The sequence below is a fragment of the Corylus avellana genome, chromosome 8, assembly GCF_965113065.1.
Source record: "Corylus avellana chromosome 8, dhCorAvel1.hap1.2, whole genome shotgun sequence".
NCBI lineage: Eukaryota > Viridiplantae > Streptophyta > Magnoliopsida > Fagales > Betulaceae > Corylus > Corylus avellana.
The window spans coordinates 19,630,800-19,742,633 of record NC_142497.1 but is presented as its reverse complement, the minus strand read 5'-3'; the positions used below and the strand labels follow the sequence as shown (position 1 = coordinate 19,742,633).

The 111,834-nt window shown below is 34.9% G+C and overlaps 12 protein-coding genes across 14 annotated transcripts; 4 read left to right on the top strand and 8 right to left on the bottom strand.

Moving 5' to 3' along the window:
- Positions 1 to 3,489: 3,489 nt before the first annotated feature.
- On the bottom strand, positions 3,490 to 4,313 carry LOC132163066 (metallothionein-like protein 1B). The gene is made up of 3 exons (XM_059573266.2): positions 4,201 to 4,313; positions 4,010 to 4,090; positions 3,490 to 3,910 (listed from the first exon to the last, which is right to left on the bottom strand). Exons 1-3 carry the CDS (start codon positions 4,248 to 4,250, stop codon positions 3,817 to 3,819), a joined length of 225 nt encoding a protein of 74 aa, XP_059429249.2. The 5' UTR covers positions 4,251 to 4,313; the 3' UTR covers positions 3,490 to 3,816.
- Positions 4,314 to 6,602: 2,289 nt separating this feature from the next.
- Positions 6,603 to 7,265, bottom strand: LOC148584240 (metallothionein-like protein type 2). The gene is made up of 3 exons (XM_088518971.1): positions 7,147 to 7,265; positions 6,944 to 7,024; positions 6,603 to 6,844 (listed from the first exon to the last, which is right to left on the bottom strand). Exons 1-3 carry the CDS (start codon positions 7,200 to 7,202, stop codon positions 6,754 to 6,756), a joined length of 228 nt encoding a protein of 75 aa, XP_088375097.1. The 5' UTR covers positions 7,203 to 7,265; the 3' UTR covers positions 6,603 to 6,753.
- Positions 7,266 to 12,471: 5,206 nt separating this feature from the next.
- Positions 12,472 to 16,631, bottom strand: LOC132163571 (GTP-binding protein Obg/CgtA). 2 transcript variants are annotated; one of them, XM_059573902.2, is made up of 6 exons: positions 16,427 to 16,631; positions 14,797 to 15,033; positions 14,513 to 14,621; positions 14,121 to 14,203; positions 13,966 to 14,028; positions 12,472 to 13,855 (listed from the first exon to the last, which is right to left on the bottom strand). In XM_059573902.2, exons 2-6 carry the CDS (start codon positions 14,926 to 14,928, stop codon positions 12,677 to 12,679), a joined length of 1,566 nt encoding a protein of 521 aa, XP_059429885.1. In that variant the 5' UTR covers positions 14,929 to 15,033; positions 16,427 to 16,631; the 3' UTR covers positions 12,472 to 12,676. The 2 variants fall into 2 exon arrangements, with proteins under 2 accessions (XP_059429885.1, XP_059429886.1); XM_059573903.2 differs by lacking the exons at positions 14,797 to 15,033; positions 16,427 to 16,631 and having other exon boundaries at positions 14,509 to 14,592.
- Positions 16,632 to 17,388: 757 nt separating this feature from the next.
- On the bottom strand, positions 17,389 to 20,621 carry LOC132164391 (protein TRM32). Its single transcript, XM_059574898.2, has 3 exons — positions 20,459 to 20,621; positions 18,873 to 20,360; positions 17,389 to 18,139 (listed from the first exon to the last, which is right to left on the bottom strand). The coding sequence occupies exons 1-3, from the start codon at positions 20,616 to 20,618 to the stop codon at positions 17,502 to 17,504; spliced, it is 2,286 nt and encodes a 761-aa protein (XP_059430881.2). The 5' UTR covers positions 20,619 to 20,621; the 3' UTR covers positions 17,389 to 17,501.
- A 10,026-nt stretch (positions 20,622 to 30,647) lies between these two features.
- SOS5 (Fasciclin-like arabinogalactan family protein) lies at positions 30,648 to 32,215 on the bottom strand. Its single transcript, XM_059574293.2, has one exon. The coding sequence runs from the start codon at positions 32,092 to 32,094 to the stop codon at positions 30,811 to 30,813; it is 1,284 nt and encodes a 427-aa protein (XP_059430276.2). The 5' UTR covers positions 32,095 to 32,215; the 3' UTR covers positions 30,648 to 30,810.
- Positions 32,216 to 44,047: 11,832 nt separating this feature from the next.
- LOC132163856 (putative protein phosphatase 2C 23) lies at positions 44,048 to 47,678 on the top strand. The gene is made up of 4 exons (XM_059574234.2): positions 44,048 to 45,936; positions 46,046 to 46,159; positions 46,929 to 47,193; positions 47,300 to 47,678. The coding sequence occupies exons 1-4, from the start codon at positions 44,242 to 44,244 to the stop codon at positions 47,413 to 47,415; spliced, it is 2,190 nt and encodes a 729-aa protein (XP_059430217.2). The 5' UTR covers positions 44,048 to 44,241; the 3' UTR covers positions 47,416 to 47,678.
- Positions 47,679 to 52,362: 4,684 nt separating this feature from the next.
- LOC132164264 (ENTH/VHS family protein) lies at positions 52,363 to 54,242 on the top strand. The gene is made up of 4 exons (XM_059574740.2): positions 52,363 to 52,774; positions 52,871 to 52,993; positions 53,319 to 53,480; positions 53,556 to 54,242. The coding sequence occupies exons 1-4, from the start codon at positions 52,635 to 52,637 to the stop codon at positions 54,103 to 54,105; spliced, it is 975 nt and encodes a 324-aa protein (XP_059430723.1). The 5' UTR covers positions 52,363 to 52,634; the 3' UTR covers positions 54,106 to 54,242.
- Positions 54,243 to 55,453: 1,211 nt separating this feature from the next.
- Positions 55,454 to 66,760, bottom strand: LOC132163632 (U-box domain-containing protein 33). 2 transcript variants are annotated; one of them, XM_059573997.2, is made up of 7 exons: positions 66,153 to 66,760; positions 65,449 to 65,567; positions 64,512 to 64,621; positions 59,291 to 59,849; positions 58,092 to 58,640; positions 56,443 to 57,165; positions 55,454 to 56,011 (listed from the first exon to the last, which is right to left on the bottom strand). In XM_059573997.2, exons 1-7 carry the CDS (start codon positions 66,424 to 66,426, stop codon positions 55,817 to 55,819), a joined length of 2,529 nt encoding a protein of 842 aa, XP_059429980.2. In that variant the 5' UTR covers positions 66,427 to 66,760; the 3' UTR covers positions 55,454 to 55,816. The 2 variants fall into 2 exon arrangements, with proteins under 2 accessions (XP_059429980.2, XP_059429981.2); XM_059573998.2 differs by lacking the exon at positions 65,449 to 65,567 and having other exon boundaries at positions 66,153 to 66,382.
- Positions 66,761 to 69,780: 3,020 nt separating this feature from the next.
- On the bottom strand, positions 69,781 to 73,378 carry LOC132163366 (actin-1). The gene is made up of 5 exons (XM_059573629.2): positions 73,296 to 73,378; positions 71,719 to 71,791; positions 71,182 to 71,575; positions 70,068 to 70,681; positions 69,781 to 69,949 (listed from the first exon to the last, which is right to left on the bottom strand). Exons 2-5 carry the CDS (start codon positions 71,776 to 71,778, stop codon positions 69,884 to 69,886), a joined length of 1,134 nt encoding a protein of 377 aa, XP_059429612.1. The 5' UTR covers positions 71,779 to 71,791; positions 73,296 to 73,378; the 3' UTR covers positions 69,781 to 69,883.
- A 10,057-nt stretch (positions 73,379 to 83,435) lies between these two features.
- Positions 83,436 to 84,187, top strand: LOC132164504 (uncharacterized). The gene has a single exon (XM_059575026.2). The coding sequence runs from the start codon at positions 83,530 to 83,532 to the stop codon at positions 84,055 to 84,057; it is 528 nt and encodes a 175-aa protein (XP_059431009.2). The 5' UTR covers positions 83,436 to 83,529; the 3' UTR covers positions 84,058 to 84,187.
- Positions 84,188 to 95,156: 10,969 nt separating this feature from the next.
- Positions 95,157 to 97,591, top strand: LOC132164169 (uncharacterized protein At3g17950). The gene is made up of 3 exons (XM_059574607.2): positions 95,157 to 95,401; positions 95,590 to 95,739; positions 96,907 to 97,591. The coding sequence occupies exons 1-3, from the start codon at positions 95,390 to 95,392 to the stop codon at positions 97,363 to 97,365; spliced, it is 621 nt and encodes a 206-aa protein (XP_059430590.1). The 5' UTR covers positions 95,157 to 95,389; the 3' UTR covers positions 97,366 to 97,591.
- A 3,467-nt stretch (positions 97,592 to 101,058) lies between these two features.
- Positions 101,059 to 104,225, bottom strand: LOC132164281 (putative E3 ubiquitin-protein ligase XBAT31). The gene is made up of 8 exons (XM_059574767.2): positions 103,825 to 104,225; positions 103,615 to 103,674; positions 103,451 to 103,522; positions 103,237 to 103,358; positions 103,003 to 103,143; positions 102,814 to 102,921; positions 102,196 to 102,460; positions 101,059 to 101,968 (listed from the first exon to the last, which is right to left on the bottom strand). Exons 1-8 carry the CDS (start codon positions 104,002 to 104,004, stop codon positions 101,567 to 101,569), a joined length of 1,350 nt encoding a protein of 449 aa, XP_059430750.1. The 5' UTR covers positions 104,005 to 104,225; the 3' UTR covers positions 101,059 to 101,566.
- Positions 104,226 to 111,834: the final 7,609 nt, after the last annotated feature.

Sequence of the window (111,834 nt, the reverse complement as noted above, 5' to 3'; positions counted from 1 at the left end):
ACCCAACTCTATATAAATCTTATGAAATTAATATTATAAAAAATCTTTTCAAGGAAACATGTTTCACACGGATTGCAGTGCTTAGGAAACTAGAGTGGAGGATATACCATTTGCAGTCATCGCCACAGCTGCAGTTTGAGCCACAATTACAGGCAGAAGACATTTTCTTCAGAGTATTAATGAAAAGGATTGAAGAAAATATAACGGATCGATGAATTCAGACACTCTAGGACGAGTTTTGAGCTAGAGGCCTCATCTGCTATTTGTAACGTAGGTGAGGGTAGGGAGGGATAGGCATCCACCGTACACGTGGGTGAATCCTATGCCAATTGCGTCTATGATTTTGTCTACGTGATACATCACATTCACTGCGTTATTGGCATGGAGCACCACCAACCAATCATTCAAATTTAGATAATATTAACTCGTTATTTTATGATGTTGTACCTTGAATGTGGGTACGTAAAATAATACCCCAATGACAAATGCTACGTTTTCAGTACTTTTTTTAAGGAATTTAGTTTTAAATTGATTTGTTTTCACATGTGATTTATTATTTTAGTAAATGATTGAAAAAATAAATAAATTAAAAGGAATTGAAGCATTTGGTTAATGCTTTAAAAAGTTTTGACAAAACGAGTGTTTAGAGTTCTTTTGATCCAATTTTACTAAGGGTTGAGTCCTAATTTTGTTTTAAGCATGTTAGAAAAAAGTTGGTTAAGTATAGCAAATTAGTTTAGGCTTAAAATAGGAGTTGAGGGCCTTAGTAGTAAACCTAATTAGTAGCTAGAAGGTCCAAGTGGACTATTATGTCATATTTCCCTTAACAATAATAATGTTACAATTTTCGGATTATTTCTAAAAAAAAAAAAGAAAAAAAAAAGAAAGAGAAATGTGAGAATATTAGAATATAGAGAAGGGGATGAAAGTTTGTAAAAAGAGAAGAAGAAGAGAATACAAGAGATACATCTTTATTCAGTAATTTTCATGGTTACTAAGAGAAGATAATATACAGACTAATGAAGGAAAATACATCCCATAAATCGTAGAGTAAAATTTGGAGCAACTATGAAACATGCACGGAGGAAGAAGTCAAGCTTGGCTATTGTTAGGATCAGGAGTTTTTTGACTTGTTGGGATCTGCTAACTCGTTCAAATTTATCTTTTAACACTCCATCGCAAACTGATGGTAGGAACTTCCTTCAGTTTGATAAACAAAAAGTAATTGGTAGTGAGTCAATTGAATCTCGCCAAAAACCACTGTGGGCGGTTGGATTTTGCAGCAAAAATACCAAGGGACGGTCGGATCTCATCATAACATACCAAGGACTAGTTGAATCTCGCTACAAATTACCAAGGGACGGCCGGATCTCGCCGCAAACACCAATGGGCAGTAGAATCTCGTTGCAAAACCACTAATGAATGGTTAAATTGCACCACAAAATATCAAAAACTAAAAATGGAATTTTTTATTTTTTATTTTTTTGAAAAGGGCTTGGGTCTTCCAGCTGTGCCTCAAGCTTGAAATTAAGCCAACTATGGACCAAGAAGTGAAGACCAACAATGGCTTGAATGAGCATGTGGGATTTGGTTGTTATCACAAGGCTAGAAATTGGGCCAATTATGGGCCTGAAAATGACTTGAGTTTTAAGTATTACTTCAAAGGCCAAAGAAATTGAGCCAACTATGGGCCCTCAACTCCTACTTTAGGCCTAAAATGAGAGTTGAGGGCCTTAAGTAGTAAGCCTAATTAGTAGAAGGTCCAAGTGGACTATTATGTCATATTTCCCTTAACAATAATAACGTTAGAATTTTCGGATTATTTCTTAAAAAAAAAAAAAAATTGTGAGAAAAGGTCAAGTTTTGTCGAAACAGATTTCTAATTAGGGTTTCATGGCTAAGTTTTATTGGTTCATGTGTATAACATTTGCGGTCAACCTATTTAGCACATTCTCAAGTACTTTTCATTTCATTTGCATGCTGAAATATATATAAAATACGAAAGAAAAATAAAAGAGAATGAAAGCGGAGAGATATATATAAGCTACATCTTGCATATTCACTTAAAACAATATTACATGACTCTCGATATATATAGAACGCCAATAAGTCAATGACTATATCTTTGAATCCCAAAAATCGATCTGAGGGATCATAGAAACAATTGAATTAAATTTCTAATTCCGTCCATTAAAACCAATAAACTTTTTGAAAGAAAAGGAAAGTGAGTTGAAATACTTACAAATTGTGATTGACAGAGATTGATGTAATTTTCTTAGCAAATCTCGTGAGGTATTATTTGAAGGAATAGGTAGCCAAATGATTTTCTCTGAGAGAGAGTTGAGAGAGCTTTGAAAGGAAGAAGAAGAGGGCATTAGTTTATGGCGTGTCAATGAGAGAAGGAGAGTGTTAGTGGGTTGACTGCGTAGTTATTTTAGGAAATGGCTTAATGGAAAGGATTTGAGAAGTAATGATATAAAGAGGACTAGGGAGAGTGCTAGAGAGCCCGAGAATTTTTTCAAAAATTCTCTCCGGCCTGACGTGGAAAGCACTTCAAAAGAAAAAAAAAAAAAAAAAATCTCTCTCCATGTCTGCCACCCACATTTTCCATGTCAGGTGGGAGAGAATTTTCAAGAAAATTTACAGGCTCTCTAGTACTTCTTAGTCCCTGAGGATTAGTTCTAGAGTCATTCTAAATGTAACCTATAGCTTTTAAAATTACTATTGAATTTGAATATTGTATGCTTTCAAATCTTATCTACCTTTTTGAAATATTAAGGAAGCAGTTTTTTTAAAAGTGTTTTAAAATTCCAAACATTTCGCATGACCAGTAAACGTCACGTGTGACTTGGGTCGTTATTATTTGAAAAAACAGTTGAATCAATATTGCTTGTCCAAAAGATTTATGAACAGCTTTTTGACGAGAGTTTTTAATATTTTTTTGATTTCATAATACTCTTTGAAATAAACTTGTAAACTAATGGTTTAGTCCCATTAGAATTAGGGTTTCGACTATTGTCTCTCATGAGAATAATAGATTTATTTGGCTTATTAGAAAAATAATGAGACTTGCTCATAAAGTAATTGTCTAATAGAAAAATAAGAGATTTGTTTTTCATTAGAATTATATTTGCTATTTACTTGAGTTTCTATTTATGTTATGCAATGTAGAAGTTTAATATTTAGCTGTTTTGAAAAGTTTAAGATTTCTTTTAACTACCTTAAAATTAGGAGGTCAAGATTCCTCAAATTATCAGTGTCTCAACATTCATATTAAATAGCTCACATAAAAATTTCCAATCTCATGTGAATAGAGAGAACATGAATTAAAGTAGGGTGGACAAGTCGTGCTCACGGGTTGAGTTTGAATTTGAATTGTGTTAAAACATGAATAAAAGATTATGTAGGTCAATAATAGCGACGGGTTAAACTTTTCCATCTTTAATCTACTAATTATGTGTTGAATTTGTATCGAATTCATGGCCGCCCTAATTTGAATAAAAACTTGCTTAGTAAAGAGTCATTACATAGAAATAAACTTTTTTTGAACTTGAAACATATGCATATAACAAAGCTGCAGTGGCACATAAAATTCAAATACACTTGACAACTGACACCAGAGTAGCCACGAAACATTTCCACAATCCAAAGAAAACAAGTACTTCAATTTGCAGAAGCTATGGCTAGCTGTCTTATTTTACGACTACAGGGACGACGTACCCAAACAGACATGGAACCATTTCTCTTCTTCTCTTTTATAGACAAACATCAACGACCACCACTGCTGCTTTATTGGGTCTTCCTTCACCTGTTGGTTCATTTGCCGCAGTTGCATGGGTCGCAGCTGCAGCTTGATCCACACTTGCAGCCGTTCTCTGCTCCAAAGCTCATCTCAGACCCCTCATAATACCTGCAAACAAACACCTTAAATTACTTCTTATTCCTAAAATTTAATCCTCTAAAAAAATTTATTTAATATATATATATATATATATATATATATACGTACATCTTCACTGGTGCAACCCCAGAAATGATGGGCATGGTGCTGGTGTTCTCTGAGAGACCGAGATCTGGGTTCTTCTTGCCGCTGCAAAAACAAGACGGGAAGAAACTTAATTAGCCCAAGAATTTGACAATGAAAATGGATCCAAACAATGAATCTTTTTAAAGGAAACATGTTTCACACGGAAGTTATACCATTTGCAGTCATCACCGCAGCTGCAATTTGAACCACACTTGCAAGACATTTTTCTTCAGAGTTCTTAAGAAACAGAGGATTTGGAAAAATATCTGTGTCTAGGGATGGCTTTTGAGCTGGAGGTCTCTGCTGCTATTAATAGCGTGGAAGAAGGTAGGTTGGTGAAGGTATGGACCGTACACGTGGGTGAATCCTAGGCCCCCCAATTGCGTGTTTGACTTTGTCCACGTGAAACGTCACCGCATTATAGGTGGACCACCACCAATGATTCAAGAATTAGATAAAATTTAAGTAGTTGTTTATGATGTTAATACCTTGAACGGTTATTATTGGTTATTTTAGGTAAAATAATATGCATGCGCTTTGGGCACTTCGGAAAACCCTCAAAGTAAACGACAGGCCGTAAGAGTTAACAAAAAGGCATGAAGAATGCCGCTATTCAGATATGGATGGATTCAGATATTTAATAATTTTGTTATTCGGATGGGTAGCCATTGGAATAATAAATACGAGAAAAATATCTACTTGTTTAAGTAGGTTGGATTAGCTGGAGACCTGTTTTGGACAGATTGATTTTGTCGGAATTTTAGTGAAAAGTTTTCAAAAACCAGAGCTTGTGATCCTCTGTTGGTCTTTGAGCAGCCCAAAAGCCGTGACAACCGCCGATGAGACTGCAATAAAAAATAAAATGGCTTCTTTGAGTTGACCGAGCAAATGACTTTTTAACAAATAATTTAATATACAGAATATTTATCAAAATACTTTATTTTTTTTTTTTTAATAATTCCGCATTTTTTTTTATTTTAGGAAAATTTTGATAAAATAAGTAAATAACTTTTGCAGATGTAATAGCTACCTTATTATTTAAAAATTAATTAAAAAAAAAAAAACATTTAGGGTGGCAGTTGAGCCACTTTTGTGCTAATCAAAGTTACAACGTGGCCACCCTTGTTTTTAGCCAATGGGAACCGTATAGCCACTTTATTTATTTATTTTTTAATTTATTTAAAAGTAAGGCTCTATATTTATTTGGTTCTTTCAATATATATATATATATATATATATATAATATAAATGTGAAATACATATTTTAAAAGTGTATTTGATGTGCTCAAAATATATATATATATTTTAAAATACAAAAATACTCTTTAATTAAAATACAAAAAATCGCTGTCTTAGAAATTTCGTTGGTAAGCTATACGTGCACTCAATGAATCTTGACCTCGCTACCTTTGCACTAGAAGAAATAAATTGAAGAAATTTAAATTTTATTTGCAAGTTTCAATCAATATTGCCTGCAATGCAAAAACAAAGTAAAGAATGTACATATATAATAATAATAATATAAACCATCTATTTGATATATATCTATAGACGTTGTTGTCATACATACACGGCATGACAACAACATTTCGTGAGAGCTTCTCAATTTTGACTTTACAATTTATTTATTTTTTAATTAAAATATTTCATGTGTTAAGGGTAGAGGATGAAGGTTAAAGTTTTAACTATAGAGAAATGGTAGTCTTAAGGGGGTGTAAATGAGCCGAGCTTAAGCGGACTTTCCTAGTTTGGTATTGGCTCGTTTAAATTTTACTCGAGCTTGAGCTTAAGGACGAGCCAAAAAATCGAGACCGAGTTCGAGCTTATAATAAGTCGAGCCGAGCTGCTCATGAGCTGACTCTTATATTTAATTTATTTATTTTATTATAAATTTAAACTTCAAGTACTCTTAAACGATTCAAGAAGCCAGCTTGCATATGAGTATTTGCTTAGCCTTGTTAGCCGATTATGGAGCCTGAGTCAAGACAGCAAGACACTTGCTTTCGAAGAGAGATGATATGCATCATTTTATTATAAAATGATGTTATTAGGAAAAAAAAAAATCATCAATTTTTAATATTAAGATAAGCAACTATGTGAGCAATTACCAATTCGAGCCTTATACGAGCTACTCACGAGCCTAATCGAGTCGAGCCGAGCTTGCTTCGTTTAATATTCGAGCCAGTATTTGTGTTCACAAAACGCCTCATTTAATAATCGAGTCGAGCACGAACCGAGCTTATACGAGTCGATCCCGATCTCGCTCGCGAATAGCTTGCTTGTTTAACACCCCTATTAGATTTGTTTTACCATCTCATGTAATCTATTTGCCTTAATTAATCTTTTCTTATTAGCTTTTGGGATTACATGATATTAGAGGTCTTGTGTTCAAATTTTAACTTCGCAGGTTATCTCAATTTTTAATTAAAAAATATATATTTTACGTGTTGTTTGAAGAGGTTTAAAGTATTAAATTCTCAACAATCATAGAGAATCACATCCAATCATAGAGGTTTAAAGTATTAAATTCTCAACAATCATAGAGAATCACATCCAATCATAGAGGTTTAAAGTATTAAATTCTCAACAAACAAAGCAGCTGTCTTATTCACAATAATATAGATGACATCCGACCGTACATTCCATTTTCATGTTCCCTTTTATTTATATGATAATCCAACAGCCACAAATGCTTTGTTTGAGCCTTAGCTTGTTTCGAATTTTTCTCATTTGCAGGTGCATGGGTCGCAGCTGCAGCTTGATCCACACTTGCACCCGTTCTCTGCTCCAGTGCTCATCTCAGACCCCTCATGGTTACTGCATGCAATCATTAACACATATGTAAAATTGCAACTTAATTATTATTTTCATACAAAATTTTAATTAATTAATACATTTAATAATTAATACACGTACATCTTCACTGGTGCAACCCCAGCAATAGTGGTCTCAGTGGTCACCTTCTCAGAGTAGCTCATGTCAGGGGACTTGCCGCACCTGCAAAAGCATAAGGGAAAATATAAAATTAATTAGCATGTTATAACATATATATATATATATATATTTCATGGAAAACATTTTTCACAAGAATTGAGAAAGTGGAGGAGGAATCAACGCACTTGCAGCCGTCCCCGCACTTGCAGCCAGAGCCACAGTTTCCACCGCAGGAAGACATTTTTCTTGAGAGAAATAAGGACTGGAAAAGGTTTTACTGGGAATTCAAATAACACACAACTCTGGGATGAGTTTCCAAGTGCAGACCTGAGCTGCTATTTATAATGCAGTTCAGGGAAGAAAGAGTATTCGTATCCCACCATACACGTGGCGAATCGTACGTAGGCCTATTGCGTCTGGTTTGCAATTTTTTTTCCCTTTAATGGGAAAAAAAATCAATCCCCAAATACTTATGAAAATAACTCCTAAATTAATTAAAGGTTCGACTGCTTATAATATTGATCTCATTTGTTATAATACCAATTTAAATGATTAAATCAATCATTTTTTTTTTTTTTTTTATCAATTTAAATTTTTTGAATAAATGGTAATTATTTAATCAGAGCTGCAAGATTTATAAGTCCAAACCCTGATTTTGTAGTTTATCTTTATTTTAGTAAAATATTTAACTTGTTGGGTATTACTTGTTGAATTAGAGTTTAAGCGTGCATATGATAAAAAATATTAAAATATTAATTTAAATAATTAAATTTATCATTTTTTTTTAATTAAGGTCCTTTTCACTATGGTGAAGATAAAAGAAGTACACAAGTTTTCTAAATGGTTGGTAGTTTGTTCACCTAATTATGGGATGGAGTATATATATCTTTAACAAATTGCTTGTGAATTGGACTTCAATTCGAGGATTCTTTTTTCACCATTTTGCTGGAAGACAAGAACATCTGGATTCGTTAATTAAGTAAAAAAATCATGAGAACTAGAAATCAAGGAAGTGGACACTGAAAATGTCTTTATCACTCACAATTTTTTGAGGGAAAATAGGTTTTTTTTTTTAAAGAAAAAAGTTACTTTCCATATGCTTTGGCCCTTGGGCATATCAATAAACTTCTTTTTCCACCTTTTGGCAGGTGGACAAGAACATCTGGATTAGTCAACCAGTGCAAGACAAAATTAACATTTAATTATCATCGCAGATCCGCTTCAAATATTTGTAAAAATCAAGAGTAAGAATAAGAAATATATAGATTTATACAAGGTCTTAATCAATCACAATTCTTTTAAAGGAAAGAAAAAAGGTAACTCTCAATGGATCATGCTATATATATGGGTAGTGATATACTGCACGCCCGGCGTGCATCAACAGTACTGATGCACGCCCGGCATAATTTTTTTTTTTTTTAAATAAATAAAATAATAAAATAATTTTTTTTTAAAAAAATTTTATACCTGGCGTGCAGTATAGCACTACCCTATATATATGTATAAAATGTTCACCAAAAATGAATCCTCCTCATTTTAGTTGAAATGGAAATGGGCTATTAGATATGATTTTGGCATATCAAGAAATATAAATCCTTCTCTTGTGTTGTGTCAAAATGATGTTTCGGATTAAAGGATTAATATATAATATATATTAACTCAATATTTCATCAAACCCACAATGGAATTATATCATTTTATATATTCATCACGTTCTTCAAATATAAAGATAATTAAAAATAATATATATATGAGTTTCAAAATTACTGTACTTGTATTTAGACATTGCCCTATAAATAAGGACCTTTGTATTGTAGACAAATCAAGTTAATGAGAACAATGTGATCTTAAGAAGAATTTCGAGTGGTGAATGTAAGTGTCTAACACCGAATCACCCCTAAATTCTTATGTTCCTTTTTTATATTTCTTCTGCTCATATTTCCCATATTCATTATTTCAACAATATATATATATATATATAGGATGTAGTTTTTTTTTTTTCTTCTTCTAATTTATAGGATGTAGTTTGAATTCAACACTATATAATAATATATATCATTTATAAGGATAAATAAATGCGGCACTCGAGAGGCATGAAACATGCTGCTTTGTTGATACAAAAGCATAAGCTTGAACATGGTTATGATGATGATGATGATGTTCTTGCATCCAAAAATAACATATTCTCGTAGACATCCCACGTTTTGTTCTTTATCAATTATCAGAAAAGAACCAAACTTTTGCCATTCTTTTGCTTAGAAAATTAATCAGTGACCCAAAACATAAAATATGTTCTTGTCATGGGTATCGAGCAATTAATAATGTAGGTCAGTAGAAAAACGCTACAAACACTCTCACTTTCACACTCTCAAATTCACACTTCTTGACATGATATGGTGAATTTTACCAACACGTCACACATTTCACGATCAAGTATCGGCTCATCGGGCAAGACCCATCAAATTATGAACTCATTTTATTAGAGAAAAAGTTAATTTAACAAATTTCACATAATCTATTAACTGTATTAATAATAGATAAACACCAGATTTGACCCCGAATAACATGTCTCATTTGTCAAATCATGTGGAGTAGCCAGAGGAGCAATCAAGGCTAGGTGGAATCAGGAGCTTTTTAGCTAGAAGAGATTATTCCAATAAATAAAAATATCCTTGCTGTTCGTCCATTCACAAAAAGAATGGCTCTCCCGCTTTCACGTCTTGTCTTTAAACACCATATATGCGGGAAAACCTCTTTTTGCTTTTTGGATGAACATGCTTTAGATTTTGAGGCTTAAAGCAATTAATTTTACTGATTAATCATAGTTTGGACTTTAATTAAAGTTGATAGACTAACCTTTTATTTCATTAAAAACCTTAAGCAACTATCTTACTCGACTAAACAATACACTGCTCTAAGCATGTAAAATGAGATGCACGATTTTTATTTTTAGGAAAATTTTCATCATATCATTAAAATAAATCAATATAAATCATCTCGATCGTCAATAACAATGTCATGAATAAAAACAAGATAATCTTTTATCCAAACATTCTTTAAAGGCAACTGTCGGCTAAATTGAGATGCAAAATATGCTTAGCTATGGCGTATGGGCCATGAGTGGTGACTTTTGTTGCATATGGTGGGTCTCAAATGGCTTCTAACCCCTCATTGTGGAGTTTGCTTTGGTTGTAACTATTGAATCAATTGTTATCTTTACTTTTTATGGATTTCTTCGTGTGCCTTGTATTTTTTAAAAAAGATTTGGTTTGTAGAATTCTTTACACAACAGCCATTGAAATGATAAATGTAATTAATTAATTAATTAATATATTAAAAATATAAGTAGTAGAGAATACCAATAGTAAGGTAATTCCAAGAACACTTTTGGGCTGAGTTATTCCAGTGCACCTACGGTAATCTTTATGTTTTATATTGGATTTTTCATAATCAACTTTTATTTTATTCTGTGTGATGATGAGGGCCACTATGGAGCAAGAGAAATTTGAGTGCATCAACAGAATAAAATATTTAAATTTGTATTAAACAATGAAGGCAGGGAAATTCGTATGTGTGCATTGAAATGAGGCGAATGTGGTGACGGTTGCCTGAAGAAAACTGAGCCAAAGAGGGACGAAACACTCGATGTTCTTTCACGTTTTCAAAGTTTTGAAACTTGTTGAGATGCAGAGAAACTTTTGTTCTGCAAACGTATGAGAAGAAAAATAGAAACCCTCTTGACATTTTTTATTTCTTTATTTTTTTAATTTATTTATTTTTATGAATAACTTTTATTCAAACAACTAAACACCTTACAAAGAAAAGCTAAAGCTGAAAACACTTAAACAATCAGATAAAATCTCTACAAAATTAAACCAGTATCCCATCTATATCCCAAGCATTACAAAGAATATCATTTCCTCTAGTCTTTTTAAATCTACCTTTTGTAGCATACCGGATCCTCACCTCCCATCTAATACGTTGAATAAGCTTCTCTTTGGTGCACGAATTATTGTCATGTCTCAAAGCATTACGATTCATCCAAATATTATATATTGTAAAAGCAAAAACTAGCCGATATAAATAAGCCTTCATAGTTTTGTCCCTCCACTCCTCCAACCCAAAAGAAACCACATCTTTCCATTGAGTAGGCGGATTAATCACGCCACAAAGACTTTTAACCTGCTGCCAAATTCTTCTACTATAACCACAAGCAAAAAATAAATGGTCTCTATCCTCAATTACATGTCTACAAAAATTGCATTTCACATCCCCTTGAAGCCTGCATATTAGCAACTTCCTCCCAGTGGACAAAGCATCCATCATTGCTAACCAAGTAATGAAAGCTTGTTTAGGAATTGAAAAATGAAACCAAACCAAAGCCCACCAATCCACAACATTTTCCTTAACCCGAATGGAATCCCAAGTTTCTGAGCAAAAGAACTTACTAGTTTTTGAAGCATTCCATTTTGGCTTATCCTCGTCACCAATGGAAACCATATACAACCTACTTTGAATATTAACAAGATGATCCGAATGAGCAGCAGGCTAATATCATTGACCATTATGGATAATTGAGTCTAACCGGGCTTCAAGTTTACTATGAGCATCATAGATGACTCTATGCCCATACTTCTCATCTAGCACCCTATATGAGTGCCAAGCATCAAACTAAAGATAAATATTCTTCCCATTACCAACATTAAAAGAGAGAAAATGTTTTGCTTCATCTCTAAGCTTCAACAATTTTCTCCAACTCCAAGTGCAAATCTGAGGGATAGAAACTTGCCAAAAGCTCTTACCCTTTAGAAGATTTTCCTTTACCCATGCAACCCAAAGGAATCCATGCCAAAAGCTCTTACCCTTTAGAAGATTTTCCTTTACCCATGCAACCCAAAGGAATCCAGCTCTCACAAACAAATTTCAAATGTGCCTCATCATGGCAGCCTGGTTCCATTCCTCAAGCTTTTTAATAATAATGTCAACCCTCTTGACATTGTTATTATTATTATTTTTTAATTTCATTTAAATATTTCACGTAAACATGACTTTGGCCTCCATAGGTAGACTTGTAGGTTCGAATTCGGGACATTTACTTTGACACCGTGTTAAATTAGTATTCATATCAAAAAATTAATCCGATAGAAAATGATAAATTCAATTATTTAATTTATATTATAATACCAACAAATTACATTAATACATTTAGATCATTAATTAGCAACCTCGAAGAAATTATAGAAACAAGAGGCTATCTGTTCCAATAGCAAGTTGGTCGCTTTAGGCCCAGATGCAATGGACTCATTTTGTGAGCCCAGTCTAACCAGCTAAACCCAAATCTATTTAGGGCCTAGAGTTGGTGGATTTTAAGCTGCTTTGGGCGTGGAAGAAGAGGCAAGACCAAGGATTGGTCTTAAATCCAACATAATTTATCAGACTGTGAATTAGCACTGCTGCATTAGGGTTTCCATTTGAACTAGTTATTCAGGCTTAAAATTGACAAAATTAAGGAAATATAAACCTGCTATTCGGGTGTAAATTGATAAAGAAAGCTTCTGATGATTCCATCATTTCCTCAACCGGGAAAACAGCCTGAAGAGTCACAGAGAACTGTAGACCCTGCACCCCAAGCATTAAAAACAACATTGGTTGAGTCTTCTGACACAATTCAAACTGATGCTCAACCCAAGAGAGATTCCCGACATTATTAACCACCTAATCAAGCAATATTCCATCTAAACTGAGTCTGGTGGAAATTTCACCATTCACAAGTCCTTTGAGACCAGTTTTCAACTCTGGTATTCCCTCCTCCAAAACAGCACAGACAGGAAACATAGGAACACCTGGCACCCTTCTTTTTAGTTCTTCATACACTTCTTCAGTCCCATTCTCATCAATTTTATTTGCCACTATTAAGGATGGCCGATCAGATAAACCCTCTTGATGGTACTCAAGCTCCAAAATAAGATCTTTCAGCTGTTCCCATGGTGGAATACCCTTTCTACCATCTAATGCAGCAGCTAGGTCTACCACGTAGGCCAGAACCTTTGTGCGTTCGATGTGGCGCAGGAATGCATGCCCGAGTCCACGATTTTCATGGGCACCCTTTATGAGTCCGGGAACATCAGCCACCGTGATTGATAAGTCATCATAGTTCAGATTCCCTAAATTCGGCCTAAGAGTTGTGAAGGCATAGTGCCCTACAGTGGGCTTCGCCCTTGATATAGCACCCAGTAGTGTACTTTTACCAGCATTAGGCATCCCCACAAGGCTCACATCAGCAATACTCTTGAGTTCCAACATAAGAACAGATTCAGAACCAGGAAAACCCTTACTAAGAGAGGACTGATCACCATCAGACACTTCGACATCAAAGGTATTATCCTTATCGACCCCAGGACTCATAGACTTGGGCTTCTTTGGAAATTTTCCAGCAGAAACATTACCCAAACCGCCCTCCCCTCCTCGAGCAACTATAATTTGTTGACCTTGTTCTGTTAATTCTGCAACATTGTATTTCATTTGTTCTGTTTCCTCTATCTCTTCTTTGTCAGCTGTCTCTTCTTTTGTGCAAATTTTGGATGTATTATATGATAAAGAAAATTGAGAAAGAGCATCAGTTGATGCAACTTGAGTCGTCTGCTTCATGCTTATCGACATCTCCATAGGTCCTTCAGTTTGAGCTAATGAGTAATCAGTTCTTAGAACTGATTCAACTTCAGCTACAACATTTGGGTCATTATAAACAGATCCCTGATTAGATTTAGATATATCATCGACAAGTGTACCAGGAATCTCCCATGGATCCAGATCTGTTGAAGAAAAGTTTTCAATAATGGTAGGGATTTCACCCTCTATAAGATGTAACACAGTGCCAACAGGAACATAGACAACCTAGCAGAGGTAATATTTTGTTAATGAATCACTGAATCCAGTTAGTTAAGCGGTCAATTATGGTCCATATGAACAATTTTGCAGGAATGTAACAGCTTTAGAACAATAACCTTATTTTCGCCTCTGGTTCCTATCATATTCTTTGAGGTTCCTGGTCCCCCCTTGTTTGCAGCCTGCAAGAGACCATAACTTTCACTCAATTTTGTCACTGCTGGTGCATCAAGCTATACTTTGTTTGAAAGATAGAAAAGGGAAAGTTACATACAACATGATGTTGCAAACCGCTGAAGTCCCAAACTGTGGGGGAACATTCCAAAATAACATCACCACCTCTTCCACCATTACCACCTATATCGGTTCCCAAGATAGACAACAAAGTAGCAATATTACAAATTAGCATTTACAAATCCCACTACATTAGAAACTCCTTAATAGTAAAATGATCATATCTATCGAGTCTCAAGGGTTTTTTTTTTTTTTTTTGACAGAAATCAGTATCTAACAGAAAAAGAAAAAGAAAAAGAAAATCTTGTCTATAGATCCAACATATTCCAGTTAAAGGAAAAGATTACAACTCATATAACTTACATTGAAAAGCTGAATATAACATACAATACAATCAAAATAATGGTTCTAGACATTAAACTACTAACCTACCATCGGGTCTGCCACAGCGATCATGCCGACCGCGGCGAAAACTGGAACAACCATTGCCGCCATCACCTCCTTTAGCATATAGCTTAAACCTGTCCATCATTTTCCTCTCCTGCCAAAAAGTCCCAAGACATGATACTTACCTTTCTAAAAAACACACACATAAAAAGATTCAAGAGATTTTTATGCATGCTTTTGTGTGTGTGTGTGTGAGCATGAGAGAGAGAGAGAAAGAAGAGGGGGGTTGGGGTGGGGGAGACTGAGGAGGAGGAGGGGTAACTGGTAACCTGTAAAGGGGCAAGCTTGGATTTCCTGTGAGTACCCGAGTAGAGAGAAACCAATGAAAAGGTCCATGGAGATTTAGAGGATTGTCTCAACGCTTCTAAGTGCCAAAGAGGTTTTCCACAGCGCACCCACATCTGTCTTTCTTTTCTTATCCCTCAAGCTCTCCTTAAGTTCAACATATTCATAATGCCTTGAATTCAGACTAGTTATTCCTTCACTTTCTCTTCATGCTAGATACCCTGCCCATATGATGGTAATGTTGAGAAAAACATATTCATTCTAAGAGCAGTAAGATGATGTAAATGCACTTACAAACAGTTAGGAACAAATAAGCAAGCACATCTACTAAAGGAATTTTATCAAACATTCACCATGTGGTGCTATCCAAACTCTACAATACATAATCTCATTGTTAGTCAATATATGTATATTTTAATTAAACATAATTTTTGGGTTGATTTTTTAAGTTGCTTTATATTAGTATTTTTATGTTGTTACATGTTAATATGGTTGAATGAAAATACAAGAAATATTTGCTGATTTTCCTTACGAGCCTTTCAGGTAAAAATCATTTTCCTGAAAAATGATTTCAATGAAAACATTTTCCTACAAAAAAAATTTACACTGAAACAATCATAAGCCTCAATGAAGAAAAACACTTATTTCAGCACAAGGACCAGTGCCCTGAATATCATTGACTACATTTCTGTGATAATATCCACAGAAAGTCATTTACTGGGCAAATCATCGTTGAGGATGAAGTGCAATGCAATTTCAGGCTAACCTGATATAATTCAACTACAGGAGAGAGCCACCAAAAAGTAAACAACTAGCCTATAAGACAAATTGGTCCAAAGCAAGGTGCAAAAAGAATGCATACAATCCCCCAAGCGCCAGTGTAGGAGTACCTCAAACAACACGCTAAATTTCACGCTAAAATATGGACTCTTCAGGTTCCAAGACTTGCCACCACGATTTACTCCCATCCTTATATATGACAATAAGGATTACACACCAAGCTCATGAAATCCATTTTTTCCATTAATGATCAAGTTCAAATTACAAAAGCACCAATAATGACAACACCAAAGATACTCAACCAACTCCTGCAAGTCATGACAATGTGAGTGAAAATAGAAGGATTCTTTACCTTTTTTTTTTCTTATGAAAACAATTTGAACTCAAGATACGAATGATTCCATCAAACTTCTCTATTTCCTAAACAAAAACTAAAAGCAACACAAAAATTAGTAGTGTAGCCCCATGGTTCCATTAACTGGGTCAATGATTTGATTACCCAAAATCTGAGGTGTTAAGATGAGACAAAAATTAGGTCCATTTTTTACCCAAACATAGCTGACATCCTTAACACTGGCTTCCTCAAACCGTCTTGAATGTTTTCTATTAATGAGCAAGTTCAAAGGATTTAGGAGCACCCAAAGAACAGAAAAACATCATTCATTTTTTAACAATTCGAATGCCAACGCATCCACATTCATAGGAAATTGTCAATCTTCTAATCAATCCAACTAATCTTACTGTCATTACTAATACCTGAGTTTTAATTTCTGATAGAGTTAGCATAAATATAGAGATAAGTACGAGAATGAGCTGCAGGAGAAACGAGAGTACCTGAGATGCGATAACCCAACGGCGACGGCGAAGGGAAAACCAGAAGCCGAATCCGGAGAGAGACGAGAGTACCTGAGAGATAGTGTGTGTGATAATCAGAGAGAGAGAGAAGAGAAGGAGACTCTGGAGTTGAGCGAGAAGAAGAAGAAGGTCGGTTGTGTGGGTTGAGCGTGAAGCCGTGAAGGAGAGAAAGGCGGGTTGAGCGTTACTGTGAGAGGGGAAAATGATTTACGAAAATAATAAAAGGGAAACATTTTTCGCTTATTAAAATATGTTTTCTTTTTGTTTGCAAAAATAATAATAATAATAATGATAATAATAATAATAATAAATCTCTAGGTTAATACGAAACTTGCAATATTATGAGCCCAATAACATTGTTTTTTTGTTTTTTTTTTTGGTTTTTTTTGGGTTAAATTCTTTACAAAAATCTCCATTTTTTTAGGGTTAATACGAAACTAAATGGACTTGTATCACAAATGGCATTTGTGAACATCTGATAAATGCAATTGATCATTTTTCTCATGTCCGTTCAATAATTTAATGGTGTGTCACGGGTCAAATCAATCAGCAACTATCACGTGTTCTATATGTCACTAATTTTCCCTTGTTTCAAATGGTGCTGTGTAATTTTTTATTTATTCCGCCATCACAGAAGCACTAAAGTGTTGTGTCCCTTACATCACATCTATTCGGTGAGATCATCATTAGTTTCAGACCCACTCCGTTTTGGCTAAAAAAAAAAAAAAAAAAACTAAAACAATTGAAGCTTCTTCTTAATCAAATTCGACCATAATAGCTGGAATCTGAAAATTGAATATCTTTCTCATTTTTCCCTATTGCTCCATTTGTAAGAAAATCAAAACTTGGGTAATTCAAAGGGAAAGATCATGTGTCAATCAAAGTTCTACTTTTCCCCATTCCGATATATGGCATTTATTTTTTTTTAGCATGAAGTGGACCGTAACAATTGATACAAGAATTTTCTAAGTATATATATACAATAATATACTGCAAACAAAACTTTTACATACAAGGCTGCATGCAGATGCAGGAGGCTCAACAATCTCAGGATTCAGGAACAAATAAGTTCATCTAAGAGTTGGTCGAATATCAAATCCTCTAGCTCAAGCGCCACACACTCATTATCAAACTGGAGCTTCATCCAACCATCACCCTTTGTCATGTCTCGAGCCACAACGTCATCCAATGACTGGTCCAGCTCTGGCCTCAAGCTCAGGTGCCAGCCAAGTCTTTCCCAGACCTCCTCAAGAAGATGGTGCCCCTTTGGCATTGGACGGATCTGGTGATTGAAGGAGAAGGCCTTTGGGAAGTAGGTGAATGATCTCTCATAAACCTCAAGGAGTGTATCATTGATTAAATCAAACAGAAGCTTGTGATCATCACAACTCCCATCAATTTCCTCTCCATAGTCTTCAAGTTGAGGGTGAAGCAAAGCCTCCAGTTCCTTGAACAATGAAGGAGACAGTGGCTGGTCTAGTGAGTACCATGTTCCAAGGTGGTCGGTTTTGTTGAAGCCTGACAGCTCAAGAACAAGTCTCACATAGTTGAAGTCAGCATCATCCAAATGAAAATGCAGGAAATGATTTTCAACACTCTCAGCTGGTAAAGAGTCTGTGCTGGACTTGGTTTGGTGGTGAGCAGAAGTATCTGGCTCGTCTATTTGAGAGCCCCTAGGATTTAACCCCAGACCTGATACAGTTGAGCCAAAAGATTCAATTGCCAACACTTAACAGGAAAAGTAGTTTGAGCTTCAAGCAAATCATCAAGTTCATCACCAAAGATTAATCATGTTTCAATAAGAAAAGACAACAATTATAACCTGGGTGTTGTGGATTGTTAGAACATTTTACACTATTCTTATTCCCTTCCTTATTTGATATAAGTTTATTTATTTACCACTCCTAGCCTATCTATAAATACGGATCATTATAAGGTAATTTGTTAGTTACCGTATACAACAATGATGAACAATAGAATCAAAAAGAGGGAGTCGAGACACAGATTTAACGTGATTTGACAATGTGCTTACATCCACAGAGGGTGCAGCTGTATTTTGCTATTTATGATTCAAGGTTACATCATAATATATATATATATATATATATATATATATATATATAGGAAAACCCTAAACGCTAATTGTACGGACGTATTTTAGAAATCCCTGACGTTCACTCCACTCCCGTCTCCTTGGCATCCCACTAGTGTTCTAATTTGAGCCACTAATTCTAACATAATTTATTATATATTCTTAGTCAAGATGTAGTCAGTCTTCTCTTTCATATTATTTCCCATCATATATTTCTACAGGGTAATTTAGAGACTGAAAATTTTCATCTGTCTTGTTTCAAATTCCATTATATTAAGTGAGAAATTCTGTTAGCCTCAGATAACTACATAGGTAGGAGGTGTGCACAATTACCTTCATAAATTGGAAGCTCTGCAATGCTGGTTATATCATCTGGAAAGAAAGTTTCAAGATCAGAAACTGGACTTGGTTCTGCCAGCTCTGTACAAGGATCTTCAAGCTCTCTGCTGAGGCTCATTGTCAAACCAATCTTCTGATCTTGGTGAAGAATGCTTTCCCCAGTTGCAGTTCCCTCATAATTTCCACCCGCCATTAGATTTTCTGAAGATTGGATATCTTTCTGAAATTCAGTCTCTAGATCAGCATGTATTGGTTCAATTGCATGCATCTCTGAGCTTAGAGCATCACTAGGCGCCTCATTTAGAAAGGAACACAAAGCATCAAGATCAGGCAGAGAGAGTCTCCTTCTAAAGGGCTTTGGAGCACTCCCACTTGGTGAAATTTTACTTTCGTTTGTCAACTTTAGGCTCTTAGAGTGAAGCCACTTGGTCTCTCCCCCAAAACTGCGCTCAAACAACTCAGTATATCTACCCAGAGACTCGTTAAGAGAGGATGCTCTTTGTATGCAGTCTGGTCTTCCCCTGCTGATATCATAATCAGAAATCTCTGGCCTTTTAGGCATCTCTTTTCCAGAAGGATCTCTTTCAAGAACTGCTTCGGTAGATGTGTGGTTACTTTCTGTCCTGTTCTCCTTGAGCACATGCTTTATTCTCTGCTTGATTTCTTTGAAACGATTAATAACCTGTTGATTCCACCCTTGGTGACTTAATCCCTGGGACGAATCCAAGCTTCCTATACTATTATTGTCGGCCATGAAAGGCATTGACTTCAAATGATATTCCTTCTGAGATTTGGATGCACCAAACTCAGGTGCTTGGGAAGCAGGAACCAATTTTTCACCTTTTGGGAAGGACCAACTTTCATTTTGCTTGTGTTTGACAGTTCTAGGCCTAATATTTTTTGCGGGTTGTGAATTTGGTGCAGGATATGACACAGACTTGGTTAATCTGGCTTTGGGATTGGAATTCTGCAGACTCTGGAAATGCTTGGTCCCAATGTTTGGCTCTTGTAGAATCTTTAGAAAATATTCCTTGTTTACCTTAAATACCTCCAGAGCATCAACACACTCCTTAAACTGGTTGTTAGAAACATCTCCCTTCAGCTGGTCAGTTTCTTCCAATCCTGTGTCACATTTTTCAGGAAAAACTTGCAATCCAGTGGAAGAAGTGTCAGCACTTTTTTGAAGGAGAATGGTTGGATTTTCCCCATCAGTGTGTATTTCACCAAGAGATTTGTCTGAATGCTCTAAATGATGATGGGCTGGAATAATTCTCCTCAACCATATTCTAGCAGCATGGCTTAAATTCCAGTATCTGTGTTTTTCTTCTTTGGTCATCTCTTCGGCAATTGGTTCTTTTATACGAGCTTTTCCTGGTCTTTTTTTGGTGCTTGCAGAATCCGGCAAGGGTTCTGCTGCAGAATCCATAAGTTCTTGCACTTCAATGTCATGCTTTTTCAAATTTGCTTTTTGACTTGCTTTGCCTACAGACAAGGGGAAAAACATGCAAAATGTAAAGCATATAGAAAACAGGAAACCCCAACCGTTATATTATATGATTAAGACTTGAGAGAAAACCCACATCTAACATGTCTTCCTCCACTGTGCTTGTTGTGTGTAAGCATTTTTTTGACATAGTGCCAATGGTGGTAGCCAAGAATATGGAATATGCTCCACGTGCAGCCTGGATGGCTTCCCTCAAATTGAGCGCCAGAGAGTGTGCGCTCCAAGTGCCTTCCCATGTTTGAGACCCCAAAAAAAACAAAAAACAGTTGTCCTCTCAAGTCTGAAACCCACTGGAGAGAGAATTGATTTCAGCCACTAGGGAAACTCTCTTGCAGAAACCTGATATAACATAAAAACGCCATTAAAGACTAGAAAACGATATGACATAAATGTGAAAGTAGTTTTGAGTATTTTGTGAAACGAGCCCTGTTTCCGGGCACATAAGTTATGAAACAAAAACACAGAATACTGATTACCCAAAACCTACACCTCAAACAATCCTCAATCCTTATCCTTCATTAAGATAATAAGATCAAATATCATGAAAAAGAGATTGAAAGCAAGGACTTGGAACAAGATTAATCTGACTGATTCAAACATGAAATTCCTGCTCCTCCTCCCAAAGACCAAAATAGTTATGTCCATAAAGCTTCTAAGTTTTCATTGCTTTCTCTGTTTTGGATTATCTGTTTCTAACCTTCAATAAACACATGCTGATACCTAGAGATAATCGAATTTATAGCTATAAAAAAGATTGACCAAAAGTAACATAATTATGTATATCTGCTAGAAAATAGAAAAGGGTCGAACATAAACTCTTTAAACTTAGAAGATGGCTAAGAAAGAAGCAGACTGAAACATTCATGTTTGTCAATCAAGACAGCAGGCTTGAAGTTTTGTCAAAACCCCATCAAACCCAAACAGCAGTTAAAGAAATTGAGTTTCAAGTTTCAACCTGAAGATATCAGATTAATTAATAAATGTTTGGAAACATGAAATCCATGAAACAACAAAAACAGCTAGCGTTACACAAACTACAACATCATTTATTACGTAAATTCAATGAACAAAAAAGTAACAGAAACAAAATTTGTCACCTTTTTTTTTATGGGAAAAAAGGAAGCTTTGGCGGCTCCTCTTGAGCTATGCTAGAGCTCCAGAACCATGGCGGGCTTTGAAGAAGGAGGAGGAGACGCAAAGAGTAAAAAACACTGTAAATTCTGTGACTAAAGATAGCAATAGACTAAGGAAAACATTAAAGAAGCTGGGTTTATGCAAGTGGGAGATATATTTTTGGCTATGGTTTACCGTACACGAGAAGAACAAGAAGTGGAAGAAGGTCGTTGGTAGTTAGTAAAGAAGACCCGGAAAGGAAATAGACGCCAAAGCCAAAGCCTATTTCGGCGCCCATAAGCGTTAGCAGCCAAGCCTGGTCCACTCTCTCCGCGTCTGACTCAGCCTGGTCTAAGGCTTCGAGCCGATCCGAGTCTATCAATTACCGGGTCTATGAAGCTAAGCGTTACATCTAGATGACCAATATATATATATAGGTCAGACAAAGGCTTAGTTTGGGTTACCAACCATAAAACATAAAAATGGCGAGTAGAGATTAGGCTAATGCTAGTTGGGGTGATGTCATCACTGGTTTGGATTAGGTTTAAGTTGATATGATTGAAAATCGTGGTTAAATCGAAAATATTTTCGATTGGCTAGAAAAATTTTTAATTTCTGTAAAATGGTTTTTATTTTTTAAAACTGCAAACCATTTTTTGAGTTTAAACTTTAATTTCATTCTCGCACACACTCTTTCTTGTAGTTTATTTTCATTGTTGTCGTCGATGATTTTTCGTTATAAACCAAACGCTAAAAAATGTTGCTTGAAAGCATTTGCTAAAAATATTTTTCAATATAAAATATTTTGCGTTGAAACAAATGAAGTATTAGTTCAAGTTGAAATTAGACTCGTGAAAATAGAAGAATACAAAAAATATGTGTCTCAATTCTAATCAATCCAATTCCAATTAGAAATGGACTCAAGTTGAATCCCATAATTATAACATAATGCTTTCCTCTTACTGCTTGTTGTCCATCTACAATTGCGAAAGATGCAAGTAAAAGTTATATGTATTTTATATATATATATATATATATATATATATATATATATATATATTAGTTTAATAAATTGTATTAAAAGTATTCTCCGACTTAGTTTAAAGAAAAAGGTTGTTATACATACACTTGTAAAGTTTGTGTCTCACATTGAGAAAGTAAGAGTGGTTAATATACCTTAGTGGACCCAAGCCCATTAGCTTAGGCTTTTGAGCAATTGGGCTAGAAGTGGTGTTCTAATATGTATATTAACTTACTCTTGTTTGACTCCTCTTGGTGTTTCTCTCCCCAACAATTGGTATCAAAGCTTATGGTTACCTTCCGCTGTTACTGATATGAGTATCTTGGTTTAACGCGTTTAGTTTGACTTCGATAAAAAGAGTGGTTTCTCTTGTAGTACGTGTGACACTCTTGTATGTAGGAAAGTTTAGTCAATGTGGTAGAGACTTACAAATGAGGGGAGATTTGTTGTACATACACTTATGAGGTTTGTGTCCCACATTGAGAGAGTATAAAAAATAAGAGTGGTTAATATACTTAAGTTGATACAAACCCATTAGCTTAGACTTTTGGGCTATAAGTAGTGTTCTAATATATATTAACTTACTCTTGTTTGACTTCCTTGTTGTTTCTCTCCCCAACAAAAGTTATCCCTTGAAAGTGCTACATATATTTTTATCAAATTTTTTCTCACAAATGCATAGAGCATAAGATCATTGAATATTTGAAGTAGAAGATCACTTTAAAGTTAGGTAGCATGTGGTTCCAAACAAAAGTATGTTGAAATGGTTGTGTGAAATTTCCATGGTGTTCTAAAAGTCCTAGCTTGTTAAAGGCCAATTTGCATCATTATTTATATCCAATCCACTTGAGGTTCAAGTATATGCAAAAGTTGACCCGTTTGTCTGAACTTCAATTGAATTCAGCAATGTTGATTTTGACCGTGTGTTGATTTATCAATCCCCGCCTCTTCTAATGGGATTCATTAAATCCCGACCATATAATACTTATCACATTAGTCATTAAATTATCATTTAAATTTGTTTGTTTAATTTTTATTTATTTATGTGGTACCACGTTACACTCATATAGTTGTCATAAGAATTATTAGGTAAGGCTGACAATTTTTTACATGACTTGTTGAAGAATGATTTCATATTGCATGGACAAGATCTTGGACATATTTATAAGGAATGAGCAACCCTCTCTTATTGAACTAGTTTTATGAGATGAGTTAAGTCCACGAATTTTTTCATGGTATCAGAGCCTACCACATGACGAATAGGACCCACATTACTTCCCCCGTAATAAGGACCAAAAAAAACATTGGCCTGCACATGAGAGATGGTGGTTTTATGAGATGAGTTAGGCCTACGAATTTCTTCACTATGTTCCTAACATGAAATTAAAGAGTTAGAGTTAAAGAATCTGACTTGTTTAATTAAATATGTTAGATTATGGATAACTTATCTAGTCTTATATACATGCCTCGATATGATCCAAATCCGACACATGACATAATGATTAGCAATTTTTGACATAACTTACAAATTCGACACGAGATTAATACAAAATTAGAAGGTTAATGTTAAAGGGTTGGATCCGTTTAATTAAATTGCTATGAGTGATAATTGGTGAATTTGTATAAAAATTATAATAAAAGTCGTAATACACCAATTAATCCGGGACCTCAAATTTGACATGATGTGATTAGTCTAAGATTTCAGATATTCCAGTGCATGGACCACGCTCATATTGACCGTGTCAACCATGAGATTGTTTGAAAAGCAGGAATTTTAGTCGTTGTCTTTTACATTTCACCACACAACTTCTTGGAATTGGTACGACGTTTGTGGTTCAACCTCAAAGGCCGAAGCTAGGGATTATGAGGCCTGCAGGCAAGCCCAGGAGTACACTAGGCCCAACCCACAAAGCATCTAATGAAAATACCTATCCCATCTTGGCTCATGTTTCCGGATCCGGATTTTATAGTAATTCTGACAAATTTCAAACAGCCGGATGAAACTTTTCATTTAGGCTTTTATTATGATTCTAAGTGTCGTACATGATTTAAATACAAGTTTAATTATGTGTATAAACCTGATTTGGTATAAGAACCAAAAGCTTATTATACACACATAATTAAAATCGTACTTATATCATGTGTTAGGAGCTTAGCAACCTTAAGCTATCAAACCTCTTAATTAAACGGGTTATGAATACAATTATCACATATATTTTTAATACATGTGATTCTCACGTGCACTATGAATATATATTACTTGAGTAATGTTTTATATCACATTTCATTTTATAATTATCGTGCAATGTTTACATTGTAGTCTTAACTAATCTTTGAATTTTTTTTTTTTTTTTTTTTTTTTGACAATGACTGATCCAACAGTTGATTGTAATTGTTATATCAATATTGTATAATAGTTTTGAAATAAAAATGTAATTTCTAACATTACTCGTATTAATTTAATAAACTGAATTAGTGATTTTGTCGGAAAAACTTTGTTATCCGGTTATGGTTAAAAGTTGTGTGTTTAGAAATGACATTAGCAAGCTGTACAGCCTGTACCCATTAAAAGTTGTTCTTTTGTTGCTCTAAGAATAATATTTTATACAGAAAGCAAAATAATTCACCAGGTAAGCACAGCATCTTCTTCCTTTGTTTTCTTTCTTTATTCAAATTTTCCCAGTCAGCTTCTCTTTTATAAAAAAAAAAGCAAAAAACAAAAACGAAAGATTGGAATATCCAATCCTTTGTCAACATATTCTTGACCTTTTATCCAGAAAAAAGTTCTACCAACAACTCTCTACTTAATCATGTTTGAATATTTTGACAAGGTAATGGCACCGAATTTTTTCCTTCGATAATATTTGGAGAAAATTTATTTACTCTCCTGAAATTTTAGGAGTTTTTCAATTTAAACCCCAAAGTTTAAAAATTGACAATGTATCCCCCTTAATGTTTCAAAAATCTTCAATTTAAACCTTCCGCTACTAATTTCCGTTAAATTAGATGTAAATTTTTTAAAAAAAGTCTGAGGGTAATTACGTAATTTTATAAATTTCCGTCCAATTTGACTAACATTAGTAACAGAAGATTTAAATTGAAAATTTTTAAAACATTAGGGGGTACATTGCCAATTTTTAAACTTTGAAGTTTAAATTGAAAAACTCCTGAAGCTGAAGGAGTAAAGTGAATTTTTCCTATAATATTTCCTACAACTTGCCTTTATTTAGGGTACATTCGGCATTGCAAATTCATAGATAAAAAGTGCAATTAAATTAAATCACAGAAAATGTATCCATTTTCAATTTTTAAATCGTAAGCAAAATGTGCGTTTTTAAAGTAGAAATTACGATTTTAAATGCCATATTGTCATTTTACCAAACAAATTATATTTTTTAAAATCACAAACTCTAACAGATCCAAACTCTTTAATCCACTGACGGGCTGATCCGTTTGGGGCCCATGAATCCCTTTAGCTCGGGTCCAATCATGTAAATGTAGATATATCAAATTAAAAAATAATAATAAAATATCCTAAAACATCTTGAAAGATCATGATCCACACAGTAGTGTACGGTGTACACCAGGGAGTCTGTGGTAAGCGATTGGGAGGCTGGGAGCGCCCGCTTCGCAATGAGCAGCTCCACTCGTGCACGACAAAGACGTTGACAAGTTGTAGCGACAAAAAACCACAGCAATAGGCGTCACGACCAAGCATACACGTGGAAGGCTTGTTCATGTATATGATCATCATCATCATCAGTAAGACTTAACAATCTCCGTACACGTGCAAACTTTCCGTTGCTTTTGTCGTAGAATCCGCCAAGCAAACTACACATGTTCGTACCAAATCAAGGCCCAGAGGTATGTAAGTTTTCACTATAGCTCAGCTCAGAACAGTGACGTCGTACTTTCTCTAGTGGGGATTTTGTAGCATATCTCGTCTTCGTATTGCCCCCCCGCCCCCCCCCCCCCCTTTTTTTTTTTTTTTTTTTTAAAAAAAAAAATATAATCTTATTTGTAATAAATTAATATTTCTCAAAATAATGTTGTTTTGATTTATAAAAAATTAAAACATAAGATTAATAAATATTTGATGTAGTATTCATAATTAGCATTTTAGTTCATATGTTGAATAAGAGTGCTCACATAGTTGATATTGATATATCAATTATCTAGTGGCGGAGCCATGTTAAGCTTTGGGGGTGCCGTGATTGAAAAAAAAAAAAAAAAAATCTTTTTTTTCTACCCAAAGTTCCACATGGCACCCCCAAAAATAATTTTTTTTTTTTAAAAAAAAAACAATTTATTTTCTTGTACTTTAAGCTCAATTCCTAATGTAAGTGGTCTTGTAATTTGGATATTTTGGTTATTAAATGTTGAGAATATTGGTTGTTAGAATTTAAATATTTAATTGGAGAATTTGATACAATTCTAAGCTCAATTCCTTATTGTATTTAAGTACCGGTGATTAGAAAAAGAAGGAAAAAAAATAAAAAAAAGTACTAGTTCATTATACCATGCAAAAATAAAAATAAAAAAACTTAACAAAAAATAAATGTTCAATGACCCTTACAATATGAATTGTCTAGTTCTGCCACTACAATTATCCATTTGATCGGCCCAAGCCAAGAAGGCAAACTTGGGCTTGACAATTAAGCCCAAATCACGAACTACAATGAGCCAAACGAACCAAATAGGAAATACTGGCACAAGAAATAGTTGTTTTGCCCCTTCATCTCAATTGTCCGATTATTCTCTTCACTCGGAACACATATTGTGAATAAATGACACAAATAATATCAAAAAATTCTAGTGGGTCAAACTTCGTGATAAGCATGGCATCAATTTTTAAAAAACAAAAACAAAATTCCCATACATTGATGAAGTGAAACTTAAAAACAGCTAGGATTTTATCTTTAGACCTCTTAGATGTTCTCCCCTCATGCACAAGACCCCTTTAAATAGATATGTGAATCCTAAGATAGGCTAATTGCCATCTCACCTACCCACACACCACAAATTAGGTCCACAATGAGTGATTCTCCTTGTGCAATTTGCCCAACCCCAATAAGATAATATATCAACTTGAGTAAGGATATAAAATTAAATAAAATAAATCTACCTCTAATGGGCTTAATGTGGTCAAGTAAATTGGATATTGGGGTTGGTGGGAATCAAGTTAGGCTCGGTCGGGGGGAAGTTGAGACATTAATAATGCTATTTCTCAAAATAATATTGTTTTTTTTTTTTTCCTAAATTAATGTCTTTTTGCCAATAGATGACACATTGGCAAGGAAGAAAAAAAAAAAAAAAATCGGAAAAAGCAAAAGTGATTTGAGTAGAAAATCCGATATTTAGTGGGCCTGGGAAAGAAGATCCTTAACCAGTTCTATTGGACTCAGATCAAGGGGGTTTTTTTTTTTTTTTTTTTTTTAATCATCGCATAATTAGGCTTTACGGATCTGCTTTCTACAACTTTTTGTACCAAAAAAAACGTTTCAAAGCTGAAATTTGGACCCACGTCTGATTAAATCTAAAAGGCACCGATGACCGACCAGAGCCCACGAATGGATAGGTAGCACAGCAAGAGGCATCCGAGTACTCACACTGTAGATTGCCCTGCCCAAACAGTGGCGCTAGATCTGACCGTACACTGTTCTGTGCAAGTCCAATCAACATCCACTGGCATGGAAATGCGGTAAGAGCAGCAGCCCTTCTAGATCACCACCGTCCATCTGTGGGGCCACCAGGGCCTGCCATCTGTCATCCACTTTCTTCAGTAATTACTTGCCCCCACCAGCAATTAAAATTTCTACCACATTTTGCTATTTTCAACCCCAAAAGAGATTCTCTGCGTGCAAACGTCCAAGGCCCTCGTTTTCAATTTGACGAAAATGGCCACCGCTTTTTCCAAAATTAACGAGACCAGTCAGCCTCGCTGACAGCAACTGAGGCTTAATAAATGTATGCCTCGGGACTCCGCTGCATAGCAGGAAGACAAGGCTGTGTGAGCTGGGGAGAATGCTATTTTTTTTTTTTAAAAAAAAAAAATATATATATATATATATATATATATATTTATTTTTTCTCAAAAAATTATAAAACAATTTCTAAAAAAATAATAATTTTTTCAATTAGAAAATTGTTTTTTTTTTGCTTTGGAGCAACAACACTTTTTTTATATAGATTTTAAGCTCATCTTTTAATTTTGTAAAAATATTTCTCAATTTTTTTTTTTAAAACACTTTTCAAATTTTTGTTAAACCAATTTTCATTTATAAACCATGCATGCATGCAAATTTTTTTTTTTTTAAACTGCAGCCCCACCATTTCTTTTAATAGAAAATCTTTTGTATTTCATTTTAAAATAAGATCTAAAGCATTAGAGCTCTCTAGCATCCCATAGCATAATGCTCTTATATAACATAGTTCAAAACTATGTTAATACATCATAGATACAACTAGTAAAATTTCAACATAAAAAACTATCTAAGATATGGATATCCTAAATTTTCTTAAAACATTATTTTACTAGCTGTAAGAGATAACTACTCACACCAAAATCATCATTCCTCAGCTCATAGGTTAGGAGCAAAAACGAAAATACATAAACAAAAACAAAAAATCATAGAACACCCTGCTCTCATTGGTGACAAAGAAATTGGATCGGCGATCGGTGCAATTAGACCCGCGTATGAGACTATGGAAGAGCAAATTTGATAGACTGAAGTTGTACCAGTGTCAACGTTGCTAACATGCCGGTGCGTGGCCGGCAGATTAATGCATTAAGGCCGGCAGTTGGAAGAAGGGTGGCCGATGAGCAATAGCATGGATGGACGAAACTGATAAAAAAACTAAATTTGATTTTGAAAAAATTAGATCTAAAAACCTAATCAGATTCAGTGAATGGCAGTGGCCGGGAAAGGAAAAAAAAAAAAAAAAAAAACAAGAAGAACATTTCCTAGATAATTTTTAAACTGAATTCTAAATAGTTTAATCAATATTTTTTAGTAAATAATTTTAAATTTTCCATCTTCAACTTAGGAGAACATTTAATTTTTTTTTCCCAAGTTAATATACCATCTGAATAATTTAATCAAAATTCTAACTAAGATTTTACAAACTCCAACCTACAATTCCCTATAAAATCTGGAGTGGTCCTATAGAATCTAGTCAGTCAAAAATTGTCTCTAGTGGAGGAATTTCTTACATTGTTGTCATATTATTGAAATATGACAGACATTAAAAATCAATCAATGCTAAGAAAAAATTTAATAAATCATTTTCACTATCAAATCATTCAAATCATATACCAACCATAAAACAACCTAATAAGTAACATTTTTCCGTTTATGATCTTTTCATGTATTTGCATTATTTATTTAGAGTAATGGGCCGCTTCTCACTTAGTATTCAGAAGCATTCCCATAAGATCATCTATTCTCTCGTCTATAACCTTCCTCCTTTCAATTAGAAAAAAATAAAAATAAATAAATAACATTTCTCATTAAATTAATATGCATCCAAAATGCATTTAATTTTTACATATATTTTTAATTCTCAAATGCAATTTAAATATATTGGAGTGTAATAAATAACTTTGTCCTCTCTATCCTATCTCAATCTAAGTAATCCGACCCTTAAAATGTTTGTTTCATTTTCTTTCCTAGGAAACAAACTATTAACAAACAAAAGAGCCCTAATCTAATAAATCCCATTAATTAGCATAAAATTCCACGTGTAAGAACACATTCCTGGCGAACAAACCTTAAATTTGTGATCTATGGTTCTGAAAGGCTCCAGAGGAAGGAAGATACTGCGGGAAAAGAATGAAACTTTTCTAACTTTATAACGACAGGAAAAAGGCGAAGGCTCTGGAATCTGATCGTTTCATTCACACCCACCAAATCCGTGATTTTTCACTCCCCATTTCCCAGAAATCTGCAGATTTTCCTGCATTTTGGGTCAAACAAATTGAAACCCCATTTCTGTTGAAAAAAAGCTTCCAAATTTCTCTTCGGTTACTGCATGCATGAAACTAGAACACAGAAAGGAGTCCAGATATGCAAATTAGCAAAATGCAGTCCAAATTTTGAAGGAAATTTATCAAGAATTCAGAAGATGGAAACAAAAATGGTGCTATTTGATATAAATTATTCAGACATGAACACAATTGACATTCAATAACGAAGAAAAATTGCCAAGAAGGCTGCCTACGCATCCCAATTGCCATTCTAATTCACCGTGTAAGAAAAAAAAAATCAATAATTATGAGGGAAAATAAATTAATCTCATAAAACTAAATACAATTCTATACAACACAATGCGAGTACCAAGCTCCGTAGACAACCACCAATGGCCGCTCCCGATGTGATCTCTTGGCGGAAACCCGGGGGAGACGAGAGGTGCGAGGGCGAGCCGTCCAGTCCCGGAGAATTCTCCGGCGAAAGAGAGATATCCGGCGGTGTAGCGCCGGGCATCACGGGGGTTCCGGGCTTGGAATTCACCGTTGGGTTTTTCCCGAAAATCTCCCTCGGCAACAGCACTTGGGAGACCCCGAAGATCGCCACCGGGTTCTGATCGAACACGGTCTGAGTCACCGACGCCTGAACGATCCCAGTGTTGATCGACACCGACCCGTTCACCCTGGAGATGTTGAGCGTGAACCTACCGGCGCCCATGTCCTCGGTGGCCAATGTGGGCTGGACCGGGTTCACGATCGACTCCAGAGAACCCAACGGATAGTACGAGTGGAGCACGTGGAACCTCAAGACCACCGCCTTCTTGTCCGCCGGCAGAGACTGGAGCCTGACGGTGGCGGGAAGATCGGCGAAGGCGGCGTCGGTCGGGACGAAGAGTGTGATCCCGGCACCGCGCTCGTCGGCCTCGAACTCTTCGACGACGCCGGAGGCCGCCAACATGGAGGCGGCGACGTTGAAGTTGTGGCCGTCGATGAGGGCCTTGGTGATGTTGAGGCCCAGAGGGGGGCGAGTCTCGGAGGCCATGAGATCGAAGTTGTAAGGAACGAGGAGGGAATTGACGGTGAAGATGGTGACATTGTAGGGAAGGGTTTTGAGGAGGGACAAAACGGTGGCGTTAGAGGGGGAGTAAGGGGCGGGCGAGCGGATCGAGACGACGCCGTTGGAAGGGTTGAAGGTGATGTTGACGGAGCCATAGTTGCTGGTGGCCCGTCCGGTGGTTTGGAAGAGCGTGGTGACGAGGAGGCCGGAAGGGGGGATCTGGTGGAGCTCGGACCAGGAGAGGTAGCGCAGGAGGACGTGGTAGCGGAAGACGTCGGCCAGGGAGCTGGAGGGTAGGCGGCGCGTGAGGAGGTCGGAGTTGGAGAGGTAGGGGTTGGGGACGGCAAGTAGCGTGATGGAGGTGCGGTCGTCGAGATCGGAGGAGATGGTGGAGGAGATGAGGGAGGCGAAGGAGGAGAGCTCTGGGAAGGAGGAAAGGAGGGCGGTGATGTTAACGGCCAGGACAGGCGGTGGGGCTGGGGATAGGAGGAGGAGGAGGAGGAAATAGAGGACAGTAGTAGGGGCAATATGGGGAATGTGGAAGAGAATGGCCATTACTATACTCTGGCTCTCTCTCTCTCTCTCTCTCTAATCCCTTCTATCTCTCACTCTCGCTGTGTGTGAGTGTTGGAGAGTGACGGTGAGCGAGGGTGAGCGAGTGAGGGAGTGGAGGATGATGTTGTTTGATGCATGATGATGATTCATTGTGATGGTGATGTTTGGTACATGAGGTTTTTTTCTATTTTCTATTTATTATTTTTTTCATTTTGTGTAATGGACATTCTTGGTCCACTCGCGCCCAAGGCAGGAACTAGGAAGGGATAGGAACACCGCTGGCCGTGGGGGCAATACTTATATAGTTTAGTCTGTACACTCAAGTATACTAGTAGGGTTAAAATGCAAATACTCCAATTCTTGTACCAATCAAGTTTCTATTGTCTCCTCTTCCTCTCCAAGCAAAGTATATATGGCTTTTTTGTAACTTTGTTTCTGTTTTTTGAAAACATATATATTTTTTTGGTTTTTATTTGTAAAAAAAAAAAAAATGTTTTGTTTATATTTTATTATGGAGTGTATTTGAATAATAAAACAAAAAGTAGTTTGAATATTTAAACTTAGAAAAAATAAACGAATAGCTGCTGAAAATACTCTTAGTAAAGACGTTTTCGGCTATGAATGGCGTACTTGCCTTTTGAGGATCGTAATGCCTTTAAATTGAAGGCTCCCCAAAGGTGATCATTGATGGAATGTATGGTGGGCTTGTAGCTATGCAATAACTATATGTAGGCATGAGACACTTAGGCTTTTTTTTCACCTTTCTATTGAGTGAGCCCTATGTTAATAGGGCCCCCTAGGCTCTGGGCCTTAGGTTTATGTATATCCAAATCAATTATCCCTCATTCCTATTCGTGACCGCTTTAACTAATTAGGTATAACACTAGGCTTAGGTAGAAGAGGGTTCGAGGGAACACTTGTGGCCATTTAGACGAAAGGGTGGTTTGATGGAGTCATTTTTTTCTCTGTGAGTGCTTACATGCATTCATATAGGAAAGGGGCCCGAATGAGTAATTTTCCCTCAATACCCGATAAATTAAATAACTCTTTAGTAAGCCTCTCCGTCTAATTCCCCAAAAAATAAGACCAAGAGATCTCTACTCAGGAATACTAGGTAGCGAAAACAAATGATATATTTATCAACATTAATAATTACAACCATAACATCTTATAAGAATCATCACATTAACTTAAATTATATTATACATATCAATGTTACAAAATATCTAAACTAAACCTTAACACACAAATATATCTCAAATAGACAAATACTAAGTCTATAACTGTAACACTTTAGTCCCATATTGGAAATAAGAGAAGAAGCCCACATAGAGTGGGTAGTTTATAAAGATAATCATAAGTGTTAAGTTCCACATTGCCTAGTTACTAGGTAAAATTGAGCTTTATAATGAATTATAGAAAAGCTTAAAATTGACTAATCATTTTGAAGTAATAGCGCAGACGTGGTTAGCGTCTTTCTCTGGGTCAAAAATGCCATGGTGATACATAATAAATATAGTACATGATATATTAAGTAAGCATGTAATATATTAAAGATTCATATCGCCTACCCGTGATATTAGTCCGTTTTCGATAGGTTTGGAGTTGTCATAAAGGACTTGTAGTACAACACTAATGCCACAAATATTGTTGCATACAATCTGTCACTAGCACAGCCCGACCAAGTCTGACTGTAAGTGGCCTACATGTCTATATCCTAGATGGTTAGAAAAGAGATAAATTTACAAGCTTGAGATAATGTGGCTTTAACAGTTGGTTTGAGGATGGTTATAAGAGAGATGATGCAATCCACAAGAATGTGAGGAGTGGGGTTATTAGTATTACTGTTCTGGCCCATTTGAATAACCAAACATGGGCCGGCAGACATAGGCAACCTTAACAGTCATTTATCCCTATGCTGGGCTAGGCCCTCCTTGCATGGCATGACTGATGACTCAAAATTGTTTTCAATATTATTATTACAAATGGGACTTCTTCTTGTCATTCTCATGATCTTGTTCTTGTTAGTTGTGGCACTTTAATCTTTTTCTTTTCATAATTACTTTCATCTATTATGCCCATTTGACTTTGCCTAACTTTTCTTGACTCTGCAAGAGACAAGAAGATAAAAAAAAAAAAAAAAAAAAAAAAGCTTAGATTCACGTGAATCTGTCCAGACTGTCCTTCTTAACCTCTATCCTCTAAGGTTCAATGTAACAAATCTGCTTTCTCTCAGTACGTAGAAACTACCACTAAAGAAAACTATATAAAGTGAACTCCATATATTTCCATAAAAATGCCTATTTACAGGAGAATAAAACATATAATATAATATAATAACCTCAAGGGGTTTGGCCTAGTGGTTGAGGCTTGTAGTATTTAGAAGTATCACCATTTTAATCTCAAGTTTGGGACTTGATAGGTGCAAACTCCTTATTAGGGCCACTTCTTGGTGTAAATAGTCAGTGATTTACCTTGATCCATGTAAGTAGGGACGGAGTCAGAGATTACTATGGATAGAGGCCAAGGGCCAAAAAATTTGTGGGTAGGGGCCAATCCTTACAAAAAAAATTTTAGCCTTGAAAATTCTATTCCTACCAGCCTCCCATTCTTCCGTCACTGCATGTAGGAAAACTTTCGATAGTGCGGTGCACAAGTTTGAGGTTTACTCAGCAGGTAGGAGTGGCTGCACATGGAGGCGGGCAAGGGCGCTCGTGCCTAGTAAATTTTTCTAAAAAAAAATATTTTATGCCTACTTTTCTACTAGCTCCTATAAAATAAACTTAAATTTCATATCTTTGACATTTTTAGCCCCTATAAAACTCAGCCCAGCCCAAATTTCAGCTCAAAAATCAGAGTAAACTGAAGGAGATGGTGTTTTACACTACCTTTTACCTACCAGGTTACCACATTTTTTTTTTTTTTGGTTCTTGTTCATTGCTGTTGGCTGCTACTACGCCGAGATTCTATTCTGTAAAGCCTGTAATGAAAGTTCTCTTGTCTGAGCGGTGAGTTATCTTTCGCAGGTCGCAGCTTCATTATATTTTATTATTTTATTTCTACTCCTATTAAAATAAATTTCTGAATCCATCGCTATCTGTATGGATGGGTCCGAAGGACCTTGCCATCAATTTGAACGCAAAAAGCGATTGAAGAAAGAAAAAAAGAAAAGATATTAATTGATTAAACATATGAAACGATGACCAGATCATGCTGCCGTTTAAATAGGAAATTTTTGTCAACAAATTTTGGCTACGTGTTCAAGTGGAAGTTACTATTTATGATAATAGCACCCATTTGATATTTCAGTTTTTAAATCAAAAGTCTTAGTTTGAATTTTGATCAGTAGTCAATAACTTCAATTGAATTTGAAATTAGGAGAATAGAAAAATAAATAAATAATTGAAATTAGGCAATCTTCTGTAATCAAATCATGGTAGAAATATTTAAAAAATAAATAAAAAATTGGCAATTTAAAAAAAAAAAAAAAAAAAAAAAAGGGCTGTCTAGAGAAAGAAAGAAACAAAACATTTTTGGATTCATTAGAGGCTTACTCAACCTTTATATTATACCAAATTAAATAGATAATGCTTTACTTCCTTAAACCTCTAACATATGACAATGACAACATTGTGATGTATAATTTGAGGTAAAAAAAACTTCATCAGTTGATATACTTATAATGTTCAAAAGTGAAATCATTTTTTGTTTGTTTGTGTGGTTGAAAAAAAATGAAATTTATCACATATTGACTTTGTAAATGTTGACTATCACATAATTCAATCCAAATAGCAAAGAATTAAAACATATTGATCACCATGTAAATGTTGGTAATTTATCACATATTTGACTATGTAAATGTTGACTATCACATAATTCAAACCAAGTAACAAAGAATTAAAACATATTGACTATGTACATGTTGGTATTCACATTTGACAAACCAGACAAGTTCAAATTCAGCAGAAAAAAAGAAAAAAGGTTATAAGAAACCCATTTTTCAGCACAATGATGAAAGCATTGCCTATAAAAGGGAGACTTAGTCAGGAATGATGTAGGCTCCCTTTGATAACTTTTACAAACACATTAATAAACAACATAAACATAAAAAAAAAACCCTAAAAAACACAAAACAAATTTCATATTTATGTCACATCAAAATATCAACTAAAACACGTTAACGAATAGAGCCAGACTGTAATTCTTACCATATTCTCCAAACACAACAATGGAGTTTCAGCAAAATTGTTGAGAGAGAGAGAGATGGAGAGGGAGAAGGGGATGATCATTGAAATGTTTCTGAATTCACAAACAAACCCTTTGAAAATATAAGGAGGGGGAAAGATGTGGATGGAATAGAGGCAAGACAAGGCTATAGGGCTATAGTGGTTTGTATTTGCTAGTGGGAATTGAAAGTGGTGGTGGCATTTGCTGACGGCTTATGACAGTGACCATGGTGCCTGTAAATTCCTTTTGAGTCAAACTAATTGGATTGTGTTTGCTCAATGGCTGGCATTCTCATTAAATTATCTTTTGTTAGGTTTATTTTCTCCAACACTTACTATTATATTATTTTTTTATTATTTATCTCTACTTGTAAATTAAGTTTTCTTCACCTCTAGAAGTTTGACATTCTTTTTGCAGCTTCAAAACTCAACCCCTACCCCCCCAAAACACGAGGTTTAGAATTTGTTTTTTTTTTTTTTTTTTTTTTTTTTTTTGTCTCTACAAATTTGAACATAAAAATTGTAATCGATGAAAGAAAGGAAAGTTGTTTAACCATTTCTGTCTAAAGAACTAATATATATATATATATATATATATATATATATATGTGTGTGTGTGTGTGTGTGTAAACAAATAATTTTTCAATTCCATTTTATGATTAGTGTTGGATAGAGGGTGTAAACTGCATTATATGGACGGATAATACATTTATTTCACATGTGTATATGCACTTTAGAGGTGACAAATTTTAGTTGTTAAATCACCACTTGTCCCAAAAGTTTAAACTGATAAGAATTTGTAAATTGAATCACTTAACCATTACTTTAATACTCCCCCTCACGTGTGGGTTCAACTCCCTTTTAATAGGTGATGCCCAACACATAGAACATTGAATTTAAATGATGAGTGTATTGACAGGAGTTAAGGTTCGATTCGAGGATCTTTGGTTTTGATACCATGTTAAATCATCACTTGTCCCAAAAGCTTAAGCTGATAAGAATTTGTAAATTTAATTACTTAATCATTACTTTAACATTAGTAATCACGCACCCCGGGGGGATCCATCTAATATCTATAAATGCATGCATACAAGTGAGTGGTTTAGTATATATATATATATATATATATTTTTTAAGTAGCCGCTTGTGACATCTATTTTGCATTTTGAGGGTTTTTATTTTTATTTTTATATATAATTTATTTAAACTATGAACTTAATTTATATGGGTCTACTGTATTTTTAAAGCTTTTTATGAGCTTTTTAAGACGAGCTTAATCCAATTTTTAGACTAAATACACTTATAAATTAAAAATTGTAAATACAGCTTGAATTATTAATATTTGGCAATACAATTATTTACAAACTGAAAATATATGTCATTGCTTTATAAGACAAACCATTTAATTATAAATTGAAAATACATGACATTGTTTTATAATATTTGTCTCCGCCTACTCATATTTCACTATCTACCCACATATGTGGGGATAGCAAATATGGTATCCGTCCGTCCTAGATAAGGGGTTGAAAATATGTTCATAACTCACGCAAACAAGCTAATAACATATGCGAGATGATTGAAAACCGCACACTTGAACACCCCTAGACCCTTAGACATCCATTTTAAAGTCAAGATTTTTGTGACAATGATACCACGCCATTTAAAATTTTAAATGAATTGACTTAACAATGTGCATGGTCCCACTTGACAACATATACATCACTAATTTATAAAATCTAATCTAAACAATAAATGTGAAAGATCCTAGTCAAGAAATATACATTGCCAGATTAGTTCAAACTTTCTCTTTTCCATAATTTTCTCAATATATCATATTAACATTATCATTGTTTTGTGCATATTTAGATTTTGTTTAATGAGAACAAATCATCCAAAAAAAAAACAAATATGGAACTGCAATAAAAAGAAAGTAATGTTAAATACTACACCTTCATCTTATAAAGCTGATGTGACAGTGCTTATCAATCCCCGTTAAAATAAAATTAGTAATCTATTTATATAAAGGAATTTGTAATCTATTTATAAAATTAGTATTATGGTTACGTGACATCATAAATTGTTTTTCAGAAAAAAAACTTTTCACCTTTCTCTCTGCACTTTTATTATGAAATATATCGTAAGATAAGGTGAAATAAGAACATATAATAAAATTATCTCAAATTTTAAAATTTAAATTAAACCAAAGAGTAAAAATTGACGACAAAGTTCATGTGATACATTAATGGCCTCTCTCTCTCTTTGATTATAACAGCTCCGTACTCATCAACTCTTGTACTTAACTGATATTTATCCACTATCTTTATAAAGATGGATGGGGGACTCTTTTTGGTCTACAAGATGGGGCCTTCAAGTTCAGCTTGATGCTTGATGGGGAGTCTAGTTTTGGGCATCTTCATTCTTCTTTATTATTGGGGGGAAGGGGGGATTTTTCTTTTCTTTTTTTTTTTTCTTTTTTTTTTTAATTTATTTATTTATTATTTTCAAGTTTAAAAAAGTGTTGTAATGTGATATAAATGTGAAACTTACTTTCACGTTTATGAGGATTATTTTGTGTTTTGACTTGTTTGTTAATGTCTTTGACTTTAGAACTGGTAGACATTCGCAACACTTTTGTGATTTGTCCCTAGATAGAGTTAATAATAATTTAAGTAGCAAATATGAGAGAGTTCATATAAGACCCATTTACCTAAACAAATTTTGAGTTGCTTGCTTATATGCTTGGACACGTTGTTAGGGATTAAAAACACCTTTATCCCGTCCAAAGACCCGTGAGACGTGAAAAGAATGAAGGATCATGGAAAAATAAGATAAGCAATTGCACAAGAATAACAAGATTTTAACGTGGTTCACCGCTAAGATTACGTCAACAGAGTTGCAACATATTTCGTTATGTAAAGAACATTACAAGAGGATTACAATTAAATAAACTGTTTAACCTCTAAAACCTTTATAGAAAACCTTACAATTCTCTTTATGCTTTTTCTTAATATTTGGTTTTTAGAAAAACATAATTTCAATGTCCCAAAGAGAGAATTTAAATAGATAGCAGCAAAAATTGTATATTTTAATGTGGTAGTGTCCGGATAGGCAAACGCAATGTTCGGACATGGCTCAATATTGACGCTCTCAGTGGCTCCCGTCCAAACACCTCTCCTGGTCCCCGCCCGTTCGGACACTATAGTCTATAGCAACCTTTTCGAACAAACAACCAAAATCCACCAAATTTAATACATGTTCCTTCATAAAGATTTTCTCACATTTATTGGTTGAATATCTAACAATTCTGATAACAAATCATTAAAAATCGGGTTTCAAAAAGGAAAATGAGAATATGAACACCCACCATGACCTTGGATGGAGGTAAAGGTGAAAAGTATGAACCGTACCGCGTCTTAGAGTTATAATGAAATTAAATAAAAGTCAATCTTTAAGGATCCAAAGCAATCTTTATTTTTTTTTCTTCAAGTTGATGAGTCAATGCACAAGGCCACGATCCTTCTTCTAGAGGGCTTTAAAAAACATCAAGTTTGATGTGCAAGTCGTTGTTCAAGATAGGGACCTCAACTTTCTTGGGTTTTCATTACTTGACATCTTCTTCTTGTTGTGGCCAAAATCAATAAAAATTAATTTAGTGATATCTTTATTTTATTTTATTTCTACATGATTACATGTAGGGTTGAGCACCGGCCCTCTCAAGTGGGTTACTAATCACATTGATTGACATGACATGTTTTTCTAATATCAATTACTTCAAAGGAAAAAAAAAATCACTTAAAGCACGTTATGTATGCTGGTATGACATTAACATAATAAATGAGTGTGAAAGTCGCATATATATATATATAACAAGTAGAAAGGAAAAAAGAGAGATGAGTACATCAAATCAAAAACACAAGATGCAATTGGTGCCAGACAGAATTAAAATTATTTCGACAGTGTATGATAACAACAGAAATTAAAAATTGAAGATTGAAAAAAGAATTTAGTAAGGGAGAAAATAGGGAAGAGAAAGACTTTAATTATTCCAAATAAGCAAATAAATAAATAATTCTAAAAGACTTAAATTTAATTAATACTTTAAAACTGAATTGAAAAATAACAAAGACTATATGCCTTTATATAGGTTAGGTACCTTGTAATTTAACAAGGAAAATGAAAACCTAATCCTAATGGAAAATGGAAAACTCAATCCTTATTAAAAAAGAAAACTACAACACACATGTATAATTAAAATAACACTAATGTCGTTTTTCTCCTGCATCAGCAACCCAACAAGTTACAACATCTCCAAAACAATCAATAACGTGCACAAAAGACCTAAATACTAATGAGAATGAGTCATAAGAATGGCTCAGGCTAATGAATTTTTTGTTCATTAGTGAAGAAAGAGGCCCCTAGATGCCTGTATATAGGCTAGGTACCTCATAATTTAACAAGGAAAATGAAAACCTAATCTTAATGAAAAATGGAAAACTCAATCCTTGTTAAAAAGGAAAACTACAACACACATGTATAATTAAAATAACACTAATGTCGGTTTTCTCCTGCATCAGCAACCCAACAAGTTACAACATCTCCAATACAATCAATAACGTGCATAAAAGACCTAAATACTAATGAGAATGAGTCATAAGAATGGCTCAGCCTAATGAATTTTTTGTTCATTAGTGAAGAAAGAGGCCAACACCTATAACAACTACAAATAGTCTTGAAGCACTAGGTTACAATGCCAGGATCCTTCCAAGAAGCTTCAAACTTACAATCCGTACTCAAGTGTAATAGAATTTTCAGACCAAACACTCCTTTCAATTTCAACACGTCTGGAAAGTGAAATATATATATATTAAGAAAAAAAAAGAGTTTTTTTTTTTTTATATAAAATTTTTAAAGTATCCAACTAATAATAGCCTCCATTACTTTAATGGGTAAAGTTTTCTTTCTAAGCTACTTTCCTATGTAATGTTGAGCATCTGTTAAAGAAGACAAACACTAATATTTTTTTGGTTCAAATTGATGGAGTCAATGCATCCAACCATGGCAATTGCATTTCTAAACATAAATTAATGGGTGTGTTGGGCATTATTCAAAATACTAGTTTATGGAAGTCTCTTGGCTTGATTATACTATGCTATATTTTATCTATCTAATGAGTCATTAAAGATTTAGTCCAAGATTTTGCAATCTGACCCCTTATATGTAATTCAATGTTTAATACCAAAAATGTTAAACAATACTGTTTTCAAATAGTACTTTAAATGTGGATTCACATTACAAACTTGCATAATTGGACCAGGATTGTCAAGTTGCACTTACTATTGACATTACAGTTCGTAAATAGTGAAATCTGATTCATCAACCATACACTGATTATGAATTGTCGTATCAGTTTATAGTTATAAAAACTGTGTTTTGTGGTTAAAACCTTGAAATCAACTTAAAAAAATTTACAAGCAAGCACAAAGTTAGGTCAATAAGTGTGCAAGTGATATTATATTTACATGATTTAGGTTGAGGAGGTGGTAAAGAAGACAAAGGAGAGGAAGAGTGGGTGGGTCAAGCAAAAGGGATGTTGTGGGGATGGTGGCTTGGGAAGGTTTGTCCACTTACGAGATTGAATGATGATGGGTTTGAATTCTCAAATGGGATTATTATTATGAGAGTGGAAATTTGAGCTTTTCTATGGCTTAATTAATTGCAACCGAGGTTCTTTAAATCTCATAAGATAATATTAATATATTTATACACGATGTGGGATCATAGTTCCCATTCACGCCCCCCTTCTTTTGCTAGTGTTGGAGGCAATTATGTACCCAAAAACCATTTACCTTTGTCTCATCATATGCCACAGTAGCTTAATTTCCACGTGGCAACATCCCATTTCAGGGCAATTGGAGCATATACTTGGGAGAATAAACTCTGGTGTATCCATGCATAACAAAATTCATTGGTTTATTTTGACATTTATATTCCTACGAGATAAAGGGTGCTCTCCATTCACCATGGAAGTGTCCATTCCAATGAAATAAAATTCTTTCAATCAAATTTATTAAATTGACAATATTTGTATTTAAATCACGTGATTCTTACTTGTATCTATTAAAAAATGCACCTAATAATTTAATAGAATGCGTTGAAAAAATTTTCTTTAATCTAATTTAGAGAAAAACTTCATTTTTTTTTTTTTTTAGTCTTCTCTCTTTTTGTTTTCTATTATCAAAAACATAAATAATTTTTTTAAACTAAAAATAAAAAATATTACTAAAACACGTTAACAAACATACCCTTTTATCTTTTTACGAAATAATGCCAAATGCCACCTTCACGTCTTTATTGTTTCATTTCAAAATTGATGTAACATTTTAAATTACCATTAGATCAAAATCAAATAATAATATATCACAAATTCAATAATAACTTTACGAGCCTCATCAAAATGACCCAAAAAAAAAAAATGAATATTCTTTTTAGCATTACCTTTTTTTAACGTATGCTATAAACATATTAGATTGGGTTGAGATAAATATAGATTCGAATTCTATAAAGAAAAAAGAAAAGAAAGAAAAATACATTTCAACGCTTGATACGTTGACACCTCACAACATTTTACCTAAATTGGGACATTGGAAGAGAGATAAACAAAAAGGAGGCCTGTCCATTCAAACTGGATTATCAGTCTAGCTATGAAATCTACACGCGAGAATTTCTTCTGGATTAGCCTACAATGGAATTTTGGCCTTGAAGACTTATTATAGCTGACTTTTGAAAAAGTAACAAGGTTCCCACAATAGCTAATTTTAGATGGATAAAAGATTCTCGTCTTTCTTACCAATTTTACTGTTTAGATTATTCGTAATTCAAACAGTAAATATAAAAAAAAAAAAAAGTTACCAAATTTACCTGTTTATTCAAACAAATAAACCATATAGAAGATCCGAATTCGATATAAATAGCCTGCAAGTATCTAGCAATCTAATCTAAGAGAGGGTAGAGGAGGGCCAGTTTTGGACAAGTTTACCTAAAACTCTCACACTGGAGTAAATGCAGCATAATTATACTTATTAGTAATTTGCAACCACCCCACCTTACCAAATTTATTAAATAATTAAAGTTCCCAACAAAAAAAAGAAAAGTAGAAGAAGAAAATGAAAGTCAAGCTCAGCTGCAAGGAGAGAGAGAGAGAGAGAGAAGAGTAGTCGGGAAACCTCGAGTTGACAATCGACGATAGCTGGAAATAATGATGGGACACGTGTCAGTCAACCCTTGCTTCCATCAATCCCTTCTCCCGATCCAACGGCGATTGTGGCACGCGTTTCCAGGTCATATTTATTAGGCTTTGCTCTTTGACTTTTTTGATCTCTACCAGAATTTATGACCCCCCTTCAATTTTCATACCCCAGCGAGAACCCCATCCCCACGCGCCATTCAAGCGCGCGAAACAAAAATGATTCATATCTATCGTTCTCCCTGTCGGCCCATCTCGTGTCCTGCAAATCTTGTTCACATTCAAAGGAGCGTGGTTTCCACGCCCATCCGCGAGCGTAATTTGGATAAATGATCTAACCTAAACCCATGAGTTTACTTAAACCCTACCCCATAGTCAACGCCCCACCCAAAAAAGCACAAACATTTAAAATACAAATAAAACAAACAAAAAAAAAGAAAAGAAAAAGTGGATTTTTCTTCCTCATATCTCATTTCAAAACCAGTACTCAAAGTCAACGCCTCTCTCTCTCTCTCTCTCTCTCTCTCCGTGTCCAACCTCTTCTACTTCTTCTGAGCATCCTTTACTCGCTTTGGCTCTCTCTCTGATTACCAATTGGCCATGAAATACCAGCCATAGCGATTTGTTCCTCAAACAACCAAAAGGCCTCAGATTTTTTCAATTCTTTTCGGGGCGATGGGTAACGGTTTCGGAAAGCTGACAGTGTGTTTCACCGGCGGCGGAGAGGGTCGCCGGAGGCAGGACTTGCCCGTTTTATTATCGGACCCTTTGGACCTAGGACACTCCTTCTGCTACGTGAGACCCGACCAGAGTCGCCTCTCGTCCTCCAAGGTCCACTCCGAAGAGGCCACCACCTTCAAAACTATCTCCGGCGCTTCGGTGAGCGCCAACACTTGGACACCTCTCTCCACGTCGATCGTGGACGTTTACTCCTACAACAGTATCGACCGAGCTGCGGCGTTCGAGAGCTCAACCTCCTTCGCTTCGATTCCTCTGCAACCGATTCCGAAGAATTTGATGAATTCGGGTCCGATTTCCGGTAGCATGTACGGAATTCCGAGCTCGGGTCCGTTGGAGAGAGGATTTCTATCGGGCCCGATTGAGCGGGGCTTCATGTCCGGCCCGTTGGATCGCGGGCTGTACTCGGATCAGATGGAGAAGGGTTTCTCTGGCCAGTTCCAGAGGAGCTTCTCTCATGGGGCTTTTGCATTCAGGCCCAGATCGAGAAAAGGGAAGCTGATTCGGGTCCTCCAGAGAGCGATATCGAAAGCTATGTCTCGGGGGCAGCAAAACTCGATCGTGGCTCCGATTAAATCCGGCGTGGTGAAAGAACCCGATTGGATTGTTGGGACTGAGAGGCACCACAACGAGAACTTGACGGTGAGCAGCGTGAATTTTAGCAGCGACGGTAGCTTGGAAGACGACGAGGACTCCTTGGAAAGCCAGAACCTTCAGTGGGCTCAGGGAAAAGCAGGGGAGGACCGAGTGCACGTCGTCGTTTCGGAGGAGCACGGCTGGGTATTCGTCGGGATTTACGATGGGTTCAACGGCCCCGATGCTCCTGATTTCTTACTCTCCAATTTGTACTCATTCGTGCACAAGGAGCTTAAGGGTCTGTTGTGGGACGACGGGTTTGAATCCCCTACGAACACAATCACTGCCCAACCTGCCTATTCTTCCCCTGCTTCCGATTCCGATGTCAATTCCAATTCGGCAATGGAAGATTCCGATGAAAATTCGGCAAGGAATCGGTCGGCCGGAGATGCTTGTACTCGGTGCGCAGTTGAGGTGCATGAGAATTTTCCTTGTGCAAGTGGGGACGATGATGCGAAGCGAACTAGGGGTAAGGTTTCCTCGAAGAGCAGATACAAGAACAGAGGATCGGAGAGCCAGAGGAGGTGGAGGTGGAAGTGTGAATGGGACCGTGAGCGAGTGGAGCTCGACAGGAGGTTAAAGGAACAGTTACTGAATAGTAGCAATAAATCTGGGTCGGATGGGGCGAGAGCGATCAACCACTCGGACGTGTTGAAAGCGCTTTCGCAGGCTCTGCGGAAAACAGAGGAGTCATATTTGGATATTGCGGACAGGATGGTTGTGGAGAATCCGGAGCTGGCGTTGATGGGTTCGTGTGTGCTCGTCATGCTAATGAAGGGTGAGGATGTGTATGTGATGAATGTGGGTGATAGTCGAGCAGTGTTGGCTCAGAAGGCCGAGCCCGATTATTGGTTGGGGAAGATTCGCCAGGACTTGGAGAGAATCAATGAAGAAACTATGCATGATCTGGAAGCGTTGGACGGTGATAGGCCCAGCACGTGTCCGAGTCTGACCGCTTGTCAGCTTAGCGTGGATCATAGCACTAGTGTGGAAGAGGTACAGATTTTGCTCTTAGATTGAGATTGTTTTTGCTGTTTATTTACTGTTTTGAATAGGTTTTTCCATGTCTTCTTGTTTGATGGATCAAGGTTGGTTTGCATTACAGGAGGTTCAGAGAATAAAGAGTGAACACCCAGATGATGCTTGTGCTGTGATCAATGATCGTGTGAAGGGTTCCTTGAAGGTCACTCGTGCTTTTGGTGCTGGTTTTCTCAAGCAGGTACCTTACTATTCTTATCTTCCTAGCTTTCAGCTATTTGTCATGATTGCTAGTTGATAATTGAGAATTTGTTGAAACATACTTCATAATATAGATGAGATGGTTGCAATTGAAATTTTGAGACATAGGCCTGTTGTTAAAATCTTGTTCTTCCAAAAATGTTATGATGATCCTAATGATGTTCATTCCCAATATCATTGATAACTTCTCCTTTCTCGTAGATTTCATTTTCATTAGCTTATTAGATTACCTAATTCAGCCAAGGATTAGTATGATATCTTGGAATTTCTTTCAAGTAAGGAGGAAAAAGGCTGTGAGTTGTGCTGCTGGTGGTATCAGCTACACAAGTGCTTCTCTTTGTTACTTGACAGAAACACTGGAAACAAATCCATCTGTTTGCTAATATGAGCAAATGTTTGAATGATAGATTGAAGATTTGATATTTAGTGTAATATGTTAGCTGCCAATCCAATGGAGGCAGATTCTGAGATGCTTAGTTTACTGAAACACTTGGTTTCTGCCTAAAACAATTTGCATTTCTTTCTGTTCACTACTCCGATCAGGTTTATAAACATGTCTCTGATGGGAAGCATTGTTTGTTCTTAGCAGAAATCTGTCTAGATAGATGGATAGTGAAACTTTTTGCTAAAATACTGTTTTTTATTATTTGCCCTTGCAACTGGAGAAATTTGTCTGGCTAAATTTCTTGTGTTATTAAGAAATTGTTTCTGCTATTTCTTTACACCTGGTTTTTCTTGGCTGTCTGCAGCCTAAATGGAACAATGCACTTTTGGAGATGTTCAGAATAGACTACATAGGGACTTCCCCTTACATCAACTGTTTCCCATCTTTATACCACCATAGATTAGGCCCAAAAGACAGGTTTTTGATATTATCCTCTGATGGGCTCTATCAATACTTCACAAATGAAGAAGCTGTTTCTGAAGTTGAGCTTTTCATCATGTTACAACCCGAAGGAGACCCTGCTCAACATCTGGTTGAGGAAGTGCTGTTTCGAGCAGCCAAGAAAGCTGGTATATCTCAAATTTCAACTAGAAATAGATTGTTTGTGAAATAGAAAGCATTGCCACTAACTTTTGAAATCTAAACTTAAGCGAATTTGGGTTTGGTGAATTGCAGGTATGGACTTCCACGAATTACTCGAAATACCACAAGGGGATCGGCGGCGATACCACGACGATGTTTCCATCATTGTTATTTCTTTAGAGGGAAGGATATGGAGGTCATGTGTATAAAAGTAGAGAAAATCTCAGAGAAGATATAGAGACATTTGCTTAAGAAAAAAAAAAAAAAAACTCAGCATTACCCCTTTTTTGCTCTGTTTTCTTCCTGGTCACCTCTGTAAAATTAAGCAATTAAGCTCTCCGGAATTAAGGGTCTTAGTTGGGAATGTACACTGGGTGGCAAGGAGTGTAAAGGTGTAAAAGCTGGTTCATGTTGATTATAAAACTGACATAGAAAATTGTAATTTTCTAATAAATGGTATTCCTTTTGAAAAGGGTTTTGTTCGGAATCATCATGACCATCACTTTCTGTAATTCTTCTACCACAACCATATGTGGTTGCCAACACTTTGTCATCTCAGCATCAGCATCTTTTTGTAGCCTTTCTGCATATAAGTTGTAAACAATTCACTACTTGTTTCCCAACATTTAGCCATATGAGAATACTAGGTTCTATATTTGTGTTCTTACTTTTGCCCTTTCCAGTCTGACAAGGATGCATTGTTGCACAAAAGTCAGAAGCACCATATTCCACACCCAACTCTTTCTTTTCTGTTTTCTCTCTAATTTAACCTAGATGCTGAAATCCGCACCTTACTACTGGTACTCATCGTTAGAATATTAATTATATGATTAAATTACTTACTTTTTTTTATTAACATAAATCTTTCTGATAAATAATAATCAGACAAAAAGTTGAGTTCGAACATGGACTTTATGGTTTACTTTCATTTCAATTAACCTCGCTCATTGAGGAAAAGCGTTATAGTATTAATTAAATGGTTTTATTAACTTTTTCTTATTAGTTTAAATTTTTTTAGACAAATAATGATTTAACATTCATACTCGTGTCACAATAAATAGATGCCTTTTTGAAGTAAAAGAAATAAAAACATAGAAGCTGAAAATGGTGCAAGGTCAGCAGCATAATGGAGTTACACATCCTTATGTTGCAAGAAAGCAAACAATTCTACACAATTCCCACTTTTGTTCAATGTCTTTCTTTGTTGTTCTTGACTTTGGTTTGTGTTATATGTCAGTTTATACCAGATACAAGTAAAATGTATCACAAATTTAGATTTTCAGCAATTCAGACAACAAATATAAGAGAGTTTTTATTGAACTCACTTGTCTAAACATGTGGCAGGTTGTTCAAACCTATTAAAATAGATAAGTCCCATAAAAGTTATCTCACAATAAATTACTGAAAATCTCTATTCAAATATCAGACGTTTTCAATAACCAATATAGCAGCCTACTTCGCGTGGAGGACACTCAAAACCTTATTATTTGGGTTCTTTTGCAATTTAAGGAGTAAACCTCAAATCTTTTTGCATGTGGTCCGTAGAAGAACCCACATTTAAGTACCATTAAGTTTACCCTTAATTAATTTCACACTTTATAAACCTTCTGTGAATCCCCCCCCCCCCCCCCCCCCCAAATCATAGACCGTAGGGCATCTTAGCCTTTGACCCCCAATTTATGCACACGTTTCTTCTGTGCTACGTGGCCAAACAAGAGCCCTGTGCTACCCTGTTTGGAGGACCCAATTATAATTGTCCTAACTGCTATCTACTTCAACAGAGAGTAAATGTTATGCAGTTGGGAGAGGTTGGTATAATGGTATCAGATATTGGTAATGAAAACCTGTCAATTGGTCAATAAATTTTCAACCAAGATTTCAGCTATGTGCGGCTATTTTCAACCAATCCCAAACACTTCCTTCCTTGACAGGTAAGGGCTACAGGATATTTAGGAAGCCAATTGATTTTTTTTTTCTTTTTTTTTTCCACAACCCTGACAAAAAAGATAATAAAAAATAAAAAAACTTTTGATTCTCCTCCCGTAAACCCACTAAAAGGAGCTATTATTTCTAGAAATTAGAGGAAATTTCTTTGATTTAATTTCTCAAACTAAAATATGTATTTATAACATGTAATTTTTATATGTATTTTTAATTATGTGTTTTAAAAATAAATATTAATTTGATAAACTGAGTTTAATGAATTATCTCCTATTCGATTTAGAAAAAAATTTGTCCGAAAATGTTTTAAGTAGTTTTTTTCTTTGTCAAATTTCAAAGTGAATTTTTATTTTTTTATTTTTAAGAAACAACGGAAAACAAAGGGAAGGAGATCGAAGAGGATCTTTCTCACTCTTTATTCTTTTTTTTTTTAATAAAAAAAATTCTTCTTTAACAATAATGGAAAGCGGCCCATTTACATTCTGACATCTGTTCCAATGTAAGTCAGCCGAAAGTTCGCAAAAAGCCATGGGCCGGTAGAGTTGTAGAAGCCAATCCAGTACGTGGGCTAAAATGGAGATACATCGCACTTGGGCTTTCTCATGGTACCTTGCGTTGACCTACTGTAGCCCAGCCCATCTTAATTGCAGGCCTATTTGTTTCCCAGAGTCCACGCAACTCATGGACCCAAAGGTTAAAAAAAATAAAAAAAGTTGAAATTTCATTGACCTTCGTATTTTGATTAAGAGGAATGTTAGGCTTATAAATAAATTTTTATAAAATGACGTAGCACAACATGATTAGATATGAGATAAATTTAAATTTTGAGTAACCCAATCATACTGTGTCATATCAGTTTGTAAATTTTTTTTTATAAACTTTGTAAGCCTAACATTTTCCATTGATTAATTGTTTTAGAAAGTTTTTTTTTAATGTCGGAAATCTACTATATTATATTGACATATATCTATCCTACTCATGGCCAACTTCTCTACTACGTGTAAAAAAAAATTGAATTTTAAACCAAACAAATTGTCATTTTTCCCAAATTTTCAAAATCCCAAAATCCTCTCTATCAAATTTATTTATTTTTAAATAATATGTAAAAAAAAAGTTGGCCATAAATTGAATTTATGTTGTGACCTTAATATTTTCCTATCTTTAAACATATATATTTAAATAATATCAAAAAAACAATATTAAGAGAAGTAAGCATAATATAAAGTAGAGCCCAAGTGCCACATGTCACTTACCCACATGGCAAACAAAAGGTTTGGTTTTGGTATGTCGATGTTTTCAACCTTCTCTTCCAATTAGGGTTTAAAATATTTGCTTCCCACGTCGTATGCACTTTGGCCGACTTTGACGTAACGCTCTGTCTACCTTCCCATTTAACCTTCATTTTTTTTTTAACGATGATGGCACCTACCTAGTATACTCTGTGCGCACACAGCTTACACTGTACGTTATCTGGGCTGTTGACACATGGCACTAAACGTAGATGCCGTCGATTTGCTTTGCCTGCTTCTTTGCCTCTCGGCAGGCAGGCATTTGCTATCCTCTTTTTTTTTTTTTTTTTTTTTTAATATTAAATATTATTATTATTAAGACAAATGTCTCTACTATATGGATAAAAATTTCCTTCAAACCGATTTGGAAGAAATATCCTTCGACCCACATAAAATGGTGTTAAGTGTCTAAGCAATTAATTTGCATATTAAATATTAAATGTCATTAATAGCAGTTTACTAATTAAGGTTAACTTTTTTTTTTTTTCTTTTTCTTTTGGTTAAACTTGAGACTAAGGTTTTGTTTTTTCACCAAGGTTAGAATTAATGTTAAAAACTAAAGACCTAACGTCATATTAGATAAAAAACCCCAAAAAAAGAAGAAAAAGTAAAGAGCTAACGTTGGCTTAGAAGAAGAAAAAAAAATCACATCTAAACAAGGTTAGAAAATTTTAGTAAACCTAAACAAGGTGAAGTTGATGAGTCATATCAGAAGCATACTTTTTTCTCCATTCTCTGTTTCTCAAATTCTCTGCATATGCGGCTGAAAGACTATTGCTTTAGGAGAAAAATGAATTTTTTGGCATATACGTGAAAACTGCTATCATATTAAAGTACTCTTCTTGATATTTTAACAATTGAGTCTTCGTGTTTTGAATAATATTTTGATTAATTTTAATCTCTATTCAGTTATCCCATTAATAGAGAGTTATCTAACATTTTGAATCTTTTATGTTTTTTTTTTCCTTCGTTTTTTCTTGTCTTTTAATCTAACGTTGTTGTATTTTTTTTTACACTTCGATTTTTTTTTTTTGTTTTTTTTTTTTCATCACTTTTATTTTTAATGGATTTTGACTTCTTATAGCCCACTCAAATTATTCTACTTAGTCCTTTCAATGTGTCACATGTTAGTTATATATATATATATAACGTTAGGTCTTTAGTTTTGAACGTTAATTCCAACCTTGGTAAAAAAACAAAACGTTAGTCTCATGTTTAACCCAAAAAAAAAAAGGGGGTTAACCTCAATGAGTAAAATGCTATTAATGACCTTTAAAATTTAATGTGCATATTAAATGCTTAGACACTTGGCACCATTTTATGTGGGTTGAAAGATATTTCCTCTAAACCGGTTTGAAGGAAATTTCATATATATATATATATATGAAATTTAAAATTGGGGGTCGTACATACGAACAACAAAAATATTCTAATTCAATCTATTCAACTCACCGTTGTCTTCCAATCAAATGCTTTAAGGATGAATGCCAATTTAATAGACTATATTCGTGAAATTTCTTTAAACTTATTTTAGAAGAAAACTTTGTCTCATACAATAATTTATTTTAGTAGTAGATAATCAATTTAAAAGAATTAACCGCGTAAATGATCCTTAATTATAGCCTAGCCTTTGAGAATTTTTTGGAACTATATTGAGAAAAGGGCTAATTAACATATACATTAGATGTAACCCCTCTAAAAGTAAGTCATCATTTTTTTTCTATTTTTTTTTTTCAAGTCAATTGAACAATTATGAAATTTTATTATCCTCTATTTTTGTTAATCGTTTAGATCAATAAAATATTTGCTGATTTCAATTCAAAACTAGCGGCTCAGATGAAAAGTGTATGCAAGAGATATGTGCATGACTTGTATAAGAGTAACGCTAGAAATTCAAATTCAAATCCAACCCGAAACAGCCGCTGTCTAGAAGATGGCTGTAGAGACGTTGACTTAACATCACCGTAATTTTTCCGCTGAGATTTCAACTCCCACTCCACTTTTTCCATTACCGGAATTCTTCTCCTTTGAAATCTTCGCCTGATTGTAGAGAATCAATTGGAAGTTTTGTCTTTTTTCTTTGTTTCATAGTATTTGTTCTTACATCTTCATAGTATTGGTTTTGTTGAGTCTTACCATCTTCCCCAGAAGCTAATCTGGGACCTGTTGCTTTTCCCAGATCTTCTTTCATTTCAGACATGTCTATTTTAAGCAGAAACAGTAGCACCAACATGGGCACACCCTCTTTCCATGAGCTGAAAAAGCAGGCTTCTTTCTTCTTCAAAGAGAAAATCAAGACTGCTAGATTAGCTCTCACAGATGCCACCCCAGCACAATTGTAAGTTTATCGTTTATACAACTTTAATTTGTTATGTGGTTTTTGTTTTGGTTTCTGATATGGGTTTCTTTCTGATGATCCTTTCAATATCTGTAGAGTGACAGAAGAATCTACAAGTGGAAATACATGGGCGCCCGACATGCCTACTCTGGGTTCCATTTCAAAGGCTGCTTTTGAGCTAGATGATTACACGAGAATTGTGGAAATTCTGCACAAAAGGTTCAGGGTGTTAGCTTTGTTTTTGTTTTTGGCTTTCTTTTGCCTTATTTGTCTCCAATTTGATATGCAAGAGTGATACAAACTTTCGGTACAAATCATCCTTAAAAACCAGCTTATAAGGGAAGGAGAGGGTACCTAAGAGTTTATATACATATGATTAAGATTGTACTGTAAGCCATGTCGTAATATATTGTCACGCTCTACATTTGATACCAATCGATACAAATCTTGAGTAAAACTTACTCGGAGGGTGCATAAGAACTTATACATACACGGTTAGGATCGTAAAATATAGTAATTATGGTTTTTTATGATTCTGCATCAGATTCCTGAAGTTTGAAAGAAAGAACTGGAGGATCTCCTACAATTCCCTGATTGTTCTTGAGCATTTGCTGACTCATGGACCAGAGAGTGTTGCAGAAGAGTTTCAAACTGACAAAGATGTCATCTATGAAATGGAAAGCTTTCAGTACATAGACGAGAAAGGGTCTGCAATTCTAACTTCATTTTTCTTGTGGTTTTATGTATTGTTGTAACAAGATCTAAATATAGTATTATGCAGATTTAATTGGGGCCTTGCTGTCAGAAAGAAATCAGAAAGAATTTTGAAGCTGCTTGAGAAAGGCCCTCTTCTAAAAGAAGAGAGAGGCCGAGCTCGGAAGCTGACAAGGGGGATTCAAGGCTTTGGGAGCTTTGGCCAGCGCTCATCTTCATCAGCACAAGGCATGTTAAAAGAATCATCATCTTTAGCAACCATTGGAAGGTCTAATTCTCAGTTCAATAGTCAAGAAAATCAGGAAAACCAGTTGCCCGACTCAAACAAAGAAGTTCAAAAATCACAGGATGTAATGCTTGAGGCTTGCAATAAGGTGGAGAATGAGAAATCTTGTGGCAGTTTATGCAGTAGCCAGGTGATTGAGAAAGGTGAAACTCAGACGAGTTTCAAAGAAAATATGGCTCCCAAGAGGGAAGAGTTGCACAGATGGAACTTCACAGAGGACTCTAACCCACTTCTGGATGGTAAGAAAGATGAACCCAAGAATGAAATGTCCATGGAAGATCATCCCTTCAGTGATGCTGAGAATCATACCACTGCCTCACTGCTTTTGTAAAATTCGACTGAAACAGAATATGTTGTTATCGATAAAATCAGTCAACTAGCTGAGATTTGGTTGTTCAAGTCATCATGTGTGTGGGTATAATAGTTGTTGTGCTTGGTAAGCATGAAGAGAGTGTTTCTTGAAACTCTTATCAAGATTGTTCTGATTACAGAAATTGCATTTGTGATTCGGACGAAAGCCTAGTTTGATGATTTCTTTATATTAACACGCCCTCATCAGGGACAGAATCAGGAATTGCTCATCTGAAAGGGCCAAAGTATGACAAATCCAGTGTTTCTTGAAACCCGTCTCTAAATTGTTTTGATCAGAAAAACTGCATTTGTGATTCGAACAAAGGCCTAGTTTGTGTTTCATATGGATCTTATGATGATTTCTCCATATAAAGCCTAGCTTTTAAGGAAAATTTTGAAAACTTAATTCATCCCTGATCTCATTATTGTTTATTTTAGGGGAAAATCCATATAACCCCCTCAAACTACCATTCAATTGTGACAATGTCCCCCAAAAACTACCAAAAATTGTCAATGTTCCCCCAATGACGAAATTACCCTTAGTAAAAATTTTTTTTTAAAAAAAAACTAAAACTTCTAGAAAAAACCTAAAACTAACAAAAAAAAAAAAAAAAATCCAATCGTTGACCAATTTTATTATTATTTTTTTAAAATCAATTTTATAAGAATTTTTTTTTAATTTCGATTTTTTTTTTTTTTTATAAAAATTGAAAATTTTTCGTTATTTATTTATTTATTTTTATTTTTGTTTTATAATTTTATTTAAATAAAAATTTACGTTTAAAAAAAATAAAATTTTCGTTTAATAAAATGAAATTTTTTCTTTTTTAAAACTAAATAAAAAATAATAATTTTTTTTTTTTAAATAAAAATTTCCGTTTTAAAAAAATAAAAATAAAAATTTTTGTTTTAAAAAAATTATTTTTTTTTTAAAATATTATTTTTAAATTAAAATTTTTCCTTTTTTAAAGAAAATCATTTTTTTTTTAATTTATAGGGGTATTTTTGTCTTATTGAGAAATCTATAGGGGCATTTTTATTTTATTGCTAGTCTTGAGGGTGGCATTGACAATGTTTTGGTAGTTTGGAAGGGACATTATCACAATTAAAAGTTTGAGAAGACATTGTCAAATGAATGATAGTTTGAGGGAGGGTATGTAGACTTTACCCTTTATTTTATCATTTTAGATATACCTAATACCTTTATCATAGATTTTCAACATATTTTGTCACTGACTGATTATTCTTATTATCACACTTATTTTATATTGACTGACGTGACATGTTTTAAATGATTTTTCATCTTAGCAACTTAATAAAAACAAAAATATTTAAAACAAGCCACGTCAACTGGTCAATAATTAGCATGATAGGAAGAGTAGCATTATTTATAAGTCACTGCAACATGCTGCTTCATGAATTTATGTTTTCAGTTAAAAAGATCAACGAATCGGACCTCATCTCCGTACACAATGCTGGCTGGGTCGTCTGTCTCCACAGTTTCGATTGCTTTCATAACACATAAAATGGAATCTCGCTCATGGATTACTGTGAAGCATTGACACTCACCGACCAACCCCCTCTTACTGCATTATCTACAATGGTAAAGTAGCGGTGCACAACAACGCACCACTACAAATATAATAAAAGATATTACACAGATGCTATATATACATATACATACATATATATTAAAGGGACAATGAAGATTTGCAGAGCCAATCCTGTATGGCAAGCCGCAGAGTATTGTTAGGAGTAAGATGCAAGTGACTCAACTGCAAATTGGTCATGGGAGAAGTTTCACGCCCATTTTCCAGCCATCCACGCATGGCTTCCCCTTCGTAAGTGAACCCATCTGCTGCTACCTGAGGGTCGTGCATTATTTCCTGAAACCAACCCATCACACGAGTAAGCCACAAATCAGGTAACATGATGAAAGAATAAAATGTACCAGCATAAACTAGCTGAGCTAAGTACAGCTCAGCTTGTTACAACCTTTGTTTAAGCCCATTTGAGCTTAAGCAAAAACCAAAACTCTAGTAGTTTTCTTGGAGGCTCAGAGCTAGATTTGTCAAAGTTACTCCGGGTTACTCCAGTTGATACATAATCGCAAGGTGATTCGATTATGACACATAATTGTAAGGTGATTGGATACCTAATTGTAAGCTGAAGTTCCAGCTTGATCTCAACTTATTTAGGCTGGTAAGCTTGAGTTTTCAAAAGTTACTTCTTGGTTCATCAGCTCACTTAAACAACTTGGTCCATCAGTAATTACTATTTGGCGCTATTCAGGTTAAGCATGAGAAGCATCACTCACCTGAAGGATAGGGCACAAGAAATAAGGTGGCACTGGTCGCTCTTCTGAGACATGCAACTGCTCCAGTTCCCTAACCAGAGAAGGTGTTATATCTGGTCTATCCCTATCGCTCGATTGACAGCATTGCAGCCCCAGCTGTGTCAACCGCATTGCAACAAATGTAGGCCATTCTCCAGCTGATGAATCCAAAAGTGATGCCAATTTCTCGCATGAAACTGCCTTACGCACCTCAGCTGCTAACCCAACCGGTTGCCTTCCTGTGAGTAGCTGCAGAATGATCAGCCCAAAGGAGTAAACGTCGGACTTGGACGTAAGTACTCCATTTCTCTGAAACTCTGGATCTGTATACGTAAAAGCACCCTTTGGCTCTGTGCTCCGGCGGAAACTAGGGCAATGAAGGCTCTCCTCTGTTACCAGCCTGCAAATCCCAAAGTCGCATATCTTGCAGCTTAGATCAGTACTTAGAACTATGTTTTCAGGTTTCAGATCACCATGGACAATCTGTTCAGGTTTAGAAGAGTGTAAGAAGCAAAGGGCACTAGAGATTTCAGCAATGATACGTGTTCGGGTCTTCCACGTCAATGGAGAAATGTTGCTTTTCCGAAAAATGTGGTCTTGGAGGCTCCCATTGGGCAAGTATTCATATATGAGGGACCAGGCTTCGGCACATACACCAAGCAAAGTCACCAGATGAGGATGCTGTAGCTTGCCAAGAACTTGAACCTGCATGCAGAAAAGAAAGTATGCTTCAGAAACAATGAAAGGTAGCGTCTAGCCAAAGCCAGAAAAAATAGATCTTCTGATTGCTAAATTTTGTATACTTTTCTTTCTTCAGAGGGAAATTAAATGTCAGAACTCAGAAATATCAGATGGCTAAAATGCTATAATGCTCTTGGGAGTCTATCCATCAGATACTGGGCCAAAGTGTGATCCGTTAGCCTGTAAGTACTGTAACACTGTTGCTTGCCTCACACGATTGTACGAGGTCACAATTCACCCAACATGAACATCCGGGATAAACAAGAATTGGGGATTGGATGCAGGCGACAGTCCCACCAGTGGCCAAGCTTTTCAATCAAGTCCTCTCTCTTTGTGGGGGTCTAAACCCCTATGAGTGAGCAGAAAAAGGAGGAGGAAAGAGGACCCTGGTGAAACTGAATCTTCTTAGGCTAAAGCCAAGGGAAATATACGATCCACGCATTCAAAATGTGACATAGACACACATTATAATTGGCTATTCTAGTGGAAAAAAAAAAAAAAAAAAAAAAAAAACCACAACTTGAAATGTAAATTATTGGGTTTGATAAGTCACTTCCAAAACCTCATGAATATCCTAATTGTAAACAAAGTACAATGCTGGAAGAGTATACACTTAATGTAGCTCATTTAATTGTGATTATAAAGACTAAGAAGGGAAGGTGCTGTAACTAGCCTGCAGGTAAAGTGTCGATGGGGTTGTACTTAGAGACTTCTGATTGAAACCTGCCTTTGCCGTGTAGGTATTTTTCTCTCTATATATAATTTTTTTCCGGGTGGGGGCTTTTTATCAAATAACAAGGACTAGGAAGTATGGTTTCTCCCGAGTCTACAGGAGTCTCAGCAACAAAATTAGTAGAGAGAGACAGAGAAAAGAGAGAAGGGTGGTTAACCTCTTGGTGAAACTCTGATGGTCCTTTCATGTTATATGGATCGAGCGTCCTTATGACAACAGTTCTACCCAACATTTCCCCCTTGTAAATACAACCATATCCTCCCTGCCCAATCTTGAAGCTCTCAGAAAAATTGCATGTAGCAGTTTGCAGGTCTGACAATGAAAATTCTGCTAACTCAGGCAACCCTCCAACAAAACCAATGAACCCATAGCAGTTTGCAGCTCCAGCTTGTCCATGTCTCCACCGTTCAAGCCAGCGTAGGGCTTCCAATTTCTGTTGTCGCATCCTCTGCTTTTCCTGCTGTAGAGTTGTGATGGATGCTTGAATTAAATTTAGTTCCCCGATGGCTTCGTCACACCTACGGTCTGCTTCCTTTGTACGACTGTCTAAAAGAGCAACACTTCTCATGGCCCTCTGTAGCTCTCCAGTTACTTCTTCTCTTTCTTCCAAGAGCTTTTCTTGATCCTGTATTGTAGTTCTTAGTGCATCCTCAGCCTCCTTCCTGAGCTTAACTTCATGTGCATGGGCAGATTCAAAGACTTTGACCTAAGGGGAAAATAAAAAATTTCGAGATTGAGAGTAACTCAAAAGATTCAGATGTCCATCACACTACAATTTGTGATGTATATTTTCAATATCATAATGTACATTGCTAAACCCACAAATAAGGGATAAAATCCTAGCATATTCTTGTTGTAGAAAGTTCGCAGCACAATTTTATTCGTCTCACTTGCCAGAATCCACATTTTAAGTTTGAAACCCACCTATCCCAGAGAAGGGAGAGGACTAGATCCCTTTGTGTAGTCCATAGCCCAATGAACCTCCAATGGGCCAAAAAAGAAAAAAGAAAAAAGATTTAAGCATTCAAAAGATGTGCATATATGAACTTTCATTCTTTTCATATCCTTTTCAAGTAAGGCTTCAAACAATATAAGAAAGGAACTTAATAATTTATAAGAAAAAACTAGCATGGCAGTTTTCAATTCACTAAACTCAAAAGGAGCATAAATATTTGTCTTAATAATAGGAAAATGAATATATTCAGAAGCTTACATCATTACGCGCCACAAATTTATTCTCAGAATTTTAAGATGCATAAACTAAGTTGACCCAAAATCTATTCGCGCTTCTAGGAACCATAATATTATAAAGTGCAAGTACCTGAAATGAAGAATCGACATCAAGTTCATGCTTACCTTGCTGATAATTTTAATAGCTTCTGACTCCACTTTTTTGCGCTTTATTATCTCTGCAAACACCTCATTTGTTGCTGCCTCAGCTTCTATTCTGGTTTCTGTCAGCTGACCACACAAGCTCTCTTCCTCAACATTTGGATCGGAAATTGAAGACACCATTCTTTTGGCAGAATTATTTTCTGAACTGGTGGTAGTTGTTGGACAAAATGAACTCTGGAGATCGCGAGATGAATGGGATAAAGTGGGCAATGAAGCCACATCAACATGAACCATTTCACCCTGAAACCAGTTGCTGCTTCCAGCAAAGGGTATACTTCTAGCAGAGTTGGATTGAAGAAATTCTGGATGGATTGCATTATTCTTACTATATTGAAATGACATAGATCTCAAGGATTCTGCAGTTTTAATCTCAGCTTGTGGAGGCAAAGAATTAGGGCCTTCAGAAGCTTCTCTTGTCCATACATGTTTCCCTTTGTAGACAAACCACATTTCACAGAACAAGGGGACATTTTTGGCAGCATAATTTGCCTTGCGGGAGGTCTTTTTCACCTTCACGCAGCTGTACAAAACCATTAGTATGGATGGCTGATCAGAACATATTCATATAGATAGTCATCACAAAAAGTGTTAAAAGAAGCAGCCCCAACCAGCCAACCAAGGGATACTGAAACAAGAAGGACAAAGTAATGGGAACAGGGTATAGATATTCCGGTGTGAGTGCAAATGTTGAGAAAACAGAAGTTCACCAATACACTTCGCTAAAATTGCAATTCCTAAGGTGTCTAATATGTTTGTTATACATAGGGTTTTAAGTGAATCAAATTGTTCATAAACAACTCGAGCTCAGCTCATATAAACTTGACTCAAATTTGGTTTGTTTAATAAATGAACCGAACTTGAACAAAAATTTATGCTTGATCATTGAACAAGTTCAGTTTGAATAAGCTCAACTTGACTTGTATTAGGCATGTGAGTTGCTAGTTTTATGAACTTGACTCGGCTCATATAAATGTGCTTATTGATTTACCCCTAACTCCTCCACAGCACCCCACCTCATCTCTGCCTCAACCGGCCACAAGTAAGGCGCACCTTGATGGACCATTGTGGTAACACAAACTCGCCATTACCCAGCCTCTCATCTCTCTCGTATTCTATTTCTCTTGGTCACCAGACAAACACAAACCCACAAGAAGATTAAGATCTTTGGGTGGCAAGGACCACTCATAGAAGACTTGTAACATCTGGGAATAAAATAGGAATTTTATAGGGAAATTTAAAGACTTACAGAAAACAAAATAGAAACATGTGTCACGAGTGATAATAGGCTACATATGGCTTGATCTGAGGGTACTAGGTCAATTAGAAGTCAAAATTTTGGCTCTAGGACTTAGAAAAACTCTAGAGTAGAGCGCCCCTTCAGACGAGTGAAGGCTCCCGTCTGTTGAGTCGTGTTCGTGAGGGAAAATGTTCCATCTGGACGGGGACCACATCAACAACCAGGATCAAATCAAGTGCAGATGTAACCGACGTGATGGGAAATTTAATGCAACTTAGACAGAGGTGCGCCTAGGCAAGGTAGGATCTTCATCCGAACGAGATAATATCTTGATGCGCCACAAAAGCACTGGAACAATGTGGCTCTCTGATCTGAGCTCGTCTGAATGAGCTAAATAATCTGTCCGGATGCATGCAAGCAGTACCCGAATGTTTGCCTATTTAAAGGACCAGCTCCTTGAGAAAGACTCACAACTCTCATTCCTTTGTTCGTCCAAAGGTTGAGAGACTGAGTTTTGGGAGTAAGAACACTTGAGTTCTTGTAAGAAAGAGAGACTCTAGTGGGAGGAACTTGAAGAAAGGAACTACATGAGGTATGATACCACTTTCTTTCTTTGTTCATAATTTTTTCCTAGAGGTGTGGAAACTTAAGAGTTGTTGTTGGTGAAGTTATAATTTCGTGTAGTTAATATGTGTTTTAATCTTGTTGATAAGAAGGTTGTGAATTGTTATTGTTGGAAGTGTGTTGTTGATGAGGAAAACCAGGTTTTTCTAAGGAGTAGTTTTGCTTCATAGAAGTTTGCATTTTTAGTGTGCATGTTTGGTTGGTTGAGAGTACCATAGGGTTTTGGGAATGTTATAATCCAGATTGAATGGAGTTTTTTGAAGTAGGAAGAGGTTTCTGCACTGATTCGTCCTAACGGTGCTAGAGTCTGTGACCATAAGTCTCGGTTGGTATCCCGTTTGGACCATGTCCAGGCAAAGTGAAGATGTAGCATTGGCTGAACATGTTAGTCAGTGTTTCCATTTTGACCAAGTTCGGACAAGTTGCTTGGATTTTTGAGAGAAAATCACTTTTCTAGGAAAAGAGGACAGTTGGAAGTCCAGTAAAGTCTTAGGACTCTAGAAAGGCCTAGAATCTAACAATTGGTCATAATACAATGCAAACGGTTGCAGACTACGGACTGAGAACGTGACAAAGAAAAGGGAATAGCAAGTTGTAAATAAAAAGTTCTGACCCATATTGAAATGTGTTTTACATTCATAATGTTTAACATGTTTTTGGGAAAGTTAAACTTTCACACCGACAATATTAAAATTTTTTTACATGACATGATGTACATGCATATTTTACTCATGATTACGAGCCCTGTTATTCAAGTATGTTAATCTGTACTATCATATGTTATACTATGTTTTGCAAGATCTATAATAAAAGAATTTGAAAGAAATGAATGATTTTGAATATGAAAAGACCAGTATTGTAAAATAAAAGTTTTATGAGAAACGAAATGGAAAGACCAATTTTACAAGGAATAAAGTTTTGTGGAAAATGTTTTGTCATGACCCAGTCTTAAGCGAGAGTAATATGCTCAATGACCTAGTGCTAGGGAGGAGAATACGACTAGTAAACCCAGCATTAAGTGGGAGAATACACTTAACAAACTCAGTGCTAGAAGGGGGAATATGACTAGCAAACCCAGCGTGAAGTGGGGGAATGAACTTATCAAACCTAGAGTTAGAATGGGGAATACTATTAGCAAACCTAGTGTCAAGTGGGGGAATATGCTTAACAAACCCAGTGTTGGAATTTGATAGCAAATGTCTTAACCTAAATATGTAAATTGATATCCGGATATAATTCTGGGAGATAAAATGCGAAGAGAACGAATGATTTGAAATCTGTTATAAAAGAAAACTCTCTCTCTAAGTTAAAATGCCTTTACACTGACGTTTTCCCTGAAGAGCGTTGTTATGCAAGTTTTATGAAAACCCTGCATATTTTTATTCAAAAGCTGGTTCTCAACTTTTATTTTGAGAACCAGCTTTTGAATAAACAAGAGCAAGAAATTTTGAATAAGGGCTCACGCCACCAAGTTTGGTTGGATCACTTTTACTTCCTGGGTCGTGGACTCATCATGTCCACCTCTAAAATTGTTGAATTTTACAGATATAGTTGTTGTCGAAGAGGAGTCATACCTCCACGTAGACTACTATCCTTAAGGTCTGCAGGAGATCTTAGTTTTTGATGTTGGCAGAGTTTTGTTGAAGTCAGCCATAGTTGTGGCTGCCCTATGTGGCACTTCTATAAATATAGTGAACAACGTTTTATCTAGGGACATGTAGTGACTCTTTATATGTATACATATGAAGTAATTTCAATCTAGAGCCTTGGCATTCAACTTATGTTTATATAAGATGAGTTTATGGTCTCAAAAAAAAACAAAAGATAAGCTATTTTCTGCTGCGTTGTTGAGGTACAATAGTAGAGCCACGTAGAATATGCAAGTATTCCATCAATTGTAAATTGGTTGGGGCATTAAACAGACTCCCCCTGAAGAGAAGTGTGGGTGGATGAAAAATATGGGTGCCTTAAAAAAGAAAACATCCATTGAGACAAAACGCTTCTGCGAAAGGAGATGATAACATTTATTATCCTTTTGAGTAGGGGAATGATCCACAAAGATACATTTGGGAGCACGAGGATCTAATTTTCTCAAAGTTGGATCATGAATGTGAACAAAACATACACAACCAAACACCTTCGAAGAGATACTTTTTGTAACACTCCGGTCCCATATTGGGAAGATGAGAAAAAACTCCAATAGAGTGAATGGTTTATAAAGATAGTCATGAGTACTAAGTCCCACATTGCCTAATTACTACGTGAAACTGAACTTTTTAATGAATTCTAGAGAAGCTTCAAATTGATTAGTCATTTTAGAGTAATAGCATAGATATGACTAGCACTTTTCCCTAAGTCGTTACAAATTGTATCAGAGCCACTTACTATCGTCAGGTCATGTGATACTGGAGCACTGCATGACGTGACCCTGACGAGGACGTCAGAAATTTAAAAGGGGAAGTTTGTAATACCCAAGTCCAGGTCCCATATTGAGAACATGAGAAAAAGCCCACAAATAATGGGTGGTTTATAAAGATAGTCATGAGTGTTAAATCTCACATTGCCTAATTTCAAGCCTATTTATTGGGTGAAACTGGGCTTTATAATGAATTATAGGGAAGCTTCAAATTGACTAGTCATTTAGAAGTAATAGCGCAGATGTGGCTAGCGCTTTTCCCTAGGTCGTTACACCTTTGGAAGTAGATAAAGGTGGGGATAGCACCTCAAGAGATGTTTCAAAAAATCTAAGACACACAAGGGCATCCTATTGATGAGAAATGCTACAGTAAGGCATCACCCCAATAAGATTTAGGGGCATGCATATCAATCATTACAGACCGAGTTACCTCAAGAAGATGTCATTTTTTCACTCAACAACTCTATTCTACTAGGGTGTATCAAAACAAGTGGTTTGATGGAGAATACCATGTTCACGAAATAAGGTACCGAGACTACTACATAGATACTCGCCCAATTATTAAAATGGACAATTTTGATAGGGGCATTAAATTGGGTTAGATGTTTGAATTCCAGATGTCACAAAATGACCTATACTGTTTCAGCTAACAAAATTCAAACATTTCGAACCCTAATTTAATCTACAACCTGAATCCTAACTTTCCTATTCTAAATCCTACCATAGGCACATGTAGATAAATTTCCCTAATCTATTCTACGTCACACATTCAAAAAAGGCGAAAGGAATTTATAAAAATAAAAATAAAAACTTTCATAACCCAGAAAAATCACTTCTTAGAAGATTAGCATATAGGATAGTTCGATTCCTATAGAGGAAAATGAAGTGACAGATGCACTACTTACTTTTCAGGCATTGCGCCCATAACAAGCTTCCTAATACCATGTCTGTTCACCAAATCTACAATTCCTTTCTGAACTTGGTCTGCTTCTATTGTAAGAATGCTTGCTTTCACCTGTAAAGTAAATGTTTATAAGGAGATGAGTCCTGTAAATTGACTCAAAAGGGAAAACATATAATATTCTTGGTCTATAAAATTTTAATTTTACATCGGTTTCAGTTATTAAACATTTCTCATACATAGAAATGCAGAAAAGAGCCTTTCCGTATTTCCGAAAACATCACATTTCCAGGACATTCTTAACCAGAACACAATATTTCCAACTTAATGCTTCACTTCATCATCTTGATTTTCCCTCACAAATGATATCTGAAACTGACCACCCAAATATGGGAGAAGTGAACTAATGCAGGAAAACACTCATGTTGAACAGAGTCATCAACCATTTGGAGAATATTGGGCAAGAAGTGACCAAATTAAACTAGGAGAGTTGAAAGAGTGTAGCATATGGAGCCTTGTCCCTTTTTTTTCTTTTTTCTTTTTTGTGAGTCTTTTCTATTAATTTATAGATTATTATTCTTTTCTACCAAAAGGAAAAAACACAATTTGATCCCCCAAGCAAGACGAAAATTGATCATAACACAAACCAAAGTTAGAACACATTTCTCCTCAATACATCAACTTTTTGACACCAACAATTGTTTCTTCATTACACTCCAAGGAAACATAAATTATTCATCAAGCAGATTTTGCTCATAAAGAAGAAAGCTAGAAACTTGTATGAGTGAACTCATATGGTAGTACTGTAAAGAAATGAGGTGGGAAATTCGTTGATGAAACGGTTACAATATAGATCATCCTGATAATAATAAACGGCCGCATGGAAACTGCATAAAATCAGTAATTAAAATAGCAAAAAGCATAGAGAGATAAAAAATCACGTTTTCTGTGCAGCAAACGCTCACGTAACATTCTAAAAGCTTCATTTTCTGCGCCCACTCCTCCCTTCTATGCGCAGCCACTACTTCACCATTTGCTTTACTTGCTGGCAGTTTTCCTACTGCACAGCACGAAGTGTGTGAAAAACATTTCAGCTCAGTCATGATGCCATGAAAATGAAGCAAAGTAAAAGAAATTGATACGTTTAATCCCAAATCTTCATCACAATTTTTAGGAAACATAATACCTCAGTCAGTATGCTAAAAAAATCTCGGGAAAGAAAAAGAAAGTGATATGCTAAATCTCAGATCTTCGTCATTTATAGTATCATTGTTTTTTCAATTCCCACTTAACGGAGCAAAAACCCACATATAAACTCAACTGAAATTCGATCCACAACAAAGTGTGCACTAATTAAACCCCACAGATATATCAGAATTTGAAAGAACAAATCTAAATTCAAAAAAAGCTCACGAACCTTAAATTCTTGTGGTGGGTGCATAATGTTTTTAAAACATAAAACAAACACACGGCACAAGAACAACCCCCCCCCCCCCCCCCCCCCAAAAAAAAAAAAAAAAAAAAAACTCATAAACCAATTCCCAAGTGCAAGGATTTCAGTCGAAACATGTAATCCCAGAAAAAAAAAATAAATAAATAAAAACTCACAGACCCATCAACGAAAAATAATCTGAGAGAGACTTACAGAGAGTGGGAATCGCCTGGGAAGGCTGATGAACGTGAAGAATACAAATTTCTCTGCTCCGAAACCGCTTGAAAGTCCACTGAAGCAAAGCCACAGCTCGCTCCACGTTCTTTCCGACCGCAACGTGTATTTTATCATTTCCAGCTTCTTCCACAATCTGGGGCAGCCTAGACCGTGAGCTCACCGCCCGGTGAAAATCCAAGGACGAGAAGCCGTAGAAGCCGTCGACGATTAAGTCGTGGTGAGGAGGGTGCGTGGGCTGCAAGAGCTCCATTCTTGCCGGAGATTCCAGCGAGAGAGTTTGAGAGATAAAGAGAGAGCGAGTCGTCAAAGCGGTAAACCGAAACCGAGAGTGGGATTCTACAGAATATCTGCTTCGATTATTCCATATCCCTTTTCTCTCTTATTGTCAAGTTGGATTAAACTATTGCCAAAAAAAAAAAAAAAAAAAAAAAGCTTTTTATAACGTTAAAGAGAGAGAGTTGTCAAGCCACCATGTTCGCAAACTCCTTTCTTTCCTCTTTTTAAGGTTAGAGAGAGAGGCGGCCTTAGACTTTCTGCGACTTGATAACGTAAGAGAGAGAGAGAGAGAGAGAGAGAGAGAGAGAGAAGAACTTGTTTGGAGTTTGGTTTTGTTTTGGGGAGAAAAGTGAGATCTTATGGGGCATTGTTTATCAGGGATGCTTGTGCAAAGCAAATACACCCACAAAAAACAAACAAAAATAAAAAGTAAATGCTATAAGAAAATTGTTCTTGGAGACGACTCATAGCCCATAGGAGGATTAATGTTATAAAAATCCAATGATAAGGATATTCTCCACTTCAACTTGATAAAACTTAATACAACTGAATATTACATTGATTCAGAAATCGAACTTTCAATTGGGTTAATCTAAATAAAAAGGGTCTTGATTTATAAACTCCATTGATGTAAACAACCATCCATAAATTATATAAATTACAGAAGATTACAGAAAGCTGAATCCAAGAAATACATTGTTTTTTTTTAAGTTATTGTAAGAGTAAGAGGAGTCTAATATAAAATAAATTAAAGTGAAACCATTGGAAGATGATGGATGTAGAAATCATTTAATAAAGAGAAATCATATAGAGCCAACTAGCCCTTGAAATGGGAGACATGTGGGAGAAAATCAAGACAAAAATTACAACTTATAAAGGCTTAACATGTTGTTACAAAGAAATAATTATGTTATATGCATCATGATAAGGTGGTTGTGGTATAAAGAAGGGCCAATTAGAGGTCTATGTTGTGAGTCTTGTGACCAGCTCCAATGCACAAATGAACTAAAGAATTAAAGCTATGCCATTTCCTTTTCTTTAGAGGAATGGCTGGTATATGAAGTACAAAAAGGGTTGTCGTAAACACTCTGGAGAAGTTTGATGGGATGGCCAACGACCCACTAATGATGGCTCATTTTCTTGTAATGCTGTTGCCGGGGCGTTTACGCATCAGCATGGCACTACTATGTCAATAAGAAGAAAAAAAAAATGCACACCGTCTCCTCGTCAACACCATCCCTATCTATCACACGAGCAGGGGTGGACCTACATCACACCTTGGGGGGTCCATGGCTACCTCAAGGATTTCTAAAAGCCTTGCAAATTTATATATTACGTCATGCACACGAGCATGATTGTAATTACGATATCTCGTTCATCGAAGTGGCGGTCCTAAGTAATCGGAAAGTTTGGTAGGGTAACTAAAGTCTAAAACCACTCATATAAAAGAGGTTGGACAAATTTTTTTTCTTTCTTTTTCTTTTTCTTTTTTTTTTTTTTTGGCCCTTGGGGTGGCCGATCCACTCCCAAGGGCCAAGCCACCCCCAACTGGTCTTTGTGGGTGGTTCGGCTACCCCCAAGGCTCAACTGGAGTAGCCGACCACCTCCTATGGGGTGGCCAACCACGGCCAACCACCCCTTTTTATTTTTTAATTTATTTATTAATTTTTTATCATTTTAATTTTAATTTTAAAATTAATAAATTTTAAACAATAAAAAATTAAAATAGGCTATGCTACCTATGATTAAAATTGCTAAAAGATGAACTTTTTAGTGCAACCAAGCATTTTTCTATATTATTGTGTTTCCTTCTATTTTTGAATTATACATTAACATCTTTTAAATGACATGTAAAATTACCATACACTCAATTTAGAGATTATGATAGAAAAATTGAAAACTAGAATAAAAATTAAACTCAATTTTCTTTGAATATTTAGCTTGCTGTGAGGAAGAATGTAATTTAGAGATTGTGATAGAAAAAATGAAATAAATAATAAATAATAATAACAATATCTCTGTTCATTTTCAGCTTTCTTTGTTTATAACAATTAAATATTTCTTTATCAAAAAAAAAAAAAACAATTAAATATTTCAATTATCATCTGGTTTGTTCAATTATTTAAATCGTTTAATTTGCTTGGGTTTTCTGAGGATTGGATTGGGACAGGTCTTATGCATTTTATTGTTTAATAATGAGTCTTCTTTTTCGTCTTTCTTCGCTGAATAAACAATTCATTTTGTTGATTTTTAATGAAAATTACTCAATTATCTTGAGAAAATAGTGACACATAGATTGCATTGGGACCCATAGGCTAACAATTTATATGAAACGTATGATATTAGTTATTAAATAATTAAACTTAATTGTAGTTAATATAGTAAGTGCCATGTAATCCGACATGTTGGTTTGTAAGTAAAACCTACAAGAATTTTCAAATTAATTTAAAAGCAATTATAGAAAAAATTCTATAATGCCAAACATTTTTTCCAAACCCGTCTACCTCAAGATATTAAAGGGGAAGAATTATTCCTCTTTAGAGTCAAACATGATAATGAGCAATGGCCATTATTTCTTCCACTAACCTTACAATTCAAATCAAAGAAGAAATAGGAGTCAATTCAAGGAGGCGATTGACGGTCATTTGCCAAACGCGGATAACGTGTTTGCTAAGGTGTCCGTCTTTTTAGTAGGTCTAACTAATGACCCAAAAAATAAAAAATAAAAACCAAAAAACTAATGACAATTAGAATCCGTTTGAAATTGCGTTTTTAAATAAATAATCTATGCAATTTTAAAAAGTGGAGATTTCAAAAACGCAATTTTTAAAATCGCACTCTCAAACAAGCTCTTAATCAATTATAATCAACTTACGCTTTGCCCAAGTGGTTCAATTAACTTACTTTGCCAACCACTCCAATTATGTAGGGTCGTGGCGAATGTTAAGTGAGCTAAATCAGTAAGGGAATCCCGAGAATTTAATGTAAGGGTAATGCTACATATATTTTCACTTTCTTATTTGTACTCCCATTCTCACCATTGAATTTAAAATACAATATTATTAGATTTTGATCTACAGGTAATATTAGGAGCTACTAAGGGTGTATAAAAATGAGAGTGTATAGCATTAATCTTTGATGTAAATCACATTTTTCCAAGAAACCAGGAGGAATAAAAGGAAATTTCAGATCGCATAGAATTTCAAACATGGCATTGAAAGTACAACTGTTCAACAGCTGATTAAAACAATAATGAAAGAATTGAAACTCTCTACCATCACCTCAACGGCTCTCTACAAGTTTTTTTTTTTTTTTAAAAAAAAAAAAAAAAAAAAAAAAAAAATTAGAAAAGAGAAACGGCAAACTCTTGAGCTGCAATTGCTTCGCTCGAATCAGGACGTTACACTTCCACTGCTCCCATATGCTGCAGATTAGAAGCATTTCCTGTGTACAATAGATGGACCAGATTCATCGTACTCTGCCTTAGCGATCCACATCTGCATTCCAAATATAAAACAATATCCTCCTCCCATAAGTAAAAATCCGCAGAATTAAGATATCAAGTCTGATTATATTAATAAAATATAATGGATATCAGAATATAAAATAGCATACCTGCTGGAAAGTACTGAGAGATGCCAAGATGGAGCCACCAATCCACACACTGTACTTTCTCTCAGGTGGAGCAACCACCTTGATTTTCATGCTGTTGGGAGCCAAAGCAGTGATTTCCTTGCTCATTCTATCAGCAATGCCTGGGAACATGGTAGATCCACCACTAAGCACAATGTTTCCATACAAATCCTTCCTAATATCAACATCACACTTCATGATAGAGTTGTATGTGGTTTCATGAATTCCTGCAGCCTCCATTCCTATCATGGATGGCTGGAAAAGGACTTCTGGGCATCGGAAACGCTCAGCACCAATGGTGATCACCTGCCCATCAGGCAATTCATAGCTCTTCTCAACGGAGGAACTAGTCTTTGCAGTTTCAAGCTCTTGCTCATAGTCAAGTGCTATATATGCCAACTTCTCCTTCATGTCCCTCACAATTTCACGCTCGGCTGTGGTGGTGAATGAGTAACCACGCTCAGTAAGGATTTTCATTAGGGCATCAGTGAGGTCACGACCTGCTAAGTCAAGACGGAGGATGGCATGTGGGAGGGCATACCCCTCATAAATGGGGACTGTGTGGCTGACACCATCTCCAGAGTCCAAAACAATACCTGCACAATTTTAAAAACACTTATTGAATGTTCATGAGGAAAAAGAAAAAGGAATCCTAGAGGTTCATTCCATACACTAGATTAGAACTCTACACTCAAATCATTTTTTTTTTTGGATTAAAATAACATAATTAAATTTTGAATCACGATTTATGTGTCTAATATCATAAATACACCTAAACCAACAGATATGAGTTATGAGGATGCCTAACTACAATGGGCTGCTTTCCGAATTAGCTTCATATACCAAATAGTCCTCTCTCTCTCTCTCTCTCTCTCTCTCTCTCTAAAACACACTTCTACTTCTGTTTTCCAATATGTAGGTACACCAGATTTTGGGTCAATTTGACATTGGCCTCTAGCCAACTATCTAAACTCTTCTAAATGTCGACACAATATGCATAGGTAACTTCATCAATTAATTCAGGTCATTCTATAGAGTGGCCCCTGATTGCAACTGACTTAAATCAGCAAGATGGTAAATCACTCCAAATTCTTACCAGTTGTACGACCACTGGCATAGAGGGAGAGAACAGCTTGGATGGCAACATACATAGCAGGAGTATTGAAGGTCTCAAACATAATTTGAGTCATTTTCTCACGGTTAGCCTTTGGGTTGAGAGGTGCTTCAGTGAGCAAAACTGGGTGTTCTTCTGGGGCAACACGAAGTTCATTGTAGAAGGTGTGGTGCCAAATCTTCTCCATGTCATCCCAGTTGCTCACAATACCATGCTCAATTGGGTATTTCAGAGTTAATATACCACGCTTAGACTGAGCCTCATCCCCAACATATGCATCTTTCTGGCCCATGCCAACCATCACACCAGTGTGACGTGGGCGACCAACAATGCTAGGAAACACAGCCCTTGGAGCATCATCTCCAGCAAATCCAGCCTAAAAGTTGATAATAAAATAGAAGAACATTTATTAGTGTTCCAATAATATAATGGACACTTATGAAAGAAAGAAGTCATGAAAGACTTGGCACATTAATTTAACAAGCAAATTTTGGGGACAAAAGCATCACGACATCGTACCTTGACCATTCCTGTTCCATTGTCACAGACAAGTGGCTGGATATCATCAGCTTCTGCCATCTTCTATCACCAGGTGGCAAAAATTAACAATTGGAATTTAGAATAATAGGATACAAGAAATAAACAAGAAGTGAAGGAAAAAAGCTAGAGAGAACACAATTTAATTAGCCATAACTTATGCAAAGTAACTGAATCCACATTCAACATCATATCCTAATACATTGATGCTAATGATTTCACCTAGATGGTGGATCATTTGCATTGAACCCGTATCACATTAATTTCTTTTTCCATTATCAAGCAGCAAAAGAAGGCTACAAAAGTAGGGGTACCCTTCCCAACCTAAAACCATCCCCTTCCCATAGGCAGGATAAACACGATGACCCCCTTATGAAGGAGGAGAGCTTGGCCACAACAGGCAGCAGCGATTCGATATTCAACTATTAAAAACATAGAAATTCACCATTCATATGAAATGTTCATGTAATAGAACCCTATATAATTCATCCCTACACATTTGTAGAACACAATTGCAACCAAAAATGTATTTAATATATAGATTGCCATTTTATGAACCGAGGAAGGTAGAGAATTGTATGCTCAGATTGGCATGTGAAACATTACAAATGAACATGAAATGCTACATTTGCCTGGACCTATCACCTAGAGAATTCTGAGTACAATATAAAAGGAGTAGCACATTGTTTACTGTTATTATACTATTACATCTTCCAATTCAATCAGATACCGGAAAGAATATTATCTATCAGAATTTAATTAGTTTGATGTAATAAAGGCAAAAATATTGGAAATAATATCGAACAATTTTTTTTCAAAAGTTGCATGGGTTCAATTGTTCAAAATTTAATTCAAAAACGAGAGAGATATTCCACCTTTTCCTTAAGAAGAATTAATGAAGAATGTTAAAAATAAAATGATTATAAGCTCGCTTTACGACTGTGCTAATCGGAAATGAATGTTCCATACACATCCCTACTACACATTTTAACATTCCAATAAGCATTCCACCATAAATACACTAATGATAGAACAAATTAAGATCTATATCTGATAAAAGCAGCAGAATCAAATGCATTGGTATTCACGTTATGCAACCGAAATAAATAAAAATATAAATTCTACCAAATCCACTAAGAAATATCATATTAACAAAAAATCAAAGCTATAAACAAACAAGTTTTCCCAAAATTCATCACAGGATAAAAATGTAACCAATCCACAATGAAAAATGCGAATAATGTCCATGGATCGATCAATCTCGTAATGCCAATCACGATCGAATCATCACAAAAATGCACATCAAAGTGACAGCGATCATACAATCCAGATTCAGAATTCGAAATGAAGATTCCAAACTGTGATTTATGCAGATCACACACTTCAATATGATTCACTGACGAAGCGAAAAAGTGATACTCCGTTTGGTTGCCGAGAAACCGCGGAAAAAGGATATGAAGAAGTTCAGAACCAGCATTATCTTTTCCTTTCCGACGTTTTCTCGGCAACCAATCGGAATGCAAGAGAAAAAATGGGATCAAGTGCGGAAGAGAATTCACCTGAAGAAAAGACCTGCGATCTCAGCTGCCCGCCCTAGGGTTCAAAATAAAATGAGAACGACCAAATGAAACTCTAATCCAAATGAAATTTCCTGTAAATGAACTCTCACGAGCTATTTGTATTCGATTCTGGCCGTCCGATACTGTACACGAGATTGAGGGTTTGGACGACGCGTGTCATGGTGACTCTGATCCCCGTGGATCCAGGCTGTTTGAAACGCCTTTTGTCAATATGTCTGGGAAAGTACTAAATTAACCTTGTGCAATTCCCGGTTATCTCTTTGAAGAAACCGACTCAGGAAAGGCCAGAATGCAGGCCCAATTTTCAATGGATCATGTGCTTCAATTCAAAAACAGGAGGGCCTAAATTTGGACCTCGATTATTCAATTTGTGTGAGTGTGTTTTTTTTTAATCAAATTGGGAAATAATTAAAAAGGATCAAAATAATGAGCTTCCCAATAATAAACCAAAATAATAATAATGAAGTACAACCAAATAGTAAGAAATGGGCTAGATAAGTGACATGATTAGGGTGAAAAGGCGGACCGCCCACTAACCGCTAATCGCTTCTGAAGGCGATTAGGAAAAATCGCTAACCGCCTAGGTGGTTGTAGATAGTGGTGTTAGGTTTTGAAAAAACCAATAACCACTAACCGCCTTTATATATATAAATCTAGAAATGATGTTGTATGTAGTAGCATATTATTATATTATCATAAAAACGACGTCATTTTTTTTTTAGGTAACTTGTCAAATTTTTTTTAAAAAAAGCAGTTAGCGGTTAGTAGGTTATTAACCGCTAACCGCCGGTTAACCACATAGGCAGTTAGCGAAAGCGGTTAATGGATTTACTAATTGCCTAGGAGGTTACGGTTAACGATTTTAGTCAATAACCGCTAACCGTAACCATCTTTTCACCCTTAGTCATGATCTTCTAAGGAAGGGTTTCATAAAGGGGTTACAAAGGCAAAATAATCACAAATTGGAGCAAACCTATCTAAAACCCCGCTAGAAAACTACAACCACTACCGGAAGGGAAGGAAGTTAAAGCAGGAAAGTGACTAACAAAATTTGAATCGGGAGCAGTTGAGGAGGTAGGATAAGTCTCCTCTACAATTTGTGTTGTTTTGTTCTGTATTTTAAGAGATTGAGATCTTTTACATGTAGAGTGCGATTGAATTTGCTAATTTTGCAGGCTAAACACTCATTAAAAAAAAAAAAAAATCGTAGAAATTATTCTATTTAAGAATACATTTGAAAAAAATAATGACTTAAAAATGCAAAAAAATTACGTTTTCGCATAGCAAGCAAAATGGAGCATTTTTAGATACACTTGATTTTTTTTAGGAAATAAATAATTCATTGATTAATTCGAGCCTTGCTCAGTACGTACAAGTTCCTGAATACTATAAGAAAAATCAGCCTGCCATGATACGTCTTGGCCTAAAGAAAGAGCTAGATTCGCAAGGTTATGAGCCACTCCATTTCCTCTCGGTATACATGATTAACCCTCCACTCCATGCACTTGATTTTAAAGGTAGTTTAAGGCACTATTTTTTCAAATTGCAGACTTTACCGGAGCAATTAACTACATTTTTATAAAAGTATTTTCATTAACTACATTTTAAAATCGCTATTTTTTCAAACAGCATGTTTTAACACGTCTAAATCAAATGAACAGTACTTAAGCTATTTTCATATTTGAATTAAATAATTCAGATTATACCATCTCATGCTTTACCACCTCCAGATTATTCATTTATAATATAATAATAATAATAATAAAAGGCTTATAATTATATAAATATCACCCGATTTACAATATCTTTCCAAACTGAAGATTGCGTTAATGTCCCTACCAAACTACTAAAAATTTGCAATGTAGCCTAATTTCTTGTAAAAAGACAAAAGGGCCATAATTGTTTCCAATAAAACAAAAATATTCATAGACATTATTTAAAAAAAAAAAAGAAAAGAAAAGAAAACTAAAATCTAAAAATAAATAAATAAATAAATAAATATATAAGTTGTAATGAGAGTGGCTGAATCACTCAATAACCATTGGAGGTGTTTCGGCCACCCATTCAAAAACAAATTTAGGCCATTTGGGGGTGGCCAAACCACCCATGAGTGGCTCCCTGGGGATGCATGATTTGACCACCTCCTGCTATACCCTCCCCCCAACCCCCCAGTTTTTATTTTATTTTATAAAAAAGTTCGTTTTAAGAATTTGTTGATTTTTATTTTTATTAAGTGTATTTTTGTCATTGGGGGTACATTGCAATTTTTTTGGTAAATTAGGGACAATATTAATACAATCTTTAGTTTTGGGTGACATTATAAAGTGGGTGGTAGTTTAAGGAGAATATGTATAATTTTTCCTTTCCTTAAAAAAATAAATTAAAAAAAAAAAAAGTGCAATTTTTTCATTAATGTTATATCCTTGGTAGGCCATGGTGCTGCTCCTCTGACTTTAAAGTTAAGGTATTTTAGGGAGAATGATCATGGCCGTTGATTTGTGTTAAGAGTGAACTACTAAAAAGAAGACACTCAATTATTGGGTTAGTAGCTTTGTGGATATGAAAGCTGTGCAATTCCTCATAATCTTCTCACTTAAAGACATCCTAGGATTAATCCACTGTTGATTATCATAGAAGAGATAACCGTCCAGTCTTTGATCAACACAAAAACTCAGCTCTCCTCGTTCATGGAAGATAAACTTTTAAAAGTCTGATTCATAACCCGCAGGAAAATAGTTAATAACATGGTTGTACGTACACATACATCAACAGTCTTTTTTTTTAAGTCAGCCGATATGACAAAAATGTGATAAATAAATGTGAAAAATAACATTACTCTTTTCAAATTAACCTTACAAGTTGCAAGATCTCATGTTTCTTCGGGCTGGTACAAGTGTGTTAAGTCAAGCAAACTTGGAATTCCAAAAAACTAGCAAGAATGGCATCTCAAATTTATGCTGATGGTGATTGTAGACTCTTAGACCTCGTTTGGTTCGCGAAATGTCTAGTCCATTGGAAAAGGATTAGCTACTACTGGGAATAGAAAAGTGTGGAATAGATTAGCTATTCCTATTCCTTTGTTTGGTTGTAATGCTATAATAGACTAGCTAATCTTATTCATTCGTTTGGTACAATACAATATGTTGGTGAATTGAATCATATTGTGATCAAATTTTCTAAAATACCTTTATAATACAAATATAATTTATATTATTAAGGACTTTCATTCTTTCTTCTTTTTTTTTTCTTTTTGCAATTATGCTACAAAATTATTTATATATAAAAAAAATATATAGTTGGAGAAAACATAATCAAACCTAATCTTGAAATCAAAAAAATATAGTTGGAGAATGTAAAGAGAATCAAAAGAAATCAGAAAACATATTATATATTTGTATTTTATAAAAACCTTTCAGATTTTGTTTCTCCATCAAAGAAAAAAAAAACTGAGAAAAAGAGATTCGGAGAAACAGAATAAAAAAAAAGAAAAAGAAAAAGAAGTACATAAATAAAAAAAAACAGAGAAACGGATAGAAGAAAATCAGAGAGAAACAATACAGAAAATTAAAAGAAATCAAAAAAAAAAAAAAACTTGAGAAACGGTATAGAGAAGGGAGACGACATAGAGAAAAAAAAAAATCTGTTTGCACTTGCAGAAAAAACTGTACCAGAAGAATTAGAGAGAAAATAGAAAGAGAAATAGAAAAAGGGAGAGAACGAAATATAGAGATAGAGAAAAGAGAAACGAAGATATATATATATATATATATAGAGAGAGAGAGAGAGAGAGAGAGAGAGAGAAATATAAATGAATCAAAGAGAAAGAACGAAATTTAATCCTACAAGTGGAGTTTTTTGTAGCAATTTACACAATTAATTTAATTCCACTTGAAAGGATTAGCTAAGCCACTCATTTTTAAGTGGCTTAGCTAACCCTGTGTGTATGGGATTGGTAGTCCCATGAGAATAGATTAGTCCCAGGAATAGAGTGTTACCAAACAAAGGACGAGTTATACCTAGTGTTAACTAGTCCAATTCAATGGTCTATTCCACAAACCAAACGGGGCCTTAGGAATAGATGGAATATCAGTTGACTACATGACGGTGTCATGACTTTATCATATCTGACAAACATCCATGTTAACGTTGTTGGTTCTGACCATTATCAATTATATATTTGATGGTAGAGAATTGTGTTTATTAGAAAAGGTAGGTAATCCTGTCTCAGCTGCCTTAATTGATTGAAAGACTACTTGGTTGACGAGTTATTTTTACACAATCAGTAATGGAGATTTGCACATTAGTTGAATGACAAGTAATTCAAACAGAATGTTTAAAAAAGAAAAAGAAAAGTAACATGATATATTCTTGCTTATCTCAAAAGTAATCACATGAAATATTTAACTCAGATATAATTAATTGAAGACAAAAAATAATCTTAAACTTGAGTAGACAAAACATAATGCGTTTAATAATCTTCTGACATGATCACCAAGAGATCTGCTTTAGAACAATTTGAACTGGGACTTGGTTGCATGCATCATATACCTCAAAAACCTCAATCTTAACCTCACACAGCAAAAAATTACTATCCAAACTTGCTCAACATATTGGTTTGGCCCGTATTAATGTAGTTTATACTTTATGTATGATTTTTGTTGGCACAATAAATTTATTATAAGCCCACTTTGGCACATCGACTGCATGAAAAATAATCATAAGATCGACTGACATCCTGGCTCCCGCAACATGAAAAAATTCGAAGATCATATTCAAGGCCTCTCTTTAAAAGGACATGCAACCCTAAAATGATAGAGAATAGTCTCACTTAAGTAATTTTTCTCTTTATTTTGCAGGTGACCTATTTCCAATCCAGCGGTCGAAAACTCAGGTGTGAGAATTGAATTATAGGTTAAATGCATCGTCCGTCCCACTCCCCCCACAGGGTCATTACTTGATAATAATTTGTCAATAAACCCAGTACTTAGTTCCTCGTAATCAATCAACCGTCAATGATAAAGTTGGGGGAGAGACATAAAGTTAAAGAACATGTTAGTGGAATTAATGGTCATCTTTCCCAAGGACAGCTAATTTTCATTGTACCACCTTCTCCATCGTACGTTGAGGCCTACCAATATAGTTTACTTGCTTAAAGTTACGAACAAATATATATATATATATATATATATATATATTGAAGGGATTGTCAGCTTTAGATAAAATGCCAAAAAATAAAATAAAATGAAAAGATGGCGGGAAAATGGAGGGAGAAATAGAGATGAAATTGAGGGAAGATGATTGTTAGAGATGGGACATGATGATCGGAGATGGGAAGCAAAATGATTAAGCATGAACATGAGAAGCAATTATGTGGCATGAGAGTGTGTGTCACTTTTGTTTTTAAGGATCACACCCCACATTATCATAACATGTTCATCCTTTTACCCACAATTGCATTAATAAAGTACTAATGAGTTGTTTTAGGGGGTGATTAAAGGGAATCAAATTAATTTTATATTTTATGGCCCTCTACTTCCGACTCTTTTCATTTATGCCCTCCCTCCCTCCCTCCACTTTGATGCTACCTAGCTTGTATCCTTAAGTTTTCATACACTAAGACATGACTCCGCTTATTAATGGTTTATTTGACCCTCTTTTTTTTAGAGTGTTTTAATGTTACATAAAGATGAAAGAGTATTTTTAAGTATTTTGTGAATGCTTTGTGTTTAATGTTGCTTATTAATTCTTTTTGTTTTCAAAAAATAAAACAAAAGAGAACGCATAAAAGTTTTATCAAACGAAGTCATTTCATTTTGCTACATTAGTATCTTAAAAGACTAAGAACTGAGAAAGATCACTCAGTGAATCGCACCTGAATAATTTTTCGTTGAATTTAACAAAAAAATCTTAACGAATGAGGCTAAGTGAAAAAGTGTATGAAGTTTGAAGGAGACAATATTGCAAATTGAGTGACAGTTAGAGGAATAATAATATTTAAAAAAAAAAAAAATTTAAAAAGGCACTAAATTGGCCAGATTAGGGTATTGATGGAAACTCTGTGGTAGACTAAAAATAAATAAAGAGTTGGGGAAGAAATGGAAAACCCACAACATCAGAAGCCGCAAGTGCTGTAACAGTGTGTGTGGTCCTCAAATTAATTGGCACCCTTATCTTTGCACGACATGCGGTGAAATCCAAGCGATCTAATGGGGTCCCTTACTTTACACTCAAGAAAGACTTCCATCTCGTCATTTTCTCATCTCAAGAGATACTATAGATACCAGTAATGCTTATCTTCAGATTTTTATTTTTTTATTTTTTATGTTCTGACATAACATATTTTAAATTAATTTTTATATTAAATATTTAAAAAAGTGAATAATATTATTTAATAAATTATTATATAACTGTAATACAAAATAAGCTCTTAAATTTATATTTGTAAAAAAATAAAAATAAAAATTAATCTTTATTGCCACATCATCTGTTAATCGTATAATAATTTTATAATAATTTATTACATAACATTTTTAAAATAATAAAAAAAATATTTAAAACATGCAACACCGACCAATATTATAAAATAAATATTAATAAATAGTAACATTACCCTAAAAACAAAGGGCTATGACAAGACTTTAGCTTTCTCTCTTGTTGTTTTGACAAAGGGACTTTAGCTTTTTGAATCCGTGTTCACATTGACTTTTGGAGTTTTCGTTATGGTTACTTTTCATAAAATTTAGATTCATCAATTCTTTTCATTCATTTCCCTTCCTCGGAGTGTGTTTAGCTTCTCATAATTTATGAGATGACCATTTCTTATATTATAATAATATTTCTATTTAATTGTTCTTATTATTACTTCTCAACATCTTAAAATTAATAAACTAAATTATTCGCAAATTTATATTCTAGGGAAAAATTATATGTATTTCCCTTAAATGTATTCCTCATTTGCAATCATTTTCAAATTTTTAAAGCCGACAATTGATCCCATTTAAATTATACACTTTCGTTTTGCGTTCTCTTATAGCATTTTCTGTTAACTTGGACAAAAAATACATCATGTGACAGAGGGTATAATGCACAATTCAATTCACATGTGGGTCACGTGATGCATTTTTCATACAAGTTAACTGAAAATGCTAACAGGAGACAAACTGAATTTATTGGGTAATTTGAGGGAGTCAATTGTTACTTTTAAAAGTTAAAGGGGGTGATTGCAAAAGTGGTGTAATTTCAAGAGGGGTAACGGTAGTTTTTCTTATATTTGATTATAGTTCATATTATGTTATCAATATACACTTAAAATTATCATAAACACATATAAAAGATGATGATTAACCACTATTCAACAGGCCATATATTTTATATTATATGGTACCAAATAGGACCAATAACCTTTAATTAATATTAGGGAAACTTCGTCCCCAATGGGTAGATCAATCAGTTGTGGACCTGACTTATGAAGTGGAGGTCACTAGTTCGAATCTCTCCTCCCCCCTCTTGTGTGGACATGTCAAAAAAAAAAAAATATTAGAGAAACTTCACTTACCCCTAGATGTTTCGGACTTTTATAGTCATACCCTTAAAATTTAAAAAGTTGCAATACTAGGTTCTTATGTTTCAAAATTTTGCAATGTCGCATCTCTGTTATAGGATTTTTCGTTAAATCATAACGGAAGATGTTAAAATTTCCAAAATACCCATGTTTAAAAAAAAGTTAAAAAAGAAAAAAGAAAAAAGAAGGCTGGTAGTGGGTTTGTTTGTTTGTTTTTTTTAATTTTAATTATAGGTAGTTTTATTAGTTTTACATGGGTATAAAAGACATTTCACCTTTATACAGTCTGATTTAACTCTAAACCCTAATGGCAATGATGAAATTTTAAAATTTTGAAACATAAAAACCCAGCATTACAACTTTTTAAGTCTAATATATTATGACTACGAAAGTGCCGAAACATATGAGCGGTAAGTGAAGGCTCCCTTAATATTGACTTGTTATCCAATATTAAAACATTAGCATTTAATATATGTGCATGATAACAACAAAAAAAAAAAAATTGTTTTGGTGACAATTGGGTCATTTTCTTTTATCACATTCTATTCTATACAAGATGTATATATATAAGTGAGTCCTATATATGTGAGACAGTGAGTACGTACGTGTTTTCACCACATTATGTTATATATGTTGCAATTGCTATTATAAGATGTAAATCAAATGGTCCTATATATAATATGTTTAAAAGGAAAGGTTGCGCGCATTTGTTACACAATATTGACCGTAGGTTAAATAAATAAATGAATGGCCTAGACATATATAGTCTATAACATAAAGAGCTATAATTGAATGATCGATCGATATCCCTCGGTTCCTCTCAAGTTCAACGCGGATCGAGAATCCTAAGCGACCTTAATTGTCGTCCACGACCCATAACGTGAAAACGACGTTCGCTGGGACCCCATGTGAAAATGTCCCGTGGAATGCAGCCAAGGCAGCCTTCTAATGCAAAATGGTGGCACCAACCGGCAACATTTAGACTTATTGTATATGATGTGGTCTAGCTGAGTGGTGGGGTTCTTATTACGCTTGTCTACATATTTCAGCTCTCATCTTTATCTTCTATTCTGTGAACCCAATAGTCAAAAATTAAAAATTAAAATGCCAGAATATATCTTATAAACCAACTCTGAAAACACCCTAAAACAGATATTACAATACAATAATAATAATAATAATAATAATAATAAATGGACAATATATATGACTTATAAAAGACAACCCCAAAAAAAAAAGGTAGAGAAAATGAAGAGAGGAAAAGAGAAGGAAAAGAGGGGGACCACGGACTCAGACGGAGGAGGCGAGTGTATCCCTCCTCCCCGACCAGTACTCATTGTGGGGAGATAGGTCTATCACTAGGAGTAAATAAACTCTCACACAAGAAGAGAAGGAGAGCTTCTATATATTAAATGTGTAATTTAATTATAAGATGATGTTAGATTGATGATATTGTTGACAACTTTTCCTCTAACTCACTCTATCCTACTCTTATATTTTTCTTTCTCTCCTGACATGTTACACATCTCTCTCTTTAGTTTCTAACAAACCGCTAAGGCTAGTTATGACATTTCCTGTTTATCTTTTCCTACCAAACTCTAATATATATATATATATATATATATTAGAAATGTTTTATACCACACATTTACCTTAATATGTTAATATGACAAAGTATAGTAATATTTGGATCGGCCTTTAAACTAAAAATAGGATCTTTGACAATCAGAATCAAAAAGCATTATTATTTTGATACAAGATAACAAGATAAGGGCTATGAAAAATTACTTTTTATTTATTTTATTGTGTCCAAGGCTCGGAAGACGAATGAACCCTCCTAGAGTACTTGTACAAATATTTCCATTTTCCAATTCGATTAAAAAAAAAAAAAAAAAAAAACCCATTAATTACTATATCCAAACACGTTAGTATAGTGAAATAAAAGCAAGATCGGTACATAGCAATGCTTTTTCTTTTTCTTTTTTTTTCTCAAGAACTTAGGCCAATTATATATGTAGTTTCATATAAAGAGCGCCAAGCATGAAGCATTGTAGATTGGTGGTTTGCCCACAATTGGCATCATATATACATTGTCTTGAGCTTGAGGCCAATTTAAAGGACGGCAAAAGCACATCCACAAAAAAATAAAAAAAAATAAAAAAACTCAGAGAAAAGCTGCAAAAAAGGTTTTCCTTTTTACAAGGAGAAGAATATGCAGGAATTAAAAGTTTTTTAACCAACCAAAAACCAGATCCAGAGAGATCCTTTAAAAATATCGTGGCGAAATGAGAATTTGGAGCCTGGAATAACATGCACGTTAACATCAGTAGGTTTTTCTGTAGTAAACCACGTGCATAGATGCATCAAAGTTCGTAGAAATCAGAAAGAAAAAAGAAAAGAAAAAAGCGATTGCTTAAAAGAGATTAATGGCTGACTTGTAGAAGAAATGAAACCGGCCCCCACCCTCACCCCAGAGAGAGAAAGAGATGTGAATATTTGCATTGGATCCTTCGCCGAAGTGGGTTTAAAGCCTCCCACCTTCTCTCTCTCTCTCTCTCTCTCTCTCTCTCTCTTTTAAGAACATCTCGTTGGCTAAAGTCCAAAGAAAGGCTGAAAGAAATCGCTTAAAAAACTACAACAGATGGTGATTTTATGATTATATTCTCAGGCAATTACATTTTTATATCATCCATTTTTGGTCTTCACATGTACTCTGATCAGTTCAAGTCACTTTCATTCATGGGTGTCTCCGATTCTCAGATGTTTCTCTCTGAGAAAGATCTCAATGCCATGGAATTCAACTTCCTAGTACCACCCACGTTGGAATTTCAAGAAGATCATCAAAAGCCAGAAGAAGAAGAAGAAGAAGAAGAAAAGAAGAAGAAGAAGATCAAAATTCCTTCTGTTATTGTAGGAGAATTCAGAGACGTCGAAGATGATGAAGATGGGTTCAAGACTCCAACTTCTTTGGATCACAAAATCCCGGTGATCCTTCAGTGCCCGCCTGCACCAAGAAAACCCAAAACTATTCCATTGACAAAACGAAAAGCTACTCGACAAAGAATTCTGCTTGATCTGTCAAACGACATTGAAGCATTATTTCCTCCAGCTCTTCTAGTAGATCTTAGTCGTGGTAAGATCAAGAAAATTAGACAAGAACAAGATGAAACCATATCATGATCGATGGTTTTATCTATATGTTATGTGAAGCTCATCTTATGTTCTCTCTCTCTCTCTTTTTTTTTTTTTAGTGGAATTTCCACATAGAATGGCATTAATTCTCTACCTATGGAAATGATATGTTGTCATCGATCGATGTTCTTTCTTCTTCATTTTCATATTTTATATATAATTAAGCTGATTTCTTTTCCGATTTTCGGTTTTGAATTTTATCAAGGAAATGATCTGGCACTAGACCCAGATCTGAGTTTCTCTAAAAGTGTATGTGCAAAATATGAAAACTAAATTATATATATACATAGGATACCCTATTTAAGTGCACTGTGATTCTTCTGAATCCTAGGTGTAATATTGTTTCTTAGGAGGTCTTTGATCTCTCTCTGAACTCAGAATTGGGTTGCTTTGACTTTGTTTGAGAAGATGAAATTAGGTAGCTCCATTGACTTTCCCAAAAGCAGCAAAACATCCTCAATTGTGCAGGTTTTGAGAAAACCCATGTGGGATATATATTCCCTCAGGCTCAGGGACAGAAATTATCCAATGGGTGTACTCAACTCAAAAGGGGTTTTTCTCTAACTCCAAGGTTGTTTCTGCCTCCTCTTTACCGCATCAAGAAGGGATATCCTCTTTTGTTGCTTCCACTCCTCTACTTCGTATGTTGCCTTTTATAGCATGAGATGACAGATAAATTATTGGAACCTGCAAAAGGAAAGTCTTAACTATCAATTCCATCCACAGCTGACCCGACTGCAGGTTGAAGGGTAGGTAGCTGCTGCTGCCTGCTGGGTTTCGTGAATTCGATCGATTTTTTATTTATTTATTATTATTATTTTTTTGTCTCAAGGAATTTTGGTTTCAAGAAATAAGGCCCCTTTTTCTTTTGTTTTGAGACTGACAAGGCACTTCATATGCTAAAATATAGATGTAAATCAGGCAGCCACAATCATGAAGTTCGATCATTAGTGAAGACGAAGCAGGAAGAATAGTTTCTCTCCAAAGTTTGTGTCATTGTTTTAATGCGCTAAGAAGCAGGTTGGACCACAAATGTGGAGTACTAAACAAGGAATCACATGTTAAAAAGCGTAAGGGCGACAAACCCTGCATGTAGGGTAACAATTCGTTCATGTTCAAGACTTTGCCTGTCAGGTTTAAATCGTGTTGAGATATATATATATATATATATATATATATATATATATATATATTAATTATAATTTAACTTATTTAATTAAATGTAAGTAAAAATTTTTAATTTTACAATTTTTTAATTTTAACCCTCTAATTTCGTGTTGTGTTCATATCGGATTGTGTCAAATATTGCTAAGTAATAAATGTTGCTTGGTAAGTTAAATCATGTCAAGATATAAGTATACTACCATATATATCAATCCTAACTTAATCCATTTAAATAAATAGGTCAGGTATGTAAACTCTTTATAGGTCATGTCACTACTTATATGCATGATATGCTTGTCCGATTTGGGTTGGAGGTAGATTCATTTGAAATTTTTAAATTATTAAATTTTGTTTAAGCATTGAAGTTTTCATCTTTCTGAATTGAATATAGTACAGAAATTTAAAAATAGGAAGTTTTTATGGGTCAATGGTCTTTCGTTTGTCTTCGAGTAGTAAGCATTATCATGAAGTTTTTGAATGTTTTCGAGAGTTTCAAGGTTTTCATATTTTGACCCACCTGCCGGCTGAATATAATATCTTTATTTAGTGTAACGGTATATTCAAATTTGAAAGGAGAAGGGTAGGTCTTAGAATAAGGGTCCAAGCAAACTCGATATAGGTTCGTACGTATAAGTTCGACTCATTTTTGACTCGATTATTAAATGAACTGTTCGTGAACACAAATCTTGGCTTGAATATTAAATGATACAATCTCGGCTCAACTCGATTAGGTTCGTGAGACATATATATAGTAAGTAACAAATAATTAATTATAAGGATAAGTTGTAGTTAAAATAAATAGAATGGGCATAAATCAAGTCTTTTGTGACCTCCAATAAAAGAAAGACATATCAACGTGTATGAAAAAAAAAAAGAAAAAAAAGAGAGAGAGAGAGAAAGAGAAAAACACCTAATTATTTGCTATTCGATTCCACAATCTTTTTCTAAACACAAATACCTCACGAATCACAGCAACCAGATTGCCTGAGACCTTGTTGGCGATAGTGTTTCGCGCAGTTCGCTTGTCCAATCCGATCTTGAGAAATGACTCCAAGTGCTTCCCCTTATTGAAGTTCTCACCCTTTCCCGTCATTCCATAAGAACACAATAGACCCAAGGCTTTGGTACTGCGTAACTTGGCGGCACTACCCAAAAAAAAAAAAAAAAATCCAGGTTTAATGACATTTGAATAATGATGCTTATGGCTCAAAAATGTCATTATTCAACTAGTGACGTTCGAATAGTGATTACTTCAAAAAGACTCTAATTATAAAGATTGGAATTCGAGTTAATGACAATTGAATAGTAAAAAAGTACGTCACTAAAAGGTGACATTTTAGCTCACAAGTTGCCTTCTAAAAGGTGAGTTGTGAATAGTAGACATCACCATCTAGAATGTGACATTTTCACTATTCACACGTCACCTTTGAGAACGTGGCATGTGAACAGTGCATGTCACCTTCTAGAAGGTGACGTGTTCACTATTCACATGTTGCTACCCTTTAAAAAATTATAAAAAAAATAATTTTTACCAATATATATATATATAACAAATAAAAAATAAAACAAATTCAAATAAAATTTAAATAATAATAAAACAAAAATAGAGCAGCAGCCACCCCACATTGGGGGTGGGGGTGGCCCGTAGGGCACCCCTAGCCTTGAGGGTGGCCCGCAAGCCACCCTAGAGGTGGCCGTGCCACCCGTAGTCACCTCTAGGGTGGCTTGGGGGCCACCCTTTCCCTCAGGGGTGGCTACCGGTGTGGCAGCAAACCAGCAGCCACCTAGCTACCTGATTTATTTACTTTTTAAAAATAAGTTTTAGGGAAAACTTCATTTTGACCCCTTGAACTTCCACTCGATTTTACAAACTCCTCCTGAACTTCTAAATCTCTCATTTTGGATCCTTGAACTTTCAATTACTCTCAATGTGGACTACTCCGTCAGATTTTAAATGTTACATGATGTTTATACTCCTGCCTTTTGTATAAAATTTCAACTTTCAAAACATTTTTTTATTTTTTAAAAAATGAAAATTAATGATATTTTGGTTTTTTTTTTTTTGGCTAAAATTAATGGAAGAGCTCTAATTAAGAGTAATTAAAAGTTCAGGAGTCTAAAATGAGAGATTTAGAAGTTCAGGGGGGGGTTTGTAAAATCTGGTGGAAGTTCAGGAGGCCAAAGTGAAGTTTTTCCTAAGTTTTGTGTGTGTGTGTGTGTGAGAGAGAAAATTTTTTGAAGTTTTTTTGTGTGGGTGGTTGTTTTAAATGCAAACTTTGGATGCCAATATTTTTAAATTTTGAGACTTTTTTTGTTCACACATCGCTATTTATGCGGGAAAGGCGACTCATGAGTAGTAATACTATTCATGTGTTGCTATTCAAGCGGGAAAGGCGACTCATGAATAGTAATACTATTCATGTATCGCTATTCACGCGTGAAATGTGACGTATGAATAGTAACAATATTCAAACGTCACTATTTTATGAATAGTGACGTTTAAACAATCAAAAAGTCTCATTTTAGTTATGTTTTTTAAAAACATCACTATTCCAAATGCCAATATATATATATATATATATACAATGTTTTGGAACTGAGGCAAGTTCAGAAATTGAAGAAAACCCTGTAATAAAAACTTAAGGGAAAACTTCACTTAACCCCCTCATGAACTTCCATCACTTTCGCAATTACCCCCCAAAAAGGAAAAGAAAATCGTTGGGGAACCGCTACTATGCTGGGAAGACGAAGACTAAGAAGAGGAAGGAAGAAGCGCAGTGCACCCCTTACTCCCCTTGACAGGTAGCGGAAGGAATTCTTATCTAGAGAATAATTGTCGTCTAGTAGAGTAAGGAGATGGGAGAGCGAATAACCTATTGGATCTGAACCCGATGATTAAGAGAACACAAATGCAAGCATAAATGGGATATCATTAAAAAGTTTAAAAACTCTCAATTTATTGTATCGAGCTTTTAATTTTTGTAATGTCACAACTCCATTAGGTTTTTCTGTTAAATCCTGTCAAAATTCTTAAAATACCAATTTTTTTAAAAAAAATTAAAAAAACAATTGCAAAGACTCAAGCATGAGTATTTTTGCAAATTCTATTAAATTAACCTACGCCTAAATCTTTGAATTGTTTTTTCTTTAAAATAAAAAAAATAAAAAATAAAAAATAAAAACAAATGTGGGGTATTTTGATAATTTTGACACCCTTCTGTTAGGACTTAACGAAAAAACTTAACAAATGGGTAACATTAAGAAAAATTGGAAGTTCGATATATTAAGAGTTTCTAAACATTTAGACATAATTGCAAAAATGATAAAAATTTATGGAATTAAGTGAAGTTTTCCAAACTAAATGCAAGAACCAAGATAGATAAAGAGAATATGTGGGGGACATTATTAGCATTTTGGAATGAAAGATTCTATTTAGATCATGTGGCATTAGAATTGGGGGAACGAAGATTTTGGAGTTTAGAAGAAAATTGTGAAAGAAAATAGCAAATAATATGGTTTCTCTTTTTGTCAGTTTTTTGTTTTACATTGATGTGTCATTCTCTATTAGAGATCACAAAAAACTTTGTGCCATGTCCTTACATATAAAAATTATCTTAAAATATTGAATGTAGATGCTCTATTAATAATGCAGGAAAAATAAATAAATTACATTTTACCTCTTAATGTTTAGAATAATTTTTAATTCGACCTCCAAAGTTTTAATTTTTGCAATCTAACCTAAGTTTTAATTTTTTGCAATTCGACTGACGGAACAGTATCACTGCCATTCCGTCAATCTTAGATATGGAGGTGAATTTCGAATTCGAATTTCTCAATTTAGAGTAGTTCAATTCGGTTTGAATTTGTCTCTGTTACTCCGTGTGTGTTTGTTGAGAAAACGGGGGAAAATGAAAGAAAACTAAGCTTTGAGTTCTCTTTTTCTTTTTTCTGTTTTTGCTTTTTCTACCAAGACTTCACACAAGCAATTGAAATTAATTGGTCCATTTAGGCTTAGTTGAGTAGAATTTCTTGTTTACATTTCTTTTCCTGCATTTTCTCAGCAACCAAACGAGGTTTCACTGGCATCCTTCGCAATTTTCGGTTCCACCGACTTTAATTGCTCGTAATAAATAGTAACACTAATTTCAAATTTATTCACGCTTCTTGAATGTACGATTGCAGGCCAAGAGTTTCGAAACCGTAGACTCAACGTATATCAACAGAAAATTCATGTCCTTTTTTAGATGAAAAACAAAGGACATTTTTAGATGGAAAATTCAACTTGGGATGGGGGACATTTTCGGGAAAAGAAAAAATCAACAGTGACTGTTCCCGTCAGTCAAAATGGTTTTTACTAATGGAATGGCCGAAGTGTAAAAAATTGAAATTTTTAGTGGTGAATTGCAAAAATTAAAACTTTGAAGATCGAATTAAAAATAACCCCTAATTTTGTGGAGTAAAGTGTAATTTTTCAAAAAATAAATAAATAAAAATTGAATTGAACTGAACTATGTGGATGGCATTATTGGCATAATAGCATTGATATAGAAAGCAACTTTTTTGGTAGCTTAATCGGGTAGGACCACGCGGTCCACGCCTAATGAAGCGGAAGTCACTAGTTCGAATTTTTCTTTCCCTTTCTTGTACGGACATGTACAAAAAAAGGAAAACAACATTTTTCCTTGTGTGTTGTTTCGATGACACTTGAGATTAATGGAGGGTAAAAGGCTAAAAGCCACGATCACATGTGTCTGAATTTTGTTGATCAAAAGATAACCCTCTTTTCGGTACATCTACAAAAAAAAAAAAAAAAAAAAAAAAAAAAAAAAAAAAAAACTTCTTTTAGAAAAGGATTTACACATTTTGAAAGTCTAACACAGCGTTTAATTCGTGGAATCTAATATTCTCCTTGGTATTCATGTTCTTAATTAAGAATGTGATGTCTAAGAGAATGGTTTTTGATATAATTCTCTCGAGAATACTAGATTCTCATGTTTGGTTTACTTCATTTCTATTTTTTGTGGAATATGTTTATCACTTTCGTACAAATTTTACAAATTGTTACGATCAAACCAAAAAGTAGCATTAAAAAATAACTATAACAAAATTATCAGTCTATTTTATTTGTTGTACAACCTTAACAATATTTGATAAAAAAAAAAAAAAAATAGTAGAACATGCATGAAAAAGGGTTTAGTGCCTTACTAATAAAAATATATGGACCCCCTTTATAACCCTTTCTCCTTTGTAACCCTATTAGGTATTTAAAATAGGGTTAAATACCTAATTCCCTTTAGGGTTTTTTTTTTTTTTTTTTTTTTTTTTTCTCTATTTCTTTTTCTTTCCTTTTCTTTCTTAGGGTTTGAATTTTATCAGATGAGGTATCTGTGATTTTGATAAAGACCAAATTAATCCTTCTGTCCATTAACCATTAGTTGACTTAAACGGAAGTCCATGTCACTGACACGTGGACCAATTAAAATTTGACATTTGGCATAAGTGGCCATGTCATCAGTGATGACGTGGCCACTTAATTAAATTTTTTATTTAAAAAAAAATTCAAAAAAAAAAAGAAAGAAAAAAAAAAATTTGGGGTGGTTGACTGGTTCTATATGGCCGGATGGCCCCCAAGGTGCTACGGGGGTGGCCGAAACCACCCCTAGTAAGTACTGGGGGTGGCCCCATGGAGCCAAGGGGGTAACCGAAACCACCCTCAAGACCCACTGAGTGTGGTTTCAGCCATCCCCTTGAAGGCCAAAACCACCCCCAGTGGGTACTGGGTAGCCACCCTCATGAAGCCAAGGGGGTGGCCCAAGACCCATTGGGGGTGGTCGAAACCACCCCTAAGACCGACCACCCCCAGTGGGTCTTGAGGGTGGTTTCAACCACCCCCTTGGCTCAATGGGGGTGGCCGTAGCCATCCTTTTTTTTTTTCTTTTTTTTTTTGAAAGAATATATATTTTTTAACTTTTTTTTTTGAAAAAAATAAAAAAATTTAATTTGGTGGCCACGTCATCACTGATGATGTGGCCACTTGTGCCAAGTGTTGAATTTTAATTGGTCTATGTGTTTATCAAAATCACAGGTACCTTCTGTAATAAAAATTAAACCCTAATAAAAAAAATAAATAAATAAAACCCTAGGGGTATTAGGCATTTAACCCTTTAAAATAAAATTTTATTTTCTAAAACAAAGGAAATATAGAATCTCACATTTTTAGAAGAGAATTCACGTTCACATTTAAAAGAATATTTTACCTCCATCCAAACACCTCGTAAGGGTTATCACCTGGGCTTGTCTGAGTGCCATACGTACTTATGCAGTAATTCAAGTGATTTATCTCAATTATTGGTCGAGCCGTACCTCCTGAGAGCCTTACATCATCTGTTCTAATTAATTTTGATGGCACCTGTAAGAATTGGACCATTCCCTGACATTGGTACACATGAATATGCCCATTGCAATTCTACACTCTTACTAATAATTTTCATGTTTAACTTTGATTTATTATTATTTTTTTAAAAAGGTTTGTCATCAATTTTTAATTCAATTTGGTTTTACCTGTCTTGTTTATTCCATCACTACTATCTTACTTGTTATTGCAAATTCAACCGTTAAATGAGCTGTTGTTTATTCCAAACCCATATTGTCCCTTACTATAATCCTCACACCTATAAGCTTCCCCATCTTATCAATTGTTGTATCTCAATTGATTTTGTATACACCATTTGGAGGCGCTTTCCACTGTGGGAGAGTAGTCAGTTGTTTTGTTACCACAGTATTCTTATCTTTTTGTACCGTTATATAATAATCCTCAACAACCTCTGATGCAAGTTTTACAAGCTGCGTAAGTTGTACACACACACCTCCAAACTCAACTGTATTTCTATGTAATCATATCTTATGAGCAACTGTAGCTACAACTTCAATATCCTCCTTTTCAAGCTTATTCCAGAGGTCGCCAATCACCTGGAAAAAAATCTTTCCCATCACTACCACATTTTTATATCTTCTAAGGACATTCTCCCCATACTGCACATGATGCTGGCCAACACCATAAGATATGATTTGTATTTCTACCTCCACCCAACATATTGGACAAAAAGGATCTTGTGTTACCTTCCTTTTGAATAAGTTCTCTTTGGTTGGAAGCAAATTATTGCATGTCTTCTAAAGAAAAATTTTCACCGCCCTAGGCACATTCAAACCCCTAAGTTTATTCCAAAAATTGTTATTTTGGAAACCCAACAGCATTCACCCACCTCTTGCAGGGACCTATTTTTTTTTTCCAAATGATATGCACTCCAAATTAATTTATTAGCCTAGCCATTACGACTAATGGGCAAACTACATATTTTTTCAACCTTATCTACATTAAAAATCTCCATCACCAAAGGCACATTCCACTATCCCATATCTGCATCTATCAATTCGTGCACATTTGCATCCCGACCCAATCTTTGGATCAGCAATTGCACATCAAAAGATAATGGGTTTGGAATCCATTTGTCGCCTCAAATTTTTATATTTAATCCATTGCCCACACGCCACACCAGCCCCGCCTGTAACAAATAATTTGCCTTCCACAAGCTCCTCCAAACATAGGATTGATTATGTCCTAAAACAGAATCCATAAAAGACATTCTAGGGAAATACTTTTCCTTAAGGATTTGAGCTACTAATGTATCGGGGCACTGAATTATCCGCCAACTTTACTTTGCGAGAAAAGCTTTATTAAAACACTCCGACTTTCTAAACCCCAATCCACCGCAAGCCTTTGACCTCCCTAATTTTGCCCAACTCATTCAGGCAATTTTTTTATCATTCTCCTCCGACCCACACCAAAACCGAAGCATCAAAGAATTTATCATTCCCCGTTTTTTAGCAGCAGTTGACGTAGGCCTTTAAAGGTGATTTATTTGAAATTTTATGTGTTATAGTCTCTTCTGCTTCCGCTATATTCTTCTCCTGTTTTATATTTTACAATCTCAAAGAAGATGGTACAAACAGAAAGTCATGGTTGTGTTTTTTTTACTTTTCTAAGAGAATTGAATTGCATCTCTTAATGCTAGATTTCTCAAATTTGTGGGGGGAGGATCAAGGATGTGTTTATCTCTAGTGTGACACAGTTTTGAGTAGATCTTAGATTTCAATATTACAATGGAAAAAGTGAGCCTGGCTGGGTAACGGGTTGTTTTGTTAGAAAACTTCAGGCCCATTATTTTGGGCCACAAAAACATATGGACCATATCCACACTCCTAGGCCCATAAAGGATGGACCATATGGGCCATGTGGGCCATAAGCATAAGGTTTCGAAACGCCCATAGAGGTGGGCCATGTGGGGAAAGACGACAAGAGGGGCTTGTGGGTCAACTAAGAAGGATGGACCATATGGGCCATGTGGGCCATAAGCATTAGGTTTCGAAAGGCCCATAGAAGTGGGCCATGTGGGGGAAAGACGACAAGAGGGGCTTGTGGGTCAATTAAGAAGGTGCACTCAATGATGATCGACTTTCTTCATACTTATTATTGCCATCCATCAAAGCAAAAGCGTTTCCTTATTTTATTTTTATTTTTTACACACTTCATTGGATCCTCCTCTTCCAACCTCATCATGAAATGCCAGAGACTTTTCTTAAGGACTATGATCATAGTCCTTTCTTATCAACCAAAAAACAAATATATATCAGAGTCCTTTTTCTCATATGCCTTCACTATCCCTGTGATCTCCATCAACATACACCCTAGGGATTTATTAGAAGATTTTGGGCCCCCAAAGTCTGAACTTTTAGTCTTTTAGCCACGTGGTAGCACACATTTAGGTCCCGTCTATACTAGTTGAGCCCATGGCACATGGTTATCTGTACTTTTTGCAACAACCACTCCAAATCTTATTGTAGGAAAATACATATTAGTTTGATGCATCTTATGTTTGAAATTAAAAGGACGACATTTCTTGATAAACTTAAAAGTGTGCATGAAAGGAAACCTATTGCCCCCCATATCCAACTTGTAGGGTTCTTTTCTTTCTTTGGCAAAAGAGTGATACTTAAGAGAATTACAATTACAAGGGTTTTTTTTTTTTTTTTTTTTCTTACAACTTGAATTGACAGTTCTTTTAACTTCGGTTTCAAGCATAAGGCAATTAAGAAATGTTATATCAGCTTGTATAAAGATTATAGTAAAAATGGTAGTATCCCAAACTATGTTCTTGTATGTTTCTTTATAAAGACCATAAGTCATCCTATTTTGATCTCTATTCATTATTTGATTCAACTACTTTAAGGTAGGGGTGACAATTCGTGTTTGCGTATGAAGTTCAGGTCACGTCAAGACGTTGATATAAGATAATATAGATCAACTCTAATTCTATCAATTAATTAAATTGCTTAGGATGGCAATTCGTGTTTGCGTATGGAGTTCGGGTCATGTCAAGATGTTGATATAAGATTATATAAGCCAATCCTAACTCAACCTATTTAATTAAACGGCTCAACCCCTTCAACTATAAACTACTAATTTCATGTTGAATTCATGTCGAATTTGCGAATAGAGTAAAAAATCACTAGCCCTACTCGAATGGCTATGAGTATAGTGTGCCGACAATTTATTGATGGAACAATGTTTTCAAGCTTTTGTTAAATAATGTTATATTGTTAAAATACTAATTAAATAGTTAAATTCATTATTTTCATTCCATTTAAACTCTTACTTAAGCTACGAGTTCAGAATATCCATTGTCTTAAGGTTAAGAGAAGCAGAATTTATTTATGGACTTATGCATTTGTTCACTTTTAAGAACAAAATGATTCTGCTTCCTTTTTCTGGTCAACAAACCAATTAAAGCAGAGAAAAGGGTGCACCACAAATGATAACCCCTCTCACTCATCTTATTACTCTTTTTGACCCTTTTCTGCTTGTTTTTAGTTCTCTGTCTCTCTCTTTTGTAACCGATGTTCTTGAACCCACTTGGAGGACCTCTATATAGAATTACCTGAGTACATCAAACTGCAGTTTTTCCTAGAGCTTAAAACACCAAGAAAATGACACTTCATTCGTTCGTTTTTGCTTTTGTTACCTGAGGGTGACCTCGTTTAGACTTGTTTCACAAGAATCAATCACCACAAATCACTGTATAGGTACAATTTTGCAGACATGGCTGGCCAGGTATTGATTTGTCTTCTCTCTCTCTCTCTCTCTCTCGCATTTGGATTGTTTTTTTTACCAGGTTCTGAGATGGCTCTGCATCATTTTCCCATAATTATTCTGGTTGTGGGTCTAGCTTTCCAGAGTTTCCCATGTTCATTTTTGTCTAGTTTACCTATAAACCATTTTTCTGATTGATTTGATTGCAGGAGGAAGGCTGGCCTCTGGGTTTGCAGCCACTGAATGTGAGAGTAGGGCTGGTTAGAAACCGTCACCTCTCTGGATCAATATCATTCAACACTTTACTCACTGGTTCTCCAACTTCCTCCACAGCTTCTTCATCAGATTTGGACACACAGGTGATCAGTAATTACATTTACACATGTCGAGGTGAAAATTTGCCCTGCTACATTTTTCATAGGATTCTCAAAAGTCAAAGGAGTTAGATGACATGATCAGAATAAAGCTACTGCTTTTGTTTTCTTTCAATTTGTCCTCTTCATGAACAAAGATGCTTCTAAGAAAAACTGTCATTTTCTTTATCTCTCTCTTTCTGACCGTTACTAACTTTATTAATCCTCCTTTAATGCTTCTTCTAGGGGCCGGATAACATAGTTCATGGAATATCTCTCCATAATAAGAGATTTTTAATAATTTTACTGTCTGCATTATTATCAATAAGGACAATAAATGTGAGAGTTTCTATGAGGTTTTATTGCTCAAGAAGTCTCGAGCAACCTGCTTTTCTGTTCAAACAAATGAGTCTTATTAAAGTAAATTTGAATTACCCTAAAGTAAGGGATTTGATGAAAATTAGATTAACCTAAACTTTAGAGATTTGATTATGATTTGATCACTGTAAATTAGGCGATTTGATTAAGATTACATTCATGTGTATAAATAGAGCATTCTATTTTGTAAGGCAATCGATTTAATAAGAGCATAATATAGCTCTTTGGACTTTATGTAAAAATCTTTTGTCTCTATTCTATTTTATTTCTGCTATTTATTTATTTTTTCATTTTACTATGAATTTCTTCAAGTCTCATAGAGATTTTCTCATATTTAATGCCGGCATTGCTAGCAATCTACGCAACAAATTGTTAAGAATCCAGATACGTTTATCACTAGACACTTCTAGATTAGATATTGGATGGATGTCCTCCTTTCCAGGTGCTTTTGGTATTATTGTTCAACATGTCTATGGTACTAGTAAGTAGTAATTTGGAGTAAGCTGTATATATATATTCATGGGAAGATAGCCACTATCTAGGAGATAATAGAGAAAATTTTTTACATCCCACTATAGCATATTCATCCAATGTGGACCTAAAATATAGAAGTTTTATCTTGCTTGAGGCATATATTTATGTTAAAAGCTATTCATTAATGTCTAAATACTAATCTTGAAGTATTCCTTCAGGCTTCAACCATTTGATTGGTTGATATTTGGTGGTTTTATTGTCATAATAATACTTGGCCTAAAATGTATCTTTGTCTTGGTAACATACCATGTTGTATTGCAGTCTACAGGGTCTTTTTTCCATGACAAAAGCATCACACTTGGGAGCCTTATAGGTGTTTCCAGCATATTAGAGTTCTCTAGGAGATCAATAAGGGGAAGAAAAACAGAACCCTCAAAGGACAAGAAGAGCACCAAATCCAGAATCTGGTTTTTTTCTCTCTGCTTAAGGGACAGTAGTAGTACTGATGATGCCAGGAGAGGAAATAATGCTTCATCTCTTGGGCACTTTCTTGCTGTGGAGAGAAGGGCTGCTGACGACTACAGAAGGAATCTGGAGAACCCTAGTGTTATTGGACCCGACGAACTAGCCCTAGCTCAGCCTTTTGCAGAACCAAACTCACTTTTTGTTGATGGCCGAGTTGCTCCTCCTCAAACAGGTTCAGATATGGAAAGGGGAAAAGACAATGGGTTTGGAGTTCCCTTGCTGTGTTCATGCATGTGTGGACAACCATCGGAGTAAACAAACATGTGTGGATCAGTGGATGTGGAGGTGGAACAGCTCCTTTTCTTTTTTTGGCTCTGAAATGTTGATTTAATTCATTTGCATGTGATTCTAGGAAAATAAACTGGGTTAGAAGAAATGGAATCTATTTCAAACCTATTGAATGTAACTAAGACTTTTTGTTTTTTTCTGTTTTTTCTTTAAAACACATAAATGGTAGTTTCTTTGGGATCTTCTAACTTTTTATTTTTTGGTACGTACGTGTCCTTTTGCATTACAATGATCAAAGTTTACAAATAACAAGTATTGGAATGCCCAGAAAAAAGAAAAAAGAAAAAAGAAGAGTAATGCTACTGCATACCACACAATAACAAGAATATCTCATAAAATTAACACAGTAATATTTAGCAGTTCTTGGAGGAGCTCTTGTTATATCCAATAGCTACTAGACCTTGTTACTTTAGCTTTGTCGAATATTTATGGAATGTTTGTGCGGTATATAGCATTTATAAAATAAATAAAAAAAGATAGATTCAATTTTTTCTTTTTTAAAGAGAGTTTAACATTTTAAAGAAAATTTGTATTCAAATCTAACAACAGTATAAGAACTTAAATGGGTAAATGTTGTCTTTTTTTTAAAAAAAAAAAAAAAACTTTGATTCATTTTTAACACATTGTCAAGAATTTTATTTTATTTTTCTTTTTTTAAAAATACTTTTATTCACTTCATCGTGTAGTGGACATTCTGACCCAACATATATTTTTCACATATCGCCACTCACAATATAAATAACACAACCATGCATCCTCCCGAAAATTGTAACTCTTAACTACTTGTTGCCATCTTTTTTAAAAATCATCACAAGTAAAAGAGTCATATACGCAATTTCGTAGAGCACTATTAGTGTTTTCTTATTGAAAGTGTGATCCAACTTTTGTAGAAGTTTGTTCAACATATGCCACAAACAAAATCTAATGTTTGAGTCTAGGAAACTCTCTTACAATTGTAGCTTTCATAGCTTTATCTTGATATGCCATAATTAGATTAGGAGCTCGACCTAGCATGCATTTCAACCATAAATCAAACAACCAAACAAAAGTGTTGGTATCCTAATTACTTGAAATAAATCCACACCTAAAAGGTATGAATTGACCATGATGACCTACTTTCGAGAAAGACACAAATGACATTTTATATTTATTAGTCAAAATATGTTGTATCAAATGTTATGAAATCCTTCCTAGTTTTTTCTCCTTGTACGAACATGTTGAAAAAAAAATGTTATGAAATCCTCAAAAGATTCATATACTGTCATATTTCATGCGTATACTCAAAACACATTTGTTAAACAGCATTCTTAATCCATGCCCATCACCTAATAAAAGCGATATTTTTTTTTCTTGCATTTTCATGAAATAGTTACGAAGTGCTAGCTTCAACACTTATTTTCCAAGCAACTCATTATTTACACTCCACATGTTGCCTCTTTTTTTTACTGTCTTTTATGTGTCATGTGCCTACTGTCTTTTATGTATATTACAGTCCTCAAGGAGTAGCTCAATCAGTAGTGGACCACGCCTCATGAAGCGGAGGTCATTAGTTTGAATCCTCCCTTCCTTTTGTTTGTGGGGACATGTCAAAAAAAAAAACATTCATATATATTACAATACAACTTCTAGCTCAAAAATACTACAACCATATATCTTGTCCACAATTTTACCAAACCTTGACGGTCCACGAAGTGCATGTCCTACATTAATTTGTTACACTATTTACCCCAGAAAAATATATATATATAGTTTTGGGGGTGAAACATTGGTAAGAATTAGACCCAGCCGAATATTCTCAGTTTCGATGAGTCTAATGTTAAAGCATTGTTTTTCATTTTGTCGCAACGTGTCGGCTACAACTAGCAATGTATGATGAGTGTCGGGAATAAATATCAAGAAAAGGAATTAATAATATCTTGTTTATTATGTGAAGCAAAATTCAACACTGAATCGATCGAACCTCGTCTCTTCTTCAGTAAAATATCTCCCTTTGCTTCTCGTGAACTCTTCAACAACAAAACCTGTGAACCTGCGATAGGCGGCGGCGGCTCCCAATTCGTTTTAACGTATAGGACACGTTTCCAGATTCTATGTGATTGGATTCTAATTGGGAAATAACTTGCACGAATCCTGTTTCTTAAATTAATTCAATTAGATTCCAAAGAAAATGACCCCTTTTTTGGTATTTCCTATTTATAAATTACGTAATTTAAGCAACTTAAAAAAAACATTTTATGTAGTGATCTTTGACCCGGCACCAGCTCTTGGAATAAAAAATAGATTAAGGCAAATCAAATTATAAATGATGTGCTTCGTAAGTAAGAAGAACAAAGTTACACGTTTCAACAACAACAAAGAAAAAAGATCACACCCATTCAAATTTCAAGGGGACGTGTTTAACTAGCAAACTAACTTTAGATATCCTCATAGAATTTTGAATTCAAACTTGGCAAAGTTTTCTTCTAAATTTAGTTTTGAGGAATTTGTTTCAAATCATTCATTTAAACTCTATTCTTAACGAGTAATAGTGTAATACTATATACTAGTACGGTCCTTTTGATAAACACTGCTACATGTCGCATTATTCATCTTTTAAACATTTGATTCTCACATACAATTTTAATAGGATTACAGTGTCATTCATCCATACTACCCACGTTTCTTAAATCTAAGCTGTGAATTATGGTGTCCTTCAAGAGACCCAAAAAAACAAAAAATTGGTTGGAAGAATTTCTTTTAGTTCATTATGTTAAACTTACATCTATCATTAAAAAATGCTACATATTACATTATACCCTTATTTTACTGGACTATGTGATAGTGTCTAATCAACCCATGAATATATATATATTTTTTTTGTTTAACAAGAACTGATGAACATTGTCACATCAATTTAATAAAATGAGAGTCTAATATATAGCTCAAGTATTTAATTATCACGGCAATTTTAATGAGATTACGATTTCCTTCCCCCAAACCACCTGCGTTTCCTGAATCTCACCCGTGAATTATGGTGTTCAATGGACCCAAAAAAAAAAAAAAAATTGAAGGCATGATGAACGCCTATACATCATCACAATAAAACGAGTGGAACGGTGTCCTTCACCCCTACCACCGACGTTTCTTGAATCTAAAACGTGAATTATGGTGTCCTCCAAGGGGACCCCCCCACCCCACACGACAAGCATTCCTTGGACATTCATGGAAGTGTGGGAGAGGGAGGTAGTCAGCAAGAGAAGAGGTCAACAAAACGTCTACATCAAAGGGATGAATGAGCGATAAAAAAGAGTCAATAACTCATAAAGATCTTATATTGGCCATACCCATGCATGCTGCCATGCATGTCATCATACATCATACGTGTCCCTCCAAAACAACCCCATTTGGTACTTTGTGTGTGTCCAAAATCATACGAATTCCTAAAGCAAAAAAAGACCAACCAAAATGCACACCCCACACAAAAGTTTCTTCCGGGGTGGGGGGGCTCTGTGTACTTCATCGCTGTTCACTCTCTTCCACGTATCAACATCCTCTGAGACCAAAATATTATATGTTCACTGGGAACCACCCAGAAGCTCTAGTGGGTGATCCAGCTGACATGTCTGCAATTGTTTATTGAGGTGAAGCTCAAATTATTCAACCAATGGAGACACGATCACATGACAACCAACAGCCAACAGGCTTTTCCTCTTTTGTATTTTATTCACCAGATTCTACAACAAAATAAAATAATATATTACATCTCATAAGAGTCTCTCTTTCAAAGGAAAGAAAGCTTTTGTGGGGTCAAATCCCACAACTTATATCCTTGACTCTTTCCAAGGGGTTCTGTAGCAGTCCAATTATCCAAAGAACGTTGAATTTTTTACTTTGAAAAAGAACAAGAATTTCTTTCTTCTTACCAATTCAGGTATATCTAGGGAGACCCTAAAAAATCATCAATACTTCTTCAGTCTCAAGTAAACAAATATTACAACATGACCCACGCAATCAAGCTTTTCATCAACCCAAACTGCAACTTTACTTCTTTGCTTATTCCAAATCTACATAACAGCTGGATTTCTCTATCTATACATACCAACGGGTCCAGCACCAATAGCGTTTTCTTCAATTTTCCTCTTACTTTTACAGTTACACAGTATCCTTGATGCCCAAGTTTTACCAACCATCAAGGCTTATCATCAACCCACTCATTTTCAGCTGCAACTCTTCCGGAGCTTCGGCCGCCCATCTTTCCAAATGGACCGACTGCGGATAAGCCCTTGAAGCTGCTGCTTCCCTCACTCATGATCTGCGACTTCCTTGACTTTCTTAACTTGGAAGAACTGATATCACCAATGTTGCTATCAGTGTCATCATAATTTCTGATCTTTGCAACTGCCAACCGGTAGATGGTGCTACGGCAAAATGGGCAAACTGGTGGCGTTAGGCATGCTGTGGTCGGGTTGGGCTTATTGTGGCAGCAAAGGGCTAGTGTGCAATGTGCACACATTTGGTGGCCACAATCTTGGACTTCAATTGTGCACACCTGCTCAAAGCATATGCAGCATAGATCGGTATCGCTGCTGGCCTGCAGAATAATTGGGACACCCAATGGTTATATTTCTCTTAATGGTTCATGTGATTTTGTGGTTTTAAAACTCAATTCTAAGATTGGCCTAAAACACAGAAGACAAATACTAGCATCACCATTGATTCAATGGCACAGTCTATTTGGCATTCTCCCTTCTTCTTTTTATCAATTAGGACAATTGTCAAATGTGAACTTAAAAAAAATTCTACAGACAGGAAGCATACCTCAGAAATGTTGTCCTCCACCCCAACATCAGAATGAGATGGAGATGGAGATGGAAGGGAGTATGCAGTTCCCTTTAAGATGCTTTTCTCCCTCTCCCTGTTTGCCTCCATTAGAGCCTGTTCTAACAAAGCCTTTGCCTCCTGATTAAGCTCACCGATGAACTTCAAAGGTGATGGCCAGACAAGAGGCTCTGCTGATGAAGGATTCAGCAAGGCTGCACATGCTCCATGCCTGTGCTTCATAGCAACTACATATGGTATTCTCCTGCAAATACATGGCAATGCCACAATTAGTTCAAAAATCAAATTTTGTAGAATAACCCGAACGTGGGATGTTAATCTACAGTAATAATGAAGAATCAAGGGGCTTATCAAGCTCTCCCCAGGAAATTGAATGGCTCTGCAGGGGCAAAGATAAAATTCGCTGGTATAAATTGAACATAATCAACTACCAAACAAATGGATATATGATCAATTTAAGGAACTTCTGAAATTGTTATCATTTCCGGATTTAATTGTCGCATTGATGGGAATTGTTTACCGCAAATGATATTAATAAATCTTATATACAAGATAAACCAGTAATTATTATTATTCAATTAGAACGCTGAATCATACCCAGATGCATCTCTTTGAACACGATCTGCACCCCACGCCAACAATTCGCGGATGCAATCAAGAGATCCCCCTTTGGCAGCAAGATGAAGGGGAGTGCTTCCCAGGCAGCTGTAAACAGAAATATATGAATCCACCATACAAATCAAACATCATAAATTGATATCAAAGAACCTTTGCAACAATTATTACCCATAACCGCCGGTTGAAGCACAAACAAGAGCTCCATTGTCTAACAGAATATGTACACATTCCGGCCGTCTTTGACGGGCTGCTAAGTGCAGCGGTGTTGCTCCCCTACCATCTCTAATATTCACAAACCGCGCAAATCCCCTGCAATTAAATCACCATAAATAGCATATCAAAAATCCGAAAACCATATCAATCCAGAGAGAGCACCAAATCAATTCAGAGAAAGAAACCAACCAAGAAGCAGCAACTGTATTAGATTGAGCAGCGGAAAGAATTGCTTGAAGGCAATCGGCATGGCCGTAGTAAGCAGCATAGTGCAAGCAGGTTCTTCCGTTAAGGGAATCAAACTTCAATATCTGAAAATACGATTACCCACATCAATTTTCTAATTTTCAGTTCAAATAAATATAAGAAAAATCTGAATGCCAAAATTGGAAACTTTACAGACATTTGCTCCAGCTTCAAGGAGCTTTTCTACACAGGAGATCTTGCCATGCATTGCAGCTAACATAAGCGGAGACTGAACCAATACAAATCAATAAATCAACACTACAAGATCAAACATTTTGAAGCATAAAAAGACATCACAATCATACCGAAACACACTGATACCTGCTTCTGACGATTCAACACATCCGGATTTACAGATCGACCCAAAAGCAATGACAAAATCTGCAACACACAGAATCCATAAAAAAAAAATGCCCATAAAATCATTGAATTCCCAAACTAAAATAAAAAAACCCAGAAAGACCCACTAATCAGAAACCCAAAAAAAGTCCCAGAAATGGAGCAGGCTTTCTGAAATTGAAGAACACCCACCTCGATCTGGCCATTGGCAGCGGCTATGTGGAGCGCAGAGTGTCGATCATAGACAGTGGCATGGTGTAACAAAGCCGGCGCTCTCCCCAGCACAGCCTCCACAGTGTCCAAGTCCCCAACCTGGACCGCCCTGAATAGCCCGTGCTCTTGGCTCGTTCCGCAGCTCAGCCCCTGTCCCATCTCTCTCTCTCTCTCTCTTGGTCTCTCAGTGGGCGCACTTCACCCACGGTCTCCGGCGAGGCGCTCCACTGCTAACCTGCGCCACCTTCTCCCATATGCATGAAGCTCACATTTATAAGTAATTTCTCTAATCAGAGGCATCAGTCTTAGCGAAAGTCTTTTAGAGAGGGAAAGAGGGAGGGCGGGCAGCTGACCGTGTCAGTGAGGGGCAGTGATTGGTAGAGGTTCGGGCAGCAGTGAGATATTTCCCGGGCAGTTCGATTCCGATAGAAGTACAGTGGACCAACTTGGCCGAAGACTATGAACGGCTCTTCTCTTCTCTTCTCTCCATAAAAGGCAGTCAATTATTCAGAGCCGCTATTGTGGACAGATCTTGGCCGCCCACCTTCTCAGTTCTTTGTTGTGGGTCGTTGGATTGATAATGTTATAAATTAGTAGTAATTTATACTAATTTTGTCATAATCTCGTGTATATATCAAATGTAATTAATATGTGGGTAAAAATGATATGTAATTAATATGTGGGTAAAAATATTTTTTTTACCCATTCATTAAATCGAATGAAAATGTATTTTGGATAAACAATTTATTAAAATTAGTCGATAGATTTAGTATGCAATATTTATTAAATGAAATTGGTCTAAGAGAGTGATTTGTTTGACTTGCTTATATGTCTTATTTCTTTGGTCTTTATTTAAGGACGTTCAATATATAAAGAAGAAATCAAAAAATTAATTACAAATCTTACGTTTGAAAAAAGTTTTAAATTTTTTTAAAATCTAAAAAGTTTAAGTTCTTTTAAAATTTAAGGTTTAAATTCCCTTGTAACCTAAAATCTATCACCGATATGACAAAATTTGGTAGCCTAAAGAGTGATTTTTAATCAGATTAAAGCCAAGTAATTATTATTTTTTAATTTTTAAATAGATAAAAATTGCTTTTATGTTTTATGTTGAGAAGGAAAAACAAAAGACAAATATATATATATATATAAAATTTTTAGATTACACTCAATTTTTTTTTTTTAAAAAAAAAATCTTAAATATTAGACTAAATTCTTAACATGATTTTCTGGAGGCAATTTTTTTTTTTGGGTGTGGGTTTAAGATGTTGATAGTAAGGGAGCAAATAGGAGAAAGCCACGTCAGCTTTGTTCTCTGAATCTACCTGTACCTTTTGTCTGACCCATGACTATCATCACTGGTGGGCAGTGTCCCTCACTTATCTGGTAACAATGACAGGACAGAGGACAGTAATGTAACATCATCAAAGTAAACTGCTCGTTTTTCCCTGATTAATGATTATGCGCTTCTTGAGGCGACATTTTCTCGCCTCCAAAATTTGGCTCCTCGACACTTTTGCTGTGAGTTTTGGTAAAAGCTAAAAACCCGTTTGTGAGGCACTTTGCTTTAATCCAATTTCACTCTTGCCATACTTTTTTCCTCTTCCAATTTTGTTTTAAAAAATTTGACAAAAATTAACTTTAATCTTTAGATTTTAAATGTCATTTTAATTTAATAATTGAGTTTTTTTTTTTTTTTTCTCTAATTAAAAGGATGGGAATGGGCGACCAGTGTAGTTTCTCTTCTTGGGCGTGACCATCGGAGTTTCCATCCGCTGTGGAATGTTCGGTTTGAGCCATAGCTACTGCCTGGGAAGGTGAGCCCGTCACCACAACCCCACCAAATTTTTTATTTCATCAATTTAGCTTTTCTCTTATTTCTACTCATCGACTTACCATCCCAATTATTCAAGATTTTGTTGCATCAAACCAATCAATAAATTCTACGTGGTTCTTATTTGACACATCGTATGCCAATCACATGTGTTACATGGCAAAGTTGGCCCATCATCTCTAAAACAAATTGATTATAACGTTTTTAATTTTTTATTTAGTGGAGCTGTGGCATGTATAATTGGCACGTGTTCTGCCTAATGAGTGTTAATATGGCATTAATTAATTGGTTTGACGTGAAATGTCGTTAATCAATTTGATGATAAGTTCATGAATGACCTATTTTAAAATTATATGAAAACTTAAAGATCTAATCATTGAAATTGAAAACCCATGGATTAAATTAAAATGGGTAAAAACTTATGGATTGAATTGGAATTTTTTATTTAATAAAGTCTATTAAATTGAAATGCGTTTAAAATATATATAGTTTTTATAAGCATTTAAAATATATATATATATATATATATGATAATTTTGAATACTTGTTAATTTAATAGAATAAATTAAAAGAAATTCACCTGACTCAATTTGGAAAAAGAAAAAAACTAATTTATACTTATGATAGTTTCTGTAGGTCTAATTCAGCCATATTTTCTTTTCTTTTTCCTTTTTTTTTTTTTTTTTTTCTTTTCTTTTTAGCCAATATTTCATCTAATCATACATGTTACCCCGGTTCAATGACGCAAATCTAGCCAGACAATCTGTTATATATATATTGGGAATATGAAGCTTTAGATGTTTATAATCATCACATTTAAATTTAAGGAAGTAATTATATGCCTCAAAGTGCTCAAAAAAGAAAAAGAAAAGAAAAAGAAAAGAAAAAAGAAGAGAGAAGTAATCATAACACATGAAACTCGGAAAACTTTATAAATAACTTTTTAAGATATATAGCACCAAAAGTTTTTATGATATTATTTGAATTTTACAGAGAATAAGAACATTAACCAATCGTAACAGCAGCCATAAGTTGAATTCTAATATCATTTTCTAAAATCATCCCTTATTTCAAAATATAAGCTAATAAAAAATTATGAATTTAATCATTTAATTAATTTTCAAATCCCGTTCCATACGTTTTCTCAATGAATAAGATTAGTATTATAATACAATATTAAATCATGATTTGTCCAACAAGTTGAAGTTAATTAATAAATTTAATTATTTAATTATAATTTTAATATAAATATTATTGTTTCTTAAAAAAGATGAGGGTGAGTGAAGAAATTGAAGAAGTAATAAGAAAACTTATCTTTGAAAAATAAAGATATTTTATTACATTTTATATAAAAAGAAAACATAATAATATCACAAATACTGCTTCCAAGAGTGGAGTTGAATGAATTGAGTAAGGATATATAGTTGGGAAATCAAAACCAAACGCTGAATCTAATAATCTATACTTTGCTTTGGCTTGGAAATCAAAGCTCAAGCGATTCCTCGACAGAAAGCAGGCAGTAAATGCTTATTCAGATTGTTTAAGTTTCTTAACGAAATCATATCTAAGAAGACACTGCTTTTCTTAGAACCAGTCTACACGTTTTTAAAGGTATTGGTGACAATGGCTGTTTGCTTTGGAGACACTTCATTCATAGTTCCTACAGTAATGCAGAAGAAAAAATAAAAAATTCCGTTTAACAAAAATAACTGAAGTTTGTATAGATTGTGATACAAATTTAAGGTATAACTCATCATTAAAAGCTGGCTTGCAAAACCCCAATAGATGGTTTTGTTCAAGTCGGTGGATAAAAGCAATAGGAAAATGGGCATAGGTGTGATAGTTAAATATGATAGGAGGAGGTGTTGGCAACATTGTCCGCTCGAAAATGCTACATTATCGAATTGGTTGTTGCGGAAGCCACAGCAGTCGGCAACTTTAAGGGCTGTTGTTGTTAGTAGAGAATTAGGGATGCAAATTGTGAGACTGGAAGGTGATGCTCTTTAGGTGGTGCAGACGCTGTAGAAAGATGAAAAAAATTGGACAATGTATGGTCAATTGGGCTTGCAAGAGAAGATTGCAAGCATTCCTAGTAGCTTCCTCGTCATTTTCCCTATATTTAAGGATCAAAACTACTTTTTGCTTCCCTATGTTAATATACTCTACAATAGCTTCTATTTATCATTCTCAATACTAATTAAATATCATTTATTTACTTTTTTTTTTTTTTTTTACTTCTTTATTTTTGTATTTCTTTAATGATTCAGGAGAGAGAAGCATTTTTTTTCTATTTTATTAATCACAAGCATTTTTTTCTATTTTACTTTGGGTTCCACTGTAGTGATCATCATCTTTATAGCTCATTTAAGAAGTCTACTGTAGGTGGCTTTTTGCGATTTTTTTGGCATTTTGCTTAAACTCAGGGAAGGGAACCCCATATAAGGAGTCTGCTGTGAATGTTGAGCTTATATATACATGGTTAAGAGTGCACTTGAACCATGCAAAACACTTAGGATTTTAACATATTACCACACTCCGCAATCGGACAATATGCACATACATAGTATAAAGACCGTTTAATTCAGCCGGTACGTTGTGCCCCTTGTGACTTGGCCACAAATTGCAACCTATTCGATCTCATACTTGACGAGTTGTGTCTAATCTCATACTTGAGGTGATAACAACTCTGACACCAAATAATACAAACCTCAAAGTAAAGCTTACCATTGAAAACTTACTTACAAATGGATGACACTCAAGAGCTTATATACACTAATACACATAGTTAAGATTGCACGTAAGCCATATGAGACACTTAAAATCGTAAAAAGTTGTAACTGGATGTGTGCCCTTTTGCATGTCCTTAGCCAATGCTCCTTCAAATTGGGTTGAAAAAATTTCTCCAACCTAATATATTAAATTGATATATGTTCAAAATGCAGTGAAAATCAATGGTTTTTTTTAACATTGCATGCAAGAAAAATGTTGTCTTAAAAATCACGTGAAAAACAATACCATAATAAAAATACATTTGAAAATTATATATATGTTGAAGACATGTCAATTTAATTAATTGAATTAAAAGAATTTTGGAGAAACATTTTAGGGAAAAATGAAAAATTAGTCCTTATGGTTTACCTGATTTACAATTAAGTCATTGTGGTATCAAAATGAACTCAAAGGTCCCCAAAGTATACCAAAAAAATAATTTAGTCCCTACAGTCAAATTCTGTCAACTAATTTAACAGATTCTGTTAGTGTAACACTGATTTAAATATGACAAGTATCACAATTTTATTGGTTCTAGCATTTCATGTTATCATAGTCCGTTAAGTCAGTGAACGGAATTTGACTGTATAGGGATTAAATTATTTTTTTGGCATACCTTAGGAACCTTTGAGTTCATTTTGATACTACAAGGAGTTAATTGCAAATCAAGTAAACCACAAGGACTGATTTTGCATTTTTCCCAACATTTTATCCATGGTTCAACTACATTTTCGCATATGAAATGAGCGGACACCAAGGAGCTGTTAGTTGTTACGACGAGCTGGATTCGTTGCGTTATTGTGTGTCGCGTTAAATTCTTCCGATAGGGAATCTTTGAAGCACTTGTATTGCCAGTATTGGTCAGAATTGCATTATTTTTATTCTCTCTTTCTTTTTTCTTTCTTTTTTTTGAAAGGAACACTTTACCTCTCCAGTTTGGTGTAATTTTCAATTCGACCTTCAATATTTTAATTTTTGCAATGCACCCTTCAAATTTACAATTTTTTTTTCAATTCGACTAATGTTATCTCAAATTTTTCATATTACTCCTAATTTTTTTCTTTTTAAAGAAAAAAAAAAATCGTGGCCATCTTGCCATTTTTACACTCCTAATTTTTTTTTTTTTTTAAAAAAAAAAATAAATAATAAAAATAGGGACAATATGAAAATTTTGAGATAATATTGGTCAAATTGAAAAAAAAAAAAAAAAAAAAAAATTGCAAGTTTAGGGAGTATATTGTAAAAATTGAAACATTAGAGGTCGAATTGAAAATCACCTAAAACTTTGAGGGTAAAGTGTAATTTTCTTTTTTTTCCTTATCATTTTCTTCGAAGTGGTGGAGTACGTGCTGTCGATGGATTAAATTTTAAAATACAAATGATTAGTTGTTTTTTGTTTAATTATTTTTATTTCAGCATTAAATAATTTGTTTTTTTATTTTTTATTTTTATTTTTAAATCCGAGCTAAATAATGAATGGTTCCTAGTGCCATACTTAAAAGGGGACAGAATGTCGGTGATTGTATTTATAAAGATTATGGAACATAATAAACTAGTTTGTAGGGACTTGAGAATTGAGATCAGAGTCCCCAGTGGAACCACCAACTTCGGGGCATAGCTTTCAAACACTCTCACGTGCTTGCTAAGGAACATCATGTGCCACTATTTTAAGAAACATAATTTGTCGTTACAACGGGAATGAAATGATGGAATTAAGGTTCAAACTCAATCATCACTTATTTAAAAAGTTTAAGTCAATAAAATTTAATGAAACTAATTAATTAATTAATATTATAACATTTCATATGGCTTAAGAACAATTTTAATAAAGTAAATATAAGTTCTTAAGCATCATTTCATTGTAAGCCAGTTTTTAAGAGTAGGTTTTACTCAAGTTTTGTATAATTTAGTATGCATAAGTTTAAGTCATGGAAGAGACGACTTATAAGATAGAGTGAACTATCATAGACATCGAATTTTAATTTAGAAGAGTTATTAGTTCTAACAATTTTTTTTTCATTCAGAGGCAAAGGAACTCAGAGTGTTTTAGAATAATTGGAATCTTTCAATAATGCATTAAACAGTAGATAGCCATGTGATTGCCTACATTGGTGTTGTATGCAATTTATTGAATTAGGATTTTCTCTGATTCATTCGAACTGGAGAATATTTCGTTCATTATAGTGGAAGAGTATTTTTATCCTATCAAAAAGTGAAAAATAAAAATACCCATAAAGTATAATTAACTGAATATTTTCCGGTTTAAATGAACCGAAAAGAATCTATTCGCAATTTATTAGAGCATAATTTAAAATATGAAAGATTTCCTGTTAAAAAAAATTACAGTTTTTTGTTGTTTCTATATTGGCGTTGTATAAACTTTCTCACCTAAGTCGCCATAAACCGTGTTATCACCAAAGTAAATGTTGCGTGGTTGGACTTGACTTTTTTGATCCATGGTCAGGCCTCCACCTACAACATATAATTACAAATCAATGCACTATTTATTCTATTTTTAATAATGATACTTTTAATATTCATACACTTATTTATTTATTTTTGAAAGAAACATTCACTTCTCCATTAATCAATCAAAAAGATATTACAGATTGCTCTCCCCAAATAATCTTCGAGATATAATCAAGAATTTCTCCCACTCATTGCCTTGCAATTCCCATTCGTGTTGCCAATTTTGCGAGATGATGAGCTGCATAATTGGCTTGTCGTCCCACAAAATTAATCTCCCAATCAACCAACCTGTTGAGCATAGTTTTAGCATCTGCCACTAAATGACCAAATCTGCTCCAGTTTTCTTCCCATGATTGCACTGCCTCTACCACGTTTTTTGCGTCGCCTTCAATACTTATGGTTTGCATGCCCAACTCCAAACAGAAACGCAATGCATTGCCAACAGTCATAGCCTCTGCAACTATAGGATTGACAACTCTTTGGCGAAAACAACACTGGGCAGCCGTTACACGCCCTTCTTGGTCACGGACAACCATTCCCACGCCCTTCATACACTTACTTTATTCTTATTGACATGTCGTGTTTTAGGTGACGTATAATAAATAAAAAATGCTATTTCGTAATCCCTTATCTTTTAAGGGTGGATTAATAGTGTCAGGTCACTGAAAAATGATGCATAAAAAAGACAAGAGAATACGAAATAACATATATCTTTATAATATTAACCACTTTTTTAAAAAACAAAATAATATAAACTACTTAAAACACCTCATGTCACGTATATAACATAAATATGAAATGTAACCCTATATACTTTTGTATTTTTCTTGTCAATTTAGGGGGAGCTTTTTTTATGGTCAATTTAGGGATGGCAGTATTCTGGAATCTTATCATGCCCTAAAGAAGCCGAAGACTTT

What these genes read in the sequence shown, in the direction of transcription:
- LOC132163366 (XM_059573629.2), bottom strand. Translation starts at nt 71,778, where the DNA reads ATGGCAGAAGCTGATGATATCCAGCCACTTGTCTGTGACAATGGAACA. An exon ending in TGCCAGTGGTCGTACAACTG is followed by an intron (nt 70,682 to 71,181) that starts GTAAGAATTTGG and finishes AAAATTGTGCAG; the next exon opens with GTATTGTTTTGGACTCTGGA. An exon ending in CTCTCAGTACTTTCCAGCAG is followed by an intron (nt 69,950 to 70,067) that starts GTATGCTATTTT and finishes TTTGGAATGCAG; the next exon opens with ATGTGGATCGCTAAGGCAGA.
- LOC132163856 (XM_059574234.2), top strand. Translation starts at nt 44,242, where the DNA reads ATGGGTAACGGTTTCGGAAAGCTGACAGTGTGTTTCACCGGCGGCGGA. An exon ending in ATAGCACTAGTGTGGAAGAG is followed by an intron (nt 45,937 to 46,045) that starts GTACAGATTTTG and finishes TTTGCATTACAG; the next exon opens with GAGGTTCAGAGAATAAAGAG. An exon ending in TCGAGCAGCCAAGAAAGCTG is followed by an intron (nt 47,194 to 47,299) that starts GTATATCTCAAA and finishes GGTGAATTGCAG; the next exon opens with GTATGGACTTCCACGAATTA.
- LOC132164281 (XM_059574767.2), bottom strand. Translation starts at nt 104,004, where the DNA reads ATGGGACAGGGGCTGAGCTGCGGAACGAGCCAAGAGCACGGGCTATTC. An exon ending in TGTTGAATCGTCAGAAGCAG is followed by an intron (nt 103,523 to 103,614) that starts GTATCAGTGTGT and finishes GTATTGGTTCAG; the next exon opens with TCTCCGCTTATGTTAGCTGC. An exon ending in TGGAGGACAACATTTCTGAG is followed by an intron (nt 101,969 to 102,195) that starts GTATGCTTCCTG and finishes ATTATTCTGCAG; the next exon opens with GCCAGCAGCGATACCGATCT.
- LOC132164264 (XM_059574740.2), top strand. Translation starts at nt 52,635, where the DNA reads ATGTCTATTTTAAGCAGAAACAGTAGCACCAACATGGGCACACCCTCT. An exon ending in GATGCCACCCCAGCACAATT is followed by an intron (nt 52,775 to 52,870) that starts GTAAGTTTATCG and finishes CAATATCTGTAG; the next exon opens with AGTGACAGAAGAATCTACAA. An exon ending in CAGTACATAGACGAGAAAGG is followed by an intron (nt 53,481 to 53,555) that starts GTCTGCAATTCT and finishes AGTATTATGCAG; the next exon opens with ATTTAATTGGGGCCTTGCTG.
- LOC132164391 (XM_059574898.2), bottom strand. Translation starts at nt 20,618, where the DNA reads ATGGGAAGGCACTTGGAGCGCACACTCTCTGGCGCTCAATTTGAGGGA. An exon ending in TGGAGGAAGACATGTTAGAT is followed by an intron (nt 20,361 to 20,458) that starts GTGGGTTTTCTC and finishes CCTTGTCTGTAG; the next exon opens with GCAAAGCAAGTCAAAAAGCA. An exon ending in AGAGCTTCCAATTTATGAAG is followed by an intron (nt 18,140 to 18,872) that starts GTAATTGTGCAC and finishes CAACTGTATCAG; the next exon opens with GTCTGGGGTTAAATCCTAGG.
- LOC132163571 (XM_059573902.2), bottom strand. Translation starts at nt 14,928, where the DNA reads ATGTGGGTGCGCTGTGGAAAACCTCTTTGGCACTTAGAAGCGTTGAGA. An exon ending in CCAAGCTTGCCCCTTTACAG is followed by an intron (nt 14,622 to 14,796) that starts GTTACCAGTTAC and finishes ACTTTTTGGCAG; the next exon opens with GAGAGGAAAATGATGGACAG. An exon ending in GCGGTTTGCAACATCATGTT is followed by an intron (nt 14,029 to 14,120) that starts GTATGTAACTTT and finishes GGTCTCTTGCAG; the next exon opens with GCTGCAAACAAGGGGGGACC.
- LOC132164504 (XM_059575026.2), top strand. Translation starts at nt 83,530, where the DNA reads ATGATTATATTCTCAGGCAATTACATTTTTATATCATCCATTTTTGGT.
- LOC132163066 (XM_059573266.2), bottom strand. Translation starts at nt 4,250, where the DNA reads ATGTCTTGCAAGTGTGGTTCAAATTGCAGCTGCGGTGATGACTGCAAA. An exon ending in TGCGGTGATGACTGCAAATG is followed by an intron (nt 4,091 to 4,200) that starts GTATAACTTCCG and finishes TTGTTTTTGCAG; the next exon opens with CGGCAAGAAGAACCCAGATC. An exon ending in GGGGTTGCACCAGTGAAGAT is followed by an intron (nt 3,911 to 4,009) that starts GTACGTATATAT and finishes GTTTGTTTGCAG; the next exon opens with GTATTATGAGGGGTCTGAGA.
- LOC132163632 (XM_059573997.2), bottom strand. Translation starts at nt 66,426, where the DNA reads ATGGAGCTCTTGCAGCCCACGCACCCTCCTCACCACGACTTAATCGTC. An exon ending in GCGTTTGCTGCACAGAAAAC is followed by an intron (nt 64,622 to 65,448) that starts GTGATTTTTTAT and finishes TTTACTTTACAG; the next exon opens with GTGAAAGCAAGCATTCTTAC. An exon ending in TCTTGTGCCCTATCCTTCAG is followed by an intron (nt 56,012 to 56,442) that starts GTGAGTGATGCT and finishes GGTTGGTTTCAG; the next exon opens with GAAATAATGCACGACCCTCA.
- LOC148584240 (XM_088518971.1), bottom strand. Translation starts at nt 7,202, where the DNA reads ATGTCTTCCTGCGGTGGAAACTGTGGCTCTGGCTGCAAGTGCGGGGAC. An exon ending in AAGTGCGGGGACGGCTGCAA is followed by an intron (nt 7,025 to 7,146) that starts GTGCGTTGATTC and finishes ATGCTTTTGCAG; the next exon opens with GTGCGGCAAGTCCCCTGACA. An exon ending in GGGGTTGCACCAGTGAAGAT is followed by an intron (nt 6,845 to 6,943) that starts GTACGTGTATTA and finishes GATTGCATGCAG; the next exon opens with TAACCATGAGGGGTCTGAGA.
- SOS5 (XM_059574293.2), bottom strand. Translation starts at nt 32,094, where the DNA reads ATGGCCATTCTCTTCCACATTCCCCATATTGCCCCTACTACTGTCCTC.
- LOC132164169 (XM_059574607.2), top strand. An exon ending in CATCAGATTTGGACACACAG is followed by an intron (nt 95,740 to 96,906) that starts GTGATCAGTAAT and finishes GTTGTATTGCAG; the next exon opens with TCTACAGGGTCTTTTTTCCA.